The sequence below is a fragment of the Apodemus sylvaticus genome, chromosome 12 (genome assembly GCF_947179515.1).
Source record: "Apodemus sylvaticus chromosome 12, mApoSyl1.1, whole genome shotgun sequence".
NCBI classification, from domain to species: domain Eukaryota; kingdom Metazoa; phylum Chordata; class Mammalia; order Rodentia; family Muridae; genus Apodemus; species Apodemus sylvaticus.
Genome location: NC_067483.1, coordinates 70,210,043 through 70,326,612, shown reverse-complemented (window position 1 = coordinate 70,326,612; position 116,570 = coordinate 70,210,043). Strand labels below are relative to the sequence as shown.

Sequence of the window (116,570 nt, the reverse complement as noted above, 5' to 3'; positions counted from 1 at the left end):
TCGCTTTAGGCAAGCTTTTATAGAGACGAGAAGGGGGTATCTAGCTTGGCACACATCTGATTAGGGATCATCATGGCCTTTAACATAATTGGCTAGTGCTCAGAGACAAACCATAAATTTAACTTCTTTCCTTCTCATTGGTAGTTGTTAGGAAGTAAAGTGTCAAGGGTGGGTTTGCAACCTGGGGGTGCAGATTTGTTGGGGAATAACCTGGAAACTGGTGCTGAATGAAGGTTTTGTTGGGCCAGGGGATTGACCTGGAGGCTAGTATTAGACATAGGTCTTGTTGGGAGTAGCCTTGAAACTGGTGCTAGGTACCAGCCTGTTAGTTAACTTGAGTTCAATCTTAAATCAGGTTCTCTAAGATGGTGTCTGAACCCAAAAGATTTGGACCCTTGTCTGGACTTCTGGGAATTGTAAGGGCTCGTGAAGAAAAGAATACCTCAAAAAAGTAGAACCGGAAAAAAAAAAGCATCAGGCTTTGGATTGTGTCTCATAGTGGGCTTCAGGTACCTTCCAAGAAATATAACTTATGCCCTTTGCAGTAAAACAGACTAAAACTGAAATAAGAGGAGCATTTAAGATGTAAGCTGTGGGGTTGCAGGGTGGGGTGGGGGAGTAATCCTTATGGTCAAAAGAAAACAAAGATTAACAGACAAGTCTGCAACTGAAATTATGGAAACCAGAAAGCAATTAAAATACTTTTCTAAGTGTTATCTTTAAAAATATACTGCTAATCTAAAGTTCTATATGAGATTAAATAGCCTTCGAAACCGCAGAGAGGGCAGGGGTGGAGTTCATATTTTAAAATAAAAACTAAAAAAAAAAAAGTCACCTATAGAGCCCCACAAATGAAACAGATGCTGGGGTGAAACGTAAAATAATATGGTGTAAATAGGAAAATATTTGTATCGCTTTGCATGAACATTGATTTTGCAAGACTAAAACATCTGACACAGTGTTTAACACAAGATTAACAAAACATGTAATAATCATGCTTAAAATGTTGTGGGGGTAGAAAAGATCTAGTGCTAGAAACGCCTTTCGTTGTCTTTAACAAAAAGAAACATATCTTGCACTTTAAAGGGAAGGGACATATATGTTCATCCTTAAGAACGTTCTCAAATTCATCTGTAATAACAAAAAACCCTTTTTTTTAATTAGGATAGCTAAAACTATTCTCAACAACAAAAGAAATTCTGGGGGAATCAGTATCCCTGACCTCAAGCAGTACTACAGAGCAATAGTGTTAAAAAACTGCATGGTATTGGTACAGTGACGGGCAGGTGGATCAATGGAACAGGATCGAAGATCCAGAAATGAACCCACACACCTATGGCCACTTGATCCTCGACAAAGGGGCTGAAAACATCCAATGGAAAAAAGATAGCCTTTTCAATAAATGGTGCTGGTTCAACTGGAGGTCAGCATGCAGAAGAATTCGAATTAATCCATCCTTGTCTCCTTGTACTAAGCTCAAATCCAAATGGATCAAGGACCTACACATAAAGCCAGACACTCTGAAGCTAATAGAAAAGAAACTGGGGAAGACCCTTGAGGACATCGGTACAGGGGGAAAGTTCCTGAACAAAACACCAATAGCGTACACTCTAAGATCAAGAATTGTCAAATGGGACCTCATAAAATTACAAAGTTTCTGTAAGGCAAAGGACACCATCAAAAGGACAAAAAAAGGACAAATCAGCAACCAACAAATTGGGAAAAGATCTTCACCAGATAGATCTACATCAGATAGAGGGCTAATATCCAATATATACAAAGAACTCAAGAAGTTAGAACCCAGAAAACCAAATAACCCTATTTTAAAAATGGGGTACAGCGTTAAACAAAGAATTTTCACCTGAAGAACTTCAGATGGCTGAGAAGCATCTTAAAAAATGCTCAACTTCACTAGTCATTAGGGAAATGCAAATCAAAACAACCCTGAGATTTCACCTTACACCAGTCAGAATGGCTAAGATTAAAAATTCAGGAGACAGCAGGTGTTGTCGAGGATGTGGAGAAAGAGAAACACTCTTCCACTGCTGCTGGGATTGCAAGTTGGTACAACCACTCTGGAAATCAGTCTGGCGGTTCCTCAGAAAACTGGGCACCTCACTTCCAGAAGATCCTGCTATACCACTCCTGGGCATATATCCAGAAGATTCCCCAGAATGTAATAAGTATACGTGCTCCGTTATGTTCATAGCAGCCCTATTTATAATAGCCAGAAGCTGGAAAGAACCCAAGTATCCCTCAACAGAGGAATGGATGCAAAAAATGTGGTATATATACACAATGGAGTACTATTATGGGACTTTCGGGGAGTGGGGGGCTAGAAAAGGGGAAATCATTTGAAATGTAATTAAAAAATATATCAAATAAAAAATAAATAAAAAAAGAAACAATGAATTCATGAAATTCTTAGGCAAATGGATGGAGCTGGATAACATCATACTAAGTGAGGTAACCCAGTCTCAAAAGATCAATCATGGTATGCACTCACTAATAAGTGGATATTAGCCTAGAAAACTGGAATACCCAAAACATAATCCACACATCAAATGAGGTACAAGAAGAATGGAGGAGTGGCCCCTTGTTCTGGAAAGACTCAGTGTAGCAGTATAGGGCAAAACCAGAACAGGGAAGTGGGAAGGGATGGGTGGGAGAACAGAGGGAGGGAAGGGGGCTTATGGGACTTTCGGGGAGTGGGGGGCCAGAAAAGGGGAAATCATTTGAAATGTAAATAAAAAATATATCTAATAAAAAAGAGCAGATTTTATAAAGTCACACAAATGAGATTTGATATTGAAGAAGTAGCAGAAAATATGGTAAATGATATTTAAGAAGTGAAATTATAAAATGAGAGAGGGTAAGTTTGGGATATGCTTACTAATGAACTATTGCTTAAGAAGTTGTTTGAATGCAAAAACAGCTTAATATGTTTCTGGAATGCAGAAATAGCTTAATGTGTTTCTGGAGTGAAATAAATTTCAGTTTCTCTAAAAAAAAAAAGAATTTATTTAAAATTGTGGTAGGTAGCAAGCTAGTTATATAATAAACAAGGATTTTAAAATGTTATTAATTCCATTCAGCATAAAAGTGCAAATACAAATGCAATTCAAATAGTAAGGCAAAGTACATGTTCATATTTCCATTAAAAAAAATATCAAGTTGTATTTGTCGAAGAGCTTTAGCTATGGAACTCATTATTGTAAATGAATAAATGTAAAAAAAAAAGTCAAAGTTTTATATGGACATTGAGTGCAAGAAGATGTCAGACTATGGCGGCCTATGAGAATGAGTAGATTATTCTATGAACTTTGGATATTTTCTGGTAATTATAAGTAATCCTACTTACATAAAGTCACTATTGCCAATGTGTCTGCTGAGAGGACCTGGGTATTATAAAAATCCAGCCTAGCTCTTCCACAGACGCTCATTAAATTAATTATCTTAATTAATGCTTACAGAACAGACCAATCACCACACCTGCTACCTCTAGTTGGAGGGAGTATTTAAGAACATATCTCAAGACCTTCAAAGCCAGAATCCAGAACCCTCTTGTATGAAATTCATCATTTCACCTACCTCATCTATACTTGGGTTTTATCCCTCAAAAACTGCAGCTAACAAGATTTAATCTTTCACAGGACTGTAAGAACAATCAAGCAAGTTGTTGTAGGCAAAATTTAGACAATCTCTGGTACACTGAAAATACTTCACGAAGGATGGGTGGTCTCATGGGAAAGCCACCCCTTTCCCCCCAGATCCTACCACCAGCTCAGAAGTACCAGAACTTGTACTTACTTAATTTTATTAACACAACACCACAAAAATTCTGTTTTGTCAAAAATTTCATTAAGATCTAATCTTCAGGTACTCAGGGTCTTCTTAGATATTATATCAACTACACAAACAATAAACAGAAGAACACACATATATTGCACTGTCTCACACTTAAAACTTTGATGCTCCAGAGAAGCAATGAAGTGAAGAGATGACACCCTGGGGTGGAAGATGGGTGAGCATCGTGCATTTTATGAGGGATTCATCCAGGATACAGAAGGAGGGCTCAAGGGTCAATGTTAAGACTAAATGGGCAAACACTGGAGTAGACATTTTTTCCAAAAAGACATATAAGTAACCAAGTTCATTTAAATATTGCCAAAATTATTATCCACAAGGAAAATGCAAGTCAAGCCACAATGAGAATTCACTTCACATGCACTAGGATGACCATAAGTGAAAAAGGTGCACAAGGAATAGCAGGTGATAGAAAGAATATAAAGAAATTGGAAACCTCCCACATTGCTGGCAAGGACGTGAACTGGTGGGCTGTTCTGGAAACATCCTGAATGGTTCTCAGATGCCAACCATAGAGTTACAACATGATCTAGCAATTATGCTCCCAAATACATCTCCAAGAGAAATAAAAATATACAAGCATAAAAATTTCACATAAATACATATAGCAGCATTATTCACTATAGGCAAACTATAGAAACTACCCAAAGTCTACCAATCATTGAATAAATAAATAGTATGCATTGGTTGACTACTATAATAAATATTATCAATTATTGAATAAAGATAGTACCCATACAAAAAAATACTACTCAACAAGAAAAAGAAAACAATGAAGTCTTAATATATGCTACAATATAGATGCACCTTGAAAATGTTGTAGTGAAAAGATCCAGGAAGCAAAAAACATTAATTGTGTGAATCAATTATGTGAAATGTTCAAAATAGTTTAATCTAGCTAGGTGCAGTGGTGCCTGATTTGAATCACAGCACTAGGGGTCAGACACAGTGGCTCTCTATGAGTTCAAGGCTAACCTAGTCAAATAAGGTTCAGTCCAGTTGGGGCTACACAATGACATCTTGTCTCAAAAAGAAGAAGCAAATTTATAGAACTGGAAAGTAAATTAGCAGTGCCTGAGGGCAAGGGGTAGAAAACCGACTGTTGGTGGGAAATGAGAACTGACTTGTAGACACTTGTAGAGAAAGAACTCATACAAGTTCTTTGTGAGGGTTGAAATGGTTCTAAAATTGGTTTTTGTGACCATTCTGCAAGCGTGAATTTAGCAACTAGTTTTACTTAAAACTGGTAAAATAGATGATACTTAAACTGTATCTCAATAAAACTGCCTTCTATGCCTGGGCTCAGAATGCTTCCCTGACTTGGGGTTGTCACAGACCGTCAACTTCTGCAGATCTCCCATGCCACTCTGCTGAAGTGTTAAAGGGGAAGTAACTAGACTGCTCAGTTCATTCTGCCGATCCTGGAGCTTTCTTTCAAGTGCTGCCCCAGAAAATGTAGTGCATACGTGAAGTGATGTGTCTACGCGCATCACACAGCAAACATGGATGAGTTACCACATCTGCAGATTCAAGCTCTATAGCAATCAAATGAGACAGTCTCTCCCCCAAGTCCATCGCTTCTCAGCAATGGCAATAGGGTTTGAATATTTCTGTTAAATAAATGACGGTCAAAAACAAAGGAGGAAAAAAAAAGATGGCTGATCGGCATATCTCCTCACAGGAGTTCTCAGTGAAGGGGATGTGGACTCTTCCAAGAGGGCTTTAAGAGTCCATCCAGGCCATGTGACCATGTGGATCTGTGTAAAGGGTCTTCCAATCCACATAATAAGCAGAGCACTTTCCAATCCATGCAGGCCGCCCCTCCCTCCCCCATCTTGGCATTTGGAGGATTGACTGATAGCAGCAAGACTTCTGATCCCAGCGCTAGTCTTAGTCACTTGCGTCTCTTACACACACACACACACACACACACACACACACACACACACACACCTGCATTCCCCGTGTAACCTGTGAACAGCTGATCTTCTTGAGTATGCACAACAATAGAGAATCCCCCTCTTACAGAACACCTCTCTGTATTTGTACAGCACTGTGAGCTACAATATTCTTCCCAGAGCAAAGTAAACTCAATTACCCTGCAGCATTCATTATCTGTGGCCCTACATAGACTTCCATTTAACTAAAACTGGCTCGCTCATGTGAGCTTGTCCATCAGTCGACCTTCTTGACTGGGCAATTTCCTGTTGGCTACACACCACATTTCTTGAGAGCTCCCAATATAAAGATATGTTTTAAGACACTGCTCTCCGGCCTATCCTTAAACTCCCTAGTAACATGGAATACATTTCCACTTCTACGGAGGTGGGTGCTAGAGCCTATAGACATGGGCTATTAAATGAATTAGTGTATGGTAAGGTGTTTTTACAGTTCAGAACACTTTGTAACTATAAAACACCATTAAAATATATCTGTTTCCTGGTAGGCAACTTGACTAAAGGCATTAGAAAGATACACCCCAAAAATGTGGTCTAAGGACACATCTGGAGTCACAGGGAACCTTGTTAGAAATAATCTGGGCCCACCTCGTAGCTGTTAAAAATCCGCATGTGTGTTACAAGATCTCCAAGTGCATTAGACTTGGAGGAATGCCTTAACCTCAAAAATTCAAACGCATTCACTCAGCAATTCCTACCTCAAATATCCAGAGAAAATAATTAGCTAAGTGTGGAAGAGATAGATAAAATGTTCACAGTGCTTTTGTACCAGCAGAAACTTGAAACGATTAAAGGTCTACTAATTGAAAATTGCCCAGGGGCCCACTGAACCGCTCTGGGTATACATGTGCTCTCCCAGGGAGCTTGTCTGTAACAAGTCACGCCTAACTACCATTTGCCAGCCAGGACTAGCTCTGTAAAGCAAGCCTGCCAGCTGGCACTAGTGCCAAGAAGATGCCAGGGCTTTGGCTTTGAATAAAGGTATCGTTTAGCTTGACACAAAATGCCATTAGTGTCCCCACCTGAGAACCACAACCATCTGTCCCATCCTCTCCCAAGGCTTCAGTCCATTAAAACCTGTGCCAGCCAGATGTAGCAGATGTGCAGCTTGGTCTTCATGTGGGTCGCAAACAACTGTGCTGGGAGCTATCCCAAAAGCTGTTGCCTGTGTGTAAGATGTGTTCTAGCTGTGCTGCTTTGGCTAGCCTCAGTGGGAGAGGATACCCCTAGCCTCACAAACTTAATGAGACCCAGAGGGACTCCCACCTGCTCAGAGAAGAAGGGGAGGGGGAGGGGGAAGATTGTGGAAGGGGTGACAGGGAGGAGGGCAGTGAGCAGGTTGAAAAGTGAATACGTATAAATAAATAAATAAATAAATAAATAAATAAATAAATAAATAAATAAATAAATAAATCTGTGCTGGCTTATCTAGATGTTTCTCCTATGTATAAGAGTCAGGCACGATTATTAGTAACAGGTTTTTACAGTATTGTAATCAATTAAAAGACAATGGTGAATAAACAACTGAGAGATCATCTTCATTATTAGTTGTGGGTTTTTCGTAAAATCTGTGACCTTGACCGCCTTTTTCTTTGTAGCTGAGAAGTGTGCCCTGTTCCTTTGTATCTTAGTTGCTGATTGTCCCCCTTTGTGGGTCTGTTTCTCTTGTCATATAGTCACTCAGTTTATTCAAGAGAAGCCTGTCATCATTGAGTTTAGTTACATCTTAGAGAAAATGATAGCATTCCCTAGCACTTACAGAGAAAAAGGTGTTCTCTAGCAGTTGACATCATAAGGCTACCCTTCTCTTTGGCAAGTTCCAGTTCTCTTCTCTGCTTTATTGTTCTCAACAGCTCCAACCCCCCATTCCTGCCCATTTTGTTTAACTAACTGACAGTCTAGTCTCCCATCTAGTAACCAACAGGTCCAGGAGGTTTTTCTGTCTGTTCACAACAGTATCTGTAGCATTTGACAGTGTTAATCTAGTGGCACCTAGAAAACATTTGAAATCTAGTTGTTAATTTGTGTGAAGGGTCACAGGGATCCCCAGAGCCACTGGTCTTCCAGAGGCAAAAACTACAGAGGCCTTATCCTCACTGTTTTGACTGCATCCAAAATACACAGAGCCTTTCAGCTTTCTGAGTTAGCAGGCACACACACACACACACACACACACACACACGCACACACACACACACACACACACACACACACACACAAGGTCTATCTTGTTCTACCTGTTCCAGGTCAAGGAGCGCAGTGGAGAGAAAGATCTTAGAAGTCACAGTAGGTCCATGCAAGCCAGCAAGTATATGAGCAGAGAAGTCAGTCGGGACATGAATCTAGGCTAGGAAATGTGTCAGCACAGAATATTAAAACCCAGAAGTCAGGAAGCCTTAGAGAATTGAATCAGGACCAGAACAAGATTCCATGAAGTCAGGAACATAGTCTGTCCCTCCAGGCACACATGAGAAATACCACCCACCCCACAAAACCCAGTAACTGAACAACTAGGCACCACCAGCCAAATGGAATCTGTGCAACCATTAAAGCTGCCCTTGTATTAACTTACTGGTAGGGTGAAATTTTTAAGTTGGAAATTACACTAGGAGTGTGATTACATTTTTGCTTTGATACATGTGCTACACACAACTCAGTGAGAGTGAATCTAAGAGACCTCATTCAACAAAGTGATCACCACACAAGCATCTAAGTCCAGAACCCCTACACCTACATAAAATCCACCCTCGGTGGTATGCATCTGAAACAGAGTCCCAGGGAACTGAGCATAGGAGGGTCCCTGGCACTCATTGTCCAAAATGTCTTGATGAACTGGTGAGTTCCCGGGCTAGAGAGAGACCCTGTCTCAAAGAATGTGGTAAACGGTAACTGCAAAAAAACACCTCATGTCAAACTCTGGCCTCCACCTCCGTGCAGAAGTGTATGCATGGGCACATATACACATATAATGTATAGGTAGGATAAGTTGCTAAATGCCAATAGTGGTGGTTGTAGGTATCTCTGGATGGTAAAAGTAGGGATGGTTTTAATTTTTTTTATTTGTCTACTCTTTTCAATTTGCTAATGCACATTGTCTACACTTAATTCTTAGATCATCTGCTGTGTGTTCGGTGTTCCTGACCTTAGGAAGTAGACCTCTTGCTTAATTTCCTTGGAGGTTCATCTGGCTGACTGCTCAAGCACAGGAAAGCTCCTCCCACTTCTTACAGCCTCTTCCAACTCTTAAAAACTCCCATCTCTCCTCACACAACCCTCAGGGGAAGCTCTTCTGCCAAGGGAACAGTGCTAAAAAGCACAAATAAAGGTAAGGATGTCGCTGGGGGAAGAGGCTGAGGAGGAAGTTCTCGGGACTCTAAAGAACGCAACCAGCTTTGGTTCACAACCCCAGGGCTGCTTTGTTGAATAACTTGGCTTGCTCAAACGGATTCCTTTTTAATATTAAGCCAGGACATTGTAAACAAGTTTACAATGAAGGTCATGTGACCAGACAAGTTTCTCTGAAGGGGAGGAAGAGTGAAGATTTGATTAGTGAGGCATTTTATTCAATTAGTGCTGCTTATTAAATTACCACCCGTCCTGTGGAAAGTCAGTTGCCTGACCACACTGCAGGATTCTCTTACCTATATCCTTGCTAAGCAGTAATGATTGATGAACTCATTGGCAGGAGACAATGGCGAAAAAGGTCGCAGTGATTGGAGCAGGGGTCAGTGGCCTGATCTCTCTAAAGTGCTGTGTGGACGAGGGTCTGGAGCCCACCTGCTTTGAAAGGACTGAAGACATCGGAGGACTGTGGAGATTCAAAGTAAGTGAGACTTTCCTTATCTCAGAACAGGTCACGCTGAAATCGCAAGGAGGCTGATGGGCCTTATTAAAAGATATCTTAAGCAGCTCTGATCCAGTTTTATTTCTATTTATGCAGCTAACCAGGAAACAAACTCAGGCTGGCGTCTGTCCCAGGTCAATACTGTGGCGACCCATGTGATCAATTCAGGGATGTAAGGAACCTTCTCCTTACAATCCAGCTAATGCAAAACAGCCCATTTTTTTTTATCATTTTCTGATATGCCAATTAGATAATATGCTAAGACTAGAAAGCCCTTTATAAAATAGCAGTGCATAGAATTAATAAGTTTATGGCATCATCTCTAATCATTGAGCAAAGTACTTCTTCAGAGAACGAACCCCTATCACCTGCTGACTCTATTTTTCTCTGAAAAATAAGCCAGGTTTCTGTACTGAGCTTTTCTGGTTATATTCTAGTATAACTGCTGTGAACCTCTTTATTGGGTATTTTCTATTAAAGTCATTTTATTTACTGACTGTCATCCAAAATTGTATCAACAGATTCACAGACAACTATAAAGACTTACAGTCTGTGACTGAAACTATTGGCATTCCCTCCGGAGAGTGGGGGCACGTGCCTGGAACACGTGAAGCAGGAGCATTCGAAATGTGAAGTCAGCCTGGGCTGCATCACAGAACCCTGTCTCACGGGGGAAATGCATTCATTACTTTTTCAATATATATATATATATTGCTTGGCAAATGGTACACAGGTGCCAAATGAAAATGAATTGATCCAACTGTGTAAACAGAGTTCACGATGGAGAAATTGACCTTTATACGATATGAGTAGCTTCGTAGGAAGAAATCACAGTAATAATAATCGCTGGTTGCTGGAATTACAACTTTTCCCATAATATGTGGTCATTCCCGTCTTAGTTGGTAACTTTTTATCTTCTCCACTGTTGACTCATACACAGGATTTTCTTTTGTGCCTAAATGTAGCAAATTTAGCTTTTATTTATTGTTATTGCATGTGTACATATATATATGCATGTGTGTACATGCATGATTGTGCATGTGATTTATGTGTCTGTGCATGTGTGTGTGTGTATGTGTGTGTGAGAGAAGGGGAGAGAGAGAAAGAGAGAGAGAGAGAGAGGTGAGCCTGGGTGGTCCAGTGCCACAGCACACACGTGAGAGGGCAACTTTCTAGAATTGGTCCTTTCCTTCCACCTTTACGTGGGTGTAAGGATTGAATTCCCATCATTGGGTTTGTGCTTTGTTTTACCCCATGAGTCATTTCAATGACCTATAACATATTTAATGTGTAACACTTAATATCTAAGCAAAAAGTATTCCTTTGTTATTAATTTGTTAGCTAAAGAGGTAAACGTTACTTTGAATGGTCTACCAACAATATGATTTTATGCACTCCAGGAAGGTGGTTACTACCCCGTGACATTTTCATGACCCTGTTTCAGAGCATAGTGTTTCAAAATCAGAGATGGTTTCTTATGTCTTTTTGGAAAAAGATTAAAATAGGAATTAATTAAACCTTTATTGGATAAAGTTAAATATATAATTTCCTAGCTCCTATAACTCTGTCACACGCCAACCCTCTGTTAACATTGCATCCAATAGAGAAAGATAAATAATTTTCTCCTTTCAAAGGCATCCTTTCTGCAGAGAGAAACACTAGGCAAAATTGGACAGACTGCCACTGGGGTCCCGTGAGCATCTTGGACACCAGGAAACTATACTTCCAAGAGGAGAAGATTCTGGAAAGGATGCTTTGGGCTTCTATGCTGACCCCCCAGGATACTGCTTCTTAGTTACACTGTCCAGCGCTGGCTCTAAGAGAAATTATTAACCGAGTCCCAGGTTGACACAGAGTCCTTTGAGATCACATGTAGAACTAGCAACTTAAAAACAAAAGCAGAAAAAAAAAAAAAAAAAGGTAAATCTATGTCCCTTGCTTGGCTTAGATGGTACTGAATTCTTCCAGAAGGGTCTCTAGCGCCCCCTGGTGTCATTTTGGAGTACAGGCAGGGGGTTGTTTTTTGTTTTAATATTTTTATTTTCTATATTCTTTGTTTACATTCCAAATGATTTCCCCTTTCCCGGATCCCCCCTCCCCATATGTCCCATAAACCTTCTTCTCTCCATCCCTTCTCCAATAACCTCCCTCCTTTTTCTCTGTCCTTCTATTCCCTTCCAATGCTAGATCAATTCTTTCCAGGATCAGGACCCTCTCCATACTTCTTCATGGGAGTCATTTGTTATGCAATTTGTGCCTTGGGTATTCAGGGCTTCTGGGCTAATTAATATCCACTTATCAGAGATTGCATTCCATGTGTATTCTTTTGTGATTGGGTTACCTCACTTAGGATGATATTTTCCAGATCAAACCATTATCGGCAGGGTTTTTTTAATTAATTTTTTTACACTCCTCATTTTATTCCCCACTACCATCACCCCGTCCACCCTCTAACTGTTCCACATCCTGTACCTCCTCCCAACCCCCAGTCTCCACTTGGATGTCCCCACCCCTCACCCCACTTGACCTTTAAACTCCCTGGAGCCTCTAGTCTCTTGAAGGTTAGGTGCCTCATCTCTGGGTGAACACAGACCAGGCAGTCCTCTATGGTATATGTGTTGGGGCCTCATATCAGCACCAGCTGTATGTTACCTGTTTGGTGGTCCAGTGTTTGAGAGATCTTGGGGGTCCTGATTAAATGAGACTGCTGGTCCTCCTACAGGGTCACCCTTCTACTCAGATTCTTTTATCCTTCCCTAATTCAACAACAGGGGTCAGCTGTTTCTGGTCATTGGTTGGGTGCAAATCTCTGCATCTGACTCTTTCAGCTGCAGTCATGCTAGGTCCCTTTTTGTGAGTGCTCCATAACCTCAGTAACAGTGTCCAGCTTGGGGCCTCCCCTTGGGCTGGATCCCACTTTGGGCTGTCACTGGACCTCCTTTCCTCAGGCTCCTCTCCATTTCCATCCCTGTAGTTCTTTCAGACAGGAACAATTATGGGTCAGAGTTGTGACTGTGGGATGGCCTGCCTCTCCTTCATTTGATGCCCTGTCATACTGCTGGAGGTGGGCTCTATAAGTTCCCTCTCCCTATTGTCAGGCTTTTCATCTAAGGTCCCTCCCTTTGAGTCCTGTGAGTCTCTCACCTCCCATGTCTCTGGTGTATTCTGGAGGGTCCCCCCAACCTCCTATCTCCTGAGGTTGCCTGTTTCCATTCTTTCTGCTGGCCCTTGGGGTTTCAATCCTTTTCCCTCACCCAATACCAGATCATATACTCCCTCCCCCCTCTACTTTCCCTCCCCACTTGTGATTTTTTTGTTCTCAAGTACAAAGTGATGGCTGAGGCATCCTTACTTGGGCCCTTCAGCTTGTTGACCTTTTGAGTTCTGTGGACTATAGCTTGAGTACTCTATACTGTTTAACATCCACTTATTAGTGAGAACATACCATGCTTGTCCTTTTGGGTCTGAGTTACCTCACTCAGGATGATATTTCCTAGTCCCATCCATTTGACAGACAGGGTTGTTAATTAAATATTTTTAGCAGTTCTTCCAGCAAAGAAGCACTTGGCATGCATTATTTTTCTTCATGTCTTTAGGGGTAGATCTTACAGTTTTCCTCACTGATGGCTGAATTGGAAGCTAAGTTTTGTAATAAACAGTTTGCCCAAAGGGAACACCATTGGAAAAAACAGAACAAAAATGAAGATCTGTATGATTCCTTAGGTCCACACTTAGTGAAGAATTCCAAGAAAAAAACAAACAAACAAAAAATATCTTCCTGCAGTCATTAATTTATTCTGCTTCTGATATCCTGTCACAGGGAAATTACTAATATATACTATTTTCTGATGGGAATTTTTATATATAGATCTCTGTCCTAGCAGTACCTTCATGTAATGGTCTACATATCTCTTTGTATCTCAGTCTCTTTTGTCTACAATCAGCCTGAAATATTACCATCTCTTAACATGTGACTCGAGAGATCTAATATTCCAAATTAATAGATTCCTTTAAACATATCTGTTTCCAGATCAGAGAGACACCGAACACTGTAATAGGAGTTAAACAATGAAGTAGACACTGTCACTTTCCTTGACAAATCTATCCTCGATGACCTGAGTCTCCCCACTATGACTTACACTAAACTTCACCTGGATACCACACCCCAACTATAACAATTGAGTGCTATGTCTTCAGCACTTACAAAAAAAAAGTTTGCATCATTATTTTCATGTAGATTAGCTCATTTTTATGTTCTCAATAGCATCCCACATTATTCAATATTAAGCCCACTTTAACTATAAAGCCAAAGATGGCTGGTAAGGGATATAAGACTTCCCATCAGCAATGGCACCGAGAACAAACAGAAGCAGACTCGCCAGCACATCACGTTTCCTCTTGCATTGGTAGAAGTAGTCAACATGTCAAGAGTTATCTTGAGTTTGGAACCAAATAAAACCCTTGGATCTTTTTCTTTTGAGGAACTGACAGCCCAAGCTGTCTATCCTTGTGAAATGGGTTTCTAACCCTGTTGAAAAAAAAAAGTTCATATGTATAAATATTAAACATTATTTAGTTTGCCTGGCCTTGGATAAGAAATTTTACTTGAAATTTCAATCATCTGTCATCTTTGCTACACCACCCTCATTTGAGTATACACAAATATGATCATCTGCATTTATCTTTGTCAAAGTTATTGACTGAAATATTGGTCGCAAGGCCAGGCATGATAAGTCACATCTGTACTCCCTACACTTAGGAGGCTAAGGCACAGATATCCAGTTCAAGGCTGCCCTGGGCTGTACAAAAAGGTTCGGTCTAGCCTAGGGTGCATAGTGATTCCCTGTCTCAAAGGAAACAAACAGAATATTGATGATAAAAAGATAAAAGCATAAAGTGAGCACCTGGAGCAGCTCCTAAATAGGCTTGCAATGTGGTGTGCCTCCTCCCTGACCCAAGCATCTCTCCATCTATCGCTTGTGTCCACTGAAGCCTTCCTCCTTCTGTCTTAGGCATCTTCTTCTTTAACAGCCCATTCTGTTCACATAGCTAACCAGACTCTTCTGTGTCCCTTCCGGAGGAGGTGACAGACTCACCCTAACTTAGAATTCTCTTAAATAAATTTATCACAGCATAACACAATATAGCAGGCATTTGCATCCTAATGACTAATTATGGAATAATGTTTGGCATAACATATGGGTCCTCTCCAGGCAAATATACAGCACTAGGAGGCCTAGTCCGTAACTGTCTGAAATATACTTTGATTTTCCATAAACATTTTGAAGAAGTGGTGTTTGTATGCATAGACTAGAAGAAAGTTACAGTATACAGTGAGGGGAAATGAAATAAAAACAAACAAACAACATGTGTTTTTAAGCCCAGACCTGGTGGTATAATCCTGTAATCTCAGCTACCCCAAAGATTGGCTGATGTAAAGTCTGCCTGGGCAACTTAGTGAGACCCTGTTTCAAAGTATACTAGTACATATTCCTGGAAAAGCACAAGTATGTGCTTAGAGGTATAAATACCTGAGCTTAATCCCCAGTTCCTCAAAGAAGACAAAACAAAAAATAACATTTTAATGCACAAAATGCCGTGACATGTATAGTATGCTATTGGAAAGTCTATTGTCTTTATGCATTAGGCTACTTGATGATCAATACCATCAAGCTCCTTTTGTAAAGACAGAGGAAGGCTAGTGATTGACACTAATCATTCTTCTATTCTTTCAGCAGACGCTGAGTGCTAGATGTGTTCTAGACCTAGCAGAGAAGAAAGTCTCCCTCCCTCTATCCTCGCTTTTATAGCTCCAAGACCCAGATGCATTTTAATTCAATATAGAAATAAGCTCCTCAAAGACAGGAAGTCTTGTACTGTTTACTTCCTGTCTCCAAGCCCCAGTTCCCATCTGGCCAAGATAAGCATTTGATAAGCACCTGTTTATTAAGTCAATATTAATCAGCTTCCCTTCAGGACTATGAAAATTGTGCCAATTTTATCTAAATTTACCCAAACACATAGGCTTCTACTTCAGCCAAAAAAATATATGAAGAAGCATGTATGAAGAATTTGGTGACGGGAGTTGTGGGGTGAATGGTGGTGGGGAGATGGAGGCAGGGAGGGGTTTGCAGAGGAGTCACAGGGTTTTAGACATTCTAAAGCATTCTACTGCTCCCAACCAGACATTGCTTTTGTCAAAAAAAAAAATGCTTCTAGCAGTCAAGTCTACAGGAAAGATTATTGCTTTCTCCTCAGAAAAAGACTGTGCTACCATTGCTCTTTGGTGGTAATCTATACAAGTGAACCTTCCAAAGACCATTTCAGCATGGCCTTAAAATCTGTGTCAGGACCCAAAAGTCAGAATGAGGTCTTCTCACCCTCGAACCCTCCTATAAAACTGTACCTAACAGAGATTCCGATCTCAGTTCTATGCAATGTGCTGATTCTTGGGAAAGTCCTAATGTTTTGGCTACTGTGTAACAAATACTCTTAGTTTAGATGAGTAATGTATTTCTGCCTTGGCTAAGTTCACTCTCGTGGTCTGTTAACAATAGTGAGAGAGGCAAACATTGGCTGATCACACATTTGGAGGCAGGCGCTGGGTACTTTATCTAATCTCTGTAAACCTCGAAACAACTGTTTCATGTTTGCATTATTAACCAATCCCACTTTACATGGAAACACAAGGAAATTGGGTTGTGTAACTTGTCTGTCTTTGCAGAAGCATTGAGAGGCGGTGGAATCAGCACCATGAATGTCTTGACAGGATCCTTACTGTTTACTCCGCACTACTCAAAATTATGTAGTCTTGAGAGGTGTGGGAGGAGTGGAGGAGAAACACATTTCTTTGCTTAATGAAGTATTTCCCATTTTAAGACTGTGGTGACTAGGAAACCCCAAGTATTCAGTCTTGCCAAGGACATTGTGTTCAATTATCAAACAACCAGAAAAAAAGTTTATATAACTGTATGACTGTAGTGTTATGCAATTTGAAGTTGGTGTTTGAAAATAAAGGTCAAATCATTGTATCCCTTTGTGTAAGTTGGAAAACACTTCATTCTACTATAATGCATTTTTTAAATTCTATACACGTAGGACCATGCCTTAGTCAGGGTTTCTATTCCTGTACAAGCATCATGACCAAGAAGCAAGTTGGAGAGGAAAGGGTTTATTCCATTTACATTTCCACAGTGCTGTTGTTCACCAAAGGAAGTCAGGACTGGAACTCAAGCAGGTCAGGAAGCAGGAGCTGATGCAGAGGCCATGGAGGGATGTTTCTTACTGGCTTGCTTCCCCTGGCTTGCTCAGCTTGCTTTCTTATAGAACCCAAGAATACAGCCCAGAGATGGTACCACCCACAAGGGGCCCTCCTCCCTTGATCACTAATTGAGAAAATGCCCCCCAGCTGGATCTCATGGGGGCACTTCCCCACCTGTAGCTGCTTTCTCTCTGATAACCCCAACCTGTGTCAAGTTGACACACAAAACCAGCCAGTACAGAGCACTATAAATGTTCTCTGTCTAGAGACCAGCATACTCTAAAAACTTCATATTCTGCCCTGGATGTCTTTGCCCATGCCGCCTGCAACTAGGACAGGGTTATTATCCAAGTTAAGATTCTAATCCAGGAGAAATAAGCACACAGCTCATGGGGAAGTCCTATGATGGGCACAAGAGAATAGAAAAATGAAGAACAATTAAATGAGGAAGAAGAAAGAGGAAGGGGGTTAAGGGAGGAGGATATTTATAAATAAATCTACGTTGAGCAGGAATTAAGAATACTTACAGAATTCTATATTGCCCTGACAGTGAGTATACATTAAAGACTGACACTAAGACCCAGTGAGGCTCCATATGTAGAGAACTGTCCACTCAGTGAACAATAAGTCACATAAGCTTGCTCTTTTTTTTAACTTACCTAGACCAAGCACAACCTCTCTTGCACAACATCCATGTATAACAGCGAGTGGTGTGCCAGCTCTGCTTTTCTATCAGTAGTAACTGACGTACCCTGATGAACCTTCAGTGAGCTCTGGCAGTGTCAATGTTGAGGAGTAAGGGCATCTTCCAGAACAATGGACCCTACTGTGGAACACCTCTCACACCCCTGTCTCACAGTGAGAGGCACAGACTGGTCCAGACCTGTCTCTTTAAAGAGAAAGAGATGTGTTGATGCCCACATCTAACTCGGAAGAATAAGCTCATCTTCTTCTAGTACAGGTTGCCCCTTTCATCTTTTGTTCTCTGTTGTTTTATTTCTTTATGTAGACAGTTTTGAGATGGGAATCTTGCTATCTACCCGTGACTGTTGAAAGTGGTCAACAGTGCCAGAAAACAAGGAACTGAAAAGCTTAGAAGGCAAGGAGTAATTTTCTTTCTTTCTTTCTTTCTTTCTTTCTTTCTTTCTTTCTTTCTTTCTTTCTTTTCTTTTCTTTTCTTTTTTTTTCTTTTCTTTCTTTTTAAAAATTTACTTATTTATTATATGTAAGTACACTGTAGCTGTCTTCAGACACACCAGAAGAGGGCATCCAATCTCATTACGGATGGTTGTGAGCCACCATGTGGTTGCTGGGATTTGAACTCATGACCTCTGAAAGAGCAGTCAGTGCTCTTAACCGCTGAGCCATCCCTCCAGCCCAGGGTAATTTTCTATTAACAAAAATTACAAGAAAAAAATTCCAAGAAAGAAACATGCATGCTTCATTTAAAAATGCTGCTTGGATTGCAAGTGAATGTTTCATTTTTCTTTTTAAACTTCTCTGCATGAGAGATTATGGTGCCAAACAAGCAAGACTAAGCAATCTCTTTCATTTAATGAGTTTCTACAAACTCTACGGTCTTTACAGCCACCCTAATGCATAGTCAAGCAGCAACTACTATTTTTCTGACTTAATAGCTTAGTCTTTGTAAACACAGAAGCATGTACTGAAGAGATCTTGGGTACCATTATTTAAATCACCTAATAAAAGCCTCTCTGGCCATAAGTTGATTTATAGGCTCTGATCTTCAAGCTTGGCTATTTACATAAATTTACATGAAGGATATTGTACAGAGAGTGACTTTAGAAGAAAATATTTAATTCAATCATAAAGTGCTATATGGTTGTTGTTTTTTTTTTTTTACCAAGGCACTTTTGTGAATATTAAAAATCAAGCTTAAGGTTTTGGTTTGTTTCCAATTTCTGTGATAAAACTCGGACCAAAACCAGCTTAGGGAGGAAAGGGTTCATTTCTATCTATAGGCTACTGTCCATCAAGGGAAGCCAGGCGAAAGCTCAAAGCAGGATCCTGGAGTCCGAAACTGCAGCAGAGACCATAGAGAAAAGCTCTTTACTGGTTCGCTCAACTTGCTCTCCCATACAGCTCAGGCCCACCTTCCCAGATATGACATCATCCACGGTGGGCTGGGCTCCCCTAGCCTAAGGTCAAAAATAGGCAGAACCAGGAGAACCCCGAAGAAGAGGAGGGAAGATTAGAGGAGCCAGAGAGGTCGAGAGCACCAGAACACAGCTACAGGGTCAACTAAGCCAGGCTCACAGGGGCTCACAGAGACTGAAGCAGTAAATGGGGTCTCGTTTGGGTCTGACCTAGGTCCGCTGCGTGTACATTACGGTTGCGTAGCTTAGTGCTCTTGTGAGTCTCCCAACAATGGAAGCAAGGGATGTCTCTACCTCTTTTATCTATGCTTAGGACCCTTTTTCTCCTACTGGGTTGTCTCACCCAGCCTGGATAGGAAGGTTCGTGTCCAGTCTTAGTGCATCTTGTGAACCCACGGATAATCCTGAGAGGCCCGGTTGTTTGTTTGTTTGGAAAAGAAACAGAGGAGGAGGGTCTGGGTGGAGTGGAGGGAGAACTACAGCTCAGGTTGGATGTATGAGAGAAGAATGAAAGTTTAAAAAAAATTGAAATGTTTCAAAAAAATTGCCTCTACCTCCAGTCCCACCAGCACCGATAGCGCATCCAGTGAGCAGCGCTAGTTGGTAGCAAACAGGTTCTGGACCAAGAATGCCAGGCTACAGGGCTACACACGCTGCCCCTCAGCACCCAGGGGACACAGCAGGGAGAGCGATTCACGATTCACCGCACTGAAGACTGAAGAATCCAGAAGAAGACTCTTAATACAAGTAAGACTTGTGTTGAATCATTACCGCTGATTTTTTTTTTCACTTTTTACTTTAGGAAACCGTGGAGGATGGCCGAGCTAGCATCTACCGCTCCGTCATCACCAACACTAGCAAAGAAATGTCCTGTTTCAGTGACTTCCCAATGCCAGAGGATTTCCCCAACTTCCTGCACAACTCTAAACTCCTGGAATATTTCAGGATCTTCGCCAAGAAATTTGATCTTCTAAAATATATTCAGTTTCAGGTACTATACATGGATGGGAAGTGGATTTCTCTGCCTCCGCTCAGTTCACTTTCTGGTAACAAAGGGACTCTGGCTGGCAATGAAAGAAATTAAACTATCTCACTTTGGTGGGCTGTGAAAGCCGAAAGCATGGTATTACACCCAAAAAGTAGCCTCATGCCTCCTGATACTTTTGATGGTACATATAAACAGGAATGGAAAGCCATCCATTAAAATTGAACGTTTCAGTGATGATAAAAAATAATGTTGAAGCTGTATTTTAACCATTGATGTCTCCAAGTCTCATGTCTTCTTGAAGAGATATATGAATTTGTGTCAAAATGTATTTTTTAAGTTCTTCATAGAAAAGGGTTAAACACACTTTTGACTATTCATTTATCTCAGGTGTATGTGGTAACTACTTCTCCTAACTCTTTTTTCTCCATGTTATCTACACCAACGGACAGATAATCAGATCATTTTGAATTATACTTGGAGTTACCATTCCCTGTACTTTCTACTAACAGGAACAACAACAAAGAAACACATGTTATTATTGAGCATGTTGCATTGTTAAATTTGAAATTGTTCTGAAAAAAAATAATTTACTGGGGATTATTTTTAATACGTGGCAAATTTTTAGCAATTTAATTTTATAAGTACCAGGCTTGTGTTATATTAATTTATAACAGCTGGTTTTCATGGAATCTATATTTGCAAACACATTGAAATGTCCAGTCATATTTCCTATGCCCCCCTCCAGTTCCTGGTAGATCCATCCTATGAATGACAGACAGTCTTCTGAGGATAGCCCGTGTTTGCCCGCTATGTGGGCCATAAGATTAAGAAGGGCCCACTTGCTAATATCCAATATATACAAAGAACTCAAGAAGTTAGACCCCAGGGAACCAAATAACCCTATTAAAAATGGGGTACAGATCTAAACAAAGAATTTTCACCTGAAGAAATTTGGATGGCCAAGAAGCACCTTAAGAAATGCTCAACATCATTAGTCATTAGGGAAATGCAAATCAAAACAACCCTGAGATTTCACCTCACACCAGTCAGAATGGCTAAGGTTAAAAACTCAGGAGACAGCAGGTGTTGACAAGGATGTGGAGAAAGAGGAACACTCCTCCACTGCTGGTGGGATTGCAAGAGGGTATAAGCATTATGGAAATCAGTCTGGCGTTCCTCAGAAAACTGGACATGACACTCCCGGATGACTCTGCTATACCTCTCCTGGGCATATACCCAGAGGATTCCCCGGCATGCAATAAGGACACATGCTCCACTATGTTCATAGCAGCCTTATTTATAATAGCCAGAAGCTGGAAAGAACCCAGATGTCCCTCAATGGAGGAATAGATACAGAAAATGTAGTATATTTACACAATGGAATACTACTCAGCAATTAAAAACAATGAATTCATGAAATTTTTAGGCAAATGGTTGGAACTGGAAAATATCATCCTACGTGAGGTAACCCAATCACAAAAGAATACACATGGAATGCAATCTCTGATAAGTGGATATTAATTAGCCCAGAAGCTCTGAATTCTCAAGACACAATTAGCATAACAAAGGGTCCTGATCCTGGAAAGGCTTGATCTAGCATTGGAAGGGAGTACCAGGACAGAGAAAAAGGAGAGAGGTGATTGGAGAATGAGTGGAGAGAAGAAGGCTTATGGGACATAAGTTTCCCAGGGGGGAACTGGGAAAGGGGAAATCATTTGGAATGTAAACAAAGAATATAGAATATATATATAAAGAAATATATATAAAGAAGGGCCCACTTGGCAAAGTTTGCCTTTAGAGACTGGTGATGAACTCAAAAGAAACCCATTGGGTTACACATTACAGTCCCGCATCCCTACCAGCATGGCGCTGCCGAAGTAATTAATGATGCCTTTTCTGTGTTTGTTCAAGACAACCGTCATTAGTGTGAAAAAACGCCCAGATTTCGCGTCTTCCGGGCAATGGGAAGTTTATATTCAGAGCAATGGCAAAGAGCAGCGTGCTGTCTTTGACGCCGTTATGGTTTGCAGCGGCCATCACATCCAGCCTCACCTGCCGCTCAAGTCCTTTCCAGGTGAGGCTGCGGGGCTTCTCGGCCTGGAGCCCGGGGCTTCCAGGCATCTCGCTTGCACGTTTAAGTGGACAGGCAGGATTTGCTGCTGTGAACGGAATGAGAGTAAGAGTGGGCGGGATACAGCTGGGGAGCTGAAAGATGCCAGCTACCATCTTTGTTTCTGTCGGTCTCTCTGAGTCTTCACACATAGCTCAGGCAACTTCCTCCAGCATCGTTTGTTTTTCCTAGAAATGCAAAGTATTCTCACAAAAATTCATTGTCTGCGAGAGGCCCTTTTAACCATATGCCTACCCTGATTACTCTATCCTGACAAACCCAGGTAAATTTGCTCCTTCCTTGGAGTCTTTCCTGCCTGTCAAGGGTTACTAGGAAAAAGTTCTGGAAATATACACTGAGGTAGGGCAGAGACGAAGGAAAGAACGCACTGGTAGATCCCTGGAGCCAGCTGTCCTGATGTCTCAGCCTTCCTTCAGAGAGAACTTCCTTCCCAGAGTCCTCCTGGAAAATATCGGACACAGCAGGTCAAAACCAGGCTCCATCTGACAACCGCCCGCACTAAAATCGAAGAACCCTTTAATAAAGCTGTATATTCTTGGAAAGTATAACAGTAGCTAGTTGGAAAGACTTATGGGTTATTAACAATCAAATGCTTATTGAGGTGTCAATGAGCAGCTTCTGTAGGCCTAGTTTTAGAGTCTTTTTGGTTTGATTTGCTTTTTGCAAATCAGTGATAAATGTTATTATAATTATTGCACAATTACAAAAGCACTATTTCAAAACGGTTTTTAAAGGTATCTACTATGCGAAACCAGAGTGTCATTAGACTATCCAACATAGAAAAGCTAGTGAGATGCCAGCAGTCGGCTGGCCTCTCTCTGTACATCAAAACCATTTGGTTGCCTCTAACAAGCACACACACTCCAGCCTCTCACATGGACCTTGTATTTCTTGTGGAAATTACACTTACAGCTTAATAATTGACTATCGTAACTTCTGTAAGAGAGGAAGAAATCAGAAAGAGAAAGCTTTATTAAAATTAACTTGTCATAATTGTTTACTTGGAAGCTCAGTTTCCCTCTTCTTCTTCCTCCTGAAGGTATCGAGAGGTTTCAAGGCCAGTATTTCCATAGCCGCCAATACAAGCACCAAGTGGGGTTCGAGGGGAAACGCATCCTGGTGGTTGGAATAGGAAACTCAGCCGCAGATATTGCCTCTGAACTGAGTAAGACGGCAGCGCAGGTGCGATGCTTTTGCTTATCTTGCACAGTGTGGAAGGGGTGGGAAGAGATGTCTGGAGTGCGCAGGTGTACACCAAAGTCTGTTACGAGGTAGTAGGTGGCTGCCAGTTGTAATAGCATCAGAAATCTAGAAGCCAAGAAGCGAGAGTCTAACTCCTGCCTCTGCAACTAACCAGCCATGTATCCTAGAACAAGCTGTTCCACTTCTCTGAGCTGTGGTGCCTTCATTTTTTTTAATGGAAAGTTTCAACTGGATATTCCCGGTACATAAGTCCTAGTTCTGTTTTGTGTATGTACGTGTGTGTGTGTGTGTGTGTGTGTGTGTGTGTGTTTCTTTTCTCAATTAATTTATTTATTCATTCTACATTCCAATTACTGCCCCACTCCGCGTCCCCATCTCACACAGTTCTTCCCCCCTTCTCATCTAAGAGGGTGGAGTTCTCCCCTGGCCATCCCCCCATCTTGGCAACCAAGTGTCTACAGGGCTAGGCACGTCTTCTCCCACTGAGGCTGCCAAGGCAGCCCAGTTAGGGGAACAGAATCCACAGGCTGCAGTTTTTGGGATAGCCCCAGACTCTAGGTGTTGAGGGACCCACATGAAGACCGAGATTCACACCTGCTACATATGTGGGGGAGGGGGGCCTAGGTCCAGCTTATGTATGCTCTTTGGTTGGTGGCTCAGTTTCTGAGAGTCCCCAGTGGTCCAGGCTAATTGACTCTGTTGGTCTTCCTGTAGAAGGCCTAGTTTTTACCCAAGAGAAAGAGTGAGAGTTTTTACCCAAGAAACCTAGTGAGAAAGTGGCTTGTAATTGATAGCGGGTTTTTCCTCTGTGCAGCACCGGCTGTCCTAGACCTTGCTCTGTAGACCAGGCTGGCCTCAAACTCAGACATCTGCCTGCCTCTGAGTGCTGGAATTAAAGGCATACACTAACATGCATGGCTTCATCTGTTAATATTTTAAGTACTGACTTTTAAAATATAGTGCAAGGATAACGAGAGCTCAGTCACAAAGGTGTTTGTTGCACAACCATGAGGACCTGAGTTTGATCCCTAGAACCTATATTTTAAAAATTATGCATGGTAGGGCACAGTGGTGGGAGGCAGACACAGGTCGGGACCACAGGGTTCTTAGCCAGGGGCCTGCAACTTGGCAAGCTCAAGTCCAGTGATGACTTGTCTCATAAAGGTAGATAGGTAGATAGATATATAGATAGATAGATAGATAGATAGATAGATAGATAGATATGATAGATAGATAGATAGGTATGATAGATAGATAGATATGATAGATTGGTATGATAGATAGATATGATAGATGATAGATATGATAGATAAATGGATAGATGATTGATAGATAGATAGATAGATAGATAGATAGATAGATAGATAATAGATGATAGCTAGATCATAGGTAGATAGATTATAGATAGATAGATGATAGCTAGATCATAGATAAGTAGATGATAGATAGATATATAGATACATAGATACATAGATAGATGATAGACAATAGCTAGTTCATAGATAGGTAGATAGATAATTGAGGTGATAGGTAGATGAATGATAGATAATAGAGATAGATAGATAGATAGATGATAGATCATAGATAAGTAGATGATAGATAGATAGATAGATAGATAGATAGATAGATAGATAATAGCTAGACCATAGATAGGTAGATAGATAATTGAGGTGATAGGTAGATAAATGATAGATAATAAAGATAGATAGATAGATGATAGATAATAGATAAATGATAGAGAAGATAGATGAGTGATAGATAGATAAGTAGATAGATAGATAGATAGATAGATAGATAGATAGATAGATAGATAGATTTTAGATAGATGATATATCACTGTCACTTTAACTTTTCAATGCTTTGGGGCACTCCTCTATCAGTGCATGTTACCAGATAGCCCTTGTCAGGCCATAGCTGCTGAAGAGAAGAGAAAGAACTAGGAGGGCCTCACTTTGAAGTTAAATACTTTTAAAATGGAACCTGCAAGCTGGAGCAGTAACTCAGTAGACAAAGTGATTTCTTCACAAGCAGGGGACCTGGGCTTTGACCAGCTGCTATGAAAGGTGTTTGGTGGCACAGTTGAGAACCAGAGAGGGAAATTGGGAAAGGAAATGATTAAAAGTTATTATTATATAAATGTATGAGACTATTAAACAATGAAAAAGAGTTAAGAGGAAGGAAAGGAGGGAAGGGGTAGGGAGGGAGGGAAGGAAGGAGGGAGGGAGACTCATAAACTAGTCTTGGTGGTGCATGCTTCCTGTGCTAAAGAGGCAAATGGAGGCAAATGGAGGGACCCTGGACAACCAGCCTAGCCTAATTAGTGAGCTCCAGGCCAATGACAATCCTGTCTCAAAAACAAAACAAAAAAAAAAACCAAGATGGATAACAATGAAAATGATACTCAAGGTTGATCTCTGACCTACTTACACACACACACACACACACACACAGGTGCACATACCCACATACATCTTCACACATGAACACACATACACTGCACACAAACTAATACAGTAAACAGAACTCAGCCAACTGTGCCACCAAACACCTTTGATGGCAGCTGGTCAAAGCCCGGCAGGCAATTTCACCTGCTGTTGGAATTTCTGTTCACCAGGTGTTTATCAGCACCAGACATGGATCCTGGGTCATGAGCCGAATCTCTGAAGATGGCTACCCCTGGGACATGGTGTTCCATACTAGATTTAGCTCCATGCTCCGAAATGTCCTGCCCCGCACAATCGTCAAGCTGATGATGGAACAACAGATGAATCGCTGGTTCAACCATGAAAATTATGGTCTGGTGCCACAGAACAAGTACTGTTATTTTTCTTTTATGCGGTATACTCACCACAGCCAAGGTTGCCTGATGTGACCTTTCTTTGCAAAGGTCCTATTTGCTATGGTAGTTCGGGCTGTAAGCCAGCAGTGTGTATAATTGTATTGTTCCTGGAGTTTTAATTCCAAATCTGTACTGTGTGTCAAAAACAAACACACAAAAATAACAATGAAAAGCAAACAAAAGAAAAAGCCCACACATTTACGAGGCTGAGATAGAGTCTCAGAAGCTGCTCCAGAACTCAGGGTTGGGATTGATTGGAAGAGCTTCCTAACACTCAGACCATCCAAGGCTCCTCAAGAGTCAGTGATCCTCTCAGAGCGTGGTGCTGGGAAAAAGACAGCTCTCCATCTGACAGGCCAACCTTTGCCAGGCCCAAGTACCCTGAAGGCTGTTCCCTTGGGAACATATCTCTCCTTCAGAGCCAGAAGACAAATATTTGCTAATATCAAAGTAAACATTCCTGATGTTTACCTTTTTCAGTTGATAGCAGTCCCCTGAGGATGGGAAGACATTGATTGAGAGTCTTTTAATAGATGCCCCCATTAAGCTTAATGATGAGTACAGCATCTATGCCACGTATTGCCTTATGTAAGAAAGAGAGAGAGAGAGAGAGAGAGAGAGAGAGAGAGAGAGAGAGAAGAAAGTGGTTTACAAACCAAGAACTCTAGAAATACAATCAGACTTTGCTCCACCACCCAAGCCACCACAAACAGGGCTCCTATGGATCTTGGGATCAGCACATTTCATTTTATGCGTTGATTTTCACACTGTCCCCCATAGTAGGTCTCATTGCTAATGTAGTCCATTTTCCCTTATTTACTATCAGGTAGAGAGTAAAATGAAGCTACAAATAAGGAAAACTACATAGCATAAAGAGAGAGAGAGGCACCCAAGGGTGGTAATTACCAGCAAATTCAAAGATTAACAGTAGGTGCTGGGATCATATCTAAGCCCCTGGAGCGACTTCTACCTTTGGGTTGATTTTGCCTTTATCATCTACTTGAGATTGTCAAGATTAGGGTGAGTTCAATAACACAGTTCAGGGCGCGCAAACTAGTTGAGTTAGTTTCCTAGCTGTTCGGGGGGGGGGGGGAAATCCCTGAAGTTTCAGCGCCACCCCTAAAAGTGTCAGTGCCCCCCCGCTGAATGCGTTCTTTCCTGTGTGCCTCAGATATCTTATGAAGGAACCTGTATTGAATGACGATCTCCCCAGCCGCCTGCTGTACGGAGCCATCAAAGTCAAAACACGAGTGAAGGAGCTCACGGAGACAGCCGTGGTCTTCGACGATGGCACGGTAGAGGAAAACATAGATGTCATTGTCTTTGCCACGGGGTATACGTTCTCTTTCCCTTTCCTGGAAGACTCACTGGTTAAAGTGGAGGATAATAAGGTCTCGCTGTACAAAGCCATGTTTCCCCCTCGCCTGGAGAAGCCAACCCTTGCGTGCATAGGTCTCATCCAGCCTCTGGGCTCCATCTTCCCAACTGTAGAGCTTCAGGCACGTTGGGCGACAAGAGTTTTCAAAGGTGAGTGAGATGTTCAACTCGGCGGAAGTTTTACACTTTTGTCTTAATTTTTAAAACTTTATTCATCTGTGTGTGTGTATGTGTGTCAAAGAGAGGAGTGGGTGGGGAGGTCAAAGCACAGCTACCCTATGGAGAGTTGTCTCTCTGCTGCCACCTTGTGGGACACGGAGGTAGATCTCGGGTTGCCTGCACATTACCATGTCTCTACCCGCTGGACAAGAGGGTGATTGGGAAATGGGCGGAGGAGGGAAGAGGACTTATGAGATGGATGGGGAGTGGGGAAAGGGGAAAGCATTCGGAATGTAAACAAAGAATATAGAAAAAAAAGTTTTCAAAGGGTTGTCTGTGCAACATTCCCCTTCCTCAAAAGGCTAATTTTTCTCCTGGTTTGGGGGCTCAATTCTGTTCAGCAAGTCTCATTTCCCACCTAGCCTGTACTGAGATCTAGTGAGTCAGAAAAAATGTAAACAAGTCGTTTTAATAAGATGACAAGTGCTTTGCTGGCAACATGCATACTATGGAAGAGACTTGGCGCGTGGTCCAAGAAGCTTCCTGGTTTCACAGATCCAGAAAAGGGGTTTCCTGAGCAAAAGACACAGAGGCAGGATGCCTGCGGAGGACTGCGAGCCCCACGTTGCAGGAGGAGGAAGGGCATGAGAAGACAGACACAAAGCTTTGTGTACTGTGTTGAGGACCCAGGGTTATAAAAAGTAAATGGAAGGCAGGTTTTGCTTTTTTTTTTTTTTTATGTTTTGTTTCTGTTTCTGTTTTGTAGCAGGTGAGAGAAAAGGAATCTAATATAACCAAGGCTGTCCTCAAACTTGCTATGTAGCCAAGGCTAGCCTTGAACTCCAGATTACATGCTTCTACCTCTCAAGTAGTTCCAGGCCTATAATCTCAGCACTCCAGAGGCAGGAGGATGGATAAGAATTCAAGGACAGCCTGGGATACAGAGCAAGTTCAATCTAGCTAGGGCTTCTAGAAAGACTTTCTTGCAAGTAAAGAAGAAAGGGGGTGAAAAGGGAGGGCAGAAAGAAGGAAAAAAAAGAAAAATATAAACCAGTTCTTCCCAAATCGTGTGCACCTAAGAACTATCTAGATGACCCTTAGGAAGCCATACAGATTAAGTCTGGCCTGAAAACCTGGAATCTGCATCTTAGAAAGCTCCTAATCAGAGGTACCATGGAGGGTTATACTGGAAGAATAGGAATCGTCTCCTTTGCATTTAAGGTAATTCCATCATAGTTGGGAACATATATTTAATAGTCAGGGATAGAAACTCAAAGACCACTGAGAAAGCGCCAGCACTCACCTGTGCTAAAATACAATGCACCCCAGGGCCAGAGCTGAAAGACAAAATGGCGATGAGAACAAACGTGTTAGACACGGCCAAGGCTAAAGGCAGCAGAGCATGCTTTGTGGTTCGACATAGAAAAGGAGAAGAATCATGGACCAGCACTGGAGAGCAGCTGTGGCTGAGAATAGAGCCAGGAGGGTCTGAATGGCAGACTCAGCTTTGGACTACTAACGTCTGAGATGCTAGATGTCTGGCCACAGGAATGCAAGAATATGCCCATTGTTCCCATCTGAAGCCCGAAGAATACCTGAGTGTGGGAGATGGGCTCACATACACACACAAACACACACACACACACACACACACCACAAACACAGAGGAGGGAAAGAGAGGAGGGGGATCACCACACTATTACACTTATTTAAAAAAAAACGTTTATTTATTTGTTTATTTTATGTGAGAACACTGTTGATGTCTTCAGACACACCAGAAGAGGACACAGAATTCCATTACTGGTCCCATTGTCGATGGTTGTGAGCCACCACGTGGTTGCTGGGAATTGAACTCGGGACCTCTGGAAGAGCAGTCAGTGCTCTAAACCACCTAGCCATCTCTCTAGCCCTCACCACACTGTTTCATCTAGCCAGCTGGGGGGGGGGGGGGGAGGCACTCTCCTCTCTCACCAGATTTCCTTCAACAGCCTTTTACCTAGTTTCCCTAATGGTAAGTTCACCTCCCCTGGCTTTTTTAAAAATCAAGGAGCCAGATGGATCTTCCCAAAGGGCAAATCTAAGCTTGTTACATCATCCAGGAAACTCTTCTAACACTGTCCTGCCGCTACCAGAATAGAACCCACCCCACTTGACACAGTTTCACGGGCATGCTGCCTTCTCCAACCCCTTTTCTGGCTTCCCCAGTTCATGGTCTATGCCACTGGCCATGCTCAGCGACAAGAGGTCTCACCCCTGCCGTCCAGAAGCACAGAGGTCCTGCCTGCAGTGACAGCTAAATGGCCCAAACTTGATTTTGGAAAACAGCTACAACACAAATCAATGCCATGGAAACCAAACTCACTACTCAAACCAAATTCTGTTTTTGTTTTCTAGGCTTGTGTCGCTTGCCTTCGGAGACAACTATGATGACAGACATTGTTGAAAGAAATGAAAAGAGAGTTGAGCTGTAAGCATTTGCCTTCTAACACAAGGTCTACATGGAGTAGTGTGTCCTGAAACACTGGGACCTGAGTGCCTGTGAGAGTCAGCTAGCTGTTAAAGGTGCAGTCTGAGAGCACAGCCCAGGCCAAACCTATGAGTCAAATGTTCTATAGATGGATGAGGCTGGAACTTTGTAAACTGATGATGTTTTATTTGGTTCTTAGACATCTGAGTTTAAGAACTGTCTTAGTCAGGGTTTCTATTCCTGCACAAACATCATGACCAAGAAGCAAGTTGGTGAGGAAAGGGTTTATTCAGCTTACACTTCCACACTGCTGTTTATCACCAAAGGAAGTCAGGACTGGAACTCAAGCAGGTCAGGAAGCAGGAGCTGATGCAGAGGCCATGGAGGGATGTTACTTACTAGCTTTCTTCCCGTGGCTTGCTCAGCTTGCTCTCTTATAGAACCCAAGACTACCAACCCAGGGATGTCACCACCCACAAGGGGCCCTCCCCCCTTGATCACTAACTGAGAAAATGTCCCACAGTTGGATCTCATGGAGGCATTTCCCCAACTGAAACTCCTTTCTCTGTGATAACTCCGGCCTGTGACAAGTTAACACACAGAACCAGTCAGTACAAGAACCCATTACTCAAAAAATAAACAAAATAGTGGCCAAGTCGGGACATCTTTCCTTGGGCTAATCTCATTTATGATGCCCATGTGGGATTCAATATCCTTTCAGACCACCCACATTTAGGGAATGTCATGGGGCAATGGTGGCAGTAGTGGTGACGGTAGCCTGAGGCACTCTCAAAACTTACTTGTGTTTGTCATTTTTGTTAGGGTGGGACAGAGCTTGACTGTAATTGTGTACTCTTGGAAAACTGACTTGCCTTACAGACATAAGGAGTTATCTCATGTTCACGTTCTAATTCATCCAACATACAATGAGCATCTACTAGATGTCAGCCAGACTACAGAGTACGTTAGCAGTGTAACAAGGGAATTCTATGCATCCCTTTGCTGGAAGACACTATCTCTCTACCATCTCATGAGCATTTGCACTGATTCTGAGCCATACATTCTTGCTTGGACGCTTATAGCAGCTTAATAAGTACCAAATAGCAGTCACCATTGCAATACCATTACATTTCTAGGGTCTCCATCAATTTGTCTAATAATTTTGTTGCCTACTCATGAATCTGAGATACAAGCCTCCTGATGGAACCTCCCAGAGATTCAGCCAAAATTCATGACTTTGTTCACTCGTTCTTTTATGACTTAAACAGCTATTGAGTGCCTTGTATTAAGATACAACTTAGAGCATTTGATGAAACAGCCCATTTTATTTACTTCATTAAGGTTTGGGAAAAGCCAGAGCCAGATACTGCAGACCAATTACATTGATTACCTGGATGAACTCGCCTTGGAGATCGGTGCAAAGCCAGACTTCATCTCCCTCCTTTTCAAAGACCCTAAACTGGCTGTGAGACTCTACTTCGGACCCTGCAATTCCTACCAGTACCGCCTCGTTGGACCTGGGCAGTGGGAAGGAGCCAGGAATGCCATCCTCACCCAGAAGCAGAGGATCCTGAAGCCCTTGAAGACCCGTACTCTCCAGCCCTCAGCAGGGACCCCAGTGGCTTTCCTGCTCAAGATCCTGGGGCTTCTCGCTGTTGTTCTGGCCTTCTTTTTCCAACTTCAGGGGTTCTAATCTGTCACATGACACTTTTCTCCACTGCCTCTTTGAAAGGGAGACTGAAGAAATTACATCCTCATTAGAATTTTACTTCAGGGGAACAAGTAGGGGGACTAATAACAGGGAGATCAGAAGACTTAGGTCTAGATATAAAACTAAATTAAAGTCACAGGATGTTCTTATCATCCTATTTCCTCAAATTCATCAGTCTCCATTCAGTATCTACAATAACACCAGCACAGGTAGATAGTGCCATCAGGCGTGGCGGGTTTTGAGTTACATAATTTAAAAAATCAGTAAAATTATGCAGAATAAATCATAATTGAGCATGCTAGCACATGCCTTTAATCCTAGCACTTGGGAGGCAGATGGATCTCCATGAGTTTGAGGCCAGCCTAGCCTACCAAATGAGTTCCAGGACTGCCAGGACTGCATAGAGAGACCCTTTCTCAAAAGACAAAAAAAGGCAACACACTGAAGAACTTAAATTGTGGTAGACATTTCACATCTTGTACACTATGCTCAGTGCTGCTCCTGTGCATACTCTGGTCACCATTCCCACTTATTGGGGTCTACTCTCTTGTCTTTATGAGAGATCACTCAGAGATACTGGTGGACAAAAAAGAGAGGAGAGACCAAAAGCAACAATGCTCAGATATTCTTTAAGTTCCTTATACCGTAAGCTAAGGAACTAGACACAGCTCCTGCATATTGATAAAAACACTGGTCCCCTAGCTACAATAGATCCTATTTCTCACAGAGTAGACACTGTGCTGTGTGGACATTATGTATTTTACTGTATTTAATTCTCATAGCAACTGTGAGATTGGTTGACGCTATATATAATACCTATTCTACAGATGTCACTGAGGAGGGGGACATTATAGAGCATGTCCTAAACAGCTGGTCTTGAGATGATGCTTCAATTGAAGACCAATTTGTTAAACTCTGGAACTAATGGTCATTACCTCACCATGTAATATGCTTATTTATGAAAACTCCACTCTTGATGAAGTACTTCCTAATCGTTTATTTTATTCATTATAAAATCACACTATATTTCTATTCATTAGCATAAAGTTTTCTAAAACTATTGTTAAAAATGGCACTTTCCTTGCAAATAGAATCTGTCTAGGTTCATTTATAATATTAGATCTGTATGTCAGCTGGAGTTGAAGACGCGCTTGAGGTAGGCTCAATGGTGCAGACCTTTAATCCCAGCACTAAGGAGTCAAGGCAGTGGATCACTGTGAACTTGAGGCTGGGTTGGTCTACATAGCAAAATATGGGCCAGCCAGGGCTATATGGTGGCACCCTGCCTCAAAAGGAAAATAATTTCAAAGAGATTTAGAATGAAAATTGGCTATGCAGTAATATTTAATCATCGCCATTTGAAAGAATAAGAAATGAAACTGTCACAGTGACAGAGCCAGGACCTAGAATTAACATTATAGGTAAGAAAGGCAAATCTCAGGAATGTGCTGTCTTTGTTATCGGATACGAGGGGAGTTGTCAGTTATGAAAGACATTTTCTTGGAATGGAAAACTAAAAGCGGCACAAGCCATTCAGCGTCAGCAAGCATTGAGCAACATAGCAAACAGCAGGCTCCAAACACTCCTGATAGCATCTCTTTCCATGAACCACACTGTGGAAGATAAGATATACCCAGAAACCAGACCAAGCCTCTGCAGAGGAGACAAAGGTCAGGATAGTGAAGATCTAAGTAAATAGCTCTTCTGTATCCCCCCAAGCCTTGGTTCTCAACTTTCCTAATGCTACACTCCTTTAAAACAGTTCCTCATGGTGTGGTGACCCTTGACCATAAAAATTATTTCATTGCTACTTCATAACTGTAACTTTGCTACTCTTGTGAATTGTAATGCAAATATCTGATATGGGACCCTTGTGGGGGTCTCCACCCACTGGTTGAGAACTACTGCATCAAAGCTTTGTGGGCACTATCTTTAAACCAGCCCCTCTCTCCTCTCTCTCCCCTTGAAGTCCCCCCTCCCCCGCACCTTTCCAGTCTGATGGCAATCTCTTCCCATAGAAACTTCTTTCTTTTAATTGGACTGCAGAATTGCCCATCGGGCAAAGCCTTGTAAGCATAAGAATATGAATTTGAGCCTCAGAGCCCACATTTTACAAGCCAGATGTGGCAGCACACACTTCTAATCCCAGAACTAGGGAGCGAGATGATGACAGTTTCCATGGTAACCCTGGCCAGCCTCGTCTATTTTAATGACTTCCAGGTCAGTGAGAGACCTCATCTCAAAAGACAAAAGTGGGCAATGCCCGAGGAACGTTACCAGAGCCTCACCTCTGGCCTACATACACATGCTTGCATACATTTGCATGCACCCCTGCACACACACACACATGCAACTGCACGCACTTGAATACACACAAACATATATACATATTCGTATACACAAAAGTTCACTGATATTATTTATAGTTGCATTTAAGACTATTTACTATACTCAGAAGCAAAAATTACAAATGAAAATGTATTGTGTGCATCTATGAAATTCTCAAACAAAATTTTTTAAAACTAAAAGTTACAAATTATATATATATATATATATATATATATATATCCTTAGTTCTTAATGAGAAGTCGATTACTTGTGCCAGACAAGATGGCCCAGCAGGCAGAGGAACTTGCCACCCCACCAGGCTTCATGATCTGGAGGAATCACGGGTTCAATTCACAGGAGGAAAGGACCAATTCTTGCAAGATGTCCTCTGACCTCTGTATGGGCACTCATATTTACACCCACACACAATAAACAAATAAATATAAATAAATAAATAAAATGCAGTAAAAAATAAATAAAAGCAGATTACTTTTTTGTCAACTATTAAAAATTCTTTTCAAATCATTATATTAAATTACCAAGTCTGAAAAGCAAAAATCAGCGAACTACTGTACGGGGACCAAAACATGAGTTTTCATGCTGGTTTCCTGAGGACATGGACACACCCACTCATTTATTGCCCTTGCCTTTGTGCTTTTATGCTCCTGAGGCAGAGTGGAATATTTGGAAGAGGACTGAGGGTGTGGGCCTGAAACCCTGGGATCTTTACTATCTGACTGCTTGCAATACACATGCCAGCCTGCTTTCCAGGTGCCAGGCAATGCTCTCGTGGCGTCTCTGACCTCAGCTCATTTAATCACTGTGACGGCCCCACTGAAGCAGCTTTGCCCATTACGCTGCCCCTCCAAAAGAAACGAAGAACACCTGTTAGATCAGCGCTACAGGAGGTTCTACAGGAGGATTGGTTCTGAGACAAAATTGTCATTAAATTAACAGCACTAAAAATTTTACACATGTCTCTTTTTTCCCCCAGATCTTCTGATAATCATTTTCTAAATCAAAATGCCTCTGAGAAGTCATTCAGTGTCCCTTTGCCTCTGTGCATCTTGAACATGAAGCTACCCCAGACCAACTTTCTAGGGTTTTTTGCTCCAAATCAAAATCCACAGACCACCTACTTCAGAGAACCTCACAGTTTTTATACATTTTTGAACATAAATACAGCAATAGCCTGCTCAGTCAGGATCTCTGCTGTTTCAAAAGCTGTGCACATTAAACTTAGGAGCTGATGAATTTGTAAAGAAAGACCACTTGTTTGTGTGTGTGTGTGTGTGTGTGTGTGAGAGAGAGAGAGAGAGAGAGAGAGAGAGAGAGAGAGAGAGAGAGAGAGAGAGAGAGAGAGGAGAGGCAAGCTAGCTGCTTTCAACCAGGTGTGGTAGCATACACCTGTATCCTAAGGCTCAAAAGGCTGAGAGAGGAAGTCATGTTTAAGGCCGGCCTGGGCTACTTGGCAACCCCTGATTCAAAATAAAGAAGAGAGAAAGGGAGAACGGGAAAAATGGAGAAATGGAAAAAAGGAAACAGACAGACAGACAGATGTGGAAAGAGGAGAAGAGGGGAGGGGGAGGGGAAGAAGGCTCCTTTCAGGGATGAGTCCCTGCCTGGCCTCTCCTGAAGCTAAATTCCTCCTGCACTCGGGTGCTTCCTGCTGCAGTCAGCCATGTTTGCTCTTTTAAACAAAATGTGAGCTGGCTCCCACCCTCCTCCCAATCTCTCCCCAAGAGGATTCTCCTTTCTAATCTTTCACATAACCCTCCTCTGCATGGGAGCTCCTTGGTTTCCTCTATAAAAACCAGATGTGTCACATTTGTTCTGTACAGAAAAGCGAAGACACTCTTAGAGTGAACTACCCAGGCCATGACATATAAACGAATTTCAAACAACCATTCCAAAACATGAAGACTTTGAAAGCTCAACCCAGAGGAAGTGTCTTCTTTGAAGCCAGGCTTCTACCCTGGACGCTGCTCCTGACCTGGAATAACTCTGGCCTGCTTCCAGGAGGTGCAATGTGCTGACACCAAGCAAAGCTCGCTAGTCCATGCGCTATGACCGCGGAACAGATCAAAGCGGCTAAGGCAAGGCCTCTCACTCGATCCAGGTCAGATACCAAAGTGCGATGAAATGCGCAAGACGTTATGAAGGAAGATATCTGTGCCGGCGAACAAGAGGGGGGCCTGGGAAAGCTGCGAGCGTCATCAGCAGCCCACAGTGCAAGCCCCGGCCTCTGGGAAGGAGAGAAGGAAGAAAGATCCGGTGGAAACAGCACACACTGATGTACAATGGAAGGAAGAGAACTCGGGGCCACAGAGCTGTCACTGTCAGAGAGGCCCAGAGGAGCCAGTGCTTCTGCCCTACAAATCCAAACAAACCATAATAAGGACTGATTGGTCTACCGAGTGGGTGACAAGTGTTCTTCCGAAGCTTGTAGCATGTGACTGTACTTAGACACTTGACAATAACCGCTACGGATTCTAGGAAGGATTCTACTCACAAGTAGATGAAACGTGCAAGATAATTTAGGAGCAAACCTCCCCTGAGGAATTTTGCTGCTAAATAGCTGTATACTTTAAGGAGCTGGCCAGGAGACCGAGGATGATTGTATAAAGGCATCGGTTTCTGTTCAATATGGCTCTTCCTGAGCTATTTAAAGGTTCATCAACCTTTGTGACCTGCATAAAATACTCAGGGCCATTGTATGTCATAAGCAATTCAATTTTACTTAATTATAATTAGTTATAGCAGCCTGTCTGAAGATTCCCTTCAAAGTAAATCATGTAAATCTTATGACTTGTAAATGGGATTCTTGGCTTTCATAGCTAGGACTATCCACTCAAGCCTTCACTGTGTGAAAGTACACAGGATAACCAAGCCATGATGTTTGTATTTTCTATTAATTGCCTAAAATCCAAAAACAACATATCCCATCAATTGGTATATTCCATTTCTATTCATCAAAGATGTAAATTATTCTAGCAATACTATGAAGTGCAGATTGTCAAAGAAAAAATTTTAAATGTTTGTGTCTGGCATCATAGAATAAAACTGTGTTGATGTACGTAGCAATAATTATTACATTAAATTAACTATTATAGTATCTAAACAAGAATGGGGACTGCGTTGTTATAAGAGATAGCTTCACAAGTGCTAGAAGAAATAAAAGCAAGACTTTGAGAAGACAAGTTATTTTTGAAAAAAGAAAGGAATAGAAATAAGAAAAAAACATAAAGTTTATAGGATGGGAGAATGCTGTGTAGGGGTCAGTGACACCCAACCTATGACCTTTCCAGTAGTCAGTAAAATGATGAACATAAGTAGCCAAATGAAAGTGGAGTTTTCAAAAACCAGAGAAGTTGAGCTTCAAACACAAACTGATGGGGAGCAGACGGCACCAGCAGAGTCAGAAATCAGGGAGATGTTATTAATAAAAATACCATAGAACAGTAAGTAGAGTCATGGGGACAGTATCAGGTCAAGGGGACATATGTCCAGGGACAGGAGTATACCAGCTGCTATCCAGTTACATGTATTTCAAATAAGTTCTCTGGTTGTCTCAACTTAGACAAGTTTCTTAAAGGAGTCTATTTCTCACACAGAGACCAGTTTGAACTCCTGACATCTTCAAACGTCGTAGAAAAGCCTACCCAACCCCCACAAGCAAGGGCAGTTCATCCAGTCATTTGACACTCAGTAAACACTCCTGTGTGTCAGGCACTATACTATACCTGGTGATATACACGGCCAAAGAAAAATCAAATGACAACATTTCAAGTTTAACGGTTTATAAGGCAAGCTCTTGAAGACAGAGCTATGTGACCAGCCTTCTTTTTACTTAAGAAACAAACAACAGTGTATATTTGGGGCTCGGGATCTTGGGGCTGGGGAGATAGTTCTGTCTCGAAGAGGACTTACTGCTCTACCAGAGAACCTGAGTTCAAATCCCAGAACACACACTAGGCAGCTCACAAATATTGCTCACTCCAGCTCCAAGGAACCCAAAGCCCCCATTTGGCTTCTATACATATGTGCCCACACACACACACATGCCTTTGCACATGCAGACTCATTATACAAATTACAAATTAGGATAATTTAGAGAAGTCCTGATGGCTCAGTGGATCAGCCTCCCTGACACATGTGCTCTGTTAGATTGTTCTAAAGACAAGCAAGCAATTCCAGCTGACCACAATCTCCTCAGCAAGAACACTATGTGATGTGAGTTTGTAAGTCACAACTGGATACTTTCCTAGAAATTTTTCATCAGGCTATAAAGACTTCTTAAGAAATCCTTTATTAAAAGTCGTTTATAAAATGTTTTTCACAAACTAAAGGCATGCATCACCTGCTCAGCAGTTCTATCAGAGAAACATTTAAATGTCATAACTGGCATCGAATAGCCTTGGGGCTCCCCTCTTCCATCTCCCTCCAGTCTCCTTCTTTCAACAAACGTGTCCTCGCAGATAAAAAGGATAACACCAACATGTAAGAAAATGTGCCTGGGAGAACTGGCCCCTATTAAAGATGTTTGCTTTCTTAATGAAACACAGCCAAGAAAAGTACTCTGTGCAGAGGAGTTGAGGCGTGAGGAGCTGCATGTATTTTAACCTTTTGGGTTTGTTTATTTTTTGGTTGGTCGGTCGGTTTTGTTTCTTGGTTTTGTTGCTGGTTTTTGGCTGTGGCATGAAAGGAAAAGGGTATAATAGGTTAATTTATAACTAGGGTTAAAATGAACCCCATGCAGCTTCTCTAAAATTATATGGCTTTAAGAATGAATCAAAGGGGGAGGAGAAAAGGAGATGTAAGATGATGGGACTGGAGAAATGGCTCAACAGTTAAAAGCAAGTACTGATCTTGCAGTGGACCTGAATCCAGTTCCTAGCATACACATAAGATAATTCACAACCTCCTGTCACTTCAGCTCCAGGGGATTGAGTGTCCTTTTCCAGGTTCTGCAGGCACCCGCAGTCACAGGTGCACATTCCCACACACTAATTAAAACTAAAAGTAAAATTTTAAATGGAGATGATTTTGAGATACAATGAAAGATCCAGTAAACAACCTTCTAGTTCTGTGCTTAGTGGTGGGTTGGGCACAATGTGATCCTCACCAAATCTCAATACTTGGAAAGAAAACAGAATTTTTCTTAGGGGACCTTTTTGCAATGCGTCAACACTTCTTACTCAGCTATCCAAGACAGAAGAGCATCCTTCTTGAAAGCAGATGGTCACCATGCTGAAAATGAAGAGCTTGTTCTGTCTACTTACTGTTCTGGCCCAGGAAGGACATGTTGCTTACTTTGGCTCTCAGTTATTTGAGCAGACTGGCCATGTTTCCAACCAGCCACGTGGGAACCATGCCATGCAAATCCATACCATTTCCTAAAGAGAATTATAGGCTGCCAATGTGGCTCACTTGACTAACAGGCCTTCCTTCATCCCATATCTTTAACCATAGATAACTAACATTGAGTCCTAAAAGCAGTGAGAATGGAAACTACCAGTAAAGGTAAGATGCCTCATTCATTCATAATTAATACAAGTCTCTGGTCAATTATGGAAATGAGCAAAATAATATGATCATGTTTATGATCAGCCAGCAGCCTAGCATCCCTTATGTGCAGTGTGTCTCCACCAGGGCCAAGTGACTCCTTCAGTGTTCTGCATGTACACACCAAGGTAATTTGAGTACTAAACTTTGGGACAACAACCTAACCCTAACTCTTTTTTGGGTGGGGATTTGTTTGGGTTTGTTTGTTTGTTTGTTTGTTTGTTTTTTGAGACATGGTTTCTCGGTATAGCCCTGGCTGTCCTGGAACTCACTCTGTAGACCAGGCTGGCCTCGAACTCAGAAATCTGCGTGCCTCTGCCTCCCAGAGTGCTGGGATTACAGGCATGTGCCACCACCACCTGGCCTAACCCTAACTCATCTTAAGATGCTTCTGACTGAAGGCCACATGTTGTTAGACAGTCAAAGGGACATTTGAACTAACCGTAGTCTTGAAGGCTTACTTTATGGTAAAATATAAGTTTGAAATCATTCAATTACTACCATCTCCAGAGCTGCAGGAGGGTAACTTGAACTAACAACTAACAGCTAGCAATGTTGTTGACTTGCCAAGTATTTAATGAGTCTTGAAGGTCAGAGCTGAGCCCTATAAACAAGTAAAATATTTGGTGTTGTATAGCATCCTCCAGAAGCAAAGTTAGAGGCTGTGCTGAAATGCTTAAGAAAATATTTAGCGGTCAAGAGCCTTTTACTGTCTTAGTCCACCAGTATCTCTGGGAGTTTTCTTTCCATGCCTGTAGGATTCTCTTCAATATTGAGAATCAGTGATAAATTATTAGTTGGGCAGTGCATACACCATCAACATGCACAGGAGTTTTCTATGCACGTGACCTTCTCACCTAGATTACGTCATCTAATTCCACAATAACTATTTGAGGACGACATCCAATTGCATATTTTAAATTGAGGATGGTGGAGCTGAGCAAATCATACATTTTTTTCAAAGATTACTTTGATAAAGGAGCTAGTGAACACATTAGAACCCAAGACTCATGACTTCGAAGGCCGTGTTTGTCTCACACATCTGTCTTGTATTTCCCAGGCACCTGGACAATCGTCTACCATGAAAGGAGCTTTTAAAATGTGTTTAATTATGTGAGTGACGTATGCATTTTAAAACAGTAATTTTCTCTAAATGAGAAATGGTCCAAAAGTCTTAAAATACAAGTTTGATGTAGCAGCCGATAACATGATTGTGATTTTATGTAGCAGCTGTTAATTTTATCCTTAGCCCTGGGAATAGTGAAATGGAGGATATCATTATAAGTACCAGATTTAATTTATAGTTTGCAAACAGAAGGGTGAGTTTTAAATACATATCACCAGGCAGTCTGTCTCTCCGTGTACTACTATTGCAATTAATCAATTGAAAATACAAACAACAGCTAACCTTGGCTTCCAATTTTTTTTGTAACATTTCTTATCTCTTAGACCAGGCTCATCCTGTGTGCAGGGAACTCCCAAACACTGGCTCACATAGACTATTCTGATTTTTACTAGCTCTGGAATCCTAATTGTGTCAGGACCATTGGAATGAGCAATCACAGCTACTTATAGTCAGTAACCTGATAAAAATCTCTGATTCCTCTGGATGAAGAAGGTGGAGCTGAGGTTTTCCTGTTTTTCTTATTGTACATCAGAAAGGAATCATCTCAGCAGAACACAGTTCCCTCCACCAGGGACCCTGGAGGAACTTTGCGACCATCCCTTGCTCCAAAGTAAGGGACAGAACTTGAGACCTTGTCACAGGAACACAAAGTCAGATTACTAAACTCACTGGTAAGTCCTCTGCTGGATGAGCTATTAAGCGCTTCCCTCAGCAGCCTCTAGCATGGTGTGAGTTAATGGTTTATAAAGTTTATCTAACCAAATATTGGTATGCTACATTAACAGAAATAAAAAATGCAAGCCATTCTGGAAAGCTGACTAACTTAGGTTTGCATATCATCAATTTTCTGTTTGTGTCTCCTGCTCTATTCTGTACCTAGGATTCAAATTTCTTGATTTTTGTACAATTTATAGATCTTATCTCCTAATCCTCAATCCACAAGTATCAAGATCAAGGGTTTAAGAGTCACTTCTACACAGTTTGATTTCATATATTTTATGTCAACCTAGGGAAGGTGGGTCTCAGTGTCCAGTTGTTTTCTTAGAGTCTCTGCTCTCTTAGGGAACTTGTCTAACCTTATAAGAGGTAGAGCTTGTGTTATGTGGTGGCTGGGATAGGATTACGCTTGAGAAAAGAAGTGTCTACTGTTACGAGGTTATAAACCTCAGAGCATACTCTTGTTCCAACCCAAGGCTCACCAGATTTTGCTCTAAGTTTAGCAGCTTTGGGTGCCTTCACCCGTTCCAGTTATCCATCTGAATCTACCACAACCGATAACACTTGAACTGACACGACCCATTTAGGGATATGCTCTTATTAGGCAGTCTGTGCCCATCGGTATTCTGAAATATTTGCACACACTAAAGATGAATGTATGGGTATCTGCCTCCATGGATAAAGATGGCTTCCTAGTAAATATGTAAGTGAATCACACTGATTAACTGATCCAGTGCTGAGCTCAGGTACAGGATAATTTCCTGGAAAAAAAAAATCAACAGGTCTCCAAGTCAGTTTGAAACACACTCAAAAGCTAAGACTTTGCTTGGAGGTTCTCAAACTCCCCAGGTTTAAAGTGATGATTTGCATGTCAGCCGTTCCTTCCCGCTACCCCCAGGCCAAAGTTCCTCTTGTTAAGTAGTCAAGCCCACACAACTCTGTGCTTATATTCTAACCGTTGTTGGTGGTTGTACAAATAATAAAGTCATTGAAAGAAAAGTCATTTTATTTTGCTGTAATCACAGTATGGATTTATGGGGCTGCTGAACACTGTCAGATCTTAGAATCAGCTAAGAAATGATCTCCTCGTTCATTGTTCCTCTTCCACTTTCCCACTTTTTATCATAGACGCTGTTGAGCCCCTGCTTCGTACAACTGTGTGGGGCAGGGACATTGACTGGAACACAGCCCCATCTCTTATTAAAACATGGGACATGCTCCTGGCTCATGCCAGTATCCCAGCACTCTAGAGGTTGACTTGGGGAATTGTCAGAAGCTGTCAAGGCCAGCCTGGGTTCCATACATTGTGAGTCCAGACCAGTCTGAGATATAGTGTGAGACCTGTCTAATGCTAGGGCGGTGAGGCAGGAGTGGGTAGATGGGTTCGGGAGCACCCTAATAAAAATGGGGGAGGGGATAGGGGATTTGCAGAGGGGAAACCGGGAAGGAGGATAACATTTGAAATGTAAATAAATAAAATAACCAATAAAAAATAAAAAAATATTTACACCTGAGATATCTTAAACTAAGGTTCAAAACACTGACTATCACTGTGCTCTCTGACACTCCTAAATAACTCAAGGTCCCTCTGTCTTTGGGATTGAGACACACACCCCCACAGGCCCACATATTATCTCAATAATGGAGGGGCATGCTCAATCTGACCTTGTTTAATTATTTGTGTTTTCCTTCATTGATGTGGAGGAGACAGTACAAAATCCACAGGAAAACATAGTCATTTTTACCTTGCCATTAAACATTAGCGACATTTGTGCAACCAGTCATGATTTCCCAACTCATTTGGAAATCAGTGTGGTTTAGTTGTTTTATTATTTTTGTTGAATTCCTATTCCCTCTCTAACACCAGTCTTAGCAAGCTCACTGTGGTTCCTTAATGTACAACTTGATGTCTTCTATACTCACTTAACCTTGACAATGCTTTCTTCACAACGATAATAATTTTTCTTTCAAAACTTCCAGCAGCCTGGTGGTGGTAGCTCACGCCTTTGGTCCCAGGACTTGGGAGGCAGAGGCAGGCAGATTTCTGAGTTTGAGGCCAGTCTGGTTTACAGAGTGAGTTCTAGGACAGCCAAGGATATACAGAGAAACCTTGTCTGGAATAAAAACAAACAAACAAGAAGAAAGAAAAAGCAAAAAAAAGAAATTTCCAAATAATAATTGGTCTTTTTTTTTTAAGTTCTAAAGAATAATAATACTTTAAATGCTAATTTTACATCAAGATGTAAAATAACTCAACAATAATTAGTAACGTTAGTAAGCTATTTCCATTAATAAAAATGTCTTAATCACGCACCAGTGCTGTGCTGGAATTACAGGCATATGGCATCAGGCGTATATGACACCAGTTACTTTCTCTCAGCGTCTGGCACATGCCAAGAGCTACTCTCGGTGCTGCTTGTAAATTGACAGAGTGATTCATACAATTCCAGAGGTCAGGTATACCTCTAGCTTCATATTAGGGAAGAGGAAAATGGAGACACCTGCCTATTAAGTCATCTGCTTCTACTGATAATTATTCTGCACTGAAATCCAAGCCCATGTCTCTAACTTGGCACACTGTAAATACTGAAACAAAGCCCCCAAGGAAATGCACTGCTCAGAAGTGGCTGAGTGAGTCTGGTTCTCCCTGGGTCACAGTGGCAGACTGGTGGAGGGAGGTGTTCCACATACTGCATAGTTGATAAAAGGTGGCCATGAGGCATCAGTATATGATATGATATGATATGTTTCAGGATGTTAACCTCCAGTACATATTTGCTCTGTTAGGCTTTTTTGTTTTTAATCTATTGAAAAGCATGCAGGATGATGGATTCATTCTACCCAACAAGAAATCAACCCATTACCAAATATTTATTCAACACTATTATAACACAAACATTGTACTAGGAACACACACACATCAAACAAAATGTCCTACTTTGGGGAAGCATGGCCTTGTGTAGGAAGAATACCTACAGATATGACCAATGTAATCAATATATAAACTGTAGTGTGCTCTTGCGGGTGCATGCTGTAGTTTCCCTAGGAATAAAGAGAGAGGTGAGCTCACCATGTAGTCAGGCGGCTACATACACCCCAGGGAACCATGGCCATCCCAAAGCTATTCCCTGGCTCTGGAGCCTGTTGTCTCCCTCGTCTGACTGCTGAAGTCCTAGTGACCCCCCAAAACCATTATGCCCCCTGTCACTTCCCTGCCATTCCAACATCAGCATTAATGTTTCCCCTTTCCAGCTATTACTACAATTTAGAGCTAAAATACCTTGGTGTATAAATAAATTCAAGTTTGACTTTCCCACCAAACTGATCACTGCTCTAAACAAAGGTTCAATAAAAACCTAACATACCGGGTAACCAGTATTGCCAACAAAGAAACCATTCAGTGGGTGTTTGATGCCTGAATTAACCAGAGAATGATCTCCAGAATCTACATCTAGAATCCTTGAGGGTATTGGATTCCACTCACTACATCTCCTACCAAGACTGTCTCCAAAACTTTGAGCTCTAGACTGTGCTTAGGACTTAGGTAAAGCCAATCTCAGAGCTTGAAATATTGGTGAATGTTTATAGTGAACCTCTGCAATTGCACCACTGATCCTGATCCTAATTCTTTTCTCTGTGAGGGAAAAGGTGATGTTTTCCTTACTATATCAAACTCTCCAGGTAAGAGTCACCATGATGTGCTCTTTTGCAAAGTGAACCTGGGACACTTTAATTCCTTGTCTGAAGACTCCACTAGCCCCACAGCAGAGGCACTGTATGACTTCCTCCCTCTGCTTCTATTAACAAAAGAATAGATATGTTCTTATTTCCTCTGTCAGCCAGCCTATGCCTGAAACAAACAACACTCCAGGCCAGGAAATTGACCAGCTGATCTTTGCTGTCTAAATGAGCATTCTTCTCTGGGTCACTGAAGAAGGGCCAGCCCCTACTAACTAGCTTTCTCTGAGACAGCCATACTCACTAGGCTGACCTCCTCTCCAGTTTCAGCAAAGGCACGGGGGAATTACCTCCCTCTCTTTCTTAACCAGCTATTAGAAAAGGTTCCTTACCTTTCCAGAGAGTAAAAAGTAGCATGCATTGCTTCCGGCTGCCCTGCAGAGCCAGCATGCTTCTGCACACTGCTTTCAAAGTCAACGTTTATATGCAATGTCCTCTTTTTCCCCCCTAGGGTCATTTTTTTCTTTTCTGTTTTTTTGTTTTTTGTTTTTTGTTTTTAAGTAGTTATTCTTCATTGAATGACTGGTTAGTAAACAACATTTATACCCTGTGTCACAAAGAGCAAACTAGGACCCAAAGGAGATAAGCAGTTTCCCCATGTCACCTCACTGATTCCTAGTAGAACAGGGACCCAAAACAGATGCATCTTGATCCAGCACCTAAGCTCCAGCTCTCTCTCTAAACGTAGGGTTAAGGTACTCCTCTGGCTTCCAGGAAGATGGAAACTGTAAGTGTGCCATTCTATAGTATCCATTGTGGTCTAACCCTTGCCTCTTCTGCAAGGAATATTCTAGACTTCCCTGGCAATCTATAGCTAATTGCTATAGAAAGTAACATATCTTACAACACCTTTACAGACAGTTGAGAAGGGGAACTTTTGGTTCAAGAAGACAGTTCTGTGTTATGGAATATATTTAATCTCAATCAGGGGCTTCTACCCCACCTTTGATTATTCAATTGCCAGATAAAATTTAAAAACCAAAGATATTCACTGGCTGGCCTAGGCCTCCCCACACATATGTAACAGATGTGAAACTTGGTCTTCATGCAGGTCCTGAAAAAATAGAGTGTGGCTATCCCAAAAGCTGTTGCCTCAACATGGGATATGTTCTTCTAGCTGGGATGCTTCGTCTGGCCTCAGTAGGAGAACAAGTGCCTAACCTTGCAGAGACGTGAAGTACCAGGGAGTGCCCAGGGAATCCTCACCAGCTCAGAGAAGTGGATGGAGAGTGGGAGGAATGGGGGAAGGACTGTGGTAGGGGGTAACCAGGAGGGGGTCAGTGAATGGGATGTAAGTGAATGAGGAAAAAATAAAATTAAATTTAAAATAAATAAATAAAACAATGTATAATAACATAATAAATAATAATAAATATAGAATTAATATATAACACACATAATTTATAAATGTACATAATATGTTATATAATATATAGATGTATATATTATATATACTTATATAAATGTATTTAATATATAAATATATTTAAATACATAATGTATAAATATATAATAAAATCCTAATAAATAATACAAATAAAATAAAAACAATTCTGTATCCATTACACCCCATCCTCAGAGCGTCCCTAGAAAAATCACACAACAGAGAATAAAGCAGCCTGAGGCCCTGTGGACGAACTGCTTCTCTTGGGTTTCCAGTCCTGAAAATACAAATGAAACGTACCCAACTCTGTAAACAATTCACATGGGAAATAAGAAAATAGAAAATGTCCTGAAAATTGTCATCCCTGGGTACATCCTTGTAGCTGAGGGATAGGACTGGCAATGGCTCATGCGATATACACATGCTTAGGATGTGTGGAGCCCAGGACCACAGAAACAGGGAATCGTGGCAGATGCCTGCAGTCCCAGGACTCCAGGAGGGGAAGGGAAAAGAAGGAGAAGCTCAAGGTCACCCTTGGCTACAGTGTGAGTTTGACGCCAACCTGGCTTTGTGAGACCTGTCTCAAAAAAAAAAAAAAAGGAATTAATAAAAAGAAAGAAATACAAAATTAAAGAGAGAAAATTATATCAGAACATATTGGGAAATAACATCTACTATTTTATTCAGTGTGTGCTGAATGTGTATGCTCTTGATCGGAAAGCTTACAGAAAAGGAGAAACCAACTTTGGAAATAGCTTACACTATTGAGCATTTGCTATGCTACCCCAGACCCATTCTCAGATACATGACACAGGCTAATTCATTTGATCCTCAGAAAACACTTCGAAGAAGCTACAAGATTTTCTCCATTTTCACAATGCCCAGGGGAACTAAATAATTCAGATCACACAGTTTTAACTTGCAGAGTTGGTCGTTTACCCAAATGTGCTATGTTGCCTCATGGTGTTCTTCCAAGCCCACAGTATTATTAACACATGGCCAGAAAGCCCTCACAGCTCTGCCCACATGGGCGGTGCCATGTGCTCACAGAGGTGAAGCGCATGAGACTGAAAGAAGAGAAATGCCTCCTCTGTCCGCCCTTCCACCTTAAGTCCTCCCTGGCAGCCACCTCGTCTCTTCTAGTGGTGACCAGTTGTGAATTATATTCCAGTAGCACTGTTGTGTCCTTGGCAAGATGCCAGGACAGAACCCTGAAGGCGGTGCCGTGGCACCTGTGGTGATCACAAGTGTCTTGGCTCGTTGTCCTAACCCCACCCTACCAGCTGCTGTGTAGTTTTCTGGGATGTCCCAAACCAATCCGAGTGTCCTTAATGTGATTTTTGAGAGAGAGAGAGACAGAGACAGAGAGACAGAGAGAGAGTTCCAAGGGCACTCTCTCCTGTCTCTTGCTCCAGCCTGCTCCCGGGTTGGATCCTGGATGCAAGCCAGTTCAGAATGCAAGACTCTGCCCACCAAAGGGTCTGATTTCAGCCACTCTGCCAGAAGCTACAATTGTGTTAAAGACCACAAGTGAATGGACAGAGAGACGGCTCCAGCCAAGGGGTGGAGACATAGCCCAGCGCAGGGGTTAACTCACTGACCTGTGCGTTTTCTTTCTCACATCGACACACCACGGATAGTCTGCAGACGACTCAAACTGAGAAAATCCCTTAATCTTCCAAATTCTTTCCTGGTTTGTTGAGTAGCCAAGGCTTGGGTGGGGCTTTTGTGAATAAAACGCTGCTCTATCGATTTTCCCTCCACAGAGAAACATGGTGAAACGAGTAGCAATTGTGGGAGCTGGGGTCTGTGGCCTGGCCTCCATCAAGTGCTGCCTGGAAGAGGGGCTGGAGCCCACCTGCTTCGAGAGGAGCTGTGACCTGGGGGGACTTTGGAGATTCACGGTAAGTAGGTGATTCCCATACTTTTATCTGTCTATCATCGGAACGAGTCTTGGAAAGACTGGAAAGGTCTTCCGAGTGGAGACCTAATTTAGGGGGACCCCAGAATTGTAAAAAGGTTAAAAGACTCCAGAAAAGTAAAAAGAAACAGGGGCTGAGCTCTAGCGGAAGGTGTTAACAGCCTTATAATTGTCTAGGGAGGAGAAGAAGAAGAAATACTCCCAGAGAAGCCCACAAAGCAGACAGGAGAACTCAATGCCTGGGACAGAAAGCACAGGGTACGGGGTGTAGGACCCGGAGCGGGGATCTGCATAGAACAGAGGCTGTAGTGAGAATTTTAGCCTCTACTCACAAAACTGAGCTACCTCTAGTCACTTAGTTTCCTGGCCCCGCTTCAGCTGGGACACGGTGACACTAGGTTCGGTGAGGCAGCAGGAGTCTCGCAACCCAAGATCCCGCTGCCTGAACAAAGGTCGTCCACACTGTGCACAAGCGGTGGTAGAGAATGTTGAGTCTGGGGAAAAAAAAAATGTGAGCGTCCGGAATCTCAGTAGGATAACGGTGTGAACTGGTCCAGGGTCTGGAAAGCCCACCCTTGGCTGGCCAGGAGCCCTGGTGGGGATCACAACAGTCCTGCAGCGTGCCAATGAAACCCCAAAGCCAAAAGAGAAAAGTGTTCTTTTGACTCCAGCACTTTTCCGGACCAGCCGGGAAAGAGTTTTTTGTTTTTTTGGGTTTTGGTGTTTTTCTTTTTTTTAAACTCTCCACAACTTCAAGGAGAAAACATTTCCCACGAACTTTAGGCAAGCTGTCAGGAGCTGGGGAGAAGGCGCAAGTGTCAGCCAGCCGGGCCTAAGAGCCCCTGGGAAACAATCCCCTCTTATAGAAGCCGGGAACTTGGAACCGGAATAAAGTAATGTTTTTCCAAAGTAGAGAGAGCAAAACTTCAGAGAAGCCGCTGTTGCCTGTTTAGGCAGAGTCCCCCAGTGCAGGCAGGCTTGGCTCACATAAAATTGTGCATCTTCACGTGCTTGACTGCCAGACACGATCTTCCATGCAGAGAAGATTTCCACGGGGGTCTAATGAAAGAGCTCGCCTGTCCTCGTGATTCGAACTGCATCTGTTCTGACAGGAGGGTCCGTGCAGAACCATTGCATGTGCTAAAGCTCCTCTTCCGCATTCCTCTGTCGGCCTTACTAGTCAAACAGTTGGCCTTTCTATCCTGATCCTAAGTATAGCGATCCGGATGAGTATGTCTGATAAGCAGACATTGAGAACTGGCACTATATATATATATATATATATATATATAGATAGAGATAGAGACAGAGATGGATATGAATATAGATATAGATATAGATATAGATATAGATATAGATATAGATATAGATATAGATATAGATATATACTATATATATTGCATTGAATTCCATTGTTTGGCTAAGGTAAATTTCAGTCAAAATAAAAAGCAAGTCTAAAGATCAAAAGCTTCACTTAGCTTCTTGAGACACTGGACAAAAAAAAAATGCTCACTGGGGTTACAGTCATGTAACTATTAGCCCTAAAATTCATTCATGTAAAAATCAAAAGAAATCCCTCCCGATCCAGTCGTGCCCAGCTAATGTGAGCAGATCAAACAGCTACACCAAGAGTGCTGTAGGGAACACAGACACGAGAAGGCTTTCCCCGCTTCTCTGGAGAACTATTGGCAGAAGAAAGACTCATGACTTACAAGTCACAAACAGCCCTATAGGTGAGGGCAGGGTTACAACCACTGCTGGGAAACCAGAAAGGCTATCAGACAGCCCAACATGGGGCTTGGAAGGGTCCAACAAACAGAAGAGAGCATGCTCAGGAAGTGTAAAGGTTGTTTATTGGTGCATGCAGTGCCTCTGAGAGGAGCCACAGAGACCAAGCAGATGAATGTCTGGGCAACTTGAATAGAAAAGCAGAAGAGCACAATTTAGATGATTGTTAGTGCTGCTGCCGCTGCTGCTGCTGCTACCGCTGCTGCTGCTGCTGCTACCGCTGCTGCTGCTGCTGCTGCTGCTGCCGCCGCCACCACCACCACCGTTCTGTTTGAATATATGCATCACAGGAAGGCCTAAAGATGACTGTAGCTGAAGACTGAAAGTCCCTAGATGGCAGGAAGTGATTGAATAGGCAAGTCCAAACTGAGACACCATTCTAAGAAAGAAAGAAAGAAAGAAAGAAAGAAAGAAAGAAAGAAAGAAAGAAAGAAAGAAAGAAAGAAAGAAAGAAAGAAAGAAAGAAAGAAAGAAAGAAAGAAAGAAAGAAAGAAAAGATGGGAGAGGGATTGTGGGAAGGGGTTAGTCCTGGGAAGACAAAGAGGTAAGGTACACTCTTCCCCAAAGACTGGAGGAAAGGGAGAGGGAGCACACAGCAGAGGTAGCACAGAGAGCCAAACTGAAGCAAAGAGGCAAAAAGTTGAAAGAGCACTCACACCATCACACCAGTGGTCTCAGTTCTTACTAGAAAATATGGCAGTCTCTTTAGGGGCAAGAGAGTGTGGGTTAGTAAAGGGAATTAGAGAATTAAAAAATAAAGACAGATCTGGGAAAGGGGAAATCATTTGAAATGTAAACAAAGAATATAGAAAATAAAAATATTTTTAAAAAAATAAAAAAATAAAGACAGTCCTTTTACAAGAGAATCGTGTTCGAGAGAACTGGAGGGAGCTCAGCGCATAAAGTGCTTGCTGTACAACCACGAAACCCTAAGTTTAGATCCCCAGAACCCATGGGAAAATCTAGGTGTGGCGGATCAAGCTTGTAATCCCAGTGCTGGGAGGCAGAGACAGGAGGGTCATGGTGACGCTGCTGGCCAGCCAGCCTTGTCCATTAGTGACCTCCATGTTCAGAGAGATTTGATCTCAAAAACATAAGGGGAGTAATAGATGACATAGAGCTGTTCCCCTCCTCTCTCTCTCCCTCCCTCCCTCCCTTACACACACACACACACACACACACACACACACACGAGCACATGCACTCACACACGCACATGCCCATGCACACAGGAAATGTGGCAGACCACCAGAGGGAAAAAGACTAACAATATTATCTAGCAACTGTCAATGGTATCCAGATACCAAGACATTTCTATGACTTCATTTATAAAATGAAACAAGTTTGAAGAGCAGGGTAATACCGAGCTTTCATGGGTTTGGATTAGGGAAATCTTCACCACAGTTGTCACCCAGCAGCCTGGAGGCACCTCTGCAACCTTGACAGCCCTTCAACTAGGCAACCTTGAAGGCGTCTTCCAGCTACAACACGGCAGAGTCTCCTGAGATAGTCATTCCCCCTCCTTTCCCAACATACACACACACCACCACCACCACCACCACCACTATCATCACCAACAGCAAAAATCAGCTCAAAAATATCTTGGGATCTAAAGTAGATAAGGTACCCCATTCAAAGCCAAAAAATTTAGGAAGCTTTCTTTTCCAAATAGAAAGAGGGTATTAATATTATAGAAATTATGAACTACTTCATTTAATTGACCACTACCACCAGGACCAAGACTCTAGTCCTCCCAAGCCAACACAAAAGACAAAGGTTTCAGTGAGAAAGTGAAGATATCATAAACTGAGGCAGGGGAGAGAAAGGAAACAACTAATAAACACACACATACACACACACACACGGTTGAGTACGCTAAGCAGACCCCTCTCCTTACAGAGCTGAGATTATTGACTACATCAGATTTTCCTCAAAGGAGTCTACAGCTCTCCTCTACACACAACAAGCTGGGCCTTGTCCTTAGGGAGAGTGACTCTCACAAAGAAACACATACACACACACACACACTGGTAAACACTTCTTCTGACTGACTGACTGCCACTCAAGCGAACAGAGACAACGTGTATGGAAGGCCTTTGTCACAGTGAACATTTTCAGCCATCTGAGAGGGAGGAAGGAGCACTATTGGTTAATGGTCTCAGTTATAAAACAATAGTTGAGAGTTGGGGTTGGAACTCAGTTGCTAGATAACAGATCACATGAAACCTTGGGTTGTATTCTCCAGAACCCAGCACAGTCGTCCACTCCAGTGACGTCAACACTCAGGGGATAGAGGTAGGAGTAGAAGAAGGAAATTCAAGGCCATCTTCTGCTACATAATAAGTAGGAGGCCAGTCTGGGCTACCTAGGACCTGATCTCCAAACAAAATAAAGTAGTTGAAGGAAAAGAATTTGAGGGTTTGTCTTGCCACTAACAGTGACTATTGCTTTTATAGAAACTAACTGTAGGAGGAGAACTTGGGAAACAGTCTTTAAGTAAAACTACACCAGCATTGTCTAAAGAGGATTAACAGTACTAGCTGACACACATCCTGCTTCCTCCTTCACACCCTGTGACAGATTTCAGGGCTTACAAGCAGCCAAAGGATGATGCCCTTCTGTAGGTATACCAAGATCTTCACATACATCCTTTCACTCATTCAACAAACATTTATTGATAGCCTACTATACAGTTTCCCTCCATTTTCATTTTTAGTAAGGGGAAAGTTGGAGTATAAAAATAGATCATTCAGGCTGGAGAGATGGCTCAGCGGTTAAGAGCACTGACTGCTTTTCTAGAGGTCTTGAGTTCAAATCCCAGCAATCACATGGTGGCTCACAACCATCCGTAATGAGATCTGGCATCCTCTTCTGGTGTGTCTGAAGACAGCTACAGTGTACTTACATATAATAGTAAATAAATCTTTTAAAAAATCATTCTTCAGCTGTCACTTCCCTAGATTTGATTAACTTAACCTTTAAAAAATCTTTTAGTGGGGGGTGGGGGGTGGGGAATAAAAAAAAAACAACCCTATTAAAAAATGGGGTACAGAGTTAAACAGGGAATTCTCACCTGAAGAACTTCGGATGGCGGAGAAGCATCTTAAAAAATGCTCAACTTCATTAGTCATTAGGGAAATGCAAATCAAAACAACCCTGAGATTTCACCTTACACCAGTCAGAATGGCTAAGATTAAAAATTCAGGAGACAGCAGGTGTTGGAGAGGATGTGGAGAAAGAGGAACACTCCTCCACTGCTGGTGGGGTTGCAAATTGGTACAACCACTCTGGAAATCAGTCTGGCGGTTCCTCCGAAAACTGGGCACCTCACTTCCAGAAGATCCTGCTATACCACTCCTGGGCATATACCCAGAGGATTCCCCACCATGTAATAAGGATACATGCTCTACTATGTTCATAGCAGCCCTATTTATAATTGCCAGATGCTGGAAAGAACCCAGGTATCCCTCAACAGAAGAGTGGATGCAAAAAATGTGGTATATCTACACAATGGAGTACTATTCAGCCATTAGAAACAATGAATTCATGAAATTCTTAGGCAAATGGATGGAGCTAGAAAACATCATACTAAGTGAGGTAACCCAGACTCAAAAGGTGACTCATGGTATGCACTCACTAATAAGTGGATATTAACCTAGAAAACTGGAATAACCCAAACATAATCCATACATCAAATGAGGTACAAGAAGAAAGGAGGAGTGGCCCCTTGTTCTAGAAAGACTCAGTGAAGAAGTATAGGGCAAAACCAGAACAGGGAAGTGGGAAGGGGTGGGTGGGAGGACAGGGGGAGAAAAGGGGGCTTATGGGACTTTCGGGGAGTGGGGGGCTAGAAAAGGGGAAATCATTTGAAATGTAAATAAAAAATATATCTAATAAAAAAATGTTTTAGTGTATTAGTGTGTGCGCATGTGTGTGGCATGTATAAGCATGGGTACACGCATGCCACTTTACATGTGTGAAGTTCAGATCATGCCTTTTTGGAATCAGCTCTCTCCTTTCACTTTATGTGGGTTCTGGGGATCAGATTGGAGTCACCACACTTGTATGCTGCCCTCTCTCTGCCTTAATTCTAAAACTTCATAGTCCTGGTGAGTTTCCTTTTATTCATGTATTCTAGTGATAGTTATAGAGTTTTGGTTATCCATGGTGGAGTATGCTAGGCAGACCCCTCTCCTCAGAGAACTGAGATTCTTGATTACATCAGATTTTCCTCAAAGGAGTCTACAGCTCTCCTCCACATACAATGAGCTGGGTTCTGTCCTTACTGAGAGTGACTCTCACAAAGAAACAGTATGTGATAGGGTGATGCAAGTCTCTCTCTCTCTCTCTCTCTCTCTCTCTCTCTCTCTCATCTACTTCCCCTCACCCTGCTCTGTCTCCTAAGATTAAACCCAGAACATGCATTCTTTTAGTAAGCTAAATCCCAAGACCTCAGGATATCTTAAAGCAAAGGAAACAAAGATATTTTTCCTTGAACAAACATATGCGTAAAGAAAAAAGCCTTTAGTTAGGAAATTTTTCAGTGGATTTTTTTTGTTTGTCTTGTTGTTATTGCTGTTTTCAGACAGAATGTCTATTACCCAGGCTAGTTTTCAACTCAATACCTAACCAAGCACAACCTTCAATTTCTGATCCCCTGACTTCACCTCCCAAATGCTGGAACCACAGCTGTGTGCTAACAGGTCCAGTTTTGTGCGGTGGAGATCAAACTCAAGACTTCAGTCACATTAGGAAAGCACTCTACAGCTGAGCTGCATCTCCTACCCCACTAGTTAGGAAGTTTAATGCCATCTTTCTTTGTGATATAATTAAAATTTTTAATAAATAATAAAAGTCATGGTACATTATATCAAATTCTCAACAAGTTGATAAAATATCATCACAAAAGGATTTCTTTATATTTTTTACTTTATACTTTTTGGATTTTTTTCTCATTTTTATTGTATTCTCCCCTTTCCTCCAACTCCTTCCTGATCTACTCCCCCTCTCCTATACACCCTTATCTTCTCTCTGTTTTTTAATCAAGTCCAGTTTGTACTGTCCAAATATTCTTGAATCATTGACCTCCTACTGGAGTGTGATCAATGTACCAGGTGCTATACCTTTAAAAATTAAAAAAAAAAAAACCTGACTCTTCCTCCTCTCCCCTCTCCCCCCTCTCCCCCTCTCCTCCCCATTCCTGCCCTCTCCCCTCTCCTTTCCTCTCCCCTCTCCCCTCTCCCAGTAGCTTCTTTCCTGGGAATTCCTGTTCACCTGTTTGGTCCATGTTGGGACTTTTCTGGCCTGAGCTTGTGTAGATTTTGTACATATTGTTGCAACACCTGTGAGTTCAGAAATATAACTGCCTTTTTTTTATGTCTTGAAAACACTATTTCTGCCTTTTACAGTATTTCCACCCTTTTTTCCCCATAACAAGAACCTTGAGTGGGGGGTTATGATATAGATCTACACTTGAGGGATAAGCATTTCTTTTTTTTTTAAAGATTTATTTATTTATTATATGTAAGTACACTGTAGCTATCTTCACACACACCAGAAGAGGGTATCAGATCTAATTACGGGTGGTTGTGAGCCACCATGTGGTTGCTGGGATTTGAACTCAGGATCTTCCTAAGAGCAGTCAGCACTCTTAACCGCTGAGCCATCTCTCCAGCTCCAGGGATAAGCATTTCTTAGTCTGTAGGACTGGTCCTTGGCCCTATAAGTTATCAAATACTTAAACACAATCAGAAAGTGGCTGTTACCGCCATGATGTTCATATCACTATGCACATGGACACATCTTTCTAGTCCAGTCATTAGCGTAGCTCACACTGGTGCATAGCTGGGTAAGACGTAGGATTATTTTTATCCTCCAGCAGTATGCACAGTACCTTGCAGCACTGTGAGATCTAGCGCATAGGGACAACACTTCTAGGTCAGTACCAGTTTAATTTCTCTATGTTCTGTGACTCAGGTCTGTGGTGTTTTCATCAATGGGGTCTTGCTGTCAAGTTCTGGAGAGGAACCAAAAGTACTGGCAGTGGCAGTAGTGTTTGTGGGTCTGTGTATCCACAATGGAGAAAAAGTTCAAAAGAGATGGCCCACTTCTGGCACGGGGCTTTTTTTGATTTGGTTTTGAGGGGTTTTATTGTTGATGCTGGTGTGGTTTTTCTGTTTTTGTTTGTCTGTTTGTCTGTTTGTAAGTCTGTGATATCTGGTAGGGACGTTGTCCCCTCATTATAGGGTAACTCTTCTTATGTTACACTAGCAAGTTTCCATATGACTATTTTTGAAAGGTCTTTCATGCTCTCAATCCCTCCCTGTATTTCCAACCCTACCCTTCCACCACACTCACCACCCCAGTTTGACCCACCATTATCCATCATCTCCCTTTAACCCTTTATACCACTGTGTTCATTTACCCTCTCTGAAAACCATACCACCATGATCTCTTACTAATGTCCTGACTAATTTCCAAAGGAAATACATATAATTGAAGATTAAAAACAAACATCTAAAAATGAGAAGGAAAAAACACAATGTATGTCTTTCTGAGTCTGGGTTCACTCAGAATAAGTATTTACAGCTCCACCCGTTTAGATGTGAATGCCACAGTTTTGTTTAAGAACTGAATTCCATTGTGAATGTGTAGCACATTTTCATTTTCTGTTAGTCAGTTGGTTGACATCTTGTCCACTTTCGCTTCCTGGCTATTATGACTGGAGCATGAGTGGTACAGAAACTGGAGTCCTTTGGTTATATGCCCAAGGGAGGTACAGCTGGATCATGTGCTGACTCTCTCTAGCTTTTTGAGGACACCCTACACTGATTTCCATCGTGTCTGCCCCAGCGTGCACTGTCATCAACAACCAGTAAGTGTTGCTCTTTCCCCACATACATGACTGCATTTTTTGTCATATTTTACTTTCATTTTGAACCTTAGCCACTTTGACCGAGGTCAAATGGAATCTAGAAGTTGTATTAATTTTCCTTTCCATGATGCCTAAAGATGTTGACAATTTTTTGAAATATTCCTCAAATGTTTGTATTTATTTGTATTATTTGAAACATGACAAAAATGCAGGTATGTACGTGGGGAAAGAGGAAGACTTATTGGTTGTTGGTGTCTATACATGCTGGGGCAGACACTATGGAAATGAAAAAGCTAGAGAGAAAGTCAGCACATGATCCAGCTGTACCTCCCTTAGGCATATAACCAAAGTACTCCAGCCTCTATACCACTGATTCTCCAGCCATAATAGCCAGGAGGTAGAAATGGACAAGATGTCAGTCAAATGACTAACAGAAAATGAAAATGTGTTACACTTTCACAATGGAATTCAGTTCTTAAACAAACTTATGGCATTCATATCTCAGTGGGTGGAGCTGTAAATACTTATTCTGAGGTAACCCAGACTCAGAAAGACATGTTTTTTTTTCTCTCATTTTTAGATGTTTGTTTTTAATCAGCAAATATATGTATTTCCTTTGGAAAATAGTTAGGAAATTAGTAAGAGATCATGGTGGTAGGGTTTTCAAGAGAGGGTAAATATAACACAGTGGTATAAAGAGTTAAAGGGAGATAATGGAACAGGGTAGTTAAACTGGGGTGGTGAATGATTTCCAGACCCTCTGGACCTCTCTTCAGACAACCCCACCCCCATCCTCACACCTTGGTCCCAAGCAGTGCCAGCAAATCCTGTGTACCACTCCTAGTTGTCCTGGCACTGGTTGTGGGAGTATATGCCTGTGAGAATTAGTGGGATCATTTAGGGGAAAGGTTAGTTCTAAGGAAGTGAAAAAATCAATGAAAGGGATTAAAGAGAGATTGGTTTTAGAGAAAGGGACGGAGAAGGAATGGGAGAGTTGAGGGTTTCTGGTCCTCTTTGATTTGACAGCACAGTGGGATCATCACCAACACCCATTGGAGCACTTAGTAGGACAATGCACAACTCAGGGTTTGCCTGACTCTTGAACTGTGAATCAGTAGAACTTCGTGCTATGTCTTCACAGCACAGGGCAGACTGCCTAGATCCATATTTAAGGTCTTTCTTTTTCTTGGGCAATCTTTGGAATTTTCTTCAATTCTCAGTATTTCCATCTGTATGGAGGGACAGTGGTGTGCATCCCCCTGGCTAAATGGAAGTGGTAGTGTCAAAGGCACCTGTAACTGGTATGCTAAGCTTTTCATTAAAGTTATCGATTTGCTGTGATCAGGGAGACACAAGGAGAGCTGCTGGAGACAGAAGGGCACTGGGGCAAAGGTCTTCCTTATCACATTTTGAAAAAGAACTTAAAGTTGAGTGGGTAGGGAGAAGAGAGGACCTGAAAGGACCTGGGAGCTGAGACAAATATAATCAAAATATATTTAAGTCTAAAAATTGTTTCAAGTAACAACAACAAAAAAATGATAAAAGCAAAAAGGAGGAAGGAGGGGCACAGAACTAAACAGAGAATTTACCAAAGGGGGAAATACAAATATTTGAGGAACATTTTAAAAAATGGTCAACATCTTTGGGCATCATGGAAATGAAAATTAACACAACTTCTATATTCCATCTGACCTCAGTCAAAAGGGCTAAGATACAAAATGAATGTAAAACATGACAAAAAAATGCAGGCATGTATGTGGGGAGAGAGGAACACTTACTGGCTCTTAGTGGCTGTACAGGCTGGGGCAGACACGATGGAAATCAGTGTAGGGAGTCCTCAAAAAGCTAGAGAGAGTCAGAACATGATCCAGCTGTATCTCCCTTAGGCATATAACCAAAGGACTCCAGCATCTATACCACTGATTCTCCAGTCATAATAGCCAGGAGGTAGAAATGGAAAAGATGTCAGTCAACTGACTAACAGAAAATGAAAATGTGCTACACTTTCACAATAGAATTCAGTTCTTAAACAAAATTATGGCATTCACATCTCAGTGGGTGCAGCTGTAAATACTTATGCTGAGGTAACCCAGACTCAGAAAGACATACATTGTGTTTTTTTTCTCTCATTTTTAGATGTTTGTTTTTAATTGCCAAATATATGTATTTCCTTTGGAAATTAGTTAGGAAATTAGTAAGAGATAATGGTGGTAGGGTTTTCAAGAGAGGGTAAATAGAACACAGTGGTATAAAGGTTTAAAGGGAGATAATGGAACAGGGTGGTTAAACTGGGGTGGTGAATGATTTCCAGACCCTCTGGACCTCTCTTCAGACAACCCCACCCCCATCCTCACACCTTGGTCCCAAGCAGTGCCAGCAAATCCTGTGTACCACTCCTAGTTGCCCTGGTACTGGTTGTGGGAGTATATGCCTGTGAGAATTAGTGGGATCATTTAGGGGAAAGGTTAGTACTCATGAAGTGAGAAAAGGGAAGAAAGGGATTAAAGCCAGATTGGTTTTAGAGAAAAGGACAGAGAAGGAATGGGAGGGTGGAGGGTTTATGGTACTCTTTGATTTGGCAGCATAGTGGGTTTGTCACCAACACCCATTGGACCACTTTGTAGGGCGATGCACAACTCATGGTTTGCCTGACTTTTGAACTGTGAAGCAGTAGAGTTTTGTGCTGTGTCGTCACAGCACAGGGGCAGACTGCCTAGATCCATATTTGAGGCCTTTCTTTTTATTGCATGATCTTTGGAATTTTCTATAATTCTCAGCTTTTCCATCTGTATGTAGGGACAGTGTTATGCATTCCTCTGGCTAAATTAAAGTGGTAGTGTCAAAGGTGCCTGCAACAGCTATGCTAAGCTTTTCATTAAAGTTATCCATTAGCTGTGGTATTGGGGAGACACAAGAAGAGCTGCTAGAAACAGAAGGGCACTGAGGCAAAGGTCTTCCTTATCTCATTTTGAGAAAGAACTTAAAGTTGTGTGGGTAGGGAGAAGAGAGGACCTGAAAGGACTTGGGAGAGTAGAACATAATCAAAATATATTTAAGTCTAAAATTTTTTTCAATTAACAACAACAAAAAATTATAAAAGCAAGAAGGCGGAGTGGATTTTTCTTAGTCTGGGTTTGTATTCCTGCACAAACATCATGACCAAGAAGCAAGTTGGGGAGGAAAGGGTTTATTTAGCTCACACTTCCACATTGCTAGTCATCACCAAAGGAAGTCAGAACTGGGACTCAAGCAGGTCAGGAAGCAGGAGGTAATGCAGAGGCCATGGAGGGATGTTTCCCACTGGATTGCTTCCCCTGGCTTACTCAGCCTGATTTCTTATAGAACCCAAGACTACCAGCCCAGGAATGGCACCACCCACAAGGGGCCCTTCCCCTTTGATCACTATTGAGAAAATGCCCACAGCTGGATCTCATGGAGGCACTTCCCCAACTGAAGCTCCTTTCTCTGTGATAACTCCAGCCTGTGTCAAGTTGACACACAAACCAGGCAGTACAGGCATTGAACTAAACAGAGAATTTGCCAAAGAGGGAAATACAAATATTCGAGGAACAATTTTAAAAATGGTCAACATCTTTAGGCATCAGGGAAACAAAATGGGTGTTGGTGATGATCCCACTGTGCTGTCAAATCAAAGAGGACCAGAAACCCTCAACCCTCCCATTCCTTCTCTGTCCCTTTCTCTAAAACCAATCTGGCTTTAATCCCTTTCATTCCTTTTCTCACTTCATGAGTACTAACCTTTCCCCTAAATGACCCCACTAATTCTCACAGGCATATACTCCCTCAACCAGTGCCAGGGCAACTAGGAGTGGTACACAGGATTTGCGAGCACTGCTTGGGACCAAGGGGTGAGGATGGGGGTGGGGTTGTCTGAAGAGAGGTCCAGAGGGTCTGGAAATCATTGGGACTGATTGAGGAATCATTGAGGTAAATTCCAGAAGGAGTGGTCCAAGGCCCCCAAATAGCATTGAGAGGTGACATGGACTGTCGGTCACTATAGGTGTGTTCAATACTCAAGCCCTGCTTATACAGGAGAAGCAATGGATAGGAGGAGAGAGAGAATGGAGCAGAGTTCACCTTGGATTCTGCCCTAAAGGCTAAGCTGTCTCTCTGTGACTAACATCTGTGATAGATTATTTCACAACAGGCTTTAGTATTTCCTGGAAACCTCTCTTTCTGACTTTACAAGCATTTTCCAAGTTTTGCAAAATAGAGGGCTTCTCCACCCCCCACCCTTCTAGTTTTGTTTGTTCACGTGAAGTAAGAGTTCATGGAATACAGGGTACCTTGGCTTATTTAGTTCCCGTGGGCCCCATTACTCTCTGATGTATAAACACACCATTATAATGCTGTAACTTTGGGGACTATTTCTATGAAAATTCTCACAAAGTGTGTTATCTCTCCCCACTCCCTTAAATAGTGTGATTAATGTTCTCTCTCTCTCTCTCTCTCTCTCTCTCTCTCTCTCTCTCTGTGTGTGTGTGTGTGTGTGTGTGTGTGTGTGAGAGAGAGAGAGAGAGAGAGAGAGAGAGAGAGAGAGATTTACCTTTTCTGAAATCTGTCTGTACTAGCAAAAGTGTAATTGTGAAGTTCCTGCAGCATAGAGAGACAGGAGAGACTGCGCCTTACACAAACTGATCCCCAAATGTTTCCAATGTTTATTTTTTGCTGATAACACAGTTTGTCCTCTGCAGAGTTTGTCTCCACTCCTCAGGACTTTAGCTCCTCATACGAATGTTCTTATTCCCGTAGCTCACAGGGAAACTCATTACTGTTTGGAGTAATTCACACCAACTTTATATTTAGCACCCATACTCACTGTCAGCTTCAGGGATCTTCCTAGATGCATGTAGATACAGGCTATTTCTAATTTCTAGGATGTCACAAAGGTATGCTGATTGAAATGGGAGTTTTTAAAGCTTTATCAGTTCAAAGGATTCTGTTTAAAAACTGCTATCTAAAATGAAGCAAATGGTGCTATATTTTTAAAATAGAGTTGCATCACTCTCCCCTTCTCTCTCTCTCTCTAACTCTTCCCATGTCATCTCTCACTACCTCTCACACTGGTAGCCATTTTTATTATTGTTGCATATATAATATACATATCTAAGTATAGAAATACAACCTGTTAAGACCAGTTGGTGCAGCTTTCCACTTTGTCTTGAATAATCAATAAAGGTCTGGTTCCTGGGCGGCGCTAACTCTCCCTAGCTCAGCAGTATCAGTTGCCTGTAGTTCTTTCTCCACATGGGACACTCAGATTTCTCCATTCTGCACAAGCAGGTCTATTGATATTATCCCTCAGGTCTTGTTTTAGGCAGCTAAAGTGAAGCTGTCAGGAGCAGGATCACACACCAGGTTACAATCAACTTGATATGGCCAGTAACATTGACTTTTAATCATATTTAATTTATTATGTATGATTGATAAACATTTTGTCTATACTTAGATTCATATACTTTATGGGAACAAAGTGAACCTATCCATATGAAAGGTTTATGTTCATGTTCCCACATATTCATATGAACAAAATAACTTTTTTCTGTAAAAAGAAACTATATATGTGTGTGTATGTATATAGATAGATGTGTATATATATATATATATACATATATGATTACAAATAGTATTATAATACTAAGAAATTTCCCTTTGAAATCAATACGATCCTCCATTATCCTACCTGAAAGACAGAGGCAACATACAACTAAAGGATTACTAAAACGTAATACTTGATCTTGTAGTTATGTACTATACTACTGCTACTGAGTCCAAGCTGAAGTAGGAAATTGGTTAGTGTCATTAACACAGTTGTCCAGTCTTGAAACTTTGACTTTTCTTTTCCCTAACTCAAATTCCTCTCATAATCCTGCACAATTTGTCTTCTGAGTGTCCACTCTCTCTGTTCCAACTGTGAGTATCTCTGTTTGGACCCTGGGTAGCACTAGATTTATGTCTTAGGCTGCTAAGATAAATTCCTTCATCATCATCCTCACATCCCATGATCTCTGATACATCTTTAATAGAACCAAAACTGTATTTTCAAAGTTGACTGTGAATCACCATGAACTTCCTATAAAAATCCGCAAACCTTAATTGTTTTAATACCAAGCCTACATAATTTATATTCTGTTCCTCCATATTGTCCCACGAGTAGTCCATGAAGCCCAAGTACCTAGTAAGTCTTGTCTAGCCAAGCCAGTGTCCAGAATTTGGCCTATTTGTTTCTATACTTTGCTGTGTCACTGCATACATATGAGTTCACAGCAGACTTATTCGGTGCCATGTCATGACTGAAATAGTGACTGTGGTCAAGCAGTTTACTTAGGGCCCAGTGCTGCTCATTTCCCAGATGCAAATCCTATTTTTAAAGTGATTAAGTAGCATCTATTAATAATAATAAGATTATATTATCTTGATTACCTTAAACTCAACCAATGTTTGAGACTTCAAAAATGTTAACATACAGTGTGTGTGTGTGTGTGTGTGTGTGTGTGTGTGTGTGTGTGTGCATGTATGTTCATGAGTATGCACTGTTTTACAGGAACATGTTGAAGAAGGAAGAGCCAGTCTTTACAAGTCTGTGGTTTCTAACAGCAGCAGGGAGATGTCTTGTTATCCAGATTTTCCTTTTCCGGAAGACTACCCAAACTTTGTGCCAAATTCTCTATTCCTGGAATATCTCAAACTCTATTCAACCAAGTTCAACCTTCTGAGATGCATTTGTTTCAATGTAAGTTATAAACAACAATCAGCAGTCAGGAAGTCTTCCTTTACTTGTCTCCTCTTACCTCTCTCTAGTACAGCCCTGAGTTTTGTAGATAAGTGATCAAACTGGGAAGAGTAATGGGACCTTTGCACAAGACAGACAGACTTGCTAATACGAATGTAGAAGCCCAAGAGGCATTTTGCATATTATAAACCAAATAGTAAGGCCAGTTGGAAAGACCTAAGAAACCCAACTTCTCTGAGTTTTTTTAAGAGAGAAAGAGCAACACCTCTTGGTTAGCAAGCAATTTTTGCTTTTAAGTTTGACATGTATAAATTTATTTTTATAAACATTTTGAGAGTCAAGGTAAAGTGCTTAACTAACATGTCATATTTGAAGACATGGATTTGATCCCTGGCACATAATCAATAAATCAGAACTTAATCAATTTCATATTTATGTTCAATGAAAACAAAAACAAAATGTTATTTGAACTTTAGACTACTCCCAAATAATTCAAGCCATAAGATTAGGAGCCTGTCTCTAGACGTGGGTATACTTTAACAATGTTTTCTCTAAGACCTTTTATGGGCATAGAGACCTATGACCACATTTTTGTTTTCAATAATATACAATCCTTGTCTCTATTAAAGCAACTATTGTTAAAGAATATCCTCTATGAAAAAGCAAGCTTCATCAGAAGCCTGGGTTATAATATTGAGATTTGGAGTATAGTGTTTACTTAACATAAAGACTAGATTTGATTCCCAGGACACAACCAATAAATCAGAACTTAATTCTCATTTGCATATGTGCATTCTATAAAAACAAAAAAAAAATAGATTATTTGAACCTTGAACTACTCCCAAGGTTCTATCACTTCCAGTGAGAATTCGAGCAAATCACTCATAGACTTTTTTTTTAACTTTTCCGAACATAGAAGCCTTCTATCCAATGCATCGTGTTTGATTCAGTAACCTGATTAGGATTCTAGGGTTCTGTTCATTAAGTATGATTAATCTCTCTGTTCTAGATGCTTTAAAATGTCCACTAGTGTATAAACCAGCAAGCCCTTAAAAGAAATCTTATGGCTGCTAATCCTGTCTGTGATTCTTTTCAGACCAAAGTGTGCAGTATAACAAAACGCCCGGATTTTGCTGTCTCTGGACAGTGGGAAGTGGTCACTGTCAGTGGAGAGAAGCAGAGCTCAGACATCTTTGATGCAGTCATGGTCTGCACCGGTTTTCTGACTAACCCACATCTACCCCTGGATTCCTTTCCAGGTACAGAATTTTCTACAAATTACTTTGAATTGTTTCAAGGAACCCATCCTGATACCTGGTTAGTCCCAGAATGAACTCTTGTGGGTTGTCCATTAAAAAGTTAAAAATTGTGTTGCAACAATTTTTTTCCAAGCAGTACCTTTCCTAGTCAGATGGCTTTTGGCTTTCAAGCAAATAATGCATGCAGATGAGAATAATGGATAAGCAGTTTTATGCTTCAGTGAGGTTCACTGTTCCTTCTGAAGTGACAGGCAATACTTAGTCTTATGAAATGTGGGGTGCTTACACAAGTTGTTCACCTCAGCAACTGTTTCTCGTTGCTAAATTTGTGCTTAAAGGACACAAAGCACAGTGTTGGAATAATGGAATGAGAAACGTGATTTGTGCTTACTTGCTTGCCTCCCTCAGAGTGTGCAAATGAGAACTTCCTGGCACTGGAACAACTGGGAAATGAGTCTTAGGATACAAACTAAGACATTGTTAGCTCTCAGTTCCCTTACATGGCTTTTGCAACCATAATTCACTCTATGCCAAATCCCAGTAGTATATCAACTCAGGGAAATAGAAAATTTGATGGCTTGAAAGTTTATTTTGCCTACAGTAAGCTTTCAAAAGTTAGGAACAGGAAATTTTTCTCTAGATCATTCAGACATGGCCTAAAGGGATTCTTCTATCTTACACTAAACTCATCTACTTTCAGCGGGCCTGGATTTGCCCCAGAGCAAGGAGGAATCACAGTCTACATAAAAGCCAAATAATAGCAGTACTCGGAACTCAGAGATGCACATGGTCCTGGATCTGCCCTGGGAGCCACATCAGAAGTCATGCTGGGTTAAGATAGGACAGATTGAAGGCAGGCAAGCCACTGTATTTGGTTTGAACCAGATAAGCTGCCAATTGGAAAAGCATAAGCTATGCCACATGGCTCAACAGCTAATAGTCTTTGGCCTCTTCCCTCTCCTTTCTAAGTCTCTGGGAGTGGAGACTTGCCAACAAATTGAAGAACTCAGATTACTTTACCCAAATGTGTGTGTCACACAATCAAATGAAGAGGTCTGTCCAAAACCTACAGCCCTTAATATCATTCTCATTGGGCACTACCAGTTTGAAAGCCCTGGTTCCGTGATTGTCAAAAAGGCTCTGAGCTCTTAGCCTGATTCTGACTTATAACCATCTCCTCCCTGCTTTGGAGTAGTCATGAACCATGACAAAAACTTAAGTTCATCAAAGATATTCAAATTATTTATTAGAGGTTCTAAGTGTAATTCCAAAGGTGAAGTTCCCAAGAGTCTTTGTAAAAATAATAATTATCACAATTAGATTGAGTATGCCATTTCCCCCAAATAGTTTTATTTCTTTAGCAACATAAATTTTGGCATTTAGTAGCACAACCATAATTTCTGAGTTAAGAGTTCATATTTGAATTTGGTTTAAAAAAAATCAATCAAATATAAAATGATCTTGTAATTACGTTTTGACCAGGATTCTGCTAAAGTTTGAGTGATTCACTGTGGACTACAAAGCCACCTGTTTATAAGACAACCACTTCCTGCAATCATACTTACTTAACCTGAGAACCTAGCTGCCTTATCTTCATCCTACAAAAGTCAGGGTCTCTGACTTCTGATTGTGTAACATCCTTGAAAAGATTTTTCAAAAGCTTTGTGTTTGCATTTGATGTCCCAGTGGGATTTGGCAACAACTGCCTATCTAGTGAGCCCAGGAGATATGACACTAATGTCACACACACAACCCTTTTTTCTATGAGCCAACTCTGACTCAGCAAACTCAGCCTGAGCTGTGGACCGTCGGCAAACATCTTCATTGTATAAGAACCTTCTTGAACAGGGCCCATGTTCATTGACCATTTTCTCTATATCGTCTACCACAATGCCGGGCATGTAGCCAGGATCCCCAGAAAGTTTGCTGAATAAAATCGCTGATTCACTTCTCTGTTCTTGCTCCTGTTTACAAAAAGCTGGAAACCAGAACGTTACCTTCCCATTGGCATCCATCACCCTTGGCATGGTGATAACTGCTCATGTTTTTGTGCAGTATGTCTAATGTCACAGTATTTCAGCTTAGTAGTTAATCATTTAGTAAGTAAAACAAAGCATTGGTCTAAGAGGTCTTTGGCCTCTTCCCTCTTCTTTCTAAGTCTCTGGGAGTGGAGACTTGTCAACAAATTGAAGAACTCAGATTACTTTACCCAAATGTGTGTGTCACACAATCAAATGAAGAGGTCTGTCTAAAACCTACAGCCCTTAATATCATTCTCATTGGGCACTACCAATTTGAAAGCCCTGGTTCCATGATTGTCAAAAAGGCTCTGAGCTCTTAGCCTGATTCTGACTTATAGCCATCTCCTCCCTGCTTTGGAGTGGTCATGAACCATGACAAAAATTTATGTTCATCAAAGATATTCAAATTATTTATTAGAGGTTCTAAGTGTAATTCCAAAGGTGAAGTTCCCAAGAGTCTTTGTAAAAATAATAATTATCACAATTAGATTGAGTATGCCATTTCCCCCAAATAGTTTTATTTCTTTAGCAACATAAATTTTGGCATTTAGTAGCACAACCATAATTTCTGAGTTAAGAGTTAATATTTGAATTTGGTTTAAAAAAAATCACATCAAATATAAAATGATCTTGTAATTACGTTTTGACCAGGATTCTGCTAAAGTTTGAGTGATTCACCGTGGACTACAAAGCCACCTGTTTATAAGACAACCACTTCCTGCAATCATACTTACTTAACCTGAGAACCTAGCTGCCTTATCTTCACCCTACAAAAGTCAGGGTCTCCGACTTCTGATTGTGTAACATCCTTGAAAAGATTTTTCAAAAGCTTTGTGTTTGCATTTGATGTCCTAATGGGATTTGGCAACAACTGCCTATCTAGTGAGCCCAGGAGATATGACCCTAATGTCACACACACAACCCTTTTTTCTATGAGCCAACTCTGACTCAGCAAACTCAGCCTGAGCTGTGGACTGTCGGAAACATCTTCATTGTATAAGAACCTTCTTGAGCAGGGCCCATGTTCATTAACCATTTTCTCTATATCATCTACCACAATGCCGGGCATGTAGCCAGGATCCCCAGAAAGTTTGCTGAATAAAATCACTGATTCACTTCTCTGTTCTTGCTCCTGTTTACAAAAAGCTGGAAACCAGAACGTTACCTTCCCATTGGCATCCATCACCCTTGGCATGGTGATAACTGCTCATGTTTTTGTGCAGTATGTCTAATGTCACAGTATTTCAGCTTAGTAGTTAATCATTTAGTAAGTAAAACAAAGCATTGGTCTAATGAGATCATTGATCCCCTTTGCCCATAACTAGATAAAGTAATTAAGAAAATAATTGCCAGATAACATTTTGTAAAGTTGTATGTTCTTATTTTAGGTTTTCTCAAACTAGAATATCCTAGTATTAATTAAATCATATATATATATATATATATATATATATATATATATATAAAATCATGTAAAAAATAACTAAATCATCATGTTATCAGGTGAAAAATATTCATGTTCCACCCACTTATTTTATAAGTTCTCTATGTGGCTTTGTTTTCTCTATAGGTATACAAACTTTTAAGGGGCAGTACTTCCACAGCCGACAGTATAAACATCCAGACATATTTAAGGACAAGCGAGTCCTTGTGGTTGGAATGGGAAATTCTGGCACAGATATTGCCGTGGAGGCCAGCCACTTAGCAAAAAAGGTACCTAAATGAAACCTCCATCTTAACATGTATGTCTTAGCTAAACAGTGTTTGAAATTATGATAAATGTTAAAAGATTAAATATGTCTAGCAGAATACCACTCCTGGGCATATATCCAGAGGATTCCCCACCATGTAATAAGGATACATGCTCTACTATGTTCATAGCAGCCCTATTTATAATTGCCAGATGCTGGAAAGAACCCAGGTATCCCTCAACAGAAGAGTGGATGCAAAAAATGTGGTATATCTACACAATGGAGTACTATTCAGCCATTAGAAACAATGAATTCATGAAATTCTTAGGCAAATGAATGGAGCTAGAGAACATCATACTAAGTGAGGTAACCCAGACTCAAAAGGTGAATCATGGTATGCACTCACTAATAAGTGGTTATTAACCTAGAAAACTGGAATACCCAAAACATAATCCACACATCAAATGAGATACAAGAAGAAAGGAGGAGTGGCCCCTGGTTCTGGAAAGACTCAGTGAAACAGTATTCGGCATAACCAGAACGGGGAAGTGGGAAGGGGTGGGAGGGAGGACAGGGGAAGAGAAGGGGGCTTACGGGACTTTCGGGGAGTGGGGGGGCTAGAAAAGGGAAAATCATTTGAAATGTAAATAAATTATATCGAATAAAAAAATATGTCTAGCAGAAAACACATTTTTTGGGGAACATGGTCTTGAAACATCTCACTAAGTTAACCTACCTGGCCTACCAGTCAATATGTAGATAAGGCTGGTCTTGAAACTGTAAGGATCCTTCTGCTTCTACCTCCCCAGTGCTGGAGTTATGTCACCAGACCCAGATAACAACAGATGAAGGACTTTTGGGTTGATTTGAGACATGGTCTCAGGATGTTCAGGCTAATCTGGAACTTGCTGTCTGGGTGATGATGACCTTGAACTCCTATTGTCCTTGTCACTCACATGCTACAATTATAGACATGCACGATCATGCCCAGATAAGTGCTTACTGTCACATGCTTTACTATGAATTCCAGTTGTCACCTTTCCTCCGAGACTAGCTTCTCTGGCATTTAATTTTGTCACTTATCATTCAACCAGAGCTGCAGGTCACATGGTTTCTTCACTCAGTCCCATGGCTCCCTCAGGCCTGGCAACTCTTCCTTGCTAACATCTCTTATCTACCCTTCTCTGTCTTTGGTTACAGTCCTCCCAGGTCCCTACGACCTCATGCTGAGCCTGCTTCCTTGTCTCCTAAGAAAACTGTACAAACAGTTAATATTTATATCACTCATTGCCAAATACTGTACTAGGTGCTCCTTGATCCATTACTTCTGTCACCAAAACACACCGCTCATACCCCTCACTACAAAAGGCATGCCACTACCTGCTGTTAGAGCCAGTCCTCAGACCCAAGCCTCAAAGACTCAAAGTCTGTGAGTTAGGAAACACTGCCCTTCATCCTGACAACCCCACTCACAGTCATTCTCCCACTCTTAACAAACCATGCAAACTCAAATCATCAACTAACAAACTCTCAGAAGAGCCACAGTGCTAGTTTGCTTTCTTTTGGGGGGGGGTTAATATTTTTATTTTCTATATTCTTTGTTTACATTCCAAATGATTTCCCCTTTCCCAGATCCCCCCTCCCCATATGTCCCATAAACCTTCTTCTCTCCGTCCCTTCTTCAATCACCTCCCTCCTTTTTCTCTGTCCTTATATTCCCTTCCAATGCTAGATCAATCCTTTCCAGAATCAGGACCCTCTCCATACTTCTTCATGGGAGTCATTTGTTATGCAATTTGTGCCTTGGGTATTCAGGGATTCTGTGCTAATTAATATCCACTTATCAGAGATTGCCTTCCATGTGTATTTTTTTGTGATTGGGTTACCTCACTTAGGATGATATTTTCCAGATCAAACCATTTGCCTAAAAATTTTGTGAATTCATTGTTTCTAATTGCTGAGTAGTATTCCATTGTGTAAATATACCACATTTTCTGTATCCATTCCTCCTTTGAGGGGCATCTGGGCTCTTTCCAGCTTCTGGCTATTATAAATAAGGCTGCTATGAGCATAATGGAGCATGTGTCTTTATTGCATGCCGGGGAATCCTTTGGGTATATGCCCAGGAGAGGTATAGCAGGGTCCTCTGGAAGTCTCATGTCCAGTTTTCTGAGGAACCTCCAGACTGATTTCCACAGTGGTTGTACCATCTTACAGCCCCACCAGCAGTGGAGGAGTGTTCCTCTTTCTCCACATCCTCGCCAACACCTGCTGTCTCCTGAGTTTTTGACCTTAGCCATTCTGACTGGTGTAAGGTAAAATCTCAGGGTTGTTTTGATCTGAATTTCCCTAATGACTAATGATGTTGAGCACTTCTTAAGGTGTCTCTCGGCCATCCGAATTTCTTCAGGTGAAAATTCTTTGTTTAGATCTCTACCCCATTTTTAATAGGGTTATTTGGTTCCCTGGGGTCTAACTTCTTGAGTTCTTTGTATATATTGGATATTAGCCCTCTATCAGATGTGGGGTTGGTGAATATCCTTTCCCAATTTGATGGTTGCCGTTTTGTCCTTTTAACAGTGTCCTTTGCCTTACAAAAACTTTGTAATTTTATGAGGTCCCATTTGTCAATTCTTGATCTTAAAGCATAAGCTATTGGTGATCTGTTCAGGAACTTTTCCCCTGTGCCCATGTCCTCAAGGGTCTTCCCCAGTTTCTTTTCTATTAGTTTCACTGTGTCTGGTTTTACATGGAGGTCCTTGATCCACTTGGAGTGAAGTTTAGTACATGGAGATAAGAATGGATTAATTCACATTCTTCTGCATGCTGACCTCCAATTGATCCAGCACCATTTGTTGAAAAGGCTATCTTTTTTCCACTGGATGTTTTTGGCTCCTTTGTCAAAGATCAAGTGACCATAGGTGTGTGGATTCATTTCTGGATCTTCAATTCTATTCCATTGGTCCACTTGTCTGTCACTGTACCAATACCATGCAGTTTTTAACACTATTGCTCTGTAGTATTGCTTGAAGTCAGGGATACTGATTCCCTCAGAATTTCTTTTGTTGTTGAAAATAGTTTTAGCTATCCTGGGTTTTTTGTTATTCCAGATGAATTTGAGAATTGCTTTTTCTAACTCTGTGAAGAACTGAGTTGGGATTTTGATGGAGATTGCGATGAATCTGTAGATTCCTTTTGGCAAGATGGCCATTTTAACTATATTAATCCTGCCAATCCACGAGCATGGCAGATTTTTCCATTTTCTGAGGTCTTCTTTGATTTCCTTCTTCAGAGACCTGAAGTTCTTCTGGTATAGATCTTTCACTTGTTTGGTTAGAATCACACCAAGACACTTTATATTGTTTGTGGCAATTGTGAAGGGTGTCATTTCCCTAACTTCTTTCTCAGCCTGCTTATCCTTTGAGTATAGGAAGGCAACTGATTTGCTTGAGTTGATTTTATAACCAGCCACTTTGCTGAAGTTGTTTATCAGCTGTAGGAGCTCTCTGGTGGAGGTTTTTGGGTCCCTTAAGTAGACTATCATGTCATCTGCAAATAGTGATAATTTGACTTCTTCCTTTCCAATTTGTATCCCCTTGACCTCCTTATGTTGTCTCATTGCTCTAGCTAGAACTTCAAGTACTATATTGAAAAGATATGGAGATAGAGGGACAGCCCTGTCTAGTCCATGATTTTAGTGGGATTGCTTCAAGTTTCTCTCCATTTAGTTTGATGTTGGCTACTGGTTTGCTGTATATTGCGTTAACGATGTTTAGGTATGGGCCTTGAATTCTTGTTCTTTCCAAGACTTTTACCATGAAAGGATGCTGAATTTTGTCAAATGCTTTTTCTGCATCTAATGAGATGACCATATGTTTTTTTCTTTGAGTTTGTTTATGTAGTAGATAGCATTGATGGATTTCCTTATATTGAACCATCCCTGCATCCCTGGGATGAAGCCTACTTGATCATGGTGGATGATTGTTTTGTTGTGTTCTTGGATTCGGTTGGCAAGAATTTTATTAAGTATTTTTGCATCAGTATTCATAAGAGAATTGGCCTGAAGTTCTCTTTCTTTGTTGGATCTTTGTGTGGTTTTGGTATCAGCGTAATTGTGGCTTCATAGAACGAGTTGGGTAGAGTTCCTTCTGTTTCTATTTTGTGGAATAGTTTGAAGAGTATTGGTGTTAGGTCTTCTATGAAGGTCTGATAGAATTCTGCACTGAAGCCATCTGGTCCCGTGCTTTTTTTTTTTTTTTTTTTTTTTTTTTTTTTTTTTTTTGCTTTCTAATGCTGTGATAAACACACAGTCAAAAGCAATTTAGGGGACAGAATGGTTATTTGGCGATGCTTCCCGGTCCATCAGTGATAGAACCCAAGGGAACCACAGAGGAACACTGCTTGCTGTCTCACTGGCTCATGCTCAGCCAGCTTGCTTATGCAACCCAGGCCCACCTGTCCATCCAGGGATGATGCTGTTGCCCACAATGGGCTGGGACCTCCCACATCAATCATCAATCAAGGCGGGCCTGGCCACAGGCTAATCTGATGGAGACAGGTCTTCGGTTGAGGTTCCTCTGACCAGGTTCCTTGGGTTGTGTCAAGCTGACAGTAAAAACTATCCTGCACACACTTGCCTTCACATGGCATCCTGAGTTTGAAAATCTAGTGACTCTCATTGTCTGAAAGAAAATAATAAATTGTACATGTGCTAGCCCTGTATCCTAGAGCACTCAGTAATCTGGGTCAGATCTACCACTCTCATTCTTTCTGAAGAGCTGCTGTTGGCCTTTTCACGTCCTTGTCTTTAATTCCTCTTTGCAGATCCTCCCCCTTCCTTCCTCTCTGAGCTTTCTCTTATGTTGTAAAATACATGTGACTTGGTACAAAGTGTCCTCTCCCTACTCAGAATGTGCAGAATGCTGTGCTATGCCAGGTCCAAACCAACAAAATCAAGATCCACTCTCATGAAACATGAAACTGTAAGGGAATCGGATGCCAGATAAATAATTATGGAAAAAGTATGAAGAAAGAGAATTGGGGATGTTTAGCTTTGAGATCCCCTTCTATTACTTTAGAAAGATGAATTGATGAATGGTCCATTCACTAAAACACTGGTTAATTGATTTAAAGAGACATAGCAATTTGATGACATTGTTCTGAATAAAAAGAAAAGAACTCCTAAAATAAAACTTAGAAGGGGGCGGGCAGTGGTGGTGCATGCCTTTAATCCCAGCACTTGGGAGGAAGAGGCAGGCAGATTTCTGAGTTCGAGGCCAGCCTGGTCTACAGAGTGAGTTCCAGGACAGCCAGGGCTACACAGAGAAACCCTGTCTCAGAAAAAAAAACAAAACAAAAAACAAAAAACAAAAAACAAAAAAAAAAACCAAAACCAAAAACAAAAACAAAATTAAAAACTTAGAAGGATCAGTCTCCCCATGTGGTAACATTGGTTTTTTCTCTAATTATCTAGAAATTCCTGTAATTCAAACACATGCTTTGACATTTATCTTGTCATTTCTGAATTTAAAAAGAAATGTTCCCCTTGGTTTAAAGCAGAATTAGTGTCTACAATTCTACATCATGACGCAGAGGCAGCCCATAGCTCACACATCAGAGCCTCTTACCACCTTTCCTGTTCAGTGTCCTCTGGTCTATGCGATTATAAAGTTATGAAAAATAACATTGGCTGTAGCCTTCCTGCCCCACTGTTGTAGGAGAAAAAGCAATCTGTTCAGTCTGTGTGTATCCACAAAATAACAGATTTGGTAGCCAAATGTTTTTGCTTTCTGAACAGTTATCTAGGAAATTACTTACTGTGTGGATATCAAAACACTACTGCCTTAGCTTAATCAGCTAGCTGGTAAGTAAAAATAGCCAAACAGCCAATGTGGCTGAGAGAAAAGGACAGCTAGAAGGGAGGAAGAGAAGGACAGAGGGAGGGAGGGAGGGAGGGAGGGAGGAAGGAAGGAAGGAAGGAGAGAAGGAAGGAAGGAAGGAAGGAAGGAAGGAAGGAAGGAAGGAAGGAAGGAAGGAAGGAAGGAAGGAAGGAGGGGAGGGAGAGAGGGAGGAAGGAAGGAAAGAAGGAGGGAGGGAGGGAGGGAGGGAAGGAAGGAGGGAGGGAGGAAGGAGAGAAGGAAGGAAGGAGGAGGGAGGGAGAGAGGAAGGATGGAAGGAAGGAAGGAAAGAAGGAGGGAGGAAGGAGAGAAGGAAGGAAGGAGGGAGGGAGGAAGGATGGAAGGAAGGAAGGAAAGAAGGAGGGAGGGAAGAAGGATGGAAGGGAGGGAGGAAGGAAGGATGGAAGGAAGGAAGGAAGGAAGGAAGGAAAGAAGGAAAGAAGGAAAGAAGGAAAGAAGGAAGGAGGGAAGGAAGGAGGGAGGGAGAGAGGGAGGGAAGGAGGGAGGGAGAGAGGGAGGGAGGGAGGGAGGGAGGGAGGGAGGGAGGGAGGGAGGGAGGGAGGGAGGACATACTGAAATTAACACTTTAACAAACTGCACTAGCTGGGTGCACTTCTTTAATCCCAGCACTTGGGAGGCAGAGGCAGATGGATTTCTGAGTTCGAGGCCAGCCTGGTCTACAGAGAGAGTTCCAGGAGAGCCTGGGCTATACCTGGCTTGAAAAGCCAAAAAAAAAAAAATTGCAGTGCCAATCAAAGTAGTACCTATATTAATATCACCTTTGTTGACAACTTCCAATTTCCACCATGCCCTGTTCTTGTCTGCACCTACGGTGAGTGTATAAAATTACAGTCTGTTGCCACCTCACAGGAGACTTAAAACCCCCTGTAAGTTGCTCTATTATCTCAAGCCCAGTAAACAGTGGGTATTATTTCATAATAAAACCTGTGGTGGCTAAATATTCTGTATACTCAAAACTATTAGAAGAATCAAAGCTATAATGTCAGGTGTGTAATTTTCACAATAGTTGACATTATCGGTCTTCACCTCTTGAAACTCTGGTTGATTCTAGGTGTTCCTCAGCACCACCGGAGGGGCATGGGTGATCAGCCGAGTCTTTGATTCAGGGTACCCATGGGACATGATATTCATGACACGATTTCAGAACATGCTCAGAAATCTTCTCCCAACTCCAGTTGTGAGTTGGTTGATGTCAAAAAAGATGAACAGCTGGTTCAACCATGTGAATTACGGTGTGGCTCCAGAAGACAGGTAAACCTAATCAATTTGATGAAGGGTATTAGAAGAAAGAGTCTTAACCTTTCCAATAGCACCTGCAAACAAACAAGACAATAGCTGTGGTAAACGTTAGAAAGACCTCATAAACAAGTTTATTTTGTGATGGATGCTAACTAGCAAGTGCTCAGTCAACAGGTTTCTGTGTTTCACTTTGCCAACTACTCTTTAATGGAAGTATTACTATATTCTCTTAGTGTGGAAAAGCTAAGACACAAAGTTACTTGGACTAATCATTTTCCCTAGCTCTTGATTTCAGTCTCTAACCTTTACTTAAAACCTACAGCTTACCCCATCAGCAAGAAACAAATGTCAGTTTGTTATTCATTAAGTTTAGACAATTGCATTGGAATTTCCTAGAGGAACAAAACTGATATTCTTAATTTATACATATATGAATATATGTATAACATATGTATACACACACACACACACAAATACATGGATATTTGTTAGAGTTGCTTTAAGGCTCTGGTCCTGATACTCCAACCATGCTGTCTATTGGTGGAAAGGCCAAGAATCCAGAAGCTGTTCAGAAGTTGTTCAGTCCACAGAGCTGGATGTCTCAGCTAGTCTTCAGTGTCTGACAGAATCCCAAAGAGAAAGGCTCTGATGCCAGAGAGGGAATGAGCATGCCAGACAGAACAGGGCAAGAGGGCAAAAAGAAAGCTTTTTAAATTTCCCTCTTTATATAGGCTGCCACAAAAATGTGGTGCCTGGATTTAAGATGGGTCTTCTGACCTCAAGCAATTCAATTAACTAAAAATTCCCTCACAAGGTTCCCCAGTGCCTTGAGTTCTTAGTTAATTTAGTGGTAGTCAAGTTGACAGCTAAGAATAGTCATCACAACAACACAAATTCATTGCCAGGTACACTGCAAACCCTCTCTGGTCTCCTCCAGATTTTGTTCTAGACTAATATGAATGGGGGTAGCCCAAGACCACATTATATAATGTCACCAATGGTTAATGTGGTCCATCCTTTTCCATGTCTAAAACTGTCACAGACATACTTTCTCATATGCCTTTTCATTCCACCAAAGTGTCAGTATCTGCATCTTCAGAGACATAGTCTCTGTGTTTTCTTTCCTCTTAACATTTTTTCTCTTTACTGTCCCCATGTCTCTATTTCCTCTTCTCCCTCTAGGTCTCTCTAGAGCTCTGGCTCTGTCCACCGAAGCCTTTTCTGTCGTAAGTTTTATGTAGCCTGGCTGGTAGCTGACAGGACTAAAGAAATACAATTCCTATTCTCTTTGACGTAATCAGTCCTTTTCCATTTCCAAAAGTGCCACATACAACAATGCTGTTTCATTGCCCAATATATTGACCAAAATGTCAACATGTGTATTTTTCAGATGAACAGAAGAAAGCCCCTAAGAACCACTCAACTCGCCCAGGCTCTGTCATGTGTCCACAGTATAAAGAAAACCAATCTTTCTACCTCCTTCTTCCATGCTGTTTCCATTTTACCGACCTATCTGTCTCTGTGAATTCACCACAATCCATACACATGTTCAGCTCATACCAAAGCAACTTAGTAATGTATTTCTCTCTGCTGAGACAAAGGTACACTATAAAAAGAGGATGCTGTCTGTTCCTTTGGAACACAATGATGATTTCCTTACACAATTATTCTCTAGGAAGAGGAACTAGAGGATCAAATATTCTTGCCAGATGCAGGCTTCCCAGTTTCCCTTCAACAATCTGTTGTCCCTAGAAGAGCAGTAGTGGAATGCTGAAAATCAAGAGAAAAAGAAAGTGCAGTGGTCTCTAGCTTTTTTTTTTTTTTTTGAGGTGGTCAAACTACTTTAATTAGTACATTCCTGTACATGTCACTAAGGCTTAAGACAAAACCCTTTAAGACACTTCTCCCTGACATTTTCCTTCTCTGTTCATCTGAATTTTGCTAACAGTGCTCAATTGTGATCAATGCCAACCAGATACTGACATAACCCAGCTAAAATCAACACTCATGATATTTTGCCTTAGAACAATATCAATTTGAAGTAAACATAGCCCATCTAGATATATTCAAAATAATTTTTTTCTCTATTCAAATTGCTTAGTAGCTCTGTACAGGAGCTTTTTGATAAACACATTTTATAACCTTTAGATATTGCCCATTCCTTTCAAAGACTGGCAGCACTAGTCCAGCCGAGAGAAGAATCAGCAGGAGTACTAGCTCTAATGTTGACTTGCACATCTCTCTCTGCTCCTGATTTGTTTAGGACTCAGCTGAGAGAGCCTGTGCTAAATGATGAGCTCCCAGGTCGCATCATCACCGGAAAAGTGTTGATCAAGCCCAGCATCAAGGAGGTGAAGGAAAACTCTGTCGTGTTTCACAACACGCCAAAGGAGGAGCCTATTGACATCATCGTCTTTGCCACTGGATACACCTTTGCGTTCCCCTTCCTCGACGAATCCATAGTGAAAGTTGAGGATGGCCAGGCATCACTGTACAAGTACATCTTCCCTGCGCATCTGCCAAAACCAACTCTGGCTGTGATTGGCCTCATCAAGCCCCTGGGCTCCATGGTACCCACAGGAGACACGCAAGCTCGATGGGTTGTTCAGGTCCTAAAAGGTAACTGTGAGAAATATCTGGGCACACTTATTAAGTGGTTGTTTGCCATGTGTGGATCTTAATAGTGGAAGCTAAAACTGGAATCCATTCAATACAAATTATTCTGGCACAGTGACATATCACCATAGCACAGATTATAAATCAGTTGTTTAAAAGACATGTGCCTCCCTGTTATTTTGACTGAATCAACTCGTTCAATCAAAATTAAAGGTTCAGTCAATTAAATGGCATCAGTCAGTCAAACCAGCTGTGAGGTTCTGTCACATTATGTAGCTGGTGGGATGGGCAAATACTCGTCAATCAGCAGCATCAACATTGATGCCAGGAACACATCACCGGTCAGGTCAGAAAGCAGCCATACCCATCCGCCAAAGCCTAGAGCTGAAGTTAGATTGCACAGTCGTAATGCGCTTGTTTTCTAGGTGCGACTACGTTACCACCACCAAGTGTCATGATGGAAGAAGTTAATGAACGGAAGAAAAACAAGCATAGCGGGTGAGTGGAGGGAGGGATCCTTGTGAGTGATAGTGAAGCTGATGAAACAGTAAAGGGAGCTGGGCTAGCTCCACACTGCAAAGAGACATGTCGGAGATGGAAGGCTTAAGAGAGCCTGTGTACAGACAGAGGAAGCAGGCAGTTAAACTGAGGCATTTTTAAGTTCCTAGAACTGTCTAGAGTTTGGGTTCTAATCCTAGTGTAAGGAACCCTCACAGACCAGGTACGTTATCCTGCACTGTATCCACGCTCAGCAGGCAGACAGACCGTATGCTTCTGGGGAGGATCCGTTTACTCAACAGGTCTCTACTGGCTTTATTATTTCATCCAAGATGTTACTCTAAAGCAGGAATCAGTCCATCTTGCTCCATGGGTCAGACCCACTGACCTAGTTTTTCATTTTCAAATAGTTGTTGAAGATAGAGATTTTGTAGTTTTTGCTAATTAGATAACAGGGTGGCTGTACATGGCTTTGTTACTACGCAGACATACGCATTTGTCAATGGCTGCTTCTGTGTTACCATGGAGACGTCCTGCACTAGACACAGAAGCCCTGTAATGGCCCTGAAAGCTGTTCACATTCCCGGTGGACCTTTTCTAGGCTGCTTGTGCTCTGCTTTTCATACCCACAAAAGGGCCAAAGGAAAGGGAAGGGAGGGACATGGGCAGCAAAGAAGAGACTCCAGGCCATCATCCACTGTGGCTCCCTAACAGCAAAAATACCTCTGGCTTTACCCGCTTCACTGTGTGACAAGCCATCTTCATTTAAACGTCTAAAGGATTCTAGGGGGAAAGCATTTCAAAACATGAGCTGTGGGGATAACTCAGTTTGTAGAGTGCTTGCCTTTCCAGCATGAAGATCTGAGTTCAGTCCCCAGAAAGCCATCTGTGCCGGCACACGCTTGTAATCCCAGGACTGAGAAAGCAGACTCCTAGGGCTCACTGGCTGCCAGCCTAACCTACTTGGCAACTTCCAGGACAATGAAAGAGTCTGTCTTAGAAAAGAGGAGGGAGGGCAAGAAACAATACCTCAGCAGGTCATTCTCTCGCCTCTGCACACATGTGCACACATGATGATATTCACCTTCTTATACAAATGCAGTGTGTGTGTGTTCATATACCTATGAACATGCACACCATGTATACACACACTAACAAAGTAACCAAATTTATTGGTTCACACCTGTAATCCCAGTGATGGAGAGACTGCTGCAGGAGGATTAGTGCAAGTCTGAGGCCCATCTGGGATGCATAGTGAAACTCTGACCAGTCTGGGATAAAGAATAGGGCTCTTTTTCTTTAATTGCTCTATTTTAATAACTTCTTTGTCTGATTCATAGAGTCTCAAATTTCAAATGTTGCTCCAGTTTGGTCTAAGAGTTAAGGTCCAAAATAACAAAAGCATCATAGATGTTTCTTTTCTTAAAAGAGGGTCAGGGTGTGTGGATACGTGTGTGCCTGCATGCAGAAACCTGCAGAGTCCACAGCATCAGATTCCCTAGGGAGTTATAGGCAGTTATGAGCTCCCACATGGGTGCTGGGAACCAAACTTGGGTGCTATACAAGAGCAATAAGAACTCTTAGCTGCTGAGCCATCTCTCTAACCCTGACGGTTTTTTCTTCCTTCATCCTCAGACTAGAATATGGTCTTGTCTCATCGGACTCTTATATAATGGATAAATAATTAGAACTAGTAGATAAAGTAGACTCTTCTTATCACGAAAGTCACCCAGTGAGTCTAAGGACTAATAACAGCAGTGTGAGAATTTCACTCTGTGGATTTTTGTGGCTCATCATATTATAAAAGTGAAGAAAACAATTGAGATTTAAGGAAGAATGAAGTCAAGTATGGTGACTGTAATCTAAAAAGAAGGGAGTCTGGGCAGGAAGAGTGCATTGAGTAAGAGGTCAACCTGCTCTAGAATTTGAGACCCTGCCCCAAAGAAGCAACAAAAGAAATAGAAAGAGAGCATTGTAAATGCCCATGGACATAACAGAAAATACAGCAAGCCATTCCCAATCTGGTGTCAGTCCGGGTTTGCTTTGGACAAAGACTGCATTAACATTTTCCAGGATTATTATTTTTGTGACTGTTGTTCTTTCTCTTCCCATTCTTCCTATTGGAAAGGTTTGGCTTGTGCTACTGCAAGGCGTTGCAATCAGACTATATAACATACATAGATGACCTCCTGACCTCTATCAATGCAAAACCAGATCTGCGGGCCATGCTGCTGACTGACCCACGCCTGGCTCTGAGCATCTTCTTCGGCCCATGCACACCTTACCATTTCCGCCTGACTGGTCCAGGAAAATGGGAAGGAGCCAGAAAGGCCATCTTGACCCAGTGGGACCGAACAGTGAAAGCCACCAAAACTCGAACCGTACAAGAATCCCCATCTTCCTTTGAAACTTTTCTTAAACTCTTTAGTTTTCTGGCTTTGCTCGTGGCTGTTTTCTTGATTTTCCTGTAAGTGAAAGATCTAACTGGCTTTTCAAATGTGTGGAGTATAACAGTTAAACTCCTCTAATGTAACAACTTTCCCTTCATAATCATAAACCATGTCCAAAGAATGAACATGGACATTTCCCCTTCCCAGCTCACCTCATGGGCCCCTTGGCATTGCTGGGTCTCTTGCAGCTCCATTAGGTTTAACGCCAGAAGATAATGCCTAGCAATTTTGTTCACTTAAAATGTTGGAAGGATCCAGGCCCCTTTTCAGGAAGAAGCTGTACCCCCAGGGAGTTCTCTGAGCATTCTTTCACATAAACACACACCCTGCAAAGAAAAAAAAAAAAAAAAACAGTTTTCCTAGATCTCAATGAAAAGCCCAACCTCGTGGAATATTGGTCTGCACTAAAATAGTTCTCTGTGTATTAGCTGACTACAAATAAAATGTAAGAGACTTCATGTACCAAGTGGTCTTTCGTACTCATTTTTTTATGGGCTGGGAGAAAAAGAAAAAAGGATGTGGACAGCTATGAATAAAGTTGGTAAGACAGATGAGTCCCAAAGAGTTCTCAAGGGAGTGTAGCTAGGCCTCCAGCTCTGACTGTCCTTTACCATGTTGCTTTAGGAGGTAATGTACATTGCTTCTTATTAAGAGTCAACCCATTTCACCAGAATTCATTAGGGAAAGAACAGAGTCAAGACACCTTTAATAGAAAGAAAAGAAAAAGAGAAACCATTGAGGTTTGATCTTCTGATACATATTGTATTGATAAGTACTGACTCCCAAGGCCTGGCTGCTCCCAGGAATGAGAGAATCTGCACTTACAATGTGATTTACTCATTGATTTCAAACTATTGGTTAAATAAAGATACCAAGAGCTGCTTGGGCAGAAGAGACATAGACAGGGTTTAGAGTTCCCAGGCTTGAGATCTAAGGAGACCATGAGGAGAAGGAAAAAGGAGGAGAGAGGATAAGATGCCAGGGGGTAAGAATCTTAAAATAATGGCCATGTGGGTTGGCTAATGGAGTTAAGAGCAGCCCAGACAAAACATGGCAAATTGTATAGTGGGATTATTTTCAGGGAATTAGACATAGCATAAAGGATAGATATCTGCCCAGCTCTTGTGCTGATTAAGGCTAATTATAAATATAAAGGTTGACTGTCTTTTCTCTGAGAACTGAATGGTCAAAGGCAAGGTAGAGACTCTGGATTAATATGAAATATTTTCCACAACAAGAAACCAAAATAAATTATCTCAGAAGCAATATTTAACCAAACTAGAGCCAGTTCCTCTGGCAGATGCATAGGATGAAAGTGTGTGGCCCTGCTTGGGCGCTTGCACCTCATTAGTAGGCTTAGATAAGGAGCCTTGCCTCACAAGAGAGGTTCGGAGATTGCAAGATGAGAAAACTAAGGAACTCTGGATTAGGCAAGAGTGAGTGCTGGAGATAAATCACATAGATATCATTTCATTTTAATCTGCCCTGCTAGCTCCCAGGATTGCTCCTAAAATTCCTCCTGACCTGTTCCACTTGATAGCAGACACTCATAGTAGAAACCTGTCCCCACTGAGAATAGCCTAGGTTGCTTCTGAGGTGCCCTGTGATGAAGCTGACATTTTAGCATTCAATAATCTAATGAGAAGCAAAGAAGTGATGATGATTAGTGGCCAGTGTGAGACAGGTTCAGACAGACTCACCAGATCACAGTATCAAAACATTGATGTGAGGTATTCAGTCTCTTGGGGTGATTTTATAGTTTCTGCACTTGTTTATAATATACACTCCGAGCAACCCCTGTTGAGTTAGACTTAAATTGAGATGTCCATTTCCTACACCAATGCTCTTGGTCTTTCCACATGCCTAACTTTAGAGGGATGCTTAGAGAAGCAAATCCAAACCTTATGATCATGGTCTCTACCACCTACTACTAGCTAGATGATGTTGACCAAGTTGCTTACTATTCCTACGCCAGCATGGTCTACATAGAGAGTTTCAGGCCAGCTAGAGCTACATAGTAAGACCTTATCTACAAAAATCAATCAATAAATGAATAAATAAATAAATTCTGCTATATCTGACAAAGGTAGATGAGGCTGTAGGACATTATGCTAACTGAAATAAACCTGTCATAAAAAGACAAAGGTACGATTCTACTTCCTTGAAGCAGCTATAATTTCTAACGCACAAAAGTAGAGAGCACAACAGTAGTTTCTAGAAGGTGAACACCGGCGAGAACAGTTGTTACATGATGGGTATGAAGTTTCAATTATGTAAGAGAAAAAACTGGATAAATCTGCTGTAAATAATACCTACAGTTACTAATCCTATAGTGTCTGTTGAAAAATTAAGATAGTGAGTCTCAGGTTGCACTTTGTACCCTCCTCTGCACAGAGACTCGATAAACAAAGAGTGGATGAGGAAACTTGGAGGTGATGGATGTCATTGTCGTAGTGGTTCAGTGCAGGGATATTCAGATGTTCAGATTCAGCCAACTGCCTACAGTCAATATGTGCACACATTTCAGTCATGTTTCATTCAAGCTACTTTTCAAGTGGCTATATTCTAGTAAAGAACAACTGGCCTAGCAAAGGAATGTGCACACACATTCTCTATACAAGTCGATTCCAACATTCGGTTAAGGCATTTTGGAAAAATGTTGAAGTACCCAACATACTGTTGACTTACGTGGGCTTTCTTGTGGCGGTAACAGTGGTGTGGTAGGGGTACCTGTTCTTAAGATACACGTTGAACTTTCCTAGTGCCATCCTGAGGTTGGCAGATGGTTTTTAAGTGGTTTAGCAAATAGTTGTGTTGGTGTACGAGGGAGAGGCACAGAGTCCAGGAGAGAAAATGCAACCAAAGGTTTGTAAAGTTGAGCTTGGTGGCTCATGTCTGTAATGCTAGCACTCTGAAGGGTGAGCAGAGAGGATGTGTAACAAGTTCAAGATCAACCTGGACCTCACAGCAAGAACCTGTACTTGGGAGGGGATTTAATTAGCATTGAGAACATGATCGAGGAATATATTTGTATTCATTGATGAAAACTGCTTAACTTTTCTCAATATTTTTGAAAGAATTATTCTGTCGCTCAGAAAACATTCCATATTAAAATCTAGATTTGCAGCGTCTACTGAGAAGAGAAGCCTAACTCAAAGTGGGAATACACACCCCTAGTCCAGGCACTCACACAAGGAAAGAGGATTCCAACCGCTTCAGAATAGCCTGGGCTACACTGCAAGGCCTGGGAGAAGAGAAAGGAGAAGAAGGAAGAGATGGAAGGAGAGAGGAGGTGAGAGGGGCAGTCTAAGATTAAAGCCACAGCATGCTGGATTCCTTTTCCCAAATGGAAAAGGAATTTTAGCTAAACCGAGCAGACCCCTGAGCTTTCCAGCCAGGTCTTATCTGACCACCTTTATTTATGTTGCCTTCCCAACTTCTTCAGGTGATTGAATTTCTGACATTTAGTTCAGAACATGGTCAGTGAGCCATGGTGGTGAAGGTGCCTCAGCAACAGCAAACCTAAGTGGGCCACCATCACTGTGGTAGCTTCTAAGCACTGAGAGGAAATGAATACGAGCCCTGGCTCCTTGGTATTAACTACTGCTGCTACTTCCTCAGTTCCTCTTCCGGCCTCCAGACGAATGTCTAAAGAAAAACATTTTTTTATTACAGATTACCTGCTCCCTCTGCTGATCCAAGCTGGGGGACACTACCACTTGAATTCCTTGTACATCCTGAAAATCCAAATTACACTTCTGGAGATAACAAAAGACTGGAAGAAGGTGGTGGTCTGAACTATGTTCTCCCTGTTTGACAGCTCTTAGAACGGACAGTTCAAGAGACTGGGTGGAGTACCAAGGTGTCTGTCACTAAGAAGGCTGTGAGTTTGGCTCCCTCTAAAGGTGAAAAGGACAGTTTATTAGTACTTTGTATTGATCAGCCAGCCGAGGCTACCTCCTAGTTCCAGGCTAGTGAGAGACAGATTTGGGGGGAGCAGAGATGGGGTGGAGCTTACACTAGAAAACTGGAGAACTTGGATAGGGACCATGAGGGATAAATGTCACCCAAGGCCGCCCTCTGGCTTTCAAATGAACTTATACATGTGAGTACACACGGAACACAAGTGTACTGAGTGGAGAGGCACATGCCTGTAATCCCAACCATTTAGGAAGCTGAAGCCAGAGGCCAGAGTGATACCATGTAGCACAGTGATACCATGTCTCTAAGTAATTTTTTAAATGGATAGCTATGTATCGTCATGGCAGAGCCCCCATCTAGCATGTCTGAGGCCCTGGGTTCAATATCCAGGATTACAAGAAGAAAAGCTTTTGGAGTGGTGAAGGCCTGCCTCTCACAGAGGACCTCCTTCATCCTTCTCCATAAAAGTCCCAATTCCTACTTCGTGAAAGTGAAATGCCCAGGAGGTTATACAACCCCCACAATCTTTAGTCTTGCATAAACAGTAGCTGTGTTGGTTTGAATAAGAATGGCCACTATAGGCCACCATAGGGTCGTATATTTTGACGTTCATGCATCAGGGAATGGCACTACTTGGAAAGGATTGGAAGGTGTGACCTTGTTGAAGAAAGTTGGTCTCTGAGTGTGAGCTTTGAGGTTTCAAAAGCCCAACTGAGACCCACTATCCCTCTTTCTTCCTGCTGCCTGTGGATCCAGATGTAGAATTCTCAGCTATTGCTCCAGCATCATGTCTGTCTGTCCATGCTCCCACCATTATGACAAGGACTAAATCTCTGAAACTGTAAGCAAGCCCCAATTAAATGTTTTTTCTTTTATAAGAGCAGCTGCAGTCATGGTGTCTCTTCACGGGCCAAGAGCAGAGCCTTGTGTTTTGATTGTTCCACTGCCCTCTGCCAGTCTACAGGGGGGAAAGCAAGACCTCCAAGAGCCTGCTCCTTTAGGAAGATGCACACTGACAGCACCCTGACTCAAGATGAACAGGAAACTATCCCAACAAACAAACATATTTTGGATTTTAAAAAAAAGACAACAACAACAACAAAAAAAAGACAAAGTATTTTTACCTAGACCCACTTGTCCCACAATCCTTTAGACAGGGACAAGGAGAGTGTGCCAGCACTCGGACCCGGGCACGCTGACTTTATAGGACTTCCTCGTTATCATTTTCATATATCATTTTCATATCATTTCATCTCTCCATATAGCTTAAATGCTGTTTCTTTATCTCCAGATGTTACTGTTCTTGCAACCAAATAGGATGGCTCCCATCAGGATGAGCTCAAAGCCAAAAGAAGGGCAGCCAAGAAATAAAATAATGGGAGAAGGCAGGTAAGGAGAATATGGATGCTACTTCAAAGCAATGTCCTCCTCCAATGAAGAAAATGGAGATTCTATTCAAGGAGTTCATGTAGGAAAGTATATTAGTGGCTGACCCATTCCCAGGCATGTTCCATGCAAACCATTTGCTTCTGAACATAGTAAGCTGAAGGCCATACCTCAACAAGGAAAAGTAATGGGTGGTAACACTTTGGGTTGTGATTAGCTTACATCATGAAGATGTAAGGGATAGTTTGGGCGTGCATTCTTGCTTTTCTCAGAGAGGATTTAGTAGCAGCTGGAATTTGGTGAGGTAATACAGTTTGCCCCAAGGTGTTGTCTACCTTAGAAACTAATAGTGGTTTTTGTTTGTTTAAATTTGTTTTGGTTTTGCCACTGAGTCTCAGTCATCTCTGGAGCCACCCTCAGCTCAGTCCCTGCACCAGGAGGTCCTCAGAGCACACTAGTGGATAAATCCCTTTGCGCCTGGTAGGTTCCACTCTCACACTTTCTACATTACCGGTTTAACTAACAACCACCTCTCTTGTGACATTTCAAAGACAGAGCACAGCAGAAATCTGACAACTGGGACCTTCGCTTAGTGGCCTAGCAGTTTAGGTGTTCTTCTTGGTGATGGCCATTTGTTTCTACTTAAAAGCCATCCATACCTCCTTCTCAACTCAAGGGAATCTACAGTTATGTTTATCCACTTGCTTCCATGTTAAACGTAACTCTGTGAGATACTGGTTATAGAGAGAAGCTAGGGCAGGAGGGAACTTGTGATTGGAGAATGGATACCAAGTAAACAGTCTTGCACTCAACCATTTGTTTAATACACAAACCTTTGATGAGGGTGTTTTTTCTCTTATTCTTTTCTGCTTTTCTTTGTTCTTTATGGGCCAGGGTCTTGCTATGTAGCAGTGTCTAACTTGGTACTAGCTATGTAATCTAAACTGGTCTCAAATGCACTACAGTCCTTTAATTTCAGACTACTGAGTACAGGGGTGTTCAAGCTAATGCACCTCAGGATTTTTTTTTCTTATGTAAATAATACATCTTAAAGTGTTTTGCTAGTCTTCTTTGGGTCCAAAGATTCGTCAGGATCAAAGTCCAAACCCTGTTTTGCTGCCTCTGAGGTCCAGTCTCCTCTCACTGGAGCTCACTCTAAACTAAGAAACTTGCAAATGAACTCAGCTGAAATGGGAGAGGTACAAATTTGAAAATACACAGTGAGCTAGATACCGAGACTCCCGACCTCACAGGGCTGAAGCAGTGGGTTTGGAACAGAAAGTTCCCAGATATCCACCACCACAACCAATAGAGTCTGGGAGGTCTGAGGACTCAGACCTCCTCCCTGATCCATTTTCTCCGTAAACCTACTTTGTTTCTGTTCCTGGTGCTTCTGGTCTGATTGTGAGGCAAAGCCACAGGGACAGACTCCCCAGCCCCCTAATTAATGATGCACCAGTAATCCTGTGCAGAAGGAAAGAGAGAGCCTCAGTGAACAGGGTGGTAGGATACCTCAGGCCCACAGCTCAGCCCTTGCCCATGCTGGCTCAAGCACCGGAAGTGCAGCCGTAGGCAGACTCTGCCTCTCAGAGTGAGGCAGAGATCAGCAGTGAGGAAACTCACGATAGGCTCCTCTTGCTGGGCCAGTGAGCTCAACACACACATGCTCTCCTGGTTCCCCAAGGCAAATAACACTGTGATGAGTGGTGCATACACACAGAAATCACACAGATAATTTTGCCTGCCACCCAGGGAGGGTGGTATCTGATAGCACCTCAGCCCTGGGGAAGTTGGCATAAATGGATGGCATATTTGAAAAGCACAAAAAATTATAGAGCATAGAGAATCCCTGTCTCAAAAAGACCAAAGAAAAGAGCCTTTGAGATATTAGGCTCTTAATCCCCAATGACAGCAGTTAGCTAAGTTAAGCAGACCACTGGGCTTCCCGGTCAGGTCTTATCTGACCACCTTTATTCACGTTGCCTTGCTGACTCCTCCACGTGTTTGCATTTCTGACTTCCAGGTTCAGAAAATGATCAATGAACCATGGTGACGAACTTCACTCAGCAGCAACAACACACCTACGTGAACCGCCATCACTGTGATGGCTTCCAAGCACTGAGAGAAAATAAATACAAGCCCCGGCTCCTTTATATTAACTACTGCTACTGCTTCCTCAGTTGTTCTTCCTGCGACAAGGCATTAGAAAACGCCAAGCATGTGGTAGTGTCTCTCTCTCTCTCTCGCTCGCTCGCTCGCTCGCTCTCTCTCTCGCTCGCTCTCGCTCTCTCGCTCTAGCTTTTATGTTGAGGCGAATACATATCCTTTAAAGATCCTAAAGAGGCGAATCAGCATCCTTTGAAGGATCCCACGCTCCAGCCAATAAACCTACTATCATCCACATATGGGCAATAAGTGTTCTTGGTTATCAAACTAAAACTGAAGCCATTATGTTGGAATGTGTAGGGAGGCTGGAAGAGGTTTGCATGGAGTAGTGGATGGATATGATCATATTTTATTGAATACATATAAAAAATCTCGAAGAAAAACTATGTAAGAAAGATGGAAAATGAAATCAGGGTGTCACTAAGAAGGATGAAGGTTTGGCGCCCTCTAAAGGTAGCAGTGATAACTGCCCGGCCTTCGGGTGCCTTTAGCTCTTGTCCAGTAGAGGGTGTGGGAAAAGGGCAGGACTCCTTCTTTCCAATCTGAAAGTGGAATTCTAAGTCGTCACTCCTCCCTCCCCCCAGAGATTGCGGAAGTGTCAAGTCCATCTTAATACAAGTCCTTGTTGTCCATAGATTGGCAGAAGGAGCGAGCGAGGCTTGTGGGTTTAACTGGGCATTTGATCAAAGTCGGCGCTGTTTCCTCCTTAGGACAAGGCTCTGAGACTGAAACTTCTTCCTAGTGTTTTATAAAACAAACTCCACTTTTGACCTCTCACCTTTGGCTTCTCACCTGCTCTATGTTTGCAAGGTAAGTGCCCTGGATTTTTCCCCCTTCAAGAGGAAATTCTAGAAACTGCTCTTGTGGAAGGTGAGCAGAAAGTGTGTTTTTGCAGAAGGAATGTGATTTGTTTGTGAAGCCCGTGACTAAGGTAAGAGCAATAGGGTGAGATAGGGTGAGGGAGTGAAGTTGGAGCAGACGATCCAAAAGGGCAGGCCCTGTGTCGGTCACACACGGTCGTCCAGCGGGTCCCACTCTGATCTTAGAATGATAAAGCAGTGAGTTACACTTGGAAACTCAGATAGAAAAAACACAGCTCAGTGGTGATAAGGTGGGTTAATTAGTACATCACCAACTGGCGATCTCCCAGAAATTCTAGCAGTGTCATTCCATGTGTTGGAAGCGTGTACTGATCAATCAGGTATGAGGTGGGGTTTGGTTGTTGTACAAAGGTCGAAGTTCAGACTCTGGTCTCCTTTCTAGCCAGAGGGCAAAGCAGTATTTCTCCCGTTTAGCATTTAGCAATTCCTTAGAATTGACCGAGATGGCACACCATGCATTTTCTTAGGCCTTCAAGTTTTAATTCATTGTTGGGTTTTGCTTGGCTGTTTGTTGAATTTGGAGGGTGTTTTGTTTTCATTTTTGTTTGGGGTTTTTGCAGCTTTTTCCCCCTTCTTTTTTGTGGATTTGTTTTTTATTTTATGAGTTATTTGGTCTCAGATGAAATACTTTCAAACTTGGGGAGGGGGGAACCTACTTTAAGTGTATTTACAAGAAATTTTGGCCAAGGTCACATGCCTGGCTAGAGGCAGAAACAGAAGTCTCTGTTTCCACTTTGCTTATAACCTTCTCTTACTAAAATAAACCACATTTTCAAATGGCTACCACCATCAGAGGATCATAGTACTTAAATACTAATATTGAAGTGTACAGATCTGTTTCTATTGCTAGTGTTACTAATAATCCTGAAACGTGGGAGAGTCCAATTTTACTCCATAATCCACTCTAGACTGGCCACACTACTGAATGAATTCCTTTGCTATCAGTCTATTCCACTAACACACTTTCCACGTTACCAGTTTAACTAACAACCACTTCTGTGTCATTTCAAAGACAGGGCACGGCAGAGATCTGACAACTTCCAACCTTCACCCAGAAATCCAAGTATTCTTCAAGGTTAAGACCATTTGTTCCTGTTAAACACCATCCTGTTGTTCACAAGTCAAGGGAATTCACAGGTATGTTTGCCATGTTGGTGGCTTGTTTCCAAACTTGCTGGTAGTATTTGTCTACACCAGCTGTCTCTCCTAGGGACAGAGGTGGAAGGATGAACACCAAGTGGGTAGTTTGTGCTGGGTCCTTTTATGTAAGCATATGATATTGTTTACACAGTCCATTAACACAGGTAGTGTTCTTATTTTACCAGTGGTACACCTGAGAGTGTTTTGTTTGGGTGGTTGTTAGTGTTGTTGTTGTTGTTTTGTTGGGTTGTTTTCTGTGGTAGGGTCTAATAACCTCTCAGTAGCTGTAGCAGTCACTGTTCTATTGCTGTGAACAGACAACATGACCAAGACGACTCTGATGAGAAAGCATTTAGTTGAGGGCTTGCTAACAGTTTCTAAAGTTTATTCCATTATCATGGTGGGAACCACAGCAGTAGATTGGAGCCGCTTCTGGATCCACAAGCAGAGAGAGAGACTCTTGGCTTAGCCTGAGCTTTTGAAACCTCAAAGCCCACTCGCAGTGACATTCTTCCTTCAATAAGGCCACACCCTCCAATCTTTTCAAATAGTTCCGCTGGCTGGCAACTAAACATATATGACCCTGTGGGTCCATTCTCATTCAGTAGCAATGTTCAAATTTTGCTACCTCTGAGCTCCAGTCTCCTTACACCCTCACTCATTCTAAACTAACAGACTCCCAAATGAAATCGGTTGAACTGGAAGAGAAACAGATTTGGAAATACACCATAAGCCAAGTACAGGGACCCTCAGCCTCAAAGAGATGAACAGCAGTAAGTTTAGAACAGGAAGCCCTGAGGAGACCCTCAAAAAATGAGCAAAGGGACAGGGAGACAGAGCCTCAGTGACAGGATCACAGGATGTGTGAAGGCCTCAGCTCAGCAGCACACGCCTGTGCAGGTGCAAATGCCAGAAGTGCACCCTATGGGCAGACTCCGCCTCTCGGAGCAGTGTGTATATCCTCAACGATCCTGCTGGGTTTCTTTTGCTGGGCCCATGGTTCTCATCCACACATTCCCTGCTACTTCCCCAAAGCAAATACCACTCTGGTGAGTGGGGAATGCATACAGAGGCGCTCTGTGGAAGTTCCTGCTTTACTTTTTAAATTTATTTATTTATTTATTTATTTATTTATTTTTGATTTTTTTGAGACAGGGTTTCTCTGTGTAGCCCTGGCTGTCCTGGAACTCACTCTGTAGACGAGGCTGGCCTCGAACTCAGAAATCTTCCTGCCTCTGCCTCCCAAGTGCTGGGATTAAAAGCGTGAGCCGCCATCACCCGGCTAGTTCATGTTTTACTTAACTGGACACAGCTCCATTCTCCAAGTTTCATATTCGAAAGCTAGAAGTTATTACTTTTGGCCTTGTATTATTAATGAAATCATTTTAATGAACTCGAACAGGATTTCACGCACTTTGTGACAGATGCTATTCTTTCCTTGGATAAACTGTCCATTTACATAAATTTGTTCAATTGATATTTATTATTATTATTATCATGATTATTATTATCTCCTTTATTGAAAATAGATTATTTTCTCATTCAAATTTCTTTGATTATTAATTTATAAGTATAGCAGTATTTTGTGTACTTTTTTATTTGATATATTCTTTATTTACATTTCAAATGATATCCGCTTTCCTGGATCCCCACGCCCCAAAAGTCCCATAAGCCCTCTTCCCTCCCCCTGTTCCCCATCCACCCCTTCCCACTTCCCTGTTCTGGTATTCCCCTACACTGCTGCACTGAGCCTTTCCAGAACCAGGGGCCACTCCTTCATTCTTCTTGGACACCATCTGATAATGGATTGTGTCTTGGGTATTTCAAGGTTCTAGGCTAATTGCTTATCAATGAGTGCATACCATGAATGTTCTTTTGAGACTGGGTTACCTCATTTAAGATGATGTTCTCCAGCTCCATCCATTTGTCTAAGAATTTCATGAATTCATTGTTTCTAATGGCTGAATAGTATATATATATATATATATATATATATATATATATATCACATTTTTTTTATTCATTCCTCGGTTGAGGGACATCTGGGTTCTTTCCAGCTTCTGGCTATTATAAATAGGGCTGCTATGAACATAGTGGAGCATGTATCCTTATTAAATGCTGGGTAATCCTCTGGGTATATGCCCAGGAGTGGTATAGCAGGGTCCTCCGGAAGTGATGTGCCCAGTTTTCTGAGGAACCGCCAGACTGATTTCCAGAGTGGTTGTACCATCTTGCAATCCCACCAGCAGTGGAGGAGTGTTCCTCTTTCTCCACATCCTCGCCAACACCTGCTGTCTCCTGAGTTTTTAATCTTAGCCATTCTGACAGGTATGAGATGAAATCGCAGGGTTATTTTGATTTGCATTTCCCTAATGATTAATGATGTTGAAATTTTCTTAAGGTGCTTCTCAGCCATCCGAAGTTCTTCAGGTAAAAATTCTTTGTTTAGCTCTGTACCCCATTTTAAATAGGGTTATTTGGTTTTCTGAGGTCTAACTTCTTGAGTTCTCTGTATATATTGGATATTAACCCTCTGTCAGATGTAGGGTTGGGGAAGATCTTTTCCCAATTTGTTGGTTGCCTATTTGTCCTTTCGATGGTGTCCTTTGCCTTACAGAAACTTTGTAATTTTATGAGGTCCCATTTGTCAATTCTTAATCTAAGAGAATAAGCTATTGGTGCTCTGTTCAGGAACTTTCCCCCTGTGCCCATGTCCTCAAGGGTCTTCCCCAATTTCTTTTCTATTAGCTTCAGTGTGTCTGGCTTTATGTATAGGTCCTTGATCCACTTCGAGTTGAGCTTAGTACAAGGAGATAAGAATGGATCAATTTGCATTCTTCTGCATGCTAACCTCCAATTGAACCAGCACCATTTGTTGAAAAAGCTATCTTTTCTCCACTGGATGTTTTCAGCTCCTTTATCGAAGATCACATGGCCATAGGTGTGTGGGTTCATTTCTGGGTCTTCAATCCTATTCCATCGATCCACCTGCCTGTCATTGTACAAATACCATGCAGTTTTTAACACTATTGCTCTGTAGTATTGCTTGAAGTCAGGGATACTGATTCCCCCAGGAGTTCTTTTACTGTTGAGAATAGTTTTAGCTATCCTGGGTTTTTTGTTATTCCAGATGAATTTGAGAATTGCTCTTTCTAACTCTGTGAAGAACTGAGTTGGGATTTTGATGGGGATTGCATTGAATCTGTATATTGCTTTTGGCAAGATGGCCATTTTAGCTACATTCATCCATCCTGCCAATCCACGAGCATGGAAGATTTTTCCATTTTCTGAGGTCATCTTCAATTTCCTTCTTCAGAGACCTGAAGTTCTTGTCATACAGAGCTTTCACTTGTTTGGTTAGAGTCACCCCAAGATACTTTATATTGTTTGTGGCTATTGTGAAGGGTGTCATTTCCCTAATTTCTTTCCCAGCCTGCTTATCCTTTGAGTATAGGAAGGCTACTGATTTGATTGAGTTGATTTTATAACCAGCCACTTTGTTGAAGTTGTTTATCAGCTGTAGGAGTTCTCTGGTGGAGTTCTTTTTGAGTCACTTAAGTATACTACCATATCATCTGCAAATTGTGATAGCTTGACTTTTTTCCTTTCCAATTTGTATCCCTTTGACCTCCTGATGTTGTCTAATTGCTCTAGCTAGTACCTCAAGTACTATATTGAAAAGATATGGAGAGAGGGGGCAGCCTTGTCTAGTCCCTGATTTTAGTGGGATTACTTCAAGTTTCTTTCCATTTAGTTTGATGCTGGCTACCGGTTTGCTGTATATTGCTTTTACTATGTTTAGGTATGGGCCTTGAATTCCTGTTCTTTTCAAGACTTTTAGCATGGAAGGATGCTGAATTTTGTCAAATGCTTTTTCAGCATCTAATGAAATGGCCATGTGGGTTTTTTTTTCTTTGAGTTTGTTTATGTAGTGGATAGCATTGATGGATTTCCGTATATTGAAATCCATCAATATACGGGTTATATTATACGGGTTATGGGACTGTTTAGATGATCTATTTGATCCTGATTTAATTTTGGTATTTGGTATCTGTCTAGGAAATTGTCCATTTCCTCCAGATTCTCCAGATGTGTTGAGTATAGGTTTTTGTAGTAGGATCTGATGATTTTTAGAATTTCCCCTGCATCCCTGGGAAGAAGCCTACTTGATCATAGTGAATGATCATTTTGCTGTGTTCTTGGATTCGGTTGGCACGAATTTTATTGAGTATTTTTGCATCGATGTTCATAAGGGAAATTGGTCTGAAGTTCTCATTCTTTGTTGGATCTTTGTGTGGTTTTGGTATCAGCGTAATTGTGGCTTTGTAGAATGAGTTGGGTAGTGTTCCTTCTGTTTCTATTTTGTGGAATAGTTTAAAGAGTATTGGTATTAGGTCTTCTTTGAAGGTCTGATAGAATCCTGCACTGAAACCATCTGGTCCTGTGCTTTTTTTGGTTGGAAGACTTTCTATGACCCCTTCTATTTCTTTAGGGGTTATGGGACTGTTTAGATGATCTATTTGATCCTGATTTAATTTTGGTATTTGGTATCTGTCTAGGAAATTGTCCATTTCCTCCAGATTCTCCAGATGTGTTGAGTATAAGTTTTTGTAGTAGGATCTGATGATTTTTAGAATTTCCTCAGTTTCTGTTACTATATCTCCCTTTTCATTTCTAATTTTGTTAATTTGGATACTGTGTCTGTGCCCTTTGGTTAGTCTGGCTAAGGTTTTATCTATCTTGTTAATTTTTCTCAAAGAACCAGCTCCTCGTTTTATTGATTCTTTGTATGGTTCTCTTTGTTTCTACTTGATTGATTTCAGCCCTGCGTTTGATGATTTCCTGCCTTCTACTCCTCCTGGGTGAATTAGCTTATTTTTGTTCCAGGGCTTTCAGGTGTGTTGTTACGCTGCTAGTCTATGCGCTCTCCAGATTCTTTTGGAGACACTCAGGGCTATAAGTTTTCCTCTTAGCACTGCTTTCATCGTGTACCATAGATGTGGGTATGTTGTGCCTTCATTTTCATTAAATTCTAAAAAGTCTTTGATTTCTTTTTTTATTTCTTCTTTGGCCAAGGTATCATTGAGTAGAGTGTTGTTCAGCCTCCATGTGTATGTGGGCTTTCTGTTGTTTTTGTTGCTATTGAAGACCACTCTTACCCCATAGTGATCTGATAGGAGGCATGGGCTTAGTTTGATCTCCTTATATGTGTTGAAGTCTGTCTTGTGACCAATTATATGGTCGATTTTGAAGAAGGTACCATGAGGTGCTGAGAAAAGGGTATATTCTTTTGCTTTAGGATGAAGTGTTCTATAAATATCTGTTTAATCCAGTTGGTCCAAAGCTTCAATTAGTTTCACTGTGTCCCTATTTAGTTTCTGTTTTCCTGATCAGTACATTGAGGAGAGTGGAGTGTTGAAGTCATCCACAATTATTGTGTTAGGTGCAATGTGTGCTTTGAGCTTTAGTAAAGTTTCTTTTACAAATGAGGGTGCCCTTGCATTTGGAGCATAGATGTTCAGAATTGAGAGATCTTTGTGGATTTTTCCTTTGACCAGCAAGACGTGTCCTTCCATGTCTCTTTTGATGTCTTTAGGTTGAAAGTCAATTTTATCTGACATTAGAATAGCTACTCCGGCTTGTGTCCTGAGACAATTTGCTTGTAAAATTGTCTTCCAGCATTTTACTCTAAAGTAGTGTTTGTCTTTAACACTGAGGTGTGTTTCTTGTATGCAGCAAAATGTAGGGTCCTGTTTTCTTATCCAGTCTGTTAGTCTATGTCTATTAGGGAATTGAGTCCATTGATGTTAAGAGATATTAAGGAACAGTGATTATAATGATTCCTGTCATTTTTTTATGTTATTTTTATATTTGAGTGGTTATTTTTTCTTTTGGGTTTGATGAAAGAAATCTTGCTTGTTCCAGAGGGTAGTTTCCCTCCTTGTATTGGAGTTTTCCACCTATTATCCTTTGTAGAGCTGGGTTTGTGGAAAGATATTGTGTAAATTTGGTTTTGTCATGGAATATCTTGCTTTCTCCATCTATGGTGATTGAGAGTTTTGCTGGGTATAGTAGTCTTGGCTGACATTTGTGTTCTCTTAGAGTCTGCATGAGATCTGCCCAGGATTTTCTGGCTTTCGTGGTCTCTGGTGAGAAGTCTGGTGTGATTCTGACAGGTCTTTCTTTATATGTTACTTGGCCTCTATCTCTTACTGCCTTTAATATTCTTTCTTTGTTTAGTACATTTGGGGTTTTGATTATTATGTGACGGGAGGTATTTCTGTTCTGGTCCAGTCTGTTTGGAGTTCTGTAGGCTTCTTGTATATTCATGGGTAGCTCTCTCTTTAGGTTAGGGAAGTTTTGCTCCATAATTTTGTTGAAGATATTTGCTGGCCCTTTAAGTTGTAAATCTTCACTCACCTATACCTGTAATCCTTAGGTTTGGTCTTCTCATTGTATCCTGGATTTCCTGGATGTTTTGGGTTACAAGCTTTTTGCATTTTGCATTTTCTTTGACTGTTGAGTCAATGGTTTCTATGGTATCATCAGCATCTGAGATTCTTTCTTCTATCTCTAGTATTCTGTTGTTGATAGTTGCATCTATGGCCCCTGATATCTTCCCAAGGTTTTCTATCTCTAAAGTTGTCTCCCTTTGTGATTTCTTAGTTGTTTCTACTTCTGTTTTTAGATCCTGGATGGTTTTGCTCAGTTCCTTCACTTGTTTGTTTGTGTTTTCCTGCAATTCTTTAAGAGATTTTTGTGTTTCCTCTTTCATGACTTCAGCCTGTTGACTCAATTTCTCCTGCATTTCTTTAAGTGATTTTTGCATTTCCTCTTTATTGGCTTCTATCTGTTGACCCATATTCTCCTGAATTTCTTTAAGTGATTTTCATGTTTCCATTGTAAAGGCTTCTAACTTATTCATGTTCCCCTTTATTCCTTTAAGAAATTTATGTCCTTTTTTAAGATGCTTCTCCGCCATCCGAAGTTCTTCAGGTGAGAATTCTTTGTTTAACTCTGTACCCCATTTTTTAATAGGGTTGTTCGGTTTTCTGGAGTCTAACTTCTTGAGTTCTTTATATATATTGGATATTAGCCCTCTATCTGATGTAGGATTGGTGAAGATCTTTTCCCAATTTGTTGGTTGCCAATCTGTCCTCTTGATGGTGTCCTTTGCCATACAGAAACTCTGTAACCTTATGAGGTCCCATTTGTCAATTCTTGCTCTTAGAGCATACGCTATTGGTGTTCTGTTCAGAAACTTTCTCCCTGTACCGATGTCCTCAAGGGTCTTCCCCAGTTTCTTTTCTATTAGCTTCAGAGTGTCTGGCTTTATGTGGAGGTCCTTGATCCATTTGGATTTGAGCTTAGTACAAGGAGACAAGGATGGATCAATTCGCATTCTTCTGCATGCTGACCTCCAGTTGAACCAGCACCATTTGTTAAAAATGCTCAACTTCATTAGTCATTAGGGAAATGCAAATCAAAACAACCCTAAGATTTCATCTTACACCAGTCAGAATGGCTAAGATTAAAAATTCAGGAGACAGCAGATGTTGGAGAGGGTGCGGAGAAAGAGGAACACTCCTCCACTGCTGGTGGGGTTGCAAATTGGTACAACCACTCTGGAAAGCAGTCTGGCGGTTCCTCCGAAAACTGGGCACCTCACTTCCAGAAGATCCTGCTATACCACTCCTGGGCATATACCCAGAGGATTCCCCACCATGTAATAAGGATACATGCTCTACTATGTTCATAGCAGCCCTATTTATAATAGCCAGATGCTGGAAAGAACCCAGGTATCCCTCAACAGAAGAGTGGATACAAAAAATGTGGTATATCTACACAATGGAGTACTATTCAGCCATTAGAAACAATGAATTCATGAAATTCTTAGGCAAATGGATGGAGCTAGAGAACATCATACTAAGTGAGGTAACCCAGACTCAAAAGGTGAATCATGGTATGCACTCACTAATAAGTGGTTATTAACCTAGAAAACTGTAATACCCAAAACATAATCCACACATCAAATGAGATACAAGAAGAAAGCAGGAGTGGTCCCTGGTTCTGGAAAGACTCAGTGAAACAGTATTTGGCAAAACCAGAACGGGGAACTGGGAAGGGGTGGGAGGGAGGACAGGGGAAGAGAAGGGGGCTTACGGGACTTTCGGGGAGTGGGAGGGGGCTAGAAAAGGGGAAATCATTTGAAATGTAAATAAATTATATCGAATAAAAAAAAAAGAAATTTATGTCCTTTTTGTGTTCCTCTAACAGCATCATAACCAGTGATTTTAGATCCAAATCTTGTTTTTCTGGCATGTTGGGATATGCAGGACTTGCTGTTGTTTGAGAATTGGGTTCAGATGCTGCCATATTGCCTTGCTTTCTGTTAGTAATGTTCCTACATTTGCCTTTTGCCATCTGGTTATCTCTGGCATTAGTTAGTCTTCTTGTCACTGGCTGGTGTTTGAACCTCCTGTGAGCCTGTAAGGCTATTTCCACACAGCTGGATGACTGGGTTTCCCCTGGCACAGATTGCTGCTGCCCTCCTCTTGGGTGCCCTTGGAGTCCTGGTGTGTCTTGCCCCAAGCAATGCTATACTCGGGTTGTCTCTGTGAACCTGTTGCTGCTGTCTGCTTCATCAGGGAGCAAAGATGGCGGATGCTGCGGGGGACCTTTTCCAAGTCCTGATCACTCATCAGGGCAAATGACCCTCCAACAGGGTTGGCACACCAATGGCCTGCAGAGCTGCCCATGCCCTGGGTGCAGTCAAAAGCCTGACAGGCTGAGACCCAAGTGATGTTAGCCTCGGGTTATGTCTGTGTACCTGGCACTGTCTGTTAGATGTCTCTGGCGTCCAGGAGCCAAGATGGCAGAGCCTTTTGTGTACTTCAAAGTAGTATTTTTGTGCATTTTCTCTAGATTATTAACTTTGGTTTTTTTGTTTGTTTTACCATTTTATGTATATGAGCATTTTGCCTGCATATATGTATGTGAACTGTGTGTATGTTGGATCACCAAGAAAGTCAGAAGAAGCCATCAGATCCTCTGGGACTGGAACTTACAGCCAGTTGTGGAACACCATGTGTGTGCTGGGAGTTGAATGCAAGTCCTCTGGACTAACCAGCATTCTTAACCACTGAACCATCTCTCTATGAGAAAATATGGAGAAGCAAGATCATAGTGAAAAGTCCCTTTAATACTGAGGGGTTATAGGCATCATATAGAGCTAATGTGCTAGCTACATTCAGTAATTAAAACAGTAACAGTAATAAACAGCTTGATTTAATTGAGCACTTACTAGTAACATGTGTACTTCTGAACCATTCCAATACATACCAGTCACATAGCCTTCACAAAACTCAGTGATCTTCATTGTCACCTCCATTTAACTGATGAGAAAAAGCAAGGCACATGGAAGAGTGGTACCTAACTCAAGGTCACACAACTAACAAGAGGTAAGGCCACTACTTAAATCAAAACCATTGACTTCTAGAGCCTGCAGTTCTTAATCAAACCATGATTCAACTCCCACCCAAAGGTTAAAAAGGGGATTCAGTTAACATTAATAACATTTAGCATTAGTAACACTACCTAGTCTGAGTCCTATGTCAAGGGTTCTCTTCTGGTACTGCCATATAGAACTTTTCTTGACCTTCACACAGAGTGCACCATGGCCAAGAAAGTGGCAGTGATTGGAGCTGGTGTAAGTGGCCTGTCCTCTATCAAGTGTTGCTTGGAGGAGAACCTGGAGCCCACCTGCTTTGAGAGAAGTAGTGACTTCGGTGGACTGTGGAAGTTTGCTGTGCGTAATTCATCTTCCCATCTCAGCACCCATAATCCAGTCATGTGTTGCTCCTGCTCACTTGAGGTGGCATTAGCCTGCCTTTGGTGGTCAAAACAGCAGTTCACCGCAACAAGCTAAATATGTGTGTGTTGCCATGGTAAACACTATGTGGGATGCAGTCTGACAAGCATGGAGCCTTAGAAATAGGCAACTCATAGTCACGGGCACAGGGAAGAGACTAGAAAAGGGGTGAAATCTGATAATAATATCAGCATAGTTTGGAAGTTTCTGATGATTTCTGGACTTGGAAATTCCAAAAGTATCAGAGCATCTCATCCAGCAAGCTGGACAGTCTTGGGGAATGGAAAATGGATCACAACTGGGTGGTGATGAAGTTGGAATTAAGCAGTGGTTAGCCAGCTCCCAGACATTGTTCAGATGTTATGAAAGACTCATCCACTCAACACGTACTTAGTATGCCTTTCTGCCCGGATACCATAGCGCACAAAACAGACAGGGACCCTACCACCCTCCACATAGTTGAGAAAAGAACAGAAACAGTAAAGAGGTCCTTGCAGTGCAGTGTGAGAAGCTCTAAGATGCAGCTCACCAGTGCTGTGGGGCCCAAGCAGTTACCTTCAGCAAACCCAAGGCGGGGGAAGGCTAATGAGGGGACTGGGTTTTGTTCCTAAACTTAATGTTTGATATTCTTGATGCTGATGGAAAGAATGCAACCCGTAAATGAGCATAGGATATAATGAGGGAAACTATCAAGCAGTTCCCTGGAAAGAGGCAAGGTGAGAAATGGTCAGAGTGGAGGGAGTCACTAGGAAAGTGAACAGGGAACAGCCAGCCAAGACTGACCAGGAGCCCTGCATCCGGGGAACCATTTAAGAGCAATTGTGTTCTGTCATTAGCTTCTCTGTGATGGGCAAAGAAGCCTCATTTACTTATTCCAGCTCTTATAAAGATGTCTTATCATGGCAACATGGGCACCCAATACTGGGTTTTCTAGAACTCTTTAAATTTACAAGTAGAATTGTTAATTGCTCTGAACCCTTTGAGTCAGACATCTGTGAGCTCCCTAGGCCACTAAGAGAATTCTCTCATTGCCTCGTTCCTTCTTTCCTTCCTTACTAACTATACCTTCACTATAGGACACTTCCAAGGATGGGATGACCAGGGTTTACAGGTCACTAGTGACAAATGTCTGCAAAGAAATGTCATGTTACAGTGACTTCCCGTTCCAAGAAGATTACCCCAATTTCATGAGCCATGAGAAATTTTGGGACTATCTCAGAGAATTTGCTGAGCACTTTGACCTCCTGAAATATATTCAGTTTAAGGTAAGACAGGTTGGGTTATAGAAAGCTCCTGAATGGAGGTTGGTCTAGTCAACATTCTTATAGATTAAGGAAACTTTTCCTTGATGATTTTATCTTGATGTGAATAAGATAGGTAATTCTTTCCTTGCTATTCCTTATTTAAAGAATTAAAATACTAAATTTCCTGAGTCATCCTCTAAATGATATTTTATCATTTAGGATGGAACTCAAATTTTTTTTCTAGAGAATAAAGTAAGAATAGTTTTTTATGAAACCCATCGGAAAGAAATGACTACAACTCTCAACACAGAAATTGTGATGGAGGAAAATTTGCTCTTTAAATTTCTCTGTGCACCAGAAATTATAATTTGTTTCCTTCACATCAAGACTAAGTCTTTCAGTCCTTCCCCAAACTCCTCCATTGGGGTCTCCATGCTCAGTCCAATGGTTGACTGAGAGCATCCGCATCTGTTACAACACCATAAGAAGAACAATAATATCAACCAACCAGACCTAGAGCTCCCAGGGACTAAACCATCAACCAAAGAGTACACATGGAGAGACCTATGACTCCAGCTGCATATGTAGCAGAGGAAGGCCTTATCTGGCATCAATGAGAGGGGAGGCCCTTAGCCCTGTGAATGCTTGATGCCCCAGGATAGGAGAATGCTAGGGCAGTGAGGTGGGAGTGGGTGGGTGGTTGAGCACCTTCATAGAAGCAGGCAGAGGGGGTGGGATGAGGGGTTGTAGAGGGAAAACAGGGAAGGAGGATAACATTTGAAATGTAAATAAATAAAATAACTAATAAAAATTTAAAAAAAAAAAAGAATAAGTCTTGCTTTATCCTTCCAATGAAGGGATTCAGCTGTCCTAAGTCCTGGTCCACATATGAGCATCTGGGAGAGTGTGCATGGGCTACTTAATTTCTCTAAGAATGAGCTAGCTGATATTTACAGACCTTACTTGTATCATCACTTGGTCCATTTAAAATAGAAGATGGTTATTATACCAGTTTGTCTCTTGCTTACAGACTACTGTGCGCAGTGTAACAAAGCGCCCAGACTTCTCTGAAACTGGCCAGTGGGATGTTGTGACAGAGACAGAGGGCAAACAGGACAGAGCTGTATTTGACGCTGTTATGGTTTGCACTGGGCAATTCCTGAGCCCACATTTACCTCTGGAGTCCTTCCCTGGTGAGTCAGTTCTCCCTGAGACCATCACTCCTGTTTGGGGTTCTTCTAGAAGAAAAATGACTTGCTCATAATTGAAAATAGTTCCCCAGGCTTATAGACAATGGCACATTTGCTTGGAAATTACAAGCACAGAACTACTTTGAATGGTTAAAAAAAAAAGTTTTGTTTTGGTGTGAGGTGTTACTATTTATGTATTAACATAAATGCTGTGGCTGAAGCCTTGCCCAGCATGTCTATTTCAAGTACAGCAATCCAACAAGAAACAAGACATAAAATGTCACATCTGTCATTTTTAAAAAGCTATTAATTTTGTGTGTGTGGGGGGGGGGGTAAATTATAGGTCCTTTGAAGCAGGAATAGTCTATGATTCAAAACCTTGAGGTAAGAGATTACAGAAGCTTGACAGGTGGGTTTTAAAGGAAACAAAACAGAAATTATATATCTAAATGAATATATTCACTCTTTTAAGATTGCCTATTACACCACTCAGACCAGGGCGTCTTGAAATTCCCTTTGAAACCAACCAGTTCAGCACACTTTTTTTTTAACACATTCGTGACTGGCAAACCTTCATCTCTGACGTCATCATTGGTTATTTAGAAACCTGATATCCATTCAAATTCAGGTGTGAAAAATAAAATTAGGGAAGTGAGGACTACTAAAATGCAGTAAACCTGTTCCTATTCTGTCACGATTTAGTGACACTGAAAGCAATTAGAAAGTTTTGACTTTTTTATTTTTTATATGTGTATGTGGCTATAGTGTTTATTGTGTACCATATATGCATGGGGGTTGGGGGTAAACAGGTGCCTGTGTGCATATGCACAGAAATAAGAGGGGGATACTGGGTGCCCTGCTGTCATCCTCCACCTTATTCCTTTGAAACAGTCTCTCACTGACCCTCCCACTAGGCTGAAAGCCAAAAGGTCCCAGACACATCCTGTCTCTACCTCCAACAGCTCCTGAGTTCTAGGCATAAGTAAGCCCACATCTAGCTTTTTACATGGGATCCAAACTCAATCTTCATGCACGCATAGTAAACATGCCTGCCCACTGAGCCATCTCTCCAGCCCTTGCTAGTTTTGTTTTGCAGGTTTTATGTTTATTTGGGTTTTTTATTTGTTTGTTTGGTTTGGTTTTTGTTTTTCAGTTTTGAGAAACAGAGAGATATTATAAGAGTGTAATGGATAAAATTATAGACTTTGCAAGAGAAAAAATTCAAGATAAATCTTATAAAAAATCTATCACAAATAAATAGAATATACTATTCAAAAATATGTTCAGGAAGAGGGATCAAGTGAGAATTAAATCCATAATTTCTTGAGAAGGAATATTCTAAATGGTGTCTGGGCTTGAACTTGGGGATTGAACTCACATCATCTGGTTTGATGGCATGACCCTTAGCCCACTTGCCATCTATTGACCCCTCATCAATGTTTTTATATATTTTTCTCTTTGATTAAACCTATTCCTGGCTATTTTGTTGTAGCTATTACATATGGAGTTATTTTATTGATTTCTATATCAGATCTTTTCCCATAAATATATAGCAATAATACTGTAGGTTGATTTAGTATCCTAAGCTTATACAATTGTTTTTTAGGGGGAAATCTATGGAAGTCATCTTATATGCAAACAATGAGAGCTTAACTTCTTTCTTTCCAAATGAATGCTCTTATTCCTTCTTTATTGTTCTAGTTAGGATTTCCAGTAGTACAGTGGAGGAAAGTAATAAACATAGGCACCTGTGCCCTGTCCCACACGGCAGAGGGATGCTTTCAATTTGTTCCCACTTGGTATGATATTATCCATGAGCTTATTTTACAGAAACTTTATTATATTCATGTATAGTCACGTGTGCACCCCACAGTGCACATACAGAAGTCAGAAGAAAATTTGCACAAGTCATTTCTCTCCTCCCACCATGTGGATTCTGGGAATTGAACCCAGATTGCCAGATTTGTCAGCATGTGCCTTTACCCATGGAGCTGTCTCTCCAGCTCGGAACAGTATTTTTAACAAGGCAGGTTGTACAAGATCTGTGCTTGGGCTCACTCAATTCCAGGAAGAATTGTTCTTCTGCTTCTACTTGCTGCAAGTACTGATACAAGCAACAAGCTTCCCTACCGTTGCGTACTGCGGAATTACAACGTAAGTATTTCAGGTCTGTCCATCCTGTTCTTCCCTCAGGAATCCATAAGTTTAAAGGACAGATCCTACACAGTCAAGAGTACCGGATTCCAGATGCCTTTCGGGGCAAGCGCATCCTGCTGGTTGGTCTGGGAAACACTGGCGGGGACCTCGCAGTGGAGCTCAGCGGAATAGCAGCTCAGGTAGACTTTCTGAATCAGTGTCTCCATTCCCATCAGCATGGATAGTGGCTACAGAGAAGCTGCTGAGACTATCAATGCCTTCCCAGTTGACAGACTATGCTGGCATAAGTGGGGGAACGCCCCAAGCCACTCTTGGTCTGCTCTTTCAGAAAACACACTTCACAGAACTTGACTCTGTCCAAAAGACTGCAGAAAAACTATGTGAATGCCTAATCACAGGCATTGCTCAAACGTGATCTTTAAGGGATGAGACCAGTTAGACAACCTGCCTCACAGAAGGCAAGGCTCTCATTCACACCCTCTCTCGCTCTCCTCTCTTTCTCCCTCCCTCTCTGACTCCCCATCTTCATCTCTACAGCCTGCACACCTACTCTATTTTCCTCTCCCTGATAACATTTCTTACTTTTCTCTACTAGATTATGATCTCACTACATAGTCTCAGCAAGGCTTCAAACTCTTCAGACTCCCAAAATCTGGGATGACAGGCATATGCAACCAACTCCTAGCCCCCTCTCATTTACATAAACCCTCTGTAATTCTGTCAAAACCCTGTGTTAGAACCCAATGATAAGGTTTTTGCCAAATGTCTCCAACTCTTCTACTAGAAATCAGATCTGTCCTTTGTTTTCACATAAAAGCAATCTTTAAGTTACTTAAGTATGTAAGCATGCTTGATGATTTTAGAAATTCCAAACAACTCACAGGTTAGAGATCTATTTCACATACATAATATATAGGAAAGTTATTAGATCTCAAAAGAATAGATTTATATTTAATTTGGTTACAATTGTTTTTCTAAGCCTTTTAATTCTCTATTTTTCATATGCTTAAAAACTGCTAGACCAGAGCCTGAAGAACTGGCTCAGTCACGCAAATAAATGCTTGCCACAAAAACATGACGTTCAGAGTTCCATCCTCAGAGCTTACATGAAAGCTCAGCATGTATGTACTGCAGGGAAAGCAGGTCTCTGGGGCTCACCTGAGAGCCATCCTAGCCTAATGTATGAGCCCCAGATCCAAGTGAGAGATTCTGCCTCAAAAAACAAGGTAGATGGACCCTGAGAAATGACATCAGAGGCTGACCTCTGGCCTTTGCATGAGTGTATACACACATTCACACATATCTGCAACAATATGTACCCCAAACCCACATATAATTTCCAGTCCAACATATTATAGCAAACATTACAATTCAATTTTCACAATTTTATAAATAATATGTATAAATAATATGAAGACACCTAACATGTATAAATTAAATTATGTGTTTTTAGCATTATAGCAACAAGAACGTTTGGTCACACATAGGTCTATGTTAAAAGAATAGAATAGAATTTTAAGCACATCAAAGCAAAGTGCTGCAAAGTGATGGACATGTGTTTACCCTTCTCGTTTCTCTTTGTAGGTGTTTCTCAGCACTAGAACTGGCGCCTGGCTTATAAGCCGCTCCTCGGTTGGTGGCTACCCTATCAATATGATGCAAACAAGATGGCACAATTTTCTTCTACGAGTTCTGCCTTCACGTTTTATAAACTGGACTCAAGAGAGGAAAAGGAATAAAATACTTAACCATGAGAATTATGGATTAAGCATTGCCAAAGGGTACTCAAGTTTTTATTTCATGGGAATGCTTCAGTTCATTTTCACTGTTTTTACTACTATGTATAAATTTTAATTATCGGTGGAGTTTTATATGTGCAATCTATATGTTCAAAGCCAACCTCCTTTTTTTTCTTCCTTTCCCTGATAATCATCCTTCTCCATCCTTAATAGTCACTTTTCTGACTTTAGCTTCCACATACAGAAATGAATGTGCTGTACTTACATTTTTTTAGCTTACTGTATTTTATGTAACAGATTCCATTCTTCTTTAAGCTGAAAATACTCTGGTGTGGTGTGTGTGTGTGTGTGTGTGTGTGTGTGTGTGTGTGTGTGTGTGTGTCACAGAATAATAAAATGGGAATGCAGATATTTCTTTGGATGCTGATTTTATTACTTTGGGATACATTCCCAGAAGTGAGTAGACAGATCATATGGTAGATCTACTCTTAGTTTTTTGTTGTTTGGTTGTTGGGTTGGGTTTTGTTGCTCCTGCTACTGCTGTGCTGCTGTTGTTGTTGTTGTTTGTTGTTACTTTGTTTCCAACCCAATTCCCCAGTAAAAGAAAGCTCAACTCAATCAGTTAACAAGACAAGCTACAAGCCTAGATTGGGCAGATCTCCCACTATACTACACTATTTCTATCCCATATAACTTGTGGTTTCTCCAGGCCACATGAGCTTCTCTCTCTATTGCCTCTCCGTTGATCTCCCATAGCTCCTCCCCTTTCTCTTTCTACCTCCCACCCCCCATGGTTCCTCCCCTAGACTCTCAGATCCTCCCACTTCCTCCTGCCCAACCATTGGGTCAAGCCTTTATTTGAAAAGTTAATGTGGGGAGAAGGTTCACAATGCAACTCCTCTTCTGCAGCCCCTCTGAGGAGTCGAATTAGCATCAAAATACAAGCCTAGGGCTATCCACAACAGTAGTAGTAGTAGTAGTAGTAGTAGTAGTAGTAGTAGTAGAAGTAAAAGAAGTAGTAATAGTAGTAGTAGTTGTTGTTGTTGTTTTAGAACTTCTATGCTATACTCTATATTGGCTAAACCAGTTGACATGTTCATCAGGGGTTCCTTTTCCATACTTTCACCCACAATTTTTAGTAAAACAATAGCTGTTCTAATTGAGTGAGATAGCATCTTGTCGTTTTAATTTGGATTTCTGGTGGGAAATTTTAAATCAGCATCTCTCATTCTATGTTATTCAGAACTCTACATGTTCAATAACTACATCACTGTCTTAGATTCTCCTGTTATAAACTTATTTCCTTAAGACATTGTCCATCAATTTCCATGGCAATTCTTGAAACAGGCATGTTCTCTGACTAGTATCCACAGTAGTAAATACACCATGCTAGAATAAAATGAAAGAAGAAACATCTGATTCCAGTTTGAAAGGAAATTTTAAATTGGCTTTGAAGCATCTTGAAACTGCTACTATCCAGAAATACACTGCTTATAGCATCTATGTGTTGGTTCACACTACACGTAATCAGAGATGCCTGATCTGACTGTGATTAGAGGTAGGAATTCCTAATAAGAGTCCCTGACGCAACCTGTCTTAATATACTAGTATATAGAGTTATATATTGGAATGTAAAAGAAAAACTTTAAACTTCATGTCATGACATTAAATGCGATTTTAATATATGCCTAATTCAAATACTCTTTAGCAACATCTATTTTTGAAGTATAAAAAAATACAGCAGAGATGATGTGACCTGTCAATTTTATAGAGACTGTATGTCTGATGTGATTGTGTAATAATGAAAATAGCTGTCCATGTAAATAGATGAATAGTTTTTATTTTTTGGCTAATAGTTATTTACTGACTTCCTCTCAACCTAATATGACTTCTGGGGACCTGGGTGATGTGGAACCCCGAATTGATCAACAAATGGTTGGTGTATATTCTATCCTAATACTTTAAACATTGCTATCCAATGGGTATGGCTCGGTGGTATAAACTGTTTGTGTGGCACGTGTGAGGCCCTTGGTTCAATCTCCACACCGGAAAAGAAAAAAACCAAAGACAGAAGCACTGTTCTAGAAATAAATTATAATGGATAGAATTATAAAGCAAGTGCTGGTAAAATTGTTCATAAGGGAGCCTGCTACCATGCCCGAGAACCCTAATCCAGTCCTCAGAACATGTAGTAGAAAGAAAGAATGGGCCCCTGCAAATTCTCCTCCTCCTCCTCCTCCTCCTCCTCCTCCTCCTCCTCCTCCTCTTCCTCCTCCTTCTTCTCTTCCTCTTCCTCCTCTTCTTCCTCTTCTTCCTCCTCTTTTACCCCTTCTCTTTTTCTTCTTCTTCCTCCTCTTTCTCCTCTTCCTCCTTTTCTTCCTCCTCCTTTGCCCCTCCTCTTCTTCCTCCTCTTCCTCCTCCTTCTTCTTTACCCCCTCCTTTTCCTCCTCCTAGCTATCTTGCTATCTATCTGTATCTCTATATCTATCTCAATGTAATTTTTAAGGGAATTTTAAATCAAGTCACGAAAGAGTCATTTCTACTTGCCTTTACAGGAACCAAGGAGGCAACACGTTATAAATACAGCGATGGTTTATCAGGTTCCCCAACTTCAAATTAAACACTGGCCAGCTCACTTCGTTGGCTTGGCAGATAATCTAATTCAATTACTGAAGACAAATCATTTGCTAAGTCTCTTATAAGTAACTATAGTAAATATTTTTCCCTCTCTCCAAGGAAAAAACCAAAATTTGTTGTAAATGATGAACTACCAGCCTGCATCCTCTGTGGGAAAGTCACCATGAAAGCCAGCGTGAAGGATTTTACAGAATCCTCTGTCATCTTTGAAGATGGGACAATAGAAGCCAACATTGATGTAGTGATCTTCACTACAGGATATGAATTTTCTTTTCCCTTTTTTGAAGAACCTCTCAAAAGCCTTTGTACAAAGAAGATCATGCTATACAAGCGAGTCTTTCCCCCGAATTTGGAGAAAACAACATTAGCCATCATTGGCCTGATCAGCCTTAATGGGTCTATCTTAGTGGGCACAGAGTTCCAAGCACGGTGGGCCACACGAGTATTCAAAGGTATGTTTGCTTTATTTAGACACAAATGCCATCAATTGAATCTTAGTGCCTGCCATTTCCCTAACGTCAAACAGACATGTCCTAAGGTAATATAAAATACTAGAAGCATACTTAATGAGCAATTAATCATATATGTGTGTGGCATTAAAACAGGTGTGCATATGTCACTTCCTCTGACTGAGGGCAAGCTATGCTGATTCTGTGGAAGGAATAAGAATTGTTGTGAAAGTTGCCCACATAGAAAAAAATGTTATACTAACAACCAACCATGTTTTAAGACCCAAACCTATATTACTTTGAAGTGTGGCTTTAGTCCTTTTCTAGACATTTGGTGAAATACTTCAACCAGACCCACATACTCGTAATTTTCACTGTCTTTCTATCCTACCCCATAACTGCTCACACACAACTATAAGATATTTGACTGTGGGCATAACTTGATGTCAGTTATTTCAAGAAGCTAAAGGGTCTGGAGACACAGTTTGGGGGGTTCAACCCCAGCATTGAAGCTCATCAGCTTTTAAAGACCTCATAAGATCTCAGGTCCTTCATCTATATAACATTTTTGTTGAGGTTTTTTGTTTTGGGGAGTTTGGGGTTTTTGTTTTTGTTTGTGTGGGGGTTTGGGGGGTGGTAAGACAGGTTTTCCCTGCTGCCCTGGCTGTCTTGGAACTCACTTTGTAGACCAGGCCAGCCTCAAACACTCAGAGATCTGCCTGCCTCTGCCCTATGAGTGCTGGAATCAACAGGCATTTGCTACCATGACTGGCCTTTTTTTCAAGATTAATTTACTCAATAGATAGATAGATAGATAGATATAGATATAGATATAGATATAGATATAGATATAGATATAGATATAGATATAGATATAGATATAGATATATGCTCTAGATTTATACAACCAGAAGAGGGCATCAGATCCCATTACAGATGGTTATGAGCCACCATGTGGTTGCTGAGAATTGAACTCAGGACCTCTGGAAGAGCATCCAAGTGCTCTTAACCACTGAGCCATCTCTCTGATCTATCAAGGATATTTTTTTAATGGGTACTTTCTACAAAGCAGCTGGCAAAGTACTTGACCTACCGTGAAGCCCTGCTAAATGATATGTGCTGCTCTTACTGTTGGTACCCCACCACACCAGTTAGGTTAGCAAGTGTTTTAAAGAACTGCAACTATGTTGTTTTTAAATATAAATAGCTTTCACATTTGGGACAAGCAGGTTATCCTTAATAAATAAAAACAACCACCAGTAATTGCAATAGATATCAACCACACTTGAAAACCTATGATTGGGTTCACAGGCTAAGAGAACATAAAGTTCTTGCAGAGAACACAGGCTCAGTCCCCAACACCAATATGGCAGCTTATTACCAGTTTCAAAGGACCCAGCACATACATGTAGGCAAAACACTCACACACAAAAAATAATACATATTTATTAAAAGCAGTATGTTTTCTCTTAGATTAATAAATATTTGATTTATATGTATGTGTTTGGTTATTCATGTGGGATTATTTAACATGTATTTTGTAGTGCTGGGTTTTGAGCACAGGGTCTTGTATATGTAAGGCCAACACTCTATCTCTGAGGTACATTCTCAGCCTTCTTTCTTGTTTTCTTTTTCTTTCTCTTTTCTTTTCTTTCTTCTTTTTTTTTTTGAGATAAAAATTTACTAAAATTTCCAAGCTGACCTTGATCTTGTCACCCTCCTGCTTCAGTCTCCTGAGCACCTCAAATCACAGGCCTGCACTGTAGACATGCTATTTAAATGGAAGGAAGGAGGAAAAAGGACATATTTAGAAAGTCCTTATATTGCAAGAAAAAGAATCGCAACCTTTCATTAAATTATCAAAAAATGTATTTCTTTACAGCCAATTAAAGCTTTTACAATATTATCCAATTACATTAAAACCACAGAAGACTCTTAAATACCTAGAGTTGTTTATGCATAATGAGCTATAAAATGCTTATTAAAATGATACAGTTGGCAAGACACAGCTTGATTGGCTCACACCACATAAGTAATTGCGTGGTCCACTGGAGAGCTTCCAAGACTCACTTCAGCAACCAGAGTCTTGCTCATTTTGACAAGATAACAAAATCCTGGCAGAAAGCATAGTGCAGAGTTGCTCAGACCTAAGTCTGAGGGGAAAGCATATAGAGCTGCCATTTGGTACCAGGCAGAGCGAGACTGACCAGAAGAGGATTCAGGACAGAGTGGATTATCAAAGTCACAAGTAGCCTGAGGCAAGTAAGAAAAGCTGAGGGAGGGGGTAGACAGGCTCACACAAAGTAGGCAAGGGTAAAGTTCCAGAAAACCAAAGGGACAGAATGAGAGTTTAGAGGCTGGGAGCTGGGCCACTAGAGAGAAGGGTCAGAGACCATGGTGATAGGCTAAAATCTGGTTTCCAAGTAAAATGAACAGGAGCAGAGGTCAAGGTCTGAAGCTGCCCTAAGATGGTGTGTCTCTGCTCTGGAGGCTGTGGGACTTGGGAGAGTAGAGCCGATTAAATAAGGCAGGCTGACATCTTATGCAATAACCATCCTTATTCAGAACCTCAGTTTAAACTCTGAGGGCTACAAAAGGTTGAACAAGTAAAGTTGTCATGAGTTCAAGCTGTATACAATCACAAGGACAAGTTCCACATGGCCAGAAACGTATTTTTCTAGAGAGGGATGGAAAGGAGAGTTTAAATACTTAACTGAATACCAACTGCAAACAATAATTGGTAACCTAAAGTAAACTCACTCCCGTCCGATACAACTGGGAGGAGCATGAAAACACACTCCAAGAACAACCCCATGTTTTGAAGAAACTGAGGTCACAAGAGTTGTTTACTTGGAGTGTTGTCGAAAGCACTTGGTTTTCTCCTCTCTCAACTCCTTTCCTGGACTGAGTTCTGACGGAGGTCCTCACAGCATACACAGACAGAACTCCTCCAAGCCTGAGACTGACCCACAGGAGACCTCCCAATAATAAAAAAAGATGTGTCCACAAATGGTCACCCAGAGCATTTCCATTTAAATGAGTGCCTTTAAAACACACACACACACACATACACAAATGTTATATAGGAGTGTTATGCAATATGATATAGATTGTGTTGAGAGGGAAAAGGGGAACATGACAGTAGATGTGGAGGAACTACAGCAATTGCTGGAGCCAATGTGATATCCTGTATGGGTGGCGAGAGGCTGAGGATTGAGCCATCCAGTACCCAAGCTGGAGAACATCATACTAAGTGAGGTAACCCAGTCTCAAAAGATCAATCATGGTATGCACTCACTGATAAGTGGATATTAGCCTAGAAACTTTGAATACCCAGGACATAATCCACACATTAAATGATGTCCAAAAAGAATGGAGGAGTGGGCCCTGGTTCTGGAAAGACTCAGTGCAAGAGTATAGGGGAATTCCAGAACAGGGAAGTGGGAAGGGGTGGATGGAAGAGTAGGGGGACGGAAGAGGGCTTATGGGACTTGTGGGGAGTGGGGACCCAGAAAAGGGGAAATCATTTGCAATGTAAATAAAAAAATATAAATAAATAAAAATGAAAATGAAAAAAAAAAAAAGAATCTGGTGATGAAGTTCCCTGGTTAACAGGAACTTGCAACCAGGAAGTTTCCTGTGAACTGCAGTTACTAAGTTCTAAGGTTGAAGGAGAGGGAGGCCAGAAATGAGAGGATGCAGACTTAAGAAAAAAAAAAAAAGCTAACATCTTTACCATTGCTTCCAATGTTCCTTGCAGGACTCTGTAGCATACCTCCATCCCAGAAACTGATGGCCGAAGCCACTAAAAAGGAGCAGCTCATTAAAAGGTATGAAGTGCATCCCACTATAGGGGATCGTTAGTAAATTCTACTCATCCACCTGCGACTCGGAGCACTCGACCCTGTGTCCCTGCCTTGCCTTCCCGTGGTCCCCGGAAATCCATTCTGAACGTAATCACGTCCCACCTCACAGGCTGGACTTTATCTGTATTGTTTTATGGCATCGTCCTCCTTATTGTTGAGCCCCAAAATTAGATCTCTCTCCTAGATGACCGCATCCTGGCCTGTGACTTTAAATAACATCATATAATTGATTACTTAAATAATCCTCCTGCCTCAGCCTCCCAGGGAGCTGGGATTAGTCATTCCCCTGTCCACATATGAAATGCTTGCTGATCTAGTCTTTTATCAACAACATCTTATTTGGATAGATCAGGCTTTAGCCTCATGCCATGCTCAAACACCAAAAGCCATTTCCTAAATGCTTCTCTTCCTACCTCCTATATCAAAGAATTTGCCCTCACAGCTATGCTTGCTAAATAAACCCCCCTCTTGCTATTTCTTTCCAACTTAGGAAAATATTCCCAAATGAAGTTTGATCCTAATATAGCAGTAACAAAATAGTAGGGTAGGGAGTTGATCTTATAATTTAGGAGATGCAGAACAGGGGGTGGGGGGGCTAATGAATATTACCCATCCTTTTTGCCCGTAGGGGTGTGATTGAAGATACCAGTCAAGACAAGCTGGACTTCATTTCCTACATGGATGAGCTCACTCGGTGCATAGGCGCAAAGCCCAACATTCCACTTCTGTTCATTAAGGATCCACGATTAGCTTGGGAAGTTTTCTTTGGGCCATGTACCCCTTACCAATACCGCCTAGTGGGCCCTGGAAGATGGGATGGAGCCAGAAACGCCATCCTGACCCAATGGGACAGGACCGTGAAACCATTAAAAACTCGAATTGTTCCTAAGTCTCCCGAGCCTACCTCCCTCTCACATTACTTAAAAGCTTGGGGGGCACCAGTCCTCATTGTCTCTCTCTTACTTATCTACAAATCTTCACGTTTTCTTGAACTGGTGCAAGGTAAACTACAAGGAAGATTTTCCCCTTACCGAATACTATAGTACATCCCCCAGAATTCATGAGTTAGTCTCCAGTTTGGCAATGGAGGAAGTTATCTGGGACACCCTCTTAAACAGATTGGTGCTGCCCTAAATATTGGATCAGTCTCCATAGGGCAAGTTGTCACAAAGTAAGGCTGCCTCTGAGCTCATCACTTTTTTGTGCATCTATTTGTGCCCTTTGACCATTCTACCATGTAATGATAGCACAAACTTCTCACCAGAAGCTGCCACCATGTCCATGAACCCTCCAGCCTCCAGAACCATGAACAAAATAAACTTTGTTTACCCACTTCATGCATTCTGTTGTGGTGATGGGAAATGGTCTGAGATGCCTCATTATTGATTTTTGAAAATTACTATGATTGCTTGTGAGGGCTGCAGCAAGGCATGAGAGTTCCACCTCAGGTATCTTGGATATGCCTACTCTCTTCCCATAGTGTCTTCCAAGTTCATGTCCAATCATCTCTTACCAAAATTCCAGGATATTCTACTTTGGTCTCAGTGCCTATGTTCTCATATTGCTTTCTAATGCAGATTCTACCCCCTACCTAAAATTATTCTAAATAAACATATGATTACCATTTCTAAGAAGTTTCTGGAAGAAACGAGATGAGATTCAAACTGGATTTTTGTGAATTATCTTATTTGTTATTATTTAGTGTTATAGTATTTGTGTGTGAATGTGTATATATATATATATATATATATACATATATATATATATATATATATATATAAAATGTGGAGAGGCACATGTACACATGTTGAGGTCAGAGGACACATTTGCACAGTGCATTATCTTCTACTTTAATGTGGGTTCAAGAGACAGAACATAGGATGCCAGGCTGGTAAGGTTAGCACCTTTACCTACTGAGCCATCTCACCAGCCTATGAAGTTTTAATATAAAGGTTATGTTAAAAGATGTGGAGGGGGATTATAACGAAATGCCTGCCTGGTAACAATGAGTTTACTATCTTGGAACCTAAAGAAGCAAAGGAAAAAAGCAATTATTAAAAAAGAATATGCCTGCATAGGAACAGCCACCTAACACTGGCCACAGCGTTCAGCCG

At 41.4% G+C, this 116,570-nt stretch overlaps 3 protein-coding genes across 4 annotated transcripts; all 3 read left to right on the top strand.

Moving 5' to 3' along the window:
• Positions 1–9,054: 9,054 nt before the first annotated feature.
• Fmo2 (flavin containing dimethylaniline monoxygenase 2) lies at positions 9,055–35,219 on the top strand. Its single transcript, XM_052200532.1, has 9 exons — positions 9,055–9,150; positions 9,511–9,648; positions 19,850–20,038; positions 21,947–22,109; positions 23,206–23,348; positions 25,984–26,183; positions 27,380–27,735; positions 30,139–30,211; positions 31,553–35,219. Exons 2-9 carry the CDS (start codon positions 9,517–9,519, stop codon positions 31,902–31,904), a joined length of 1,608 nt encoding a protein of 535 aa, XP_052056492.1. The 5' UTR covers positions 9,055–9,150; positions 9,511–9,516; the 3' UTR covers positions 31,905–35,219.
• Positions 35,220–48,417: 13,198 nt separating this feature from the next.
• Fmo1 (flavin containing dimethylaniline monoxygenase 1) lies at positions 48,418–82,255 on the top strand. Its single transcript, XM_052200320.1, has 9 exons — positions 48,418–48,473; positions 48,547–48,684; positions 63,929–64,117; positions 65,214–65,376; positions 68,968–69,110; positions 76,058–76,257; positions 78,509–78,864; positions 79,287–79,359; positions 81,488–82,255. The coding sequence occupies exons 2-9, from the start codon at positions 48,553–48,555 to the stop codon at positions 81,828–81,830; spliced, it is 1,599 nt and encodes a 532-aa protein (XP_052056280.1). The 5' UTR covers positions 48,418–48,473; positions 48,547–48,552; the 3' UTR covers positions 81,831–82,255.
• A 7,664-nt stretch (positions 82,256–89,919) lies between these two features.
• On the top strand, positions 89,920–115,789 carry Fmo4 (flavin containing dimethylaniline monoxygenase 4). 2 transcript variants are annotated; one of them, XM_052200944.1, is made up of 10 exons: positions 89,920–90,092; positions 91,176–91,300; positions 100,972–101,111; positions 102,251–102,439; positions 103,449–103,611; positions 105,802–105,944; positions 107,350–107,546; positions 110,241–110,593; positions 114,351–114,420; positions 115,085–115,789. In XM_052200944.1, exons 3-10 carry the CDS (start codon positions 100,980–100,982, stop codon positions 115,497–115,499), a joined length of 1,662 nt encoding a protein of 553 aa, XP_052056904.1. In that variant the 5' UTR covers positions 89,920–90,092; positions 91,176–91,300; positions 100,972–100,979; the 3' UTR covers positions 115,500–115,789. The 2 variants fall into 2 exon arrangements, with proteins under 2 accessions (XP_052056904.1, XP_052056905.1); XM_052200945.1 differs by lacking the exon at positions 102,251–102,439.
• The last annotated feature ends 781 nt before the right edge of the window (positions 115,790–116,570 follow it).

Bases quoted from the DNA above. Each gene is read 5' to 3' on its own strand.
- Fmo2 (XM_052200532.1), top strand. From the start codon at position 9,517: ATGGCGAAAAAGGTCGCAGTGATTGGAGCAGGGGTCAGTGGCCTGATC. The intron at 22,110-23,205 runs GTGAGGCTGCGG...TTCCTCCTGAAG, and splicing joins GCCGCTCAAGTCCTTTCCAG to GTATCGAGAGGTTTCAAGGC. The intron at 30,212-31,552 runs GTAAGCATTTGC...TACTTCATTAAG, and splicing joins AATGAAAAGAGAGTTGAGCT to GTTTGGGAAAAGCCAGAGCC.
- Fmo1 (XM_052200320.1), top strand. From the start codon at position 48,553: ATGGTGAAACGAGTAGCAATTGTGGGAGCTGGGGTCTGTGGCCTGGCC. The intron at 48,685-63,928 runs GTAAGTAGGTGA...ACTGTTTTACAG, and splicing joins GGGGACTTTGGAGATTCACG to GAACATGTTGAAGAAGGAAG. The intron at 76,258-78,508 runs GTAAACCTAATC...TGATTTGTTTAG, and splicing joins GGTGTGGCTCCAGAAGACAG to GACTCAGCTGAGAGAGCCTG.
- Fmo4 (XM_052200944.1), top strand. From the start codon at position 100,980: ATGGCCAAGAAAGTGGCAGTGATTGGAGCTGGTGTAAGTGGCCTGTCC. The intron at 105,945-107,349 runs GTAGACTTTCTG...TTCTCTTTGTAG, and splicing joins TCAGCGGAATAGCAGCTCAG to GTGTTTCTCAGCACTAGAAC. The intron at 110,594-114,350 runs GTATGTTTGCTT...TGTTCCTTGCAG, and splicing joins GGCCACACGAGTATTCAAAG to GACTCTGTAGCATACCTCCA.